At 39.6% G+C, this 122,532-nt stretch overlaps 6 protein-coding genes and 4 long non-coding RNA genes across 17 annotated transcripts; 4 read left to right on the top strand and 6 right to left on the bottom strand.

Moving 5' to 3' along the window:
- Positions 1-21,764: 21,764 nt before the first annotated feature.
- On the bottom strand, positions 21,765-22,845 carry LOC139353113 (uncharacterized). Of its 2 annotated transcripts, XR_011604269.1 has the most exons (4): positions 22,548-22,845; positions 22,143-22,313; positions 21,997-22,076; positions 21,765-21,944 (listed from the first exon to the last, which is right to left on the bottom strand). It is a non-coding gene; the product is annotated as an uncharacterized lncRNA (long non-coding RNA). The 2 variants fall into 2 exon arrangements; XR_011604268.1 differs by lacking the exon at positions 22,548-22,845 and having other exon boundaries at positions 22,143-22,516.
- A 1,617-nt stretch (positions 22,846-24,462) lies between these two features.
- On the bottom strand, positions 24,463-25,319 carry LOC118879043 (uncharacterized). Of its 2 annotated transcripts, XR_010654475.2 has the most exons (4): positions 25,302-25,319; positions 24,830-25,000; positions 24,684-24,763; positions 24,463-24,629 (listed from the first exon to the last, which is right to left on the bottom strand). It is a non-coding gene; the product is annotated as an uncharacterized lncRNA (long non-coding RNA). The 2 variants fall into 2 exon arrangements; XR_005015531.3 differs by lacking the exon at positions 25,302-25,319 and having other exon boundaries at positions 24,830-25,019.
- A 2,780-nt stretch (positions 25,320-28,099) lies between these two features.
- LOC139353198 (uncharacterized) lies at positions 28,100-29,242 on the top strand. Of its 2 annotated transcripts, XR_011604373.1 has the most exons (4): positions 28,100-28,399; positions 28,700-28,870; positions 28,937-29,016; positions 29,071-29,242. It is a non-coding gene; the product is annotated as an uncharacterized lncRNA (long non-coding RNA). The 2 variants fall into 2 exon arrangements; XR_011604372.1 differs by lacking the exon at positions 28,100-28,399 and having other exon boundaries at positions 28,632-28,870.
- A 2,780-nt stretch (positions 29,243-32,022) lies between these two features.
- Positions 32,023-33,423, top strand: flip (ankyrin repeat and SAM domain-containing protein flippy). Its single transcript, XM_036817767.3, is given in 5 exon segments — positions 32,023-32,394; positions 32,457-32,702; positions 32,764-32,968; positions 33,034-33,236; positions 33,239-33,423. Coding segments are annotated over 5 exon segments (1,056 nt in total). The 5' UTR covers positions 32,023-32,055; the 3' UTR covers positions 33,302-33,423.
- Positions 33,424-43,240: 9,817 nt separating this feature from the next.
- Positions 43,241-44,829, bottom strand: LOC108011601 (uncharacterized). The gene is made up of 2 exons (XM_017076772.4): positions 44,536-44,829; positions 43,241-44,480 (listed from the first exon to the last, which is right to left on the bottom strand). The coding sequence occupies exons 1-2, from the start codon at positions 44,765-44,767 to the stop codon at positions 43,528-43,530; spliced, it is 1,185 nt and encodes a 394-aa protein (XP_016932261.1). The 5' UTR covers positions 44,768-44,829; the 3' UTR covers positions 43,241-43,527.
- Positions 44,830-46,004: 1,175 nt separating this feature from the next.
- On the bottom strand, positions 46,005-47,290 carry LOC108011604 (omega-amidase NIT2). Its single transcript, XM_017076774.4, has 5 exons — positions 47,142-47,290; positions 46,743-47,080; positions 46,511-46,691; positions 46,223-46,456; positions 46,005-46,152 (listed from the first exon to the last, which is right to left on the bottom strand). Exons 1-5 carry the CDS (start codon positions 47,149-47,151, stop codon positions 46,061-46,063), a joined length of 855 nt encoding a protein of 284 aa, XP_016932263.2. The 5' UTR covers positions 47,152-47,290; the 3' UTR covers positions 46,005-46,060.
- A 16,954-nt stretch (positions 47,291-64,244) lies between these two features.
- On the bottom strand, positions 64,245-66,826 carry Or82a (Odorant receptor 82a). Of its 3 annotated transcripts, XM_065866301.2 has the most exons (7): positions 66,489-66,826; positions 66,245-66,428; positions 65,847-66,192; positions 65,682-65,786; positions 65,473-65,625; positions 65,356-65,414; positions 64,245-64,313 (listed from the first exon to the last, which is right to left on the bottom strand). In XM_065866301.2, exons 1-6 carry the CDS (start codon positions 66,790-66,792, stop codon positions 65,364-65,366), a joined length of 1,143 nt encoding a protein of 380 aa, XP_065722373.2. In that variant the 5' UTR covers positions 66,793-66,826; the 3' UTR covers positions 64,245-64,313; positions 65,356-65,363. The 3 variants fall into 3 exon arrangements, with proteins under 3 accessions (XP_065722373.2, XP_036673671.2, XP_065722374.2); XM_036817776.3 differs by having other exon boundaries at positions 64,245-65,414; XM_065866302.2 differs by having other exon boundaries at positions 64,245-65,414; positions 65,473-65,616.
- Positions 66,827-92,844: 26,018 nt separating this feature from the next.
- On the top strand, positions 92,845-93,883 carry TwdlV (TweedleV). Its single transcript, XM_017076787.4, has 2 exons — positions 92,845-92,987; positions 93,052-93,883. The coding sequence occupies exons 1-2, from the start codon at positions 92,973-92,975 to the stop codon at positions 93,793-93,795; spliced, it is 759 nt and encodes a 252-aa protein (XP_016932276.2). The 5' UTR covers positions 92,845-92,972; the 3' UTR covers positions 93,796-93,883.
- A 2,610-nt stretch (positions 93,884-96,493) lies between these two features.
- On the top strand, positions 96,494-117,996 carry LOC108011609 (stomatin-4). 3 transcript variants are annotated; one of them, XM_065866510.2, is made up of 3 exons: positions 96,494-96,745; positions 96,810-97,326; positions 98,466-98,964. In XM_065866510.2, exons 1-3 carry the CDS (start codon positions 96,640-96,642, stop codon positions 98,767-98,769), a joined length of 927 nt encoding a protein of 308 aa, XP_065722582.2. In that variant the 5' UTR covers positions 96,494-96,639; the 3' UTR covers positions 98,770-98,964. The 3 variants fall into 3 exon arrangements, with proteins under 3 accessions (XP_065722582.2, XP_065722583.1, XP_016932270.1); XM_065866511.2 differs by lacking the exon at positions 98,466-98,964 and adding an exon at positions 117,386-117,996 and having other exon boundaries at positions 96,495-96,745; XM_017076781.4 differs by having other exon boundaries at positions 96,500-96,745; positions 98,505-98,964.
- On the bottom strand, positions 112,892-114,362 carry LOC118879427 (uncharacterized). Its single transcript, XR_010654437.2, has 3 exons — positions 113,644-114,362; positions 113,486-113,588; positions 112,892-113,420 (listed from the first exon to the last, which is right to left on the bottom strand). It is a non-coding gene; the product is annotated as an uncharacterized lncRNA (long non-coding RNA).
- Positions 117,997-122,532: the final 4,536 nt, after the last annotated feature.

Genomic DNA, 122,532 nt, shown 5'->3' with positions numbered 1-122,532 from the left:
CCGTTGGTAAATCGATTTTTAACAGATTTTTAAACGTATGACCGAATTCGGTTTATCACAACTCGAGTTAGAAAAAAAAAAAGTGCGAAAAACTTTTTTTACACTTAAAAAAAATTGGTACCATAGGAAAAATTTCAAGTGCCCTTTTCTTAATCAGGGAGATGTATCTTACCGGAAAAACAAAGGTTTCCTGAAAGACGTATTTCATCAATTTTCTTTTGTAAACTGGTGTAATTACACCTTAGGGTTCATGATTTGAATACGCGGCGTTCGATTTTTATGAACGGAATTTAGCGAACGGACTGTTGTCAAATCATGAAAAATTTTCTTGATTTTTTTCGTTCTTTTTTTTCTGGGTGTGATGCTAATCAAGAATATATATAAATACTTTATAAGGTCGAAGACGCTTCCTTCTACTTGTTACATACATTTTCCCGAATACAATATACCCATTTACTCGACGAGTAACGGGAATAACTATATCACAAACAAATTACGCAAATTCTTAACAAAATTATTGGAAATACATTGTCGGCATGACAAGAGAACTCGACTACAATTATTTGGAATTTTTAACGTGACGTCACTTATGAAATTTGCCGAGTTCGTGAATTCCTTAATAATAATATTTGTTTAAAGGCATGTCGGGGATTCGACTACAGCGTTTCTTCTTGGTAATGCTAGAGTTTAATTTTGTACACAGAAAGAAAAATTTATATGATATGATAGACAATTTGATGAAATCCAAAATCAATTCGATCTTGATACGGATCATATCAATTTGATATGCTCGAAAATGTTAAAAACGATATTTCGGTAATATTATTTTTACATAATAGCGGTATAAATTTTTTCAAAAGGTTTTTGTTGTAAAATTGATATTATTGTAAATTTGATATTATAATTTCAAATGTAAATTGTAGTAGATTGGATATTAAAACAAGGAAGGACGCTAAAGTCGAGTACCTCGTCTATCAGATACCCGTTACTCAGATAAGGGACCAAAGGGAAATGGAGATATGCAAACAGCAAAGCGAGATTGAAATGCGCCACCTACCCGTGATCTCAATATATGGTTATGTGGGCGGTAGGCAGATTTTTGGTTCAATCAATAGGTATTGACGAGACCAATACAATTCAGTTAAAATTGTTTATCTAGCTTGAAAATTGTGGGCGCCACAGTTTGGCGGTTTGTGTGCGTTAGAGTGGGCGTGGCATATTCGCGTGACAAACTGGCGCTGCGTACAAAGCTACGGAATCGAAATCTGAAATCCCAATTCTCTATCTTTGACAGTTTCCGAGATCTGCGATATCTGCGTTAATATATACGATTTTTTGAAGTATGTGGGCGGCTTTTGGGCGTGGCAAACTTTTGTTTGGGCCAATCGATAGGTATTGATGAGAACAATACATTTCAGTTAACATTTTTATTCTAGCATCAAAACTGTAGAAGCCACAGTTTTGGGTGGTTTCTGGGCGTTAAAGTGGGCTTGGCACCCTGCTGAAACAAGCTTGCGCTGCGCAGGGATCTCAGAAATCTGCATGCCTAATCCCAGTATATTAGCTTTTATAGTTTCCGAGATCTCAGCGTTCATACGGACAGACGGACATGGCTAGATCGACTCGGCTAGTGATCCTGATCAAGAATATATATACTTTATAGGGTCGGAAAAGCTTCCTTCTGCCTTTTACATACTTTCCGACGAATCTAGTATACCCTTTTATTGATTTGCAACGCCCACTCTAACGCCCATAACGCTTAAATCTGGCTACCGCAGGTAGGTGGCACATTTGAATCTCGCTTTGCATATCTCCATCTATCTTCCCTTTAGCCCCTTTGGCTGAGTAACGGGTATCTGATAGTCGAGGTACTCGACTATAGCGTTCTTTCTTGTTTAATATACATTGTTAATTTTCCTCATGGTTTAACTACTCCTCGTTCGTATCTATAATATATCACAAATGGCAGTAAATGCGCTTTTATCAAAAATGTATTCGGTACTTCATCGAATGACTTTTCAACCGCCTTATTTCTTGTTTCATTTAAAGTTTCATCTGCAAAATAAAGTTAATAAACCGCCTGTCATAAAATATTGATATCGAATATCCGCCGTCTAATGCAGTCAGCACTGAAGCCAATCCTGTTTCTTCCGTGGCTAGTACGACCGTTTTCAATCAATGAGGGTTCAACAGCACCCGCCGCAAAGATGACAACTCAACTTCTCTTTACTTCAGACACAGACATTGTCAGTTTGGACCCGCAAAAGCACAAGCTTGATGCTTTGGGATGGGGTGTGGGTATTAGCTGGCTGCGGTGGCTTTGGGCGTAGGCAAATGACTGGCAGAGTGGCTAAATTTAAAATGGTTTCAAGTTCTGATTTGACAAATGATAATTTTTCGCATGTGTTTGTGTCAGTCTTTGTGTTTGACATGTCAGCCGAGACTCGGCTGACAACGAGATACTCATATCTCTGTCGACCGGAGCCCGTGTCTATATGGTGGTCGATGATTTGGCACATTGTGCCGAACAGATAAGTGGCAGTCGCTGCCTTACATCTCCTAAATCACCGCCGCTCTAAATCCGAATATGTATCTCAAAGGCTCGTTAAATAAGGGAGTTACCACAGACACGCGTCCTTACACAGTACAACAACAGTTAAAGCTTGCTGGAATAAGTATTTGAGGGCACCACTCTACCGATAGTGGAATATCAGCACAACACGGCAAAAAAGGATTTGACTTCTGAACAGGGAAAAGTCAATCAGAAATCTACGGCCAATCATTTTTTTGTTGTTCTGCCGTTTTGACACTTATAAATAAATATGTAACTTTGATAACTGCCCTCAATGGGGAAAAATTATCCTCGATGGAAAGCGATTTCTTTGTGATCGGCAATGGTCCTCTTGAAATACATTTTTAAAGTTACGGCGTTTGCTGTAAAAATAAATATGCCTTTCTTACAATAAAATAATGAACATTCTAAAAATTTTAAGATCAAGTAAAATTTGTATGCTTAGTGAGTGCTTGATATTTTATACTAATCGCATATCCTTGTGATCCAGATGGTGGTCCGCTCAGATGGTTGTTAATAGTGGCAAAAATCATTTACAAAGTGCGGTGACACCGTCCATTTTTTCCGGGTAAAATCCACAAGATGTCTGACCGCGACTTCTTCATTTACCGCGAATTCTTGAGTTCCAAATGGCCAATAAAGGTGTATAACAAAGAAAACAAGGGATAATAGTCGACGGCCTTGACTATCAGATACCCGTTACTCAGCTCATCAACTTGAAACCTAGGTGGTGATAGTGAAATTTCGAAAGCAGCCGATTTTCTGTATGAATGTATCTCCATCAGTCTCGCACTCTGTTGAGTTCGCTAATTATTTCTTATTGTTTGGCTATAACTTTTTAATGAGTGGGATGTAGATGGGTTTTGAGAATACAAACAAAAAAAAAATTGCCCTGAATTCAAGAGTTTCGGCTTTAAATCAAGAAAATCGCCTATGATTTTCATCCAAAGGCGACTTACCTTTATTTTAAATAAATAAGAATAAGAATTTATGGTTTGCCATTTCTGGAAATAATGACAAAATTTTCTTAAATGTATGGAAAAATACCTTAAAATTAAGGGAAATTTTCCTAAAATAAGAAAAAAATTATTTATAATGTAAGATTACCGTTTTTTACATTTTATGAGTTTGGTTGGCTTTGTATACAAATTTTGGATTTTAAATGGATAAAACCGTTTCTAATTTTAATGGAAATTATTACATGGGAATATAGTCCATAGATTTTTATATTTACCTGAATTTATTAAAGATTTATTTTATATAAATACTTTTTATAAATATTTAAATAAATAACAAATGGAAAAATCCTTACCTCAGACAACCCTGGCATAAAATCGAACCCGCAACTGATCACACCATAGCCAGACGTCTTAACCATTCGGCCACGCGTGCTTCTTGCCATACAATGACTAAAAAGGGCTATGGTGTTTTTGGTCCAGTTTACTTTAACCTAAACCTTTTTAACAACCGTTTAATCAATTTTGTAAATAGAAAAGTGAAACTAATAAGAATAAAAATTAAATAAATTAAAAACAAGGAAAAATAAGTAAGCCAGGTGTGCTCGAACCAGGTACTTTTGTACAATTGATTATTGACCGGACGTCTTTACCAGCTAGGCCACCATCAAAATGTATTAAAAGTTACCATTATTTCAAGAAAAAATGAAAAAAAATTCGCCATAAGTGAAAGAAAAAATTGCGAATCTTTCTCTTCTTCTTTACAAAAAAAAAATTATGGCGAAATTCCGTAAGTTTTAGAATTTTTTTTTTTAATCAAGAAAATGTTTCTTCTTCTTGAATGGCGTTTTAAAATTACGGGCGATTTTATAATATTTATGTTGATTATTTTTTTGAGTGTAGTCGAGTCGATCTAACCAAATCCGCCTGTCTGTCCGTATGAACGCTGAGAGATTTTGCATGAGGTTTTTGGGCTTCTTGCGAAACGCAAGGTTGTTTCAGCCGGCTGCCACGCCCACAATCGCCCATAAAGCAAAAACCCGTCTAGCGCACACATTTTTTAATATTTTGTAAAAACTTAAATGCGAAAAAAATCACCATAAATATTAAAAAATCGCCCGTGATTTTAAAACGCCATTGAATTAAGAAATATTTTCTTGATTATAGAAAAAATGTCTAAAACTTACGAAATTCGCCAAAATTTTTTTTTTGTAAAGCAGAAGAGGAAGAATGTCATTTTGTTCTTTAACTAATGACGAATTTTTCTTGATTTTTTTTCTTGAAATAATGGTAAATTCTTACTTAAATGTAGGAAATAAATGCCCATATTTTAAGAGAAAGTGACTTTTTTTATACATTTTGATGGTGGTCTAGCTGGTAAAGACGTCCGGTCAATAAACAATCGAACAAAAGTACCTGGCTCGAGCCCACGCCACGGCAAGTGTACCCTTTCTTTATTTATTTTTCTTTTTTTTTTTAATTTATTTAATTTTTGTTCTTGTTAGTTTCAATTTTCTATTTACCCAATTGTTTAAACGGTTGTTAAAAAGGTTTAGATTATAATAAACGTTATTGGTATGCGTAAAGCTGGACCAAAAATACATTAGCCCTCTTTAGTCATTCTATGACAAGAAGCACGCGTGGCCGAATGGTTAAGACGTCTGGCTATGGTGTGAGCAGTTGCAGGTTCGATTTTATGCCAGGGTTGTCTGAGGTAAGGATTTTTCCATTTGCTATTTATTTAAATATTTATAAAAAGTATTTATATAAAATAAATCTTTAATAAATTCAGGTAAATATAAAAATTTATGGACTATATTAGAAACGGTTTTATCCATTTAAAATCCAAAATTTGTATACAAAGCCAACCAAATTCATCAAATGTAAAAAACGGTAATCTTACATTATAAATAATTTTTTTCTTATGTTAAGAAAATTTTCCTTAATTTTAAGGTTTGTTTTACGATACATTTAAGAAAAATATGTCATTATTTACAGAAAATTATTTATTTAAAATAAAGGGGAGTCGCCGTTGGATGAAAATCATAGGCGATTTTCTTGATTTAACGGCGAATTTCTTGAATAATGGTCGATTTTTTTTGGTGTAGTAATTTTGATCAAGACAATACGTATATACTTTATGAGGCTGGAAACGTTTTCTTCTACCTGTTTCATACTTTCCGACGAATCTAGTATACCCTTTTACTCGAGTAACGGTTATAGTTTCATCGATAATGGATACAACTTCAAGATAATTATAATTATAAACGAATTATTATGAGCAATGTTAGCAAGGTAACGAAGATATAAATATATTATAAAGTATATATAAAGTATATTGTATACGTCGGAAAGTATGTAACAGACCCCATAAAATAAATATATTCTTGATCAGTCGATATATTTGTTATTGCTAGAATTTAATGTATTTTTGTTACCGGCTACAGACCGGTATGGTTTCTACTTATGGAATTAATAAACAATTTGGAAAATTTCGATTGGATATACAAAAAATATAAAGTTAAAGGGACTTGATGTAAGAGTGAATTAAGTGAACTAAGGTCTAAAAAAAAATTTATTTTTTTAAGTCACCGAATAATTATAAAATAAATCTACTCCCAACGTGGGGCCGCGTCATCAAAAGTTCAAAAACAATTTAATAAAAAAATAATTTAAGTTTATAAACGGAACTCGCGCGTAAAACAATTAATAAAATAATCAATTTAAACCATCACTTAACAATTTAATATGTTGTCAATTTTGGTTCTGTATAGAGCTAAAAAGCACTAGAATGCTGTAAAAGAAAAATCTTTACATCGCTGAAAATCTGTCTGTGTTCTCATTAGTGTACGACTAGCTCCATCAAGATTTATCACTTTATACATACATGCGCTCAAACCAATTTTCGAAGCACTTTTTCCAAACCGATTGAGACACCTCCAAAACGCTTGAACAGCATCTTCTGGCGATCGTTGACCTCGCACATTTCTTATGTTGATGTGTGAGAGCTCGCATTGTCTTGATGCACAATGTTCCGTCATCTCTTGTTTGGTCCTCGAATTTCTCCGAAAACACCACTTGGCATACCAATTGTGGTGTACCACTCAGAATTGACCGTCCCACGTTGCTCAAAAGAAACAGTCGCCACATGACCAGTTTTACCGAAGAAACAGGCGACCCTTTGATTCCACGTGCTTCTTCATCGCTCAACTTTCGATGACTTAAGGTCGTCTTCGAGGACGATTGTCGATTGTTTTGTTTCCCACACAAGTCTTTTTTAAAGGATTGCCAAATTATACGGGATGCATACACCCTTTCCTTGGAAGCTACTTAGGCAAGACGAAGTTTATGTACCCTTGCTGGTCGTTTCTATATTCAAGGCTTACAGCCTATCTGCTGTCATCGTGAACTTTTGATGACAGAATAGCTGCTGTCGTTGCTGAATTGTTGATGACAGCCAGCTAGTCATCGATGAATTCTCTATGAATTCTAACTGGTGTCAGCAAGCTGCTGTCATTGATAAATGGTTGATCGATAAATTGTTGAAGAATTTTTAACTGATGACACATGTTATCAAATAGTCGTTGATAACAGCCATCTGCTGTCATCGATGAATAGTTAATGACAACCTAGCTGATGCCCTGTCTTCGATAAATTGTTGATCATTTCTTGAGTAATAACAGCATAGCTAACGTCATCGATGAGTTGTTGATAAATTTTTGACTGATAACATCCTTAAGTTAATTAAATTCGATAACAAAACGGCAGGCTCTATAAATCTTCAGCTAGAGATCGTTGACGTTTATAGTATACTTTTACAACATTTTGTGTGCCAGCTTGCGAATTGCCGTTAACAGACTTGCGCCCGAATGGGATTTTACCGACACGAAGCAATACCACGACAGGGCCAATCAGCAGAATAGTTGAAGTGGTGGAGGAGATCCACTAGAGAATCCCAGTGAGAAGGAACATGCCGAGTGGGACTTCGCTCAATCTCCGACAAGCTCTCCATTGAGGAACCACCGGACTCCACCTCCACCAGCTATTTAGCAGCTAAAGCGGAGATGGAGGACGCGCAGGTTTCTATAGGGAGGAGGAAATAAGGTCTACTGCTAAAGGAATGCTGGAGGAGCCATCACCAGCCATTACCAGGATGCTAGGCGACTTCATACAGCATCAGGCGGAACAACCCTGTTCCCAGTTCGGCTCCAACTTCTTCAAGGTCCAATATGCCTAAAGGGATTCGGAGCTGGACTGCATATGGAGTAGGAAAGATGGCGAAGCATCTACTACTACTACTACTACTTATTTAAATAAATAAAACATTCGTTGAACATTCCATTTATTATACCCGTTACTCGTAGATTAAAAGGGTATACTAGATTCGTCGGAAAGTATGTAACAGGTAGAAGGAAGCGTTTCCGACCCCAAGGTGCCACGCCCACTCTAACGCCCACAATTTCCATGCTAGAAACCAATTTTAACTGAAATGTATAAGTCTCGTCAATACCTATCGATTTACGATCTGTCTACCGCCCACATAACCATATATTGAGATCACGTGTAGGTGGTGAATTTCAATCTCGCTTTGCTGCTTGCATATCTCCATTTCCCTTTGGTCCCTTAAGCTGAGTCTGATAGTCGAGGTACTCGAGTTATGTTAACTTCTTTGTGTACCAGCCGACCCTTCCTTTTTAAATTGCTCCAATTGATTTGTTTTCTGTTTGTCAACAAACCCAACTGCTTGACAGTGAGACCATGCTATATGCATTGCGGGTGACCTTTGAAAACTTCTGTCACAGTACAAAGATTTTTTTGTGCTAATATTTATTCAAGCGTTGGTTAGCCAACCTAATGGGTTTAGTTTTGCACTCTTTGGACCCTCATGACATTTGAGACTGAAGCGGTACGCCATATTTGTATGCAATAAGTGAATAAAGGAACCACTATCGACCTGTACAGCAACATCTTGTTGCTAAGGCTGAGCTCACTTGTACCTTTAAGCATCCAATTTAGTTTCCGCAGCTTAGCACGACATGTTACTGTAATCTTAGTTATGTGCTGCCTCCACGCCTGGGCTGATTGCAGTATGACTGTGTCCTGGAATTTCACTTTGGGGAGAATTTTACTTTTAAGAGAGAAGTTGCAGTGCTGAGACTTATTTCCGTTTATCGAAATATTCCATCGATTCGTCCATTCGCTTAAGTCGCTTCAATTCGACACGTGGAGTTGGCAATAAAGGCTGTATCATCAGCTTATGTAGCCAAGAGGGTACCCAGTTCCCTAGGGTATGGCAGGTCAGCGGTAAACAGAGTGTATAGAACCGGACCAAGAACGCTACCCTGAGGTACACCAGCTCGAATGCATCTAATAGACGATCTTTCTTTTTGTGAGAGGTCACATCTACCATAAAATTTCGTTCTAAGGAATACGATTTCAGGAGAAGATATTATGCAGTAGGCAGGAGAGTTTTCAACTTTAACAGCAAGCCATCGTGCCAAACGCGCTCAAAAGCTTCTTTGACGTCAAGAAAGACTGCTGAACTGTACTGCTTGTTTTCGAACGCTCCAAGGATGTTCTGCGTTACCCGATGTGCTTGCTCTGGGGTTCCATGGTGACTTCTAACGCCGAACTGGTGGTCTGGAATGGCGTCCTGCACACTTCTTACTGCCATCATTCTACTAAGAAATATTCTTTCGAATATTTTAGAGAAGGTGGGCAATAGACTTATTGGTCGGTAGGATGCAACAAGGTTTTCCAGTTGTCCTGGATTGGGTATCATCGTTATCACAGCACACTTCCACTGTGTGGGAGAATGGTGGATACGTAACATGGAGTTGAAAAGGAGAACTAGAAATAGTACACCCTTCCTAGGTAACGCCTTGGCAATTCTGCTGTCGATCCCGTCGAAACCGGGAGTCTAACTGCGTTGCAGCTTGCAAATTTGAAGACAGACCTCTTCCGGACTCACATGTGGGATAGGTTCGATCGCCGAGGAGGGGGCATTTAGGAATGCCACGTCTTCAGGCTTAGCAAGATTGAATGGCTGAAAGCGCCATTTCAAAACCTCAGCGAAGGCCATCGAAATTTCGCTGTCTGATTTGCACCACGTGTTGTCGGCACGCCTTTTTGATATTCGGCGAGGGGGCTGTCGTTTAATATTCCTTGTTGCCTTCCAGAGGCTTTGTGGGATCAGCATTGCGGAGCATATCAGCAAAGTATTCACTGTTCGTTCTGAGTAAAAGTATCTTAAGATCGTCCTCAGCACGACGATATTCTCTTTAGTCAGCAGGGTCTCGAGAACGCATAAATCTGCGACGCAATGTCCTTTTAAGGGCATGAGGTGGATCAGATGGGCTGTTTGGTCTTTGGCCGCAGGTTGATGATTCGGCAGCGATGTGAATATTTCGCCCTCCAGAAGCAAAAACCTGCATATGAGATGTGAGTATAATATCCGCTAGAGTTCTGCCCCTAATTGTAGAGTAACGTTATCCCCAGAGACGATGATGCGCATTCTAGTCCCCTGCAGTTATAAAATTTGGCCCACACTCACTAAGAAGTTTTCTTAGTGGTGAGAGGCGAATTTGGAGGACAATATATAGACGCAATGATTATTTCCCCTTGGTCAGTTTTGACTTTCGGCGTCTTACTGTCTGCTGGTAGACAACACAGCCCTTGAAATTTGGTGTGTGATTTTCACCACAATTAACACATTTCACAGGATGAATATCTCTTTCGCAGGCCTCTATGGCATGTTTCTGACCACATCTCACAGTTATGATCCAGAAAGCAGTTGTTTTTTGTATGGTGGAAGTCCTGGCAACGATGGCATTGTACGACTTCATTCTTTTTGTATGTATATAATTCCACTTGAACAACTTTGTGGATTTCCTTGTTGGTTGGAGATGGCTCTAGTTCAACAAACACTAGGTTGATGAACTTTGTTTTGTCGAAACGGCTTTTTGGTCTATTGATGAAACGAACAATATGGCCAAGCAAGGTAAGGGTTTCTTTAACGTGTTCGTCCAGAGTGGAGTGATGAACACCTCGAATAACCACGCAATAAGATCTGTCCTCTTTAAGCTGCCAGGAGTGGAACGGGACCTTTTTGCAATCAAATCTTTACTGATTGCTCTATACGCAGCTGAATCTGCAGCAAGGATCGAAACGGAATTGTTGGAATGACATTTTACGGAGTATTTAGACGGATGTACGATTTTATCTATGGATCGAATAAGCCCGTTCAGATTCTCGCAGTTATTGATTACAATCGACGGTGGCTTGTGATTGGGTGGGTGTTTGTTAGTAGCATTGTCGATAATGTTGTTGTTGTTACTGGAGCTGCCGTGGCTTAAGCCTGTGCTGATGCTGGCCTGATCAGGGTTGTTAACCAACTGGGTGACTGTTTGGTAAGATTGTAAATATTCTTCGGTTGTGTGGATGTCCGAAAGCTCAGAAAAACGTTTGGCGGACTCAGTTGTTTTGGGACTAGTGGAATTTTTCTGCATTTTATTAGCAGAATTGGGAGACCTGGATTCTGGGCGGCGTTTGTTGTTACTTGGGGTCCACCAGTCTTCATCGTCACCGGTTATGGCTTCTAGCTCGGGTTCAATGTCATGGGATCATAAGGGCTGGGCGTTGATGGAGCTGGCTGAGATGTGATTATGATTGAATTTGAATTCGAATTTGAATTCGAAGTAGCGGTGATTTGCCAGATCAACAAATTGCAACTGTTACCTTTTGATCTCTGTTTCACTTGTTTTCGCGATTCACCAGAGCTAACGGAGAGTCTGAGCACTGTCACTGCAGCTTTAGCTGCCGGATTTACAAAAACAAATTGATTTGCCACGAAGGTGGACTTGTCCATAGAATCTTCACAAAAAATTTCGCAGCAATGCAAAAACGCGTCTGCACTCCCCGAAAGCATGATCGAGACTGACTACAAAGAATAAGATTTTTTGACTAATAAAACTCTTAGCCGATCTGAGTACTAGACTTTAAGCCAGGGGTCGGCAGCGGCCTATCTAGTGAGCATAGGGAACTGTTCTGCCCATCCTCTGCTCGCTCACGTATAACGTAGATGTTCGTGTGACTTCGGCACGGGTCTTCGGTCTTTTTTTTCTCGAGGTGCGGCGAGGATCTCAGTGCACAGTGGTCCAGCCCGTAGGCCAAAAATAAAAAAACCAAAGTCCAAATTTTGACTTTAAATGTACCAATTCCTATTTATAATTGGTCTAGCTATTTGAATTTATTCATCTTTTTGTTTTGCTCTGTCTGTCCGCTTCAAGAATAGCATCGAAAGAGATGCATGATATTCATTGTGTATTGCAGCGTAAGCAACGTGCAAGGAAAGCTCTCCGCAAAAAATTTGTTAAATATATATAAAACAAGTGTTTGTGCCATGGAAGTCTTTAATATTTTAAAGAAAGGTATTAACTTTCTTTTTACAATAAAAAGTATATGTAGTATTTGTTGTGTTTCGTGTAAATCATTGTTGTATTTAGCAGGTTCAAATAAAGAAAAGTCGGCTAATTTAAAGGAATCCATATTTAAACATGCTTGTAATTTGGCATATCAGCTTGATCAGGAAGAGTTCGAGAAATGTCTGAACTACGTTTGCAAGGAGCTTGCTAAGTTTTGGCTGAAGTGCAGCGTACCCGATTAGACGTTTTAAGAAATTATTCTAATTGGTTGGCAATAAACGAGACCATAGCTGCGAAACAATGCGATGCGCAACAAGAACCACCAACAGTGGCTCGTGGTCGTCCAAAAAAAAATTTTGCAGAGTGCTCCAAAAGGACGAAACGTCGAAGAATTAGAAACAGCAAAACTACTTATCATTAAATATCCGTGGTACTACCTTCCTGCATCGGTTCATAAAGTATTATTACATGGTCCTGCCATAATTAAAAATTGTTTAGTCTCAATTGGAGAGCTTTCTGAGGAAGCTGCAGAGGTAAAAAATAAAGACATTAAATTATATACGCTAAACCATACGCGGAAAATGTCAAGGGTCCTGACGAATACCGATTTATTGAACAGTTTACTTTTAAGTTCTGATCCTTTTATTGCGGGCCAAAGAAAACTTCAATGCAAACCAAAATCCAAGCTTCTTAGATCACCTATTGATTTACTGGACGAAACTATGTAAAATATGATTTTTTTTAAACATTCATTTGTCGAATTGTTACTACACATATATGTAAATATTAAAGGGTAAGCATATAAATTAAAAAAATTGATTTATTTTATGTTCGTTTTTGTTAATTACATTTATAATTTCTGTCATTATTATTTTAAGGCGAAATAGTATCCCGGCGAAAACTCTTTACACTGATTGTTCCTATGGCAGCTATAACCTATAGTATCCAGATTTTTACTGAAGTTTCCCAGGTTATATACGAAAATTTCCAAAGTATTGTTGCATCAAAATAAAAAACAATAGTTTTTCATATAAAAACTGAATATCAGACCGATTGTTCATATGGCAGCTATATAATATAGTTGCCCGATCTGGCTGATTTTTACATATTATTTTAGGAAAAATATAAAAAATGTTGTGCAAAGTTTCAAGTCCCTACCTCAACTAGAAGTATTTTTAGCCGCTCTCCCCATACAAGCAGAGAAACGTCAGGCTTCAGCACGCCGCGAGCAAACTTCGTGTTTGTTACACTCACACTAATGCAAGGCAAACCTGCGATGGTATGTGTGTGCCGACCACTGCTTTAAGCAAATAAACCTAAAAGAATAAAGTTAATAATATTATTTATGTATAGATATGCCGAAAATGGTATCAAAAGTTCATCCCCCCCCCCTTTTCATAGTTTTTAAATTTGTTTATTTTTGTGCTGTAAAAGAAAAATGCAAAGCTAATCAAATCCACCAAACAATAAATATGAAAATATAAATATTTATTATTGTTAATAAAATTACTTTAAAATGGGTACTTATCAAAATGCCTAGCAAATCGCGGCAGCGGCGTCGACAGAATCAGCAACAACTCGAGACCGCGTAAAAACACAAATATACGTTCCTTCTTAGCACAGGAAAAATAACAAGGGAAAACGCTGTCGTCGAGTACCTCGACTATCAGATACCCGTTACTCAGCTAAAGGGTCAATCGATAGGTATTGACGAGACTAATACATTTCAGTTAACATTTTTTCTAGCATGAAAATTGTGGGTTCCACAGGCTTATGCGGTTTGTGGGCATTAGAGTGGGCGTGGCAAACTTTGTATACCCGTTACTCGTAGAGTAAAAGGGTATACTAGATTCGTCGGAAAGTATGTAACAGGCAGAAGGAAGCGTTTCCGACCCCATAAAGTATATATATTCTTGATCAGGATCACTAGCCGAGTCGATCTAGCCATGTCCGTCTGTCCGTCTGTCCGTCTGTCCGGATGAACGCTGAGATCTCGGAAACTATGGGAGCTAGGCTATTGAGATTTGGCGTGCAGATTCCTGAGCTTCCTACGCAGCGCAAGTTTGTTTCAGTAGACTGCCACGCCCACTCTAACGCCCACAAACCGCCCAAAACTGTGGCTCCTACTGAAATGTAATGTTCTCATCAATACCTATCGATTGACCCAAAAAAAAGTTTGCCACGCCCACTTTAACGCCCACAAACCGCAAAACCCTGTGACGCCCACAATTTTCATGCTAGATAAAAAATTTTAACTGAAATGTATTGGTCTCGTCAATACCTATCGATTGATCCAAACAAAAATTTGCCACGCCCACTCTAACGCCATAACGCTTAAATCTGTATACCGCCGGTAGGTGGCGCATTTTAATCTCGCTTTGCTGCTTGCATATCTCCATTTAGCTGAGTAACGGGTATCTGATAGTCGAGGTACTCGACTATAGCGTTCTCCCTTGTTTTTAAATCAATCGATAGGTATTGACAGACAAATACATTTCAGTTAAAATTTTGTATCTAGCATTAAAATTGTGGGCATTACAGATTTGGGCGGGTTGTGGGCGTTAAAGTGGGCGTGGCATCTTTGCGTAACAAACATGCACTTCGTACAGGGCTACGGAATCTAAATCTGAAATCCCAATTCTCTATCTTCTATAGTTTCTGAGATATCCGCGTTCATACTTACGAATTTTTGAAGTTTGTGGGCGGTTTGTGAGCGTTAAAATGGGCGTGGCAAACTTTTCTTTGAGTTTATGGTTTGAAACATCGGCTTGCATTTTAATAATTCTGTGAGCAGTATGATCTAAAAGGTTTTGTAATGATACTTGGGCAGCCGTTTCGGTTACTTTTATATCTACAAGACGGCATTGTAATTTCGATTCCATTACTAGACCATAGGTTTGTCAAAAATACCTCTGCGCGCGTTCAGGATGGTTATAAAGTACTTATTGACAAGGAATTTAATGAAATATATAAAGTAGAGAAATTATAAAGATCTCTTGTTAGCTTGTGAGCGTGCGGCACATGTCTTCCTCCTTTGACGTTGCCAACCGTACTGCCCTATTTTTGACATCTCGGCCTTTCCTGACGGCGATTAGTCTTCTGTTGCGTAGTCATAGTCTTCATCATTGGTATCCAGATCTGACATTAAAGCACACCAAGGCTTCATGTGATCAATGGATACTACGTTGTTGTATCGTCGTTAAGAAACTGAACGATCTGGAAGGTCCTCAATTACGTATCGGTCGTTACACAGAACCTTTGTAACAATATACGGTCCTTTAAAAGCTGGATCCAATTTATGTGTATCTCCTGTCGCAGCTGGAACAAAATCGATCATAACCAGGTCGTCTACACCGAATTTCTTTGGGAAGTATACCTGGCATCATAGCGTATCTTCCATTTTTCCTGCTCTGCTTTAATGTTTTTTTCTGCTTGCTGGCGATTTACTTCAACATTGACTTCTGGTTCAGATTCCTGAGTTAAAGCTTGAATTAACCGATTTTTGGAAATATCTCTAACATTGAAGTTAAATACCGGATCGTTTGGAGTAAACTTTTTGGTGGAATTGATGTTTGTATTCATGCTCCACTGGATTTTACCAAGGTTTTGATCCCAATCCTTATCGTTGGCTGTGCTAGTTTTCAATGCACTTAGTAACGTTTTATTAATACGTTCAGCCTGTCCATTAGCGCGAGGCGTGCGAACGGCTGTTTTGATGTGCTGAATTCCATTTTCATTAATAAAATGATCGAACTCCTTTGATGTAAACGACGTGCCTCTATCCGAAATCATGCGTACAGGTTGCCCAAAAACGCAAAAAATTTGTTTCAGGGCTTTGATAACTGGTGTCGTTTTTGTATTACGTGTTGGTATAAGAAAGGTGTATTTAGTAAAAGCACACACAACTACCAGTATGTGACAGTTTCCGCTTTTATTTTTTATGAACAGCCCAACGTGATCAATGTTAATTGTTCGGAACGCTATGGGTACTACTTCCTGCAAGTATAGTTTACCCTCAGATTTTCCGGCTTTTACCTTATTCACACAGCATTCAGGGCACGAAGCAATGTAGGACTTGATATATCCACGCATCCTTGGAAGCCAAAAACATTTCTTTAGTCTTTCCAAAGTCTTTTTGGTTTCAAAATGTCCTGCTTCATCATGGTTGCACTTTGTAAAGCGCCATCTGATTGCTTGAGGTATTACCAACTTGTTGCCATCATCAGTTTTCCGATACAATCGACTTTTACAGATGACGTAGTCTGTTTTAATTTGACTCCACTGGTTACTGGCGTTTTGTTGGCAAAAGCCTCAAAGATGTCTTTTATTTTTGGGTCCTGCATCTGCATTGTGTAAATCCAGTCTTCGTCGATGGGAACTATCTTTAAGACGTTGTCTGCTACGGTTATTATTTTGTCCTCCGGTGGATGTACTGGATTCCTACTCATTCCGTCTACATGAGGCATTTGCTCTCCAGGTCGATGTTTGCATTTAAAGTCGAACTCTTGTAGTCGTAGCCACCAGCGTGCGATTGGAGGTTGCAGAGCAGTGGATTCCTTGAGCGTTGCTACAGCGTTGCAATCGGTCACCACTACAAACTCGGATCCAATGAGATAAATGCGGAATCTTTCCAAGGACTCGGTAATAGCTAACACTTCTAGCGCATAGCTTGAGTAGCGGCTCTCAGCATCTGAGCAAAGTCCTTCGTCTTCTTCTTGCAGTAGAACGCCTGCGATACCTTTGCTGCTTGCATCCGTGTGTACTTCGTGGCGCCGAGCTGGATCATAAAGAGTCAATACGGGCTGCGATGTGATAGCTTCCTTTAAGTTTCGGAATGCTGTTTCTTGTTCTTCTTCCCATAGGAACTCTTGACTTTTCTTTGGAAGCTTACTCAAAGGAGCTGCCATTATGCTATACTCCTTGACGAACTTGCGGAAGAATCCAGTGATGCCGAGAAATCTGCGTACATCAGCATCGTTTTGCGGCGTTCCATAATTGCTGATACATATGGTTGTCCTAAAAACTTGACCTTACTCTGCAGGAAGGAACATTTGGATGGCCGTAAAGTTAGACCAGCTGAGCGGATTGCTTGTAGAAACTCGTTTAGAATGACAAGTCCTTCGTCAACTGTCTTCCATTTTTCCTGCTCTGCTTTAATGTTTTTTTCTGCTTGCTGGCGATTTACTTCAACATTGACTTCTGGTTCAGATTCCTGAGTTAAAGCTTGAATTAACCGATTTTTGGAAATATCTCTAACATTGAAGTTAAATACCAGATCGTTTGGAGTAAACTTTTTGGTGGAATTGATGTTTGTATTCATGCTCCACTGGATTTTACCAAGGTTTTGATCCCAATCCTTATCGTTGGCTGTGCTAGTTTTCAATGCACTTAGTAACGTTTTATTAATACGTTCAGCCTGTCCATTAGCGCGAGGCGTGCGAACGGCTGTTTTGATGTGCTGAATTCCATTTTCATTAATAAAATGATCGAACTCCTTTGATGTAAACGACGTGCCTCTATCCGAAATCATGCGTACAGGTTGCCCAAAAACGCAAAAAATTTGTTTCAGGGCTTTGATAACTGGTGTCGTTTTTGTATTACGTGTTGGTATAAGAAAGGTATATTTAGTAAAAGCACACACAACTACCAGTATGTGACAGTTTCCGCTTTTATTTTTTATGAACAGCCCAACGTGATCAATGTTAATTGTTCGGAACGCTATGGGTACTACTTCCTGCAAGTATAGTTTACCCTCAGATTTTCCGGCTTTTACCTTATTCACACAGCATTCAGGGCACGAAGCAATGTAGGACTTGATATATCCACGCATCCTTGGAAGCCAAAAACATTTCTTTAGTCTTTCCAAAGTCTTTTTGGTTTCAAAATGTCCTGCTTCATCATGGTTGCACTTTGTAAAGCGCCATCTGATTGCTTGAGGTATTACCAACTTGTTGCCATCATCAGTTTTCCGATACAATCGACTTTTACAGATGACGTAGTCTGTTTTAATTTGACTCCACTGGTTACTGGCGTTTTGTTGGCAAAAGCCTCAAAGATGTCTTTTATTTTTGGGTCCTGCATCTGCATTGTGTAAATCCAGTCTTCGTCGATGGGAACTATCTTTAAGACGTTGTCTGCTACGGTTATTATTTTGTCCTCCGGTGGATGTACTGGATTCCTACTCATTCCGTCTACATGAGGCATTTGCTCTCCAGGTCGATGTTTGCATTTAAAGTCGAACTCTTGTAGTCGTAGCCACCAGCGTGCGATTGGAGGTTGCAGAGCAGTGGATTCCTTGAGCGTTGCTACAGCGTTGCAATCGGTCACCACTACAAACTCGGATCCAATGAGATAAATGCGGAATCTTTCCAAGGACTCGGTAATAGCTAACACTTCTAGCGCATAGCTTGAGTAGCGGCTCTCAGCATCTGAGCAAAGTCCTTCGTCTTCTTCTTGCAGTAGAACGCCTGCGATACCTTTGCTGCTTGCATCCGTGTGTACTTCGTGGCGCCGAGCTGGATCATAAAGAGTCAATACGGGCTGCGATGTGATAGCTTCCTTTAAGTTTCGGAATGCTGTTTCTTGTTCTTCTTCCCATAGGAACTCTTGACTTTTCTTTGGAAGCTTACTCAAAGGAGCTGCCATTATGCTATACTCCTTGACGAACTTGCGGAAGAATCCAGTGATGCCGAGAAATCTGCGTACATCAGCATCGTTTTGCGGCGTTCCATAATTGCTGATACATATGGTTGTCCTAAAAACTTGACCTTACTCTGCAGGAAGGAACATTTGGATGGCCGTAAAGTTAGACCAGCTGAGCGGATTGCTTGTAGAAACTCGTTTAGAATGACAAGTCCTTCGTCAACTGTTTTCGATGGTATAATGACTTCGTCTACATAACTTATTATGTTGCGTTGGTGTTCTAGCTGTCGTAGCAAATCCATGATGACCTCCTGAAATACCATTGGTGCATTTAGCAAGCCAAATGGCATTACGTTGAACTCGTAGAGTCCATCAGGAGTCAGAAATGCCGTAAATTTCTTGCTTTCCTGGCCCATTGGAATCTGGTAATATCCTGAAGTCATATCCAGAGTTGTAAAGTACGAGTTTCCAGACAGCTTGGCTAATTGTTCTTTTACAATTGGCATTGGATATCGCTTTCTTACAGTGACTGCGTTGAGAGCTCTATAGTCGATGCACAGTCGACTTTCTCCGTTTGTTTTGGGGACTAATATCGCCGATGATGCATATGGTGAGGTGCTCTTACTGATGATGTTGTGCTTGAGTAGGAGATCTAACTGAGATCGGAGTGCATCCCTTTTAGAAAATGCAACTTGGTATCGCCTACCCAGTATCGGTGTTGCCGTTGTCACCTCGATGTCCATTACAGTGGTGTTGCATCTGCCAATATGGGAAAGGTCTTTGGCAAAGCAATCTGTATATCTATGCAACATATAGCACACTTCATTGCGCTGGGAGCTACTGACGTCAGCGCTTATATTAAAGTTGATTGCTGATTCCTCTGCTTGCATTATCGAGCCTGAATTTCCAACCTGTTCGTAGTCCTTACTACAGAGTAAGTCTCTGCCCATGAGAACGTCGTAAGGAAGAATGTCATCGGGTACAATATGAATGCGTATATAAATTTCGCTGCGTTCTGTTTTCACCGAGGTAAGTATACATTCCTTAGTCTCCACTATTGATCCACCAAATCCTTGTAGACGTTTTACCGATTTCTGTCGAATTGATCCGCTTGGAACAGCAGACTCTCTAATAAGTGTATGATCGCTGCCAGTATCGACGAATGCTGAAAACTCTTTTCCTCCAAGCTCAATAGTCTTCATTATGGGTGGGTACTCCTTGGTGTTTGCTGCGTCTACTTGAGCGACTGATGATACCTTTACCCTGCAATCCTTAGCTTCATGCCCAACCTTTGAACAGATTGAACAGCGTGGCTTTTTCTGCGGATCTGTACACTTGGCAGCACACTTTGGTCCTTTGGGCTTAGCCTCACCCCCTGCTACATCTTGGCCTTTCGTGTAAACATACTGAGAAGAAGCACTTTGTTGCTGCAGTGTTTGCACTGTTTTCATATTGTCCAGAGCCCTAAATAGTTCTGAACACGTCTGAAGATTCATAGCTAACAAAGCCTTCGTGCAGTCGCTTTGGTTCAATCCGTTAATAATATAAGAATTAATAGATGGCTCATCTATATTAGCTCGTCTTCCAATTGCCATCATGATGGAAAATCTTGTAAAAGGGCGGTCTTAAACTGTTCCCAAGATTGGAATACAGTCTGTGCATCTAACCATTCGTTAGCGACACCTCTTATTTTATGCTGTATAGCAAACAATACTGTCCCATCATTCCATTCATAAACGCGTTGCAACTGCTCGGTTTTGCTTATAAACTGTTGAGAAGTGATGTTGCCCCTAACTGGATCATACTCGGGCAACACAACGATCACATCCTTGATGATGGTGTTGGTGTAAGCAGTGCGTTCGGGGCTTTCTCTGATCCTTTGATGAGGTTGTTCTTGGCCTGGTGGTGGTATGCCTAACGTGTTTGCCTGACGTTGTTGTTCCAAAGCAGCCGGTGGATTTGCGGCGCTCCCTACGTTAGCTCGCCCCTACGTTAGTCGCACTTTCCTGTTGAACACTTAAGGCCTGAACCGTTTGGGATAAGCTGATCATCAACTGCTTCAGCTCGTCAATTTGAGATTGTACGGTATTTGAATCGAAATCGTAGTCATCGCGTTCGATTTCATCACATCCCAAGATCCGTGTGAGTTCGTCGATTTTGGCCTTTTTGTTTCCGACTCCTGGAATATTGTTCGTGCGTAGAATAATATCCAGATCGGCAAGCCTTAGTTGACCTAGTTTAACTAACATTTTTAGTTAACCTCGTGGTCCGTGGCTCCTTCTCAAGTTTTTTCTCACTCTTGGTGCTTTTTCACCGCTTTTTCCCTCTATATGCTTCTTAAAAAGTGGCCGTATTGCCGTTCTGCCTTTTTACCGCCTTACTTTTGACCATGTTGCTTAGCCCATTGTGGCGTTGCCGTTTTGTCAAATTTCGTAGTCCTTCATTCTCCTTTCTTCGTGAATAAAATGCAGCTTTTTATATCTTTTTTTTTGCTGTTTGGAGCTCGTATCCCACTTCTGAATTGTCAAAAATACCTCTGCGCGCGTTCAGGATGGTTATAAAGTATTTATTCACAAGGAATTTAATGAAATATATAAAGTACAGAAATTATAAAGAACTCTTGTTAGCTTGTGAGCGTGCGGCACATGTCTTCCTCCTTTGACGTTGCTAACCGTACTGCCCTGTTTTTGACAGGTTGGATAAATGTTACTGTGGCGACTTTTATTCATACCCTTCAGTTCCAAAAAAAAGTTTCACTTGTGAATCACCTTGGGAATCACCTGGGACATGTCCTCGTGCACAAGTGAAGAACAAGTGACGCTCCATATAGAAAATTGTATGGGATGTCCGCATTTTCACAAGTGAAAATTCAAATGAAAATTTTTCGAAGTCCTACGGGATTTCACTTGTTCGTTATACTCATTTTTCGTATGGCCTGTCACGTGCCGGTGACTCGTCCCAAGTGAATCACTTGGGAAAATCAGAATTTTTCCTTGAGTTTTCACTTGTGAAATCACTTGCAAGGGACTCGTCCCAAGTGAATCACTTGGGAAAATCAGAATTTTTCCTTGAGTTTTCACTTGTGAAATCACTTGCAAGGGACACGTCCCAAGTGAATCACTTGTGAAAATCAGAATTTTTCCTTGAATTTTCAATTATAAAAATATAAAATTTAAAATACATACATATTTAATTTCATTTTAGTTCATTTTAATTATATGGTATTATTTAGATTTTCAAAAATTGTACAATTATTGTTTCTGTTTTTATGCTTCGTAAGCTTATTTTTAACGTTAGTCATCGCCGTTCTTAAACCTTTGTCCGGGTCCTCTGAATCCTTGGCCAACGCTCCTGAAAAAACATGTTCCAAAAATGCGTTTTATTTGTTTAATTGTATATTTACCTTTTATAGCTTGTTGCAGAATTTTTATTGGCACAAAACATTTCGTCATCCACTTTCGGCTAACGGAACCCATTGAATACCTTCAAAATTTACGTACTTTAAACTAAGATCAATGCACAACATCTTAAACTTAATGTAGAACTTACCTGACTTTATTATATTAACTAAACGATTAAAGTAACTCTGCTGCGCACCATTAAAATGGATGCTTCCCTTTCAATCACTCAAACAGAATGCACCAAGTCTTCTCACCCCTTTACTAGATTTCTTTTGTTTTCTCTTCGCTGTTGGCGCGTGCCACTGCACCTATACCCTTTCTAAAGTGAATTATATATCCGACTATATAGTTTTTACTTCTTGAGTAAAAAATACAATACGATTTTTTTTTAAATGTTAATACTTAAATGTTTTAAATACTTAAATCAATTTTAACGGACTAAATTTCTATAACTTAAGTAAAAAATTATATTGTAATAAAAATGTATAATAAGTAAATATAACATTATAAGTAAATTCAATATACTAAATTTTACTATAATCAAATAGTTTACTTTTATAAAACAATATTAGTTGTTTTTTTCGATACACAATAATGCTCCTAAAATATTAGGGCATTCACATGTCGCTGCTCCACGAAAATTTTTCCGCCGAACATAACGGAGAGACGCAAAAAAAAATAACGGACCAGCCGAAATTTGTCTCTGCGAGCGCGGAGTGCAGGCAGATTATAAGACAAGAAAGAGAGGGAAATATCCGAATATCTGCCTCTCTTTGTTGCACGATCGTTTTCGTGAGCAGTCTTCTACGCTGCGCCGACTGCTCTGCTGACGTCAACAGCGGCACAGCGTTTTAGGCACAAAAAAAAAAACAAAAAAAGCTTTTTGCCTTGAGCCATGTCACCGCGTCCCTACTGCAGAACTGAAGGGTAAGTCTAGTGTTCATGTATTGCTGTTTTATAAGTGAATTTTCCAGGAAGTAAGCCAAAGCTTCATCGAATTGCTTTCTCGATTCAGTTGAGTATTCGGGTGTTGTTATGGCTTTTTTTTAAAACAAAAGCCGTGTCCTTCTTGTTTTGTTTCTTTGAAGAGACTGCTGCAGCATGTGCAAGAAGATTTGTGTCACCATTATTTTCATTTGCAAGCTCAGATGCCAATTTGCTTTTTAATCTTGTACCCGCATTCGTGTAAGATAAGGTTGGACGTCCCATTCGCTGTAGTGTCTTGCAGGTTTCATCGATGGTAATTGATATTTTAGACGCCAACTATACAGTATGCTTAGACATGAACCGTTCAAGCACGTAGTTACATTTGGGATGATATTTATGAATGTATGTAACTATTAAAATTACTGATTTTTTTGTCAATTTCCCTTATTGTCTTGGATTCCACAGCGTTTTTATTAATTTTGGTGTATATCCAAACCGATACACATTGAATTTTTCGATTGCTGCTGCGCCATATTTCGATAAGTTCGCTGTGAGTAAACTCAAACGTGCCTATATATTACCAAAATGTGAGAAAAGGGGGACGAACGGGGATGAGTTTTTGGTTTGTGGCTAAAGACAACACTCACAAGTACAATCTGGACCAATTAGTTGCTTTCAGCATGGAACACCTTTTTAGTTATATTCCACGAAACACGAATCACGCATGTTAGTTTTCTAAAAAAATACACATAAATTGGACTTTACACAACACTAAATACCTAGAACTATACATAAAATTACAATATACATTAAATAGTGCATACCTTGAAGATTGCTTTCCATAATTTAGTGGAATTTTCTGGACCAATTTAACACGTGTGGCACAACATAAAGCAACTAAATATATTGGCGCTAATTTCTGTTCGGAAATCAGCTAATCGCTAGCTCACTTTTAAAAGCTCTCAAAAAGCTTTGGTGGCGCTTTTAAAGCTTTTCATTAAATTTATGTATGTCTATGATGCATTTACTTTAAGATTAAAATAAGAAAACAACGATATATTAACATCGAGAAATCGACTTTATGCCAAAAAAAACGACATCTGGACCATAGTGCAATGCACGCACATTTTAGCTTTGGCTAAGCATGTACATGTATTTGTACGTTTAATAGTAACCCTTCAGTTCCAAAAAAAAAGTTTCACTTGTGAATCACCTTGGGAATCACCTGGGACATGTCCTCGTGCACAAGTGAAGAACAAGTGACGCTCCATATAGAAAATTGTATGGGATGTCCGCATTTTCACAAGTGAAAATTCAAATGAAAATTTTTCGAAGTCCTACGGGATTTCACTTGTTCCTTATACTCATTTTTCGTATGGCCTGTCACGTGCCGGTGACTCGTCCCAAGTGAATCACTTGGGAAAATCAGAATTTTTCCTTGAGTTTTCACTTGTGAAATCACTTGCAAGGGACACGTCCCAAGTGAATCACTTGTGAAAATCAGAATTTTTCCTTGAGTTTTCAATTAAAAAAATATAGAATTTAATTCATTTCATTTTAATTCATTTTAATTATATGGTACTATTTAGATTTTCAAAAATTGTACAATTATTGTTTCTGTTCTTTTGCTTCGTAACCTTATTTTTAACGTTAGACATCGCCGTTCTTAAACCTTTGTCCGGATCCTCTGAATCCTTGGCCAACGCTCCTGAAAAAACATATGTTTAAAAAATGCGTTTTATTTGTTTAATTGTATATTTACCTTTTATAGCTTGTTGCAGAATTTTTATTGGCACAAAACATTTCGTCATCCACTTTCGGCTAACGGAACCCATTGAATACCTTCAAAATTTACGTACTTTAAACTAAGATCAATGTACAACATCTTAAACTTAATGTAGCACTTACCTGACTTTATTATATTAACTAAACGATTAAAGTAACTCTGCTGCGCACCATTAAAATGGATGCTTCCCTTTCAATCACTCAAACAGAATGCACCAAGTCTTCTCACCCCTTTACTAGATTTCTTTTGTTTTCTCTTCGCTGTTGGCGCGTGCCACTGCACCTATACCCTTTCTAAAGTGAAATATATCCGACTATATAGTTTTTACTCCTTGAGTAAAAAATACAATACGATTTTTTTTTAAATGTTAATACTTAAATGTTTTAAATACTTAAATCCATTTTAACGGACTAATTTTCTATAACCTAACTAAAAAATTATATTGTAGTAAGAATGTATAATAAGTAAATATAACATTATAAGTAAATTCAATTTACTTAATTTTACTATAATCAAATAATTTACTTTTATAAAACAATATTAGTTGTTTTTTTTTGATATACAATAATGCTCCTAAAATATTAGGGCACTCACATGTCGCTGCGCCACGAAAATTTTTCCGCCGAAACACTAGTCGCTAGCCGAACATAACGGAGAGACTCAAAAGAAATAACGGACCTGCCGAAATTTGTCTCTGCGAGCGCGGAGTGCAGGCAGATTATAAGACAAGAAAGAGAGGGAAATATCCGAATATCTGCCTCTCTTTGTTGCACGATCGTTTTCGTGGGCAGTCTTCTACGCTGCGCCGACTGCTCTGCTGACGTCAACAGCGGCACAGCGTTTTAGGCACACAAAAAAAAACAAAAAAAGCTTTTTGCCTTGAGCCATGTCACCGCGTCCCTACTGCAGAACTGAAGGGAAATTACAAAGTCAAATCTGATGATAATTGTCATGGAAATAGAAAGAGGCTGACCCTAATCCTTTAATATTAAAGCTGATTTTCTTTTCCAAATTATTAGTAATTTAAATTATGTTGTGTATATAGGTCACAAGTTTAATACATATATGTAATTTGATTTCTATTTTACAATTATTTGGTTAAATACAAATTTTAAAAACGTTCTATGTTTAAAATAAAAGAGTTCATATTACGAACAAATTAAAAAAGTATTTACTCGAAATATAAGAAACCATCAAATATACATTGAATTTAAGTACTTTTTAGAACAATTAAAACCAAGATGGCCACATTGGATTTAAATGTGACTAACTTGGTTTTAAATAAAATTCAATTTGAATTGAATACTTACTTATTTCACATAAGGCTTAAATATGTTTTTTATTTAAATGAAAGGTTTTTATATTTAGTATGACTATGCAGGGAAGTAAACTTAATCAAATAAAAATATATTTGATTTCACTACGCGTTTTTTTTACCAGTGTACCTATCGATTGACCTAAAAAAAGTTTGGCACGCCCACTTTAACGCCCACAAGCCGCCCGCAAACTTGAAAAAATCGTAAGTATGAACGCTGTTATCTCGGAAACTATCAAATACTGTGTATTATCATGAAATCAATTCAATTTTCCCCGAATACAATATACACAAAATACACTCTAACAGTAACGGATACAACAATTTATTACACCAGTTTACAAAAGAAAATTGATGAAATACGCCTTTCAGGAAACCTTTGTTTTCCGGTAAGATACATCTCCCTGATTAAGAAAAGGGCACTTAAAATTTTTTCTATGGTACCAATTTTTTTTAAAGTGTAAAAAACGTTTTTCGCACTTTTTTATTTTATAACTCGAGTTGTGATAAACCGAATTCGGTCATTAAGGACTCATTTTACAGGTAATAGAATGCCCTTTAACTTTCTTATACACATCATTAAGTTCCATTCATTAGTTCAAAAGCTACACTTCGTCAAAGTTGAAAAATTTGGAAAAAAATCAAAAACGCTGGCATAAATGGCTTCTTTAAAAATACACGCGTAAAAACCGAAATTAGTTTTACGTTGTTTTCTTGATGGCTGAACCATAACGGAGAATATGCGCCATAGATCACGACAATCCGTTGGTAAATCGATTTTTAACAGATTTTTAAACGTATATACCCAAGTTCATTATTCGGGAGCAGCGGCCGTTAAACGTTATTTTAAATTTTCAGTGCTGGGGAACGTAAGAATTTGGTGCAAGTTGTTATGCATAACGTCAGTTTCTTTGCTATTAGCGCTGGGCAAGCTAAAGAGTATGCGATTGCAGTTACGAGGAAATCATTTTCATATATTTTTAGCAAGGAAACTGACGTTATGCATAACAACTTGCACCAAATTCTTACGTTCCCCAGCACTGAAAATTTAAAATAACGTTTAACGGCCGCTGCTCCCGAATAATGAACTTGGGTATATACGTTTAAAAATCTGTTAAAAATCGATTTACCAACGGATTGTCGTGATCTATGGCGCATATTCTCCGTTATGGTTCAGCCATCAAGAAAACAACGTAAAACTAATTTCGGTTTTTACGCGTGTATTTTTAAAGAAGCCATTTATGCCAGCGTTTTTGATTTTTTTCCAAATTTTTCAACTTTGACGAAGTGTAGCTTTTGAACTAATGAATGGAACTTAATGATGTGTATAAGAAAGTTAAAGGGCATTCTATTACCTGTAAAATGAGTCCTTAATGACCGAATTCGGTTTATCACAACTCGAGTTATAAAATAAAAAAGTGCGAAAAACGTTTTTTACACTTTAAAAAAAATTGGTACCATAGAAAAAATTTTAAGTGCCCTTTTCTTAATCAGGGAGATGTATCTTACCGGAAAACAAAGGTTTCCTGAAAGGCGTATTTCATCAATTTTTTTTTGTAAACTGGTGTTATTAGCACAGTGTTTATTTAATCGCTGGACTACATCATTTGACTACAATTTTATGATAAATCAACTGCTGCACAAGTCTAAATACTGCGTTGGAAGACTTTTCCCAACGGCAATTACTGCTAGGAATAAAACCACTCAACCTCTGAACCCCTTTAAAATTCTTGGACGTTGATGCACTATGGTCAGTACAAGCAATGCTTGTTACGCGCGGAGCCCTAAACCGATTTGGGAAAGTAATCGAATTCGCGGACATGGAAAAAGACGATATAACAATAGACAGTTTAAAATACATGCTCATATAGAATGGTTAGCAACATAGAAATTTACAAATTATTGGAAGATAGAAAACACGTAAGTTTATCGTAATAACTTGCATGCTATCAAACAGTAAGACGTGACACAGTGTACTAAATTTGTCACAACCCTTCATTTCCAAAGAAAAAGATTCACATGTGAATCCCGTGGGACATGTCCTCTTGCACAACCCTTCAGTTCTGCAGTAGGGACGCGGTGACATGGCTCAAGGCAAAAAGCTTTTTTGTTTTTTTTTTTGTGCCTAAAACGCTGTGCCGCTGTTGACGTCAGCAGAGAAGTCGGCGCAGTGTAGAAGACTGCCTACGAAAACGATCGTGCAACAAAGTGAGGCAGATATTCGGAGCTTCCCTCTCTTTCTTTGTCTTATAATCTGCCTGCACTCGGCGCTCTCAGAGACAAATTTCGGCAGGTCCGTTATTTCTTTTGAGTCTCTCCGTTATGTTCGGCTAGCGACTAGTGTTTCGGCGGAAAAATTTTCGTGGCGCAGCGACATGTGAGTGCCCTAATATTTTAGGAGCATTATTGTATATCAAAAAAAACAACTAATATTGTTTTATAAAAGTAAATTATTTGATTATAGTAAAATTAAGTAAATTGAATTTACTTATAATGTTATATTTACTTATTATACATTCTTACTACAATATAATTTTTTAGTTAGGTTATAGAAAATTAGTCCGTTAAAATGGATTTAAGTATTTAAAACATTTAAGTATTAACATTTAAAAAAAAATCGTATTGTATTTTTTACTCAAGGAGTAAAAACTATATAGTCGGATATATTTCACTTTAGAAAGGGTATAGGTGCAGTGGCACGCGCCAACAGCGAAGAGAAAACAAAAGAAATCTAGTAAAGGGGTGAGAAGACTTGGTGCATTCTGTTTGAGTGATTGAAAGGGAAGCATCCATTTTAATGGTGCGCAGCAGAGTTACTTTAATCGTTTAGTTAATATAATAAAGTCAGGTAAGTGCTACATTAAGTTTAAGATGTTGTGCATTGATCTTAGTTTAAAGTACGTAAATTTTGAAGGTATTCAATGGGTTCCGTTAGTCGAAAGTGGATGACGAAATGTTTTGTGCCAATAAAAATTCTGCAACAAGCTATAAAAGGTAAATATACAATTAAACAAATAAAACGCATTTTTTAAACATATGTTTTTTCAGGAGCGTTGGCCAAGGATTCAGAGGACCCGGACAAAGGTTTAAGAACGGCGATGTCTAACGTTAAAAATAAGGTTACGAAGCAAAAGAACAGAAACAATAATTGTACAATTTTTGAAAATCTAAATAGTACCATATAATTAAAATGAATTAAAATGAAATGAATTAAATTCTATATTTTTTTAATTGAAAACTCAAGGAAAAATTCTGATTTTCACAAGTGATTCACTTGGGACGTGTCCCTTGCAAGTGATTTCACAAGTGAAAACTCAAGGAAAAATTCTGATTTTCCCAAGTGATTCACTTGGGACGAGTCACCGGCACGTGACAGGCCATACGAAAAATGAGTATAAGGAACAAGTGAATTCCCGTAGGACTTCGAAAAATTTTCATTTGAATTTTCACTTGTGAAAATGCGGACATCCCATACAATTTTCTATATGGAGCGTCACTTGTTCTTCACTTGTGCAAGAGGACATGTCCCACGGGATTCACAAGGTGATTCACAAGTGAAACTTTTTTTTTGGAACTGAAGGGTATTAACAAGAAGAACGATATAGTCGAATACCTCGACTATCAGATACCTGTTACTCAGCTAAAGGGACCAAAGGGAAATGGAGATATGCAAGGAGTAAAGCGAGATTGAAATGCGCCACCTACCCGCGATCTCAATATATGGTTATGCGGGCGGTAAACAGATTTATGCGTTATGGGAGTTAGAGTAGGCGTGGCAAACTTTTCTTGGGGTCAATCGATAGGTATTGACGAGACTAATACATTTCAAAAACCTTTGTATGTATACATTTCAAAACCTTTCAGCTAACATTTTTTTCTAGCATGAAAATTGTGGGCGCGACAGGCTTAGGCGGTTTGTGGGCGTCGATTTTTTTTTGGATTAATCGATTGGTTTTAAAAAGACTAATACATTTCAGTAAAAATTTTGTACCTAGCATAAAAATTGTGGGCACCACAGATTTATGCAGTTTGTGGGCGGTAGAGTGGGCGTGGCCTCTTCGCGTAACAAACTTGCACTTGCACATTCTCTATCTTCTATAGTTTCTGAGATATCCGCGTTCATATTTACGATTTTTTTTAAGTTTGTGAGCGTTAAAGTGCGCGTGGCAAACTGTTTTTTGGGTTAATCGATAGGTATTGCTGAGGACAGTACATTTCATTTTATTCCAGCATCAAAACTGTAAAAGCCATAGTTTTGGTCGGTTTGTGGGCGTTAGAGTGGGCGTGGCACATTTCTGAAACAAACTTGCGCTGCGTAAGAAGCTCAGGAACCTTCATGCCAAATCTCAATAGCCTACCTCTTATAGTTTCCGAGAGACAGACGGACAGACGGACATGGCTAGATCGACTTGGCTAGTGATCCTGATCAAGAATATATACACTTTATGGGGTCGGAAACGCTTCCTTCTGCCTGTTACATACTTTCCGACGAATCTAGTATACCCTTTTACTCAACGAGTAACGGGTATAAAAAGTGATCTAAGACTACAAAGATTGCTACGTTACCGCTGCGCGACCGCTGTATGCGTGCCATGGGAGGCCATCAACCACTTAAGCGAAGCATGGTCTGTGACAATGGTGAAGTCGTGGCCTTCTACTGAGGGACGAAACCGCTTAACGCTCACTATCGCCGCCAAGCACTCTTTCTCAGTTACAGAGTAGGTACTCGATCAGGTATTCGTTTTCCTCTTCCGTCTTCTGGATCAAAACGCCCCCACGCTTTTGCTGGCATCGCAGTGAATATAAAAAGCTTTTGAGCAATTCGAGCTTCTAAGTACATGTGCCGAACATAGTTTTCGTTTTAGTTCCGAGATTGCCTCCTGCCCGTCCTTCATCACCTTAAACCTTTTTTTTGCCATTAGTTAGACGGTGAGCGGTGCAGATACCTTATCAAAACTATCAAACTCTTTAGAGATTTGGGCAGCGGAAGCTGCTCAGTAGCTGACACCTTTTCCGGATCTTTGCGCTCCCTCCCCGATTATATGAATTAAATATTTCACCTCTTGTATACAGAAATACCTTTTTTGGAATTTAATGGTCAATCCACTGCCCGGATGCAATCAAGTACTGTCTATAGGAAGTGGACGCCCTGGTTTTGTGAACGCGGTCTTATCCTTAGAAGCTGGATCCTGCTGCCATCAGCAGCAGAAATATTTTTAAGGACTATGAATGGATATGTTACTTCCGAGAATCTCCTGAGTAAACTGACCACCACTACAGATCCTTGCTGCCAAAATATCCATCAGGCCTTTAATTTCCCTATCATTTATTTTGTTAATTGTATAAGGCTGGTCGACACAAGTGTTTCGAAGGGCATTTAAATCTTTTGAAACTTTCCAAAAACGTTTTATATATACGTTATATACTCTTGATCAGGATCACTAGCGCAGTCGATCTAGACATGTCCTTCTGACTTTTCTCCCCATTGAAACTATAAAAGCTAGAAAGCTGGAACTTGGCATATAGATTCTTTAGCTTCTTGCACAGAGCAAGTTTATTTTAGCACTGTTCTACATCCACTCCAACGCCCAAAACGAAAAACCCGTCTAGTACCCACGTTTTTTAATATTTTGTAAAAATTTCAATTTGATTTGTTTTCATTATTTCTATTCATCTACATGCCAAAAATTATTTATATCTGGCCATTCATTAAAAAGTTATAGACAAATACAGTGTACAATCTTGGTTACAATTGCTTTGCTGCTCTAATATCTTCATCTCCCTTGCACTCCCTTAGTTGAGTAACGGGCATTTGATAGTCGATGGCATCGACTATAGCTTTCTCTCTTGTTTTTCTCTGAAGAGAACAAATCAGATGACTTATTACAATGTTGTTGCGGGATATCGCATATCCAATTACCATCGGTAACCATGGCGGCCATGCCGTGCAGGGGCGTGGACCTGTTATTGCTTATGTTTGGGGAAAAATAGTTACAATATGGGCAATACCTTAAGGGTTGTCTGACTTACAGCATGTCCGACAGCAATCACAAAGAAAGTGGTAAAAAGCTTGCCAATAACTTGGCTCAAGGGGAACCTGAACTTTCTTGGCCTTATTTTGAGTCGAGAATTATTAATTCCAAAGTGAACAGTGTGAAACTTGATTGGCCGTTATTAATAGATGCAACGGTTTACAGCATAGAGAAGTTTCACAAACGCCTTGGCTGGCTTCAGGTTGAGTGGAGTACCCGCTCTCCCGTAGAGGTTACTAATATGGAAGAAAACTTCGGATATCGACTGCGCATTAAAGCCTTGAAAGTTTCGGAAGACGGAAGCCGCTATGTGGCCTTGGCCATCTCGCCAGATATTATTGTAATTATATACATTATTCTTCATACTTATGTCAGTAATAATTGTATTATCTTAACTTTTAGGCGTGCACGGCGGCAGCACTGCCATCAACCAATTGCTTAAACCGAGCCATCAGAAAAGGCCAGCAATTTCTGGTTAAGCGTATGCTACGGCGACGTCCGAGCTTAATAGAATACCCCGCTCCGAACGGGTTGCTGCCACTTGCCAATGCAATTATTCAGGGAGAGATGTGCATTATTGACGTGCTGCTATCGGCCGGCTGCAGCGTTCATCTAGGATATCCAGGAAGTGGCCGAACACCGCTTCATGTTGGTAGACGCTCGAAGTTTTAATCGCAAGCAGCTAGGGTAGTAATTGATACTCTTACAGCTGGCTTTCTATCACGGTCACTTGCCATCCGCGCGCATTTTGCTGAACAAGAAGGCGCACCTGGAGGCGACGGACAGCAATGGCATGACCCCTGCTCACTGCGCCGTCGATGCCAATCAGTTGGAAATGCTTAAATTTGCTCTCGAGGCGGGGGCGAACGCGGAGGCCAGGGACATCTGTGGCTGGACCCTTCTTATGCGAGCAGGTAAGACTTTAAAAGCTGAGAGGGGAACTGCTCAAGTAGGGCCTTAACGGGAATTACGGTTGCAGTGGTCATGGACGCTAGCATGGAGCTCATCAAAGTTCTTGTTACACACGGCGCAGACCTGGCGGCTTTGGATGCCGTCGGCAAATCCTGCACCGACTTGGCAAAACTTTATCGCAGGCAGGACGTAAAGGATTACTTTGACAAGGTGCAAAAGTTTAGGCTGGAAAAGTCTGCCGCGACCGCAGACGCGATGACAAGGGCGGCAATGTAGTAACAACTTACACAAAAGAGGTTTCAGTGGTGATAGTGAAAACAAAATGGAAGCTCTAACGAAGGTTTTAAGCAATCGCCATTAAAGCCAAGAGAAAACTCCGGATGTCTCGACTATCAGACAACCGATACTCAGCTAACCAACTTGAAAATAAATGCACATCAATGTTTACATTTCTATATACCTTACATTTTTAAAATTTTTCACTTTTAAATTTCATTGTGATTCATTGAAGATATTTTGCAATATAAGGTCAAACTAAGGTCCTTACTTACTAATGGTACGATTATCAAATTTCAGAGTGCCGGTGTGTTTTAAAAGCGGAATAGAATATAATTGATTTTAGATTTTAATATTTTAAATTGTGGGCGCCACAGTTTTAGGCAGTTTGTAAGCGTTGGAGTGGTCTTGGCTCCCTGATGAAATACACATGAGCTGCCCAAAAATCTCTGGAATCTATATGTTTGTTTACTCCCAACTTTCTAGTTTTTAAAGTTTCTGGGATTACCGTTTTCGTATGGACGATTTTGAATTGTTTGTGGGCGCGGTAGCACTTTTGCAGGTCAATTGTTGGTATTGACGAAAGCAATACATTTCAGTTAACATTTTTATTCTTCCACAGTCTTGGGTGGTTTGTGGGCGTATAGTGCGCGCTGCGGTGAGTACGAAGGTAAGGAGTAATGGGTATATGGGTATACCCTTTTACTTTACGAGTAACGGTTATAAAAATATATAACATGAGAGTAAGGGGCCTATTTATTATCTCCTGACATTTCCTACATAAATTTACAAAGTGATACTTATTTGGAAAACAGTAAAATAATAGTTAAAAATAATAATATAATAATAATAACAAGGAAGAACGCTATAGTCGAGTACCTCGACTATCAGATACCCGTCACTCAGCTAAATAGAGATATGCAAGTAGCAAAGCGAGATTAAAAAGCGCCACCTACCGGCGGTATACAGATTTAAGCGTTATGGGCGTTAGAGTGGGCGTGGCAAATTTTTTTGGACCAATCGATAGGTATTGACGAGACCAATACATTTCAGTTAAATTTTTTTATCTAGCATGAAAATTGTGGGCGTCACAGGTTTTGGGCGTTAAAGTTTTGTGTTTGTTTGTGGGCGTTGGGTCAATCGATAGGTATTGATGAGAACAATACATTTCAGTTAAAATTTTCTATCCAGCATCAAAACTGTAGGAGCCACAGTTTTGGGCGGTTTGTGGGCGTTAGAGTGGGCGTGGCACTCTACTGAAACAAACTTGCGCTGCGCAGGAATCTCAGGAATATGCGTGCCTAATCCCAGTATTGTAACTCTCATAGTTTCCGAGATCTCAGCGTTCATACGGACAGACGGACAGACGGACATGGCTAGATCGACCCGGCTAGTGATCCTGATCAAGAATATATATACTTTATGGGGTCGGAAACGCTTCCTTCTGCCTGTTACATACTTTCCGAAGAATCTAGTATAGCCTTTTACTCTACGAGTAACGGGTATAATAATAATATAATAAATTATTTTTTTCAACGGTTATACCCAGAGAAATTGTGAACGAAAAAAAATCGAGAGCTGTTCTTCGATGTCGATTTCAGTATTCCGAACTAAATCAATCTCGGTTCTGCGGTTGTTGACGAGGTTCGGGAGGGGAAGACGTAGAAAAAATGAGAGTAAGAGGAGAGAGACAAAACTCCTCTCATGAAATTACCGCAAAGTTATCGAAATAAGCGGCGTCTATATCGCTGCAAATAGAAGAAATTCAACCTAATAAAAGCCCTTCCATATTTACAGCGTAAGTAAAATGATTTTTTTACAATTTGTGTTAGTGTGTTAGTTTATCTCTGATTTTAATTCGAATGAAACGAAATCGGTAATGTGTTGTAATAACTGTTTTGCATACATATGTACATACATATATACACAAACATAAACGTAACGTAACGTAAACTAATAATTATTAGCTTATAAGCTAATGTGTGAAATAATTAGGTAAATAGGATGCTATTAACAAACACAGATTTCTATGAACATATATATGTATGTTTGTTAGCATATCTATGCATGTAGCGCAGTTTTTTATTCGACTTGTAACATAGAGTAAGAATCTACAACTGTGTTCATTGAAATAGCGGTGCTTACGACCTACACGTTCACATTTGAAAAATACTATTATAAACACAACTTTGAGACCAAATTTAGTTATAACAGCTTAATATATTTATTTTTAAATAATTTAACAACTTGTTCATCTTAGGTACTTCAATATTAAAGAAAATATGGATAATAACAAACAAAAAGGACTGCTTTATGGTGTTCATTGAAATAGCAGTGCTAAAAAAAAATATGATAAAATTCAATGTAGCTTATAAATAACTTAATTCTACTAAATAACGATTTGATTACGATCTAATATTTTGTTGAATAGCCTTTATTGGCTATTACAGCCTCACACCTACGTGGCATGGAGTCCACTAAGTCCTCGCAACGTTTGCGGGGAATCTGGCCCCATCCCTCCTGCACAACTTGCCAAAGCTGCGGCTTAGAAGTCGGGGATTTCTTCGACACATATCGCCCAATGTCCCCCCACAGGTTTTCGACCGGATTTAGATCAGGGGACTGTGCTGGCCACGGCATTACGTCTATTTGGTTTTGGCTAAACCACTCCTTGGCCAATTTGCTGGTATGTTTTGGATCATTGTCCTGCTGAAATGTCCAAATTTGGGGCATTTCATCCTCAGCATAAGGCATCATAACGTTTCTCAATATATTTACATACACCTGTTGGTCCATGATACCATCGACCATTTGTATAGGGCCCACACCGCTGTATGAGAAACATGCCCATACCATGATTTTTAGGCCACCATGCTTAACGGTCTTAAGCGTATAGTTTGGGTGGTACTCGGTGTTTGGTGGTCGACGAACATACTGTCTTGAGCCTGTTCCACCAAATAACACCAGTTTGGACTCATCTGTCCAAAGGATATTACGCAATTTGGATAGTGGCCAATTCAAGTGGCGTTTGGCAAACTCCATCCTGGCTTTGAGATGTCTTTTACCAAATAATGGTAAGCTCAATGATTTTTTCTCTTTCTCCCTTGGAACAATGAGGTCCTCTTCCCACTAAAATAAAAAATTTTCCATAGTTATTGTGTATTGTCGTATAATTTGTAATACTGATCTTAATTAAACTCACTTTTCACCAAATTACAAAAGTTTTCGGCACTTTTCGTGGGAGAATATCAAATACTGCTATTTCAGTGATAAGCCAAAACGTTGTGCTTGTGTGCAAAAATATGAAAATAACCCAAAAACTAACCAGATCTAACGGGACTTTTACTTGTTTCTTATCTCTACGATCCATTTTACAAAAAAAATGTACTAGCGATCAACTAACAAAAAGGGACTATGCTAATAAACCGTTATATAGTGTTGCTTCTGTCGCACTGCTATTTTATTGAACACAGCTGTATATAGAGTCGCCAATTGCTCTGCCCGAACCTCTGCCCAACCTCTGCTAAGAGCCAATTCAAGGCCAAGTTTGAAGCTAACTTAGGTGCGAAGCAACAGCAATAGGGATTTCGATTAAAAACAAAAACAAAACAGTGAGCAAGAGCGGTGCAGAATGAGGTGGGAATGAATTACAAGTTCGATCGAACTTTACAAAAAGAGGGGAAATAAGCTTTTTTCGCCTAGGTGGCATCATAGCCTCATTATCTAAAGAGAGCGGCAGAGCAATTGGCGCCTCTATATAGTTCATTACTCTATGCTTGTAACTACGCAGTTTGCATGGACGCACGGTGATTCACAACATAACCTCAAAAGTACAAAAACATATGCGTATGCAATATATGTATGTATATATACACTTGCCAGAAGATTTATGCATACAAAAATTTCCGGGAACTTTATAGTTAAAAACAAGAAAGGACGCTATAGTCGAGTACCTCGACTATCAGATACCCGTTACTCAAAGGGAAATGGAGATATGCAAGCAGCAAAGCGAGATTAAAATGCGCCACCTACCGGCGGTAGACAGATTTAAGCGTTATGGGCGTTAGAGTGGGCGTGGCAAATTTGTTTTTGGATCAATCGATAGGTATTGACGATAGCAATACATTTCACATACATTTTTTATCCAGCATGCAAATTTTGGGCGTCACAGGTTTTGCGGATGGTGGGCGTTTAAGTGGGCGTGGCAAACTTTTTTTTAGGTCAATCGATAGGTATTGATGAGAACAATACATTTCAGTTAAAATTTTCTATCTAGCATCAAAACTGTAGGAGTTACAGTTTTGGGCAGCTTGTGGGCGTTAGAGTGGGCGTGGCAGTCTACTGAAACAAACTTGCGCTGCGTAAGAAGCTCAGGAATCTGTACGCCAAATCTCAATAGCCTAGCTCTCATAGTTTCCGAGATCTCAGTGTTCATCCGGACAGGCAGACGGACAGACGGACATGGCTAGATCGACTCGGCTAGTGATCCTGATCAAGAATATATATACTTTATGGGGTCGGAAACGCTTCCTTCCGCCTGTTACATACTTTCCGACGAATCTAGTATACCCTTTTACTCTACGAGTAACGGGTATAAAAACATGTTCAAAAAATGTTAAACATTTCTTTTAATTTTTACGGATAATATCTTTATTTACCTGTCGTTTAATTAAACTCTTAAATTTCTAACACTTATATTTTTCCTTATATAAATTAAAATGTACAAAAAGGCCCGATATCGCATCAGAAAAAGTATGCGTACAAAGGAAAAGAATGCAAAAAGAACGGTATTAAAAGCTTTTAAATTGCGGCTTTGGCTGATAACTGTAAATCAAAGTTTGTTTACATGTTTCTAATCATTTCTGGCATATTCATGTTGTAACTAGACGTTATTTTTATTATGGGGAAAAAGTCAAAAGAAATTAGCCATGATTTGAGGGAAGTCATAGTAACACAAGGAAGAACGATATAGTCGAGTACCTCGACTATCAGATACCCGTTACTCAGCTAATGGGACCAAAGGGAGATATGCAAGCAGCAAAGCGAGATTGAAATGTGCCACCTACCCGTGATCTCAATATATGTATAGTTATGAGGGCGGTAGCCAGATTTAAGCGTTATAGGCGTTAGAGTGGGCGTGGCAAATTTTGTTGGATCAATCGATAGGTATTAACGAGACCAATAAATTTCAGTTAAAATTTTTTATCTAGCATGAAAATTGTGGGCGCTACAGGCTTGGGTCGCTTGTGGGCGTGGCATATTCGCGTAATAAACTTTACTTTGTACTGTACTTTGCGTAGAAGGCTACGGAATCTAAATCTCAGATCCCATTTCTCTATCTTTGATACATTCCGAGATATCCGCGTTCATATTTACGATTTTTTGAAGTTTGTGGGCGGTATGTGGGCGTTAAAATGGGCGTGGCAAACTTTTTTTTGGGTTAATCGATAGGTATGGATGAGGACAGTACATTTCAGTTAAAATTTTTATTCTAGCATTCAATTTTTAGGAGCCACCGTTTTGGGCTGTTTGTGTGTGTTAGAGTGGGCGTGGCACAATGCTGAAACAAACTTACGCTGCGCAGGAATCTCAGGAATCTGCATGCCTAATCCCAATATTGTATCTCTTATAGTTTCCGAGATCTCAGCGTTCATACGGAGAGACGGACATTCGGACAGACAGACATGGCAAGATCGCCTCGGCTAGTGATCCTGATCAAGAATATATATACTTTATGGGGTCGGAAACGCTTCCTTCTGCCTCTTACATATTTTCTGACGATCTGACGATAAGGATCTTCATAACGACACTGTATGAAAAATTTTGAAGAAAGAAGACTATAACAGCCGAACTGCCCGGAAGAAACCACTCATATCACATGTCAACAAAATCAAACGAATGGAATTCTCCATAAAATTCAATAATTTTTAGTGACGAAAGCAAGTTTTGCATATTCGGGATTAAGGGCCGTACGCTTGTGTGGCGAAAGACTAGTACAGCCTTCGCCCAACCGTTAAGCACGGTGGTGGTGGCGTTATGGTTTCGGAATGTATGGCGGCCAGTGGAGTTGAAAATCTTGTTTTTATTAAATCCACAATGGACCACAAGATGTATATCAACATCCTAAAAGAAAATTTACATTAATGCGCTGGAGGATGACTTTTGGTTCCAAAGGAATAAAATATCGGTGGAGGACACAACAAAATTGGTCAAGTGAATGCCAAATCGGTTGGCTCGACATCATATTGAATTAAAGTATTATCTGTAAAAATTAAAATGAAATTTTTTTAGATTTTTTAACATGTTTTTTTTAACACTAAAGTTCCCGTAAATTTTTTTACGCATACTTTTTCTGCCAAGTGTATGTAATAGATTGTGATTGTTATACACAGTCATCTTAAGCACGACATAAATGTAAAGGGTATATATTTGTATAGTATTAATAAAAATCATTTCTGGTTTTAGGTGCCGGGGTTTCTTACGAGTGCTTTCAGTATATAAATAATGATGAAATTAAAGATGCCATCCCACCGATTGGGCTCCGTATGCTTTTTAGGGTTGACGGAGTGGAAGGTGTAAATTAGAATAATTTTATGTTATTTAAAATACGGCAATTTTTAATTTCCAAATTAAATTTAAGTGTTTATTGTGAAAAAATTGAAGTAGAATACAATTATCATTTAAGATCGTACATTGTAAAAAATCCATCAAGAAACTACATTTATAGTTTGTCCGACTTTGTAACGTCCCCCTCAAAGTATATAGACTTAATGCGATGCGATGTTATAACCAAGAACGGTTCTTCTCGAATTCAAAATCGATTCGATGTTGAAACCGAGAACGATTCATACCGAAATCAAGATCGACCATTCTCAAAAGCCCATTTTTAGTATGAGTCGATCTTGGCTCACATTTGAGATCGAAAATACTGAAATCAAGAACGTTGAGAACGGCCTTTTCCCTAAGTGTAGTTATAAACTAAAGTATATTTTATTTTACAATTTTTTGTTTAAATTGGAAAACATTTGTATGTTATTTTGGAATGAAATATTAAAAGAAAAGGTATATATATTTTTGACCAGGATGACTAGGAAACGCTGTGATTTCGGATTTAATAAGAGCTAGAGAGTTTAGATTTCATATTTAGATTCCTTATTTTCGTACACAGCGCATGTTTGTTACGTGAAAATACCACGCCCACTATGACGCCCACAAGCCGCCCAAAACTGTGGGCTGTTTAATTGTTCAACTGATATATATTGGTTTTGTCAATATCTATCGGTTGACTTAAAGAAAGTTTGCCACGCCGACTCTAACGCCTACAAACGCCCATAGCGCTTAGATCTGTCTGCCGCCCACATTACCAAATATTGAAATCGCTAGTAGGTGGGGCTTCACAATGTCACTTTGCTGCTTGTATATCTCCTTTTGCTCCCTTAAGCTGAGTAACGGGTATCTGAGAGTCGAGACACTTGACTGTATCGTTCTTCCTTGTTATACCCTTGCAGAGGGTATAATGATTTCAGTCAGAAGTTTGCAATGCAGTGATGGAGACGTTTCCGAACACATAAAGTACATAAATTCTTGATCAGCATGACTAAACGAGTCGATCTAGCCATGTCCGTCTGTCCGTCCGTTTCTACGCAAACTAGTCTCTCAGTTTTAAAGCTAACGGACTGAAACTTTACCAAAAGTCGTATATATTTTGCAGGTAGCACATAAGTCGGAACCAGCCGGATCGGACAACTATATCTTATAGCTCCCATAGGAATAATCGGAAAAAAAATTTAACAGAATTATATCTTTGGTGTTTTTTAACATATAACCTCCTAAGCTTGGAAATAACATTTTTTTAATTAGTTCTGAGTTTCGGATTACTATATCATATAGCTGCCATAGGAACGATCGAAAAATTGGTGGTAAAATAATATGAAACAAATTATAGCTTCGGTGTTTTCTGACATATATACTATTGGGAATATCATTTTTTGTATTTTTAAATTTAATAAATATAACTGCAAGGGTATGTTTAAGTAACTGGGTTCTAGTATTTAAAAAAATTGCGACGTTTAATGTTCAAATAAAAACTCACTAAAAAAAAAAATCGTTACGCAAGTTGAACTCACAACCTTTGGAACGGAAGGCATATGGTCTAACTTCTATGCTACTTACGACTGTAAAAAATTCAAAAAACTTCTACCTGCCTTGTTCTGTCTAGACTTGGTTAAGGACAAGTTCAACTTTCTAGAAAACATTTTGTGCTTACTTTAAGAACATTTTAACTTAATTTATCTTTGAGTCGAAAAGCCACTTTAATAAAATGGTTTATGTTCGTATATTCCAAATTTTCTCAACATTTTTGACTGAACTAGATTTTAAGAACGAAATAAACTTCATTCACGCACAATGAGAACATTTTAAATTCAAGAAATGTCGTTCTATTTTTAAGAACATTTTTAACTTTGACGAGATCTTCAGAATTCTCTATGTGTTCTCTATGTGTTTGTTTTTTAATTGGAATCAATGCATGCAAGCAGCAAAGCGACTGTCCCCAAAACTGCAAACCACGCCAATGCGCTTTATAACTTTTTAACGGATGGTCCGACTAAAACCATTAGCGCTTAATGGATATTGATAATCAGAACAAATCACTTTTAAAAAAACATTTAAATTGTAGGGCGTGGCGCTCATATATGAAATACACTTGTAATATGCTAGAATCCTTAGAACCTGTATAACTTTTATAGTTTCCGAGATCTTAGCTGCATACGCTAGATATTTATACGGACGTACAGTCGGAGAGACGAAGATGGCTAATCGACTAGCCGGGTGATCGTGACTAAGAATATCAAACAAAAACACCTTTTGTTTGTTGAAGGTGCGATCGTCATTAGATTTTTACCTCGTGTATGTTTATCAGAAATAAAAGAAAGGCGAAAAAAATAAGTAAATACACGTTTGCCATAATTTTTAAACAATGGTGCTTAGACAAATCATGTTAGAAAGGCGTACAAAGTATTTCGAAATATCTTTCTAACGAAATATAGCACAAGCATGTAGCTTTAGTAGTTCACAAGTTACAGGTGTACATAAGTTAGCTATTTATAGCTTTTTTGCCGCCAAACTACACAAGTGGTACAATTTAAGATTCGTATAATAAGCTGTTAAGCATTATCCAAAATGTCCACGGCCCTAAAATAACGTTCTGGAACAAACTGACAAGCAAAATAAAATTTTCATTGAGAAGTCTTCCACAATCGTTTTTGGCGAATAACTTTTAAACGCAACATCGTATTTTAACAAATGAGGTGTCATTTGACGCGTATTTTATATAAGATAACAATTAGACTAATGAACTTGTGCATTTATCCACAACGGCTTCAACAGATCAAATTCTTTAAATTTTAACTCTTACACTTTCACCGCTCTTTCTCCGAAACCAATATTATTTTGTTTGTCAGTTTGTTCCAAAAAGAATTTTTAGTGTCCTGAAAAATTGATAATAAACAGCTTAATATAAGAATCTTTTGTTCTGCCAATTAATTTATTACGGCCGTTACTTGTGAACATCTAAAGCTACAGTCTTTTGCTGTATGTCGTTGGAAAGGTATATTGAAATACTCTGTAGACCTTACTAATATGATTTTTTTAAGTACCATCGTTTAAAAGTTTAGACTGTTGACTGTATAGCCTTTGAGATTCTTCAACTTTTGACTTATAACACACTGTTTTAATAGGACACGTTTGAATGTTATAAATCAACAAAAATGGTCACATTTACCAGTTCAGAACAACTAACGCTGCCCGAGCACTGTACTTTTTTTGTGCGTATCCAAGCACTGTTTTAAGGTCTTCGAAATATTAAAGTGGTGCTAAACAGGCCAATTTAAGAAACTTTAGTTCTACAATTTTGGTAAAAACTTCCTTAAGCTTGCACATTCCGCACTCTGTAAAAGAATATGCATGTGTCGTTAAAAAGCTTGCTGAATCGTGCCGAATGAGAAAATGTAAGCCAGTGTATTTATTTAGACGAATGATTTATAATTGTTCGACACAAAATTTGATATTAGTAGTTTTGTATGTTGTGGGTGCGATCGTCACGACCTTTTACCTCGTTAAAGGGTGTTTTCGCTTGATAAAAAGTAGTCGCCATCGCCCACTTTCCTTGTGCGTTCGTCCACAGTGATTTCCCGTGGTAAATATAAACATTTTTATGAATTACTTTTTATATTATGTTTTAAAATCATATATGTGTAGAGATTATTGTAATACAAAGTTCGATCAATTAAACACACGTCATTGAGTTTTCCGTTTGGAAACCACATGAGTATATGTCAAAAAAGTCTTTATTCTGCTTGAGGCCTAGAAAAAAGACGTGCTCGGCCAGATCCTTGCCAAACTCACAGAAGTTCTGGGCATACAGTGTAAAAAAGATGCGCTTATTGTCAAGGTGGTATTTCTGAAGGATACCGTTCTCTTGATCGTAAATCCCATTGTTTTGTGGTGGCGCGTTGGTCCAGGCGCTGTAGTCTATCCAGGCGGCCCGAAAACTTTTTAAGTAGATCACGGCCAGCATTCTGGCTTCGTCCAGTACATTGACGAATTGCGGCAGCCTCAGACACTCTACTTCTTCTCGAAATCGAGTAAAATCGCGCTGACGCTCCCGGCTGTTAAAAAGCATCATGTACAAGTGCACGGTGAATGTGGAGTAGTAGTAAGACATGGGCTTGTTCCGGCTCTGAAAGAGGTACATGCTCCAATCCAGCATTGTTCGCTGAACCCCCAGCTCGTAAGTCGAATTCTGTTTTCGGTGCAGCTCAAGGTTGCGGATGTTATGCTCGTAGCTCTCCCGATAGATGCGCACGTCCCTATATTCCCGGCTTAGATCTCTGGCGTGGAAGTAGACGCGCGGCGTCTTGAACTTCTGCTTGTACGTTGCCAGTTTACCTAGAACGGGATTTGACTCTCTTTCTTTTTGCATTCTGGCAACGAAGCGGTCTAAAATGCCCAGAAAGTCGTCCAACTCATGGGATCCTCCATTGAGGAGGTTTTTTGTAACTATGTACCCGAAAAGCGGCTTGAAGTACTCAAAGGTTTCACGATAGCAGTCATCCAATGCGTGCTGTGAGTTACAGGAGATAAAAAAGTCCATCATCTTTTGCTTTGCCTCAAACTGCTCTGGGTCATTTTGGAGCTCAGTCAGCAACTGCATAAGGTCGCTCATCTGTGGCATGTGTCCTAAGATTGAGTATTTGCATTAGGCACTATCTTCAGACACCCCATGTTAACATACCCATGATCGAGAAGAGCGGACGATTGCGGCTACAGACGTAGTCAAAGTAACTCTCGCAGGCATATTTGTCGGGATTAATTGAGTTTTGCAGACGAACCGCTAAGTCCTTAAGCTCCTTGATCCGCAGCTCCGACAAGTGACGCACGTAGCTAACCTGACAATGTCCTGCGCCAGCCCACAACAACAGAAATAGGGCTACCGACACGCCCAACGCTAAATTTGAGGTTGCCATCGACCAGCTCTGGTTGTGCTTTGTTTGAATCGCTTGTTCAGAGCCACTGGGAGTAAAGCTTTTGTTTCTGGCCTTACGGACCCCTCGACGGAAGCCGGATTTTATTGCACAGTGGTTGTAAAGACAAATAGGGTTTGCTTCCTTTAATCCGTTCATAAAGTTGTATTCCTATTTTTTAAAGTTAGTTTCAACTTAGCCAAGAAAAGATTGCTATCCTTAAAGAACCATTTTAAATAAATAAAATCATTTAAATCAATCAAGATCAAGATCATTTTTATTAAAAACTTATTTATATAACTTGTACGTCAAATTTTTAATTGCTAGTTAACAAAAATATAAGTTTTTCTAGAGGACTTATGTCCTACTTAACTTATAGAAAAGCTGTAATTTTAAAGCTGTGAAGAAACCACGGTGCGTTTCTGTATTGAAGCTCTTTTTAATTATGCCCTTGCGATGGGAGTTCTCATTTTATTTAAAAGTTGACAATGCAGTAAATATGAAATTTTTAAATTAAAAAAATACAGACATACTGTTCTTGTTTTTGAACAAACTAGTCTGTCAGTTTTGAAGCGAATTCCTAAAAAAAGTATTCCTCAAATTCTTAGATTAAGAGGAACCAAAAGTGAATAAGGCGTACTTGACCATTACAATTACAAATGTACAAACATACTTCCAGAATTAGGAACTCAATTTTATAAAAAAGGAGTAAGTCATATAGCTACCTCAAGTATCCACACGTTACTCTTAAAGCCAACTTTAAAAATAAATACTCCTTCAATTATAAATTAACAATTATAATTAAATTGTTCAATTTAAAATATTATGCGTAAGTGAAAATACATAACAACTATAATCAAAAGTAAGAAGTATAAATAAATTTTTTTTAATATTCGAGATGTTCACACTATTATTTTCTCGGTCAAAACCACTTTTAAACCTTAACATAAACCACAGAAATCATTTAGCACTTTGCCATTTCTGGTTCTACCGCGTATATCGGTTATTAAAACTATCGGTCCGTTTTTTTCAAAATCTGCCACCTTTATTAGTATATATATGGTTAATACAGTTTCTGCTATATCGTTAAATGCATGAAATGGTTTTAGCAGAAAGAGAATACAAACATCGGCTTGCCGAAGTCAGCTTTTCCTCTTGTTTCAATTAAGTGACTGCTTATGTCTAAGTATGTTTTCGAAGCGATAAGCATGTCAAGCCCTATCAGGAAACTTCTCTCCCACTGTTTCTAGATTGCTTTATTTGCCTTATATATTGGGCTTTGAATTGTTGACAACATTACAAATCAAATCTGGCCTTAGCGTACACATCAGTGCGCCGCTGTTTGTAGATGGGAATTTGACGGCGCACTTGGTCGACCACGTCAAAATCTGCGGGAGACGGAGCGGAAGCGAAAGCAGTTAGTCTTGCAAAGATCCCTGATTATGGTAGAGCACTCACCGATCTCCTCGACAATGAACTCACAGCCCTCGCCAGCCTCGCGTTGTACTTGGGCCCAAGGGTTTACGACCATCGAGTGACCGTAGGCCACATAGCCCGACATGTTGTCGCGGGCAGGCGAGCAAGTTACCACGAAAAGCTGGTTGTCGGTCGCCCTGGCTCGTTGTAGCAGCTCCCAATGCATTGGTCCCTGGCAGATGCAGAATGCGGACGGGTAGACCAGCATGGTGCAACCTAGGAGAAATATTTATTGGAAACCAAGTAACAACGGTTGGCGTGTTAGCTCACCCATGTTGCGGTAGATCCTCGCAAGCTCCTCAAAGCGCTTGTCGTGACAGATACCAATGCCAATCTTCTGCTGCCCAATCTGTACCACGGTTGGCTCTGATCCCGCTGACAGGAAAGCAGCTTCGTCGAACTCCACGCCTCCAAAATTGGCGGGTTCAATGCTCATTGTGAAAAGGTGGATCTGTTAGTACCAGGTCATTCTGTGACTGTTCCATATTATTTTACAGCATACCTTGCGATGCCTGCCTATGAGGGCTCCATCGGGCCCCCACACGGTGCATGTGTTGTACAGCTTGTCGCCCTCGCGCTCGACGATACTGCCGCCAATTATATAGATGCTTAGCTCGCTGGCGAGCTGCGACAGCGACTGACAGGTCGGGCCTTTTGGCACCTCCTCAGCAACTTTAGGGAAGTACTCCTGCCCGTAGGGCGCATTGAAGCTCTCCGGCAGAATGGCCAGCTGCAGCCGCGGGTTATCCACCTTCAGCTTCCTGACGCTGTCAGCTGCCCGGCGCACGTTTAAAGCAACTTCCCTGCCCACAGAAAGTTGCAGAAGGGCGATTGTAAGCTCTGCGAAGATGCAATAATGGGTCTATAAAACATTAGGCCCCCTGTTCCCGGTACAACTTACTGTTTGGCATTTTTATAAAAAATTTTTATTAATGCAGCTCCGACATAGGACTGACAATTGCTTCGTAGCTAGCATTGGCAAGCTGCATATTTATAGGAACTCTAAAAAGCTTCGAAATGTTTCAGCTTTGCGGTCACTGATCGTTTAGTGTTATAATATAATTTGTTGTTGCCAGAGATTAATGATAGGCCTTTCATTGTCTATACACGTGTACTTGTCACATTTGCATTCTACGATAAGAAATGAGCTCGAGTATTGGGAATAAGGTCGATCACTTGGGACTATTGATTACCACTCTGCGTACATAGCACAAAAGTCAACAAAAAATAATCTTTTGGTCAACAAAATGCACATAATCTTTTAAATTACATCATTTCCCCTAAGAGCAGATGTAAAGAAATATTGAATAAAATGTGCTCTTTTTCCGAAAATAAGATTGTAAAAAAGTTAAGATAGGCGTTGTTTCAATAACCTGTCTTCAAAACATAACGGTGCGCACTGTACGCACAGCAGAGGATATTTTAATTTCAGTCAGAAGCTTATACGTATACTTAATCCTCATTAGCACCCGAGTCGATCTAGCCATGTCAGTCCGTTACCACGCCAACTCTCTTAACATTACATTTTGTTCTTAAAATAAGAAAACATTTTTTAAAATCAGAACAAACGTTCTTAAAATAAGAAAAAATTTGAACCTAGTTTTGAATTTAAAATATTTCCTAACGAGATCGCAGGCCGGTGCTCGAGCTCACGAAAAGACAGTCTGCAAATTTGGTATAGCCGTTACTGTAAAGTATTAAGAGGGGTGGTCAAAAGTGTTTAAACAAAAAAAAAATTAAATATACTTATAAATTGAACTTACATTATTTAGATTTTGGCATAAATGGAAAGGTCATTTAAATTCCGGTTGAATGATACAAGACTTTTCTTATCTCATTCAGTACCTCTTGAAAACGCCGATTTTTTGTGAAAATCTTCTTATTAAACTTTTCTCCACCTCTTGAAAACTTAAATTGTGCTTAAACTTTCTCCAAACAAAACTAATTGTAACAGCAAAACAAATGTTTCAAAAATCATTTTGCTTATATTTTTATGATTTTTATACCCGTTACTCGTAGAGTAAAAGGGTTCCGTAGCCTTGCACGCAGCGAAAGTTTGTTACGCGAATTTGCCACGTCCACTCTAACACCCACAAACCGCCCAAGCCTGTGGCGCCCACAATTTTGCTAGATACAAAATTTTAACTGAAATGTATTGGTCTCGTCAATACCTATCGGTTGATCGAAACAAATTTGCCACGCCCACTCTAACGCCCATAACGCTTAAATCTGTCTACCGCCCACATAACCATATATTGAGATCACGGGTAGGTGGCGCATTTCAAACTCGCTTTGCTGCTTCCATATCTCCATTTTCCTTTGGTCTCTTTAGTTGAGTAACGGGTATCTGATAGTCGAGGTACTCACCTATAGCGTTCTTCCTTGTTTGAATGTGACAATGTCAGAAAATTAGTATGAACAAGAAAGGAATTAACTTCGGCAAGCCGAAACTTGTATACCCTTGCAGTTATAATTATTAAATTTAAAAATACAAAATATGATATTCCCAATAGTACAAGATAGTATGTCAGAAAACACCGAAGTTATAATTTGTTTCATATTATTTTCCCACGGCAGCTATATAATATAGTCGTCCGATTTTGATAAAATCAAATTCGAAATTCAGACCTAATTAAAAATGTTATTTCCAAGCGTAGGAGGTTATATGTTAAAAAACACCGAAACTATAATTTCTTTCATATTATTTTCCCACCAATTTTCCGATCGTTCCTATGGCAGCTATTTGATATAGTCGTCCGATTTTGATAAAATTAATTTCGAAATTCAGAACTAATTATAAAATGTTATTTCCAGGTTATATGTTAAAAAACACCGCAGCTATAATTTGTTTCATATTATTTTCCCACCAATTTTCCGATCGTTCCTATGGCAGCTATATGCCATAGTCGACCGATTTTGTTTAAATTTAATTTGAAATTCAAAACTAAATAAAAAATGTTATTTCCACGCTTAGGAGGTTATATGTTTAAAAACACCAAAGATATAATTTTTAAAAAAATGTTTTTCCGATTACTCCTATGGGAGCTATAAGATATAGTATATATACTACCTGCAAAAGATATAAGACTTTTGGGAAAGTTTCAGTCCGATAGCTTTAAAACTGAGAGACTAGTTTTCGTAGAAACGGACGGACAGACTGACATGGCTAGATCGACTCGTCTAGTCATGCTGATCAAGAATATATATACTTTATGGGGTCGGAAACGTCTCCTTCACTGCGTTGCAAATTTCTGACTGAAATCAATATACCCTCTGAAAGAGTATAAAAATACAAAAATGATATTCCCAATAGTATAAGATAATATGTCAAAAATCACGGAAGCTATAATTTGTTTCATATTATTTTCCCACCAATTTTCCGATCGTTCCTATTGCAGCTATATGATATAGTCGTCCGATTTTAATAAAATTAAATTCGAAATTCAGAACTGCTTAAAAAATTTTATTTCTAAGCGTAGAAGGTTATATGTTAAAAACACCGAAGCTATAACATTATATTGTAATAATAATGTATAATACGTAAACATAAGATTAAAAGTAAACTCAATTAACTTAAATTTACTATGATGAACTTTTATAAAACAATATTGTTCGTTTTTTTAAAAACAATAACGATCCTAAAATATTAGGGCATTTACATGTCGCTGTTCGACGAACATTTTTTTCGCCGAGATGTTAGTAGCTAGCTGAACATAACGGTGAGACGCAAAAAAAAAATAAGAGACCGGCCGAAATTTGTCTCCAAAAGCGCCGAGGACAGGCAGATTATAAGACAAAGAAAGAGAGGGATCCACCGACTATCTGCCTCTCTTTGTTGCACGACCGTTTTCGTAGGCAGTCTTATACGCTGCACCGAATTCTCAGCTGACATCAACAGCGGCACAGAGTTTTAGGCACAAAAAAAAAACAAAAAAGCTTGTTGCCGTCTGACATGTCACTCCGAGCCTACTGCAGAACTGAAGGCTATAGAAACATTCTTTTTATACCCGTTATTTGGAGAGTTAAAAGGGTATACTAGATTCGTCGGGAAGTATATATTCTTGATCAGGATCACTAGCCGAGTCGATCTAGCCATGTCCGTCTGTCCGTGTGAACTCTGAGATCTCGAGGAGTATAAGAGCTAGGCTATTGGGACTTGGCATGCAGATTCCTGAGCTTCTTGCGCAGCGCAAAATAACGTTAATGGTTAAAATGTGACCTTTTGTCAAATAATCGGTAACAAGCGTCGATCGATAAGACGGCGCGTTATAGTACAACAAACTTCTACTTTAATCTTCGCGATATTCGGGCCGAATAGGCCAAATACGGCGCAGCAAACGCTGCAAATTTTAGTCCTGGGTCCAAAAAAACGACAAGTTCGTTTACTAAAGTTTTTCTATCCAATAAGCCCTCAATCAGCGTGTTTATTGAAGATTAACACGCCAAAGAGTCATTACCTTACACTTAGACCTATTTAAATTCGGAAAATTGGCAGAGCACCATGTTTGAAAACAAGAGAAAACGCTATAGTCAATGGTTTCCCTTACTCAGCTTACGGGAGTGCGAGAGGGATACATGCCTGAAGCATGCTTTTTTTACTAACACACCGAGTCCAAAGCGCCACCTAGCGCACCCTTTCTTCTTCTCCTTCTACCTGTTAGCTACATTCCGAGTCTACACAGAGAAAATTATGACGTTCTGAAATTGAGTATTTGTATTCTCAATTTGAACACGTACTCAATTTAAGTACAAAATTTGTGGAAAAAGCTCATGTTGAGAAAAGCTGCACTCATTTTAAGAAAAAGGACTTGAATTGATCGCAAAATTCTAGGTTTGAGGAAATGTGTTCTTAAATTTCCAACTTGAGAATTAATATTCTCATTATGAGTAACCGATAAACTCAAAAATGAGTTGCGAATTCTCATAAGGAATTCTAGAGAATTCCGTTCTGCGAACGAGACGAGACATGAGCGGCCTTAAGTTCATTGCGTATGTGGTTGTCTCTCTCTCACTAATGGGTGTGTAAAGTGGTGCGCGCCGCATTTGTGTGACTGTCATTTGCCGTGTGATTTAGCAAAGTGAAGACGTGCGCGTAACTCAAAGCTAAAAAACTATTTTAGTGAATTGGACATTCGTACGACCCTTCCGTACCTCGAGGGTAAGTTTTTTAATTTAAACTGTATTTATAATGTGCTAAACAATGATACAGTAACCAAACACTGCAAAAATATTGCCAAAGCGTGTACATTAATATGTTTGTATGTGTGATTGTAAGTGGCGTGATGCAGTCTAGTTTAGTTAGTTTATACGTACATTGTACATACATACATACACATATAATTAAATATAATATTAAATGTACATTTAATAACATTCTAATTTTATTGTTTCATATATATGCATATATATTTACAATATTTGCTAACAATAACGTTTTCTATTTCAGCCTCTTTGCTCTTCGCTAGACCAGACAGCTAAGGGAAAAAATAATAACCTAGAACACGGAACATGTATATATATAACTGTATTACAAAATAAAATAAAAAAAAATATTTTACCCTTTTTTCTGGGAATGGGTGGCGCGGGTTTAAGTGCAAAAGTTCTTCATTTGAGAATTGAGAAGTTCACTATCAAGAACTTGTTTCTCATTTTGAGCGCTGGAAATTTCTCAGTATGAGAAAAGGGGATACTCGTTTCCAAAATTCAAGCTAAATTATTTCTTAAAATGAGTGCAGTTTGTACTCATATTGAGGAAAATTGTTCAAGAAAGAGCACAAATATACTCAGTTTAAGTACAAATTTTTTGAGAAATTTGTACTGAAAGTGAGTTTTTTGCACTCAATGTGAGAATTTTTGTTCATGCTGAATTTTTGAGTACAAAAATACTCAATTTGAGTGCAAATTACTTGAATAATTCTCTCTGTGTACGTTATCACTATGCCCCATTGCCCGCAGGCAGTTCTCCTGCAGTTGAAAATGTTTAGCCATGACCCCACTTTTTAGAATGTTAAAGTATTCCGCTGGTTACACATGTTATATAAACCTTTGAAACATTATAATTACGTTATTGATTAATTAATTATTTGTTTTGCCAACGCTACTTCACAAATCCTGGACTAGTTACCCTGATTTCCGATGTAAAAACGATTTGTTGACAAAGTAATTTAAAACAAGGAAGAACGCTATAGTCGAGTACCTCGACTATCAGATACCCGTTACTCAGCTAAATAGGGATATGCAAGTAGCAAAGCGAGATTAAAATGCGCCACCTACCGGCGGTATACAGATTTAAGCGTTATGGGCGTTAGAGTGGGCGTGGCAAATTTTTTTTTGGACCAATCGATAGGTATTGACAAGACCAATACATTTCAATTTGTTTATCTAGCATGAAAATTGTGGGCGTCACAGGTTTTCGCGGTTTGTGGGCGGTAAAGTGGGCCTGGAAAACTTTTTTTTGGACCAATCGATAGGTATTGATGAGAACAATACATTTCAGTTAAAATTTTTTATCTAGCATGAAAATTGTGGGCGACACAGGTTTTCGCGGTTTGTGGGCGTTAAAGTGGGCGTGGCAAACTTTTTTTTGGGTCAATCGATAGGTATTGATGAGAACAATACATTTCAGTTAAAATTTTCTATCTAGCATCAAAACTGTATGAGCCACAGTTTTGGGCGGTTTGTGGGCGTTAGAGTGGGCGTGGCACTCTTCTGAAACAAACTTGCGCTGCGCAGGAATCTCAGGAATCTGCGTGCCTAATCTCAGTATTGTAACTCTCATAGTTTCCGAGATCTCAGCGTTCATACGGACAGACGGACAGACGGACAGACGGACATGGCTAGATCGACTCGGCTAGTGATCCTGATCAAGAATATATATACTTTATGGGGTCGGAAACGCTTCCTTCTGCCTGTTACATACTTTCCGACGAATCTAGTATACCCTTTTACTCTACGAGTAACGGGTATAACTACGAAAATATTGAATATAATTATAAACAAGGAAGAACGCTATAGTCGAGTACCTCGACTATCAGATACCCGTTACTCAGCTATATGGAGATATGCAAGCAGCAAAGCGAGATTAAAATGCGCCACCTACCGGCGGTATACAGATTTAAGCGTTATGGGCGTTAGAGTGGGCGTGGCAAATTTTTTTTTGGATCAATCGATAGGTATCGACGAGACCAATACATTTCAGTTAAAATTTTTTATCTAGCATGAAAATTGTGGGCGTCACAGGTTTTCGCGGTTTGTGGGCGTTAAAGTGGGCGTGGCAAACTTTTTTTTGGGTCAATCGATAGGTATTGATGAGAACAATACATTTCAGTTAAAATTTTTATTCTAGCATCAAAACTGTAGGAGCCACAGTTTTGGGCGGTTTGTGGGCGTTAGAGTGGGCGTGGCACTGTGCTGAAACAAACTTGCGCTGCGCAGGAATCTCAGGAATCTGCGTGCCTAATCCCAGTATTGTAACTCTCATAGTTTCCGAGATCTCAGCGTTCATACGGACAGACGGACAGACGGACAGACGGACAGACGGACAGACGGACAGACGGACAGACGGACAGACGGACATGGCTAGATCGACTCGGCTAGTGATCCTGATCAAGAATATATATACTTTGTGGGGTCGGAAACGCTTCCTTCTGCCTGTTACATACTTTCCGACGAATCTAGTATACCCTTTTACTCTACGAGTAACGGGTATAAAAATGTTATGAAATTTGTATAAAAAAAAAAAAAAATTTCTAAAGGACTGTTGGGTGTTTTGTGTCCTTGTCTAAGCCTACTTTAGTTAGTCAGTTATATCTCCATCTCCCTCGTACCCTTTCACCTTAGCTACCGGTATAGTTGAAGTCAATGCTCTCTCTTAATCTTATCAAAACATTATATAATCGTTTTCTGCAAGATTGAATAACTTAAGACTCTTTTAAAAAATTAAAATGAAATTTCTACACAAAAATAGATTAATGTAATATCTTTGGAAAACATATTATCTAAACGTTTTTTAATATAAAATTTATTTTTATTTTTTAAAGTGCCTAAGTGTCTTGCCCATTAGATACCCATTACTCGGCTAAATGGAATGCGAGGGCGATAGAGATATGAAAGCAGCAAATCGATTGTTCTCGAGATTGCACACTACGCCACCTAGCGTAGGTTTCTTTATTTACCTATAACTTTTAACAGAATGGTCTAATTTAAACATATATCATCACATCAAAATCCCATTTACATTTTTACAAAATATTTTAAAATGTGGGAGCCAGACAGATTTAACGTTAGGTCGTTGGAGTGGACGTGGTACCCACGCTGCGCAGCAAGCCCTAGAATCTGCTTAATCCCAGCGTTCTAGCTCTTATAGTTTCACATATGTCAGCGTTTATACGGGCATATGGACATGGCTGCTGTAACTCGGCTAGTGATCCTGGTCAAGAATGTCACTGTGTGCGAAGACGACTGCTATATGGTATGCTTGCTTGTAGCTAGATCAACCTAACGCCACCTAGCCCATAACACCAACTAGCCCATAGCGCCCCTAGCGGCTTGATTTCGTATTAGTGAAAACAGCTGATATGCAGCTATATGGTGTGCAATATCAATTGAATTTGCAAGATATTGACTATTTCCTGGTTATAACTTATTGAATGAATTGTTTGATTTCAATAAGTGTTGGTATTGATTATAAGATCAAAATCCCATTTAAATCTTTACAAAATATTTAAAATGTGGATGCTAGACCAACAAACAAACATTGCGCTGCGCAGGAAGCCCGAGAATCAGCATGCCAAGTCCTAACATTCTAGCTATATACTTACTCCGAGATCTCGGCGTTCATACGGACAGACGGGCATGGTTAGATTGACTCGGCTAGTGATCTTGATGAATAATATATAAATTTTATGGGGTCAGAAACGCTTCCTTTTACCTGTTACATACTTTCCGACGAATCTAGAAACGAGAATATGTGCATATGCCACGCCGACTCTAAAATATTTAAAAACTGTATATATTTAGCAGATTGTATGTCGATATCAAAACTTCTTTTTGTTTAAGGTGCGATCGTCACTGAATTTGTACATCGTCATGAGGTGTTTTTGTTTGAAATCTGAAGAATTTGTTTTAAACGTAAATTTTATAATTCATCTACACTCAGGGAAAAACACCGTGCTAAAAACAAGTACAAACAGCCTTGATTTAAGAAAAATTGCATTCTTAACATTTAAGAACGTTCGTGCTCAAAAATTTCTCATATTGAGCACTTTTTGGATTTTTAATGTCTGCCAACTCTAATAATTCCCAACTGTTTATTCTGAAAGTACTCGGTATATAAGGCGCATAAATTAGACAGTTTTAATGCCCGTGAGCGGCAAGTCGTAAGTAAACTTAAAATATTAATATTATTTATATATATCTCCATTATTTCGTTTCAGTTTTCAATACTTATTTCTCTTACTAGCATAAAATAAAAACTCATTTTAATTTCATAATATTTATATACTGATTTAAGAATTATTCGTCCTTAAATCATGCCTGCAACTTTTTACTTTATTATTAAATCGTTCTTGTTTTTAGTCCAAATATTACTTGATTTAAGAATTATTCATACTAGATTCAAGACCGAAAGGTTCTTTAATCTAGTATACTGGGTCTTGAAAATTCGTGCTCGAAAGTAGTATTTTGTTCTCGCGTTCTGTATTTTCCATGCTTGGCGAAGTTTTGACACCGAAAATACTAGGTTCAAGCACGAAATACTTGATTTTTTTTCTGAGTGTACTTTCCCAAACGCCGAAAAATTCTTGTTTCCTGTATGGAACTGTTCATAACAATTTAAATGATTCCATGACCCTAAAATAGCGTTTGTATACGCATATACAAAAATCTATTTTGTCCAAAGTTGACAAATCTCAAGGCCTATACAGTTTAAAGTTTTAACCGGAATCATTTATCTGATAAAAAGAAGCTAAAAAACATAAATAAAACAAGGGAGAACGCTATAGTCGAGTACCTCGACTATCAGATACCCGTTACTCAGCTAAATGGAGATATGCAAGCAGCAAAGCGAGATTAAAATGCGCCACCTACCGGCGGTATACAGATTTAAGCGTTATGGGCGTTAGAGTGGGCGTGGCAAATTTTTTTTTGGATCAATCGATAGGTATTGATGAGACCAATACATTTCAGTTAAAATTTTTTATCTAGCATGAAAATTGTGGGCGTCACAGGGTTTTGCGGTTTGTGGGCGTTAAAGTGGGCGTGGCAAACTTTTTTTTGGGTCAATCGATAGGTATTGATGAGAGCATTACATTTCAGTTAAAATTTTCTATCTAGCATCAAAACTGTAGGAGCCACAGTTTTGGGCGGTTTGTGGGCGTTAGAGTGGGCAGTCTACTGAAACAAACTTGCGCTGCGTAGGAAGCTCAGGAATCTGCACGCCAAATCTCAATAGCCTAGCTCCCATAGTTTCCGAGATCTCAGCGTTCATCCGGACAGACGGACAGACGGACATGGCTAGATCGACTCGGCTAGTGATCCTGATCAAGAATATATATACTTTATGGGGTCGGAAACGCTTCCTTCTGCCTGTTACATACTTTCCGACGAATCTAGTATACCCTTTTACTCTACGAGTAACGGGTATAAGAACGATTGCCCATAATTTATAAACGATGGTACATATCTAGACAAATCATGTTAGGAAGGCGTATATCAATACACCTATCCGACGACATATAGCACAAGCATTTAAATTTAAAATTTACCTATTTATAGCTGTTTTTCCGTTAAACTATCGATTTTTATACCCGTTACTAGTAGAGTAAAAGGGTATACTAGATTCGTCGGAAAGTATGTAGCAGGCAGAGGGAAGCGTTTCCGATTGATCAGGATCACTAGCCGAGTCGATCTAACCATGTCCGTCTGTCCGTCAGGCCGTATGAACGCTGAGATCTCGGAAACTATACAAGCTAAAATACTGCACCCAAAAAAAAAATCGCCCTTAAATCAAGAAATTCGCCTTTAAATCAAGAAAATCGCCTATGATTTTCATCCAACGGCGACTCACCTTTATTTTAAATAAATAATTTTCTTGAACTTATGGTTTGCCATTTCTGGAAATAATGACAAATTTTTCTTAAATGTATGGTAAAAAACCTTAAAATTAAGGAAAAATTTATTAAAATAAGAAAAAAAATATTTGTAATATAAGATAATGTAATGTAATACACCTCACATTTGAGGAATTTGGTTGGTTTTGTACACCAATTTTGGATTTTAAATGGATAAAACCGTTTCTAATTTTAATGGCAATTATTACATGAGAATATACAGTCTGAGAAAATGTTTATATTTACCTGAATTTATTAAAGATTTAATTTATATAAATACTGTTTATAAACATATAAATAAATATAACAAATGGAAAAATCCTTACCTCAGACAACCCCGGCGTGAACTCGAACCCGCAACCGCTCACACCGTAGCTAGACGTCTTAACCATTCGGCCACGCGTGCTTCTTGTCATACAATGACTAAAGAAGGCTAGGTGTTTTTGGTCCAGCTTTACGCATACCAATTACGTTTATTCTAATCTTAACCTTTTTAACAACCGTTTAAACAATTTGGTAAATAGAAAAGTGAAACTAATAAGAATAAAAATAACATAAATTTAAAAAAAAAATAAAAATAAATAAACAAAGGGTACACTTGCCGTGGCGTGGGCTCGAACCAGGTACTTTTGTTCGATTGTTTATTGACCGGACGTCTTTATCAGCTAGACCACCATCAAAATGTATAAAAAAGTCACTTTCTCTTAAAATATGGGTATTTCTTTCCTAAATTTAAGTAAGAATTTACCATTATTTCAAGAAAAAAAATCAAGAAAAATTCGCCATTAGTTTAAGAAAAAAATACGGTTCTTGCTCTTCTTCATTACAAAAAAAAAATAAATTATGGCGAATTCCTTAAATTGTAGGCATTTTTTCTATAATCAAGAAAATATTTCTTAATTCAATGGCGTTTTGAAATCACGGGCGATTTTCTAATATTTATGGTGATTTTTTTTTTGAGTGTGGGATTAGGCATGCAGATTCCTGAGATTCCTGCGCAGCGCAAGATAGTTTCAGCAGAGCGTCACGCCCACTCTAACGCCCACAAACCGCTCAAAACTGTGGCTCCTACAGTTTTGATGCTAGAATAAAAATTTTAACTGAAGTGTATTGTTCTCGTCAGTACCTATCGATTGACCTAAAAAAAATTTGCCACGCCCACTTTAACGCCCACAAAAAAATCGTACATATGAACGTGGATATCTCGAAAACTATCAAAGATAGAGAACTGGGATCTCAGATTTAGATTTCGTAGCCTTGTACGCAGCGCAAGTTTGTTACGCGAGTATGCCACACCCACTCTAACGCCCACAAACCGCCCAAGCCTGTAGCGCCCACAATTTTCATGCTAGATTTTAGATTTTAACTGAAATGTAATAGTCTCGACAATACCTATCGATTGATCCAAAAAAAGTTTGGCAGGCACATTGTAACGTGCATAACGGTTAAATCTATCTACCGCCCACATAACCATATATTGAGATCACGGGTAGGTGGCGCATTTCAATCTCGCTTTGCTGCTTGCATATCTCCATTTCCCTTTGGTCCCATTAGCTGAGTAACGGGTATCTGATAGTCGAGGTACTCGACTATAGCGTTCTTCCTTGTTTTCTTTATAATTTTATACAAAAAAAATAAAAAATCAAGTGACCGAAAACAAAAATTTCAGAATTTTTCTAGCTTAGTTTATTTTTTAAAAGACTTCTGTGATTTTCTTTGAATGCCAAAGATAGCATTTTCTTTATTATAAGTAAAACTTAGAAATAACGATTACTTTCGGCCACTCGTTTTTATTCTCGTCTCGTTCTATTTTCAAAACTAGTTTTTCTTCTAATTCCAGATGCAATCGCTCTGGTGGAGCCCTCGGAGTCTCCCGAAAAGGCGCTGCTGAAGGCAATACGGTGCGTGAAGAATTTGAGCTGCACTAAAAAAAAATGCAACGCCGGCCGCAGATGCTGGCGAGGAGTTGCCAACGACTCCGTTAGGACCGGGAACCCCCGAGCCAACATTTTAAAATAAAGATCTAAAGAATTAAACAAAATATATAGAAATTAAATAAAACTGTAGATATATGTGCTTTTTTTGCTTTTTAAACGAGCGCTCAACGTGTGCTGAACGTGTGCTTTTTCTGCTGCTTAAACGAGCGCTCAACTTGTGCTGAACGGGTGCTTTTTTTTTGCTGCTCAAAAAAACGGTCAATGCGTGCTAGTTTTTAAGCACTGATGAACCCTAGGAGATGCCTATGTTAATTTAAGCACTCATTTTCATAGAAATTGTGCGCTCATTGAGCGCTGAGTGATGAACTTTTTGCAGTGGTTGTGTGCTCAATAAGCGCTGAATGGTACTGAAGGGCTTGTACAGCAACATCTTGTTGCTGAGGCTTAATTTACTTGTTCCTGTAAGCATCCAATTTAGCTTTCGATGCCTCCACGTAAGTCGTTTGTCCAAAATCAAGACCAAGTGCTGGGCCTGGGTAGATTGCGGTATAGCTGTGTCCTGGAATTTTACTCTGGGGAGGATTTTCCTTCTAAGAGAGAAGTTGCACTGCTGAGACTTATTCCAGTTTATGGAAATGTTCCATCGATACGTCCATTCGCCATACAAATCCAAAAAGTTTTGTGTGATTTAAGTCGCTTTAATTCGACACGTGGAGTTGGCAATAAAGGCTGTATCATCAGCATATGTAGCCAAGAAGGTATCCGGTTCCCTAGGGTACGGCAGGTCAGCGGTAAATATGGTGTATAAACCCAGACCAAGAACGCTACCCTGAGGTACGCCAGCTCAAATGCATCTGATAGACGACGTTTCGCCTCTCACATCTACCATGAAATTTCGTTCTAAAAGATACTATTTCAGGAGAAGTTATTGTGCTGTGTGCAGTTTTCAACTGAAACAGCTAGCCATCGTGCCTTACGCGATCAAATGCTTCTTAGACATCAAGGAAGACTGCTGAACTGTACTGCTTATTTTCGAAAGTATCAAGGAAGTGCTGCGTTACTCGATGGGCTTGCTCTGGGGTACCATGGTGACTTCTAAAGCCAGACTGGTGGTCTGGAATGGAGTCCTGTACACATCTTACTGCCATCATTCTACTAATGAATATTCTTTTGAACATTTTAGAGAACGTGGGCAGCAAACTTATTGGTCGGTAGGACGCAACAAGGTTTTCCGGTTTTCCTGGCTGGGTATCATCGATAGCACAGCACACTTCCACTGTGTGGGAAAATAATGGATACCTAACATGGAGTTGAGAAGGAGAACTAGAAATAGTATACCCTTCCTAGGTAACGCCTTGGCAATTCTGCTGTCGATACCGTCGAAACCTGGAGCCTTACTGCGTTGCAACTTGCGAATTTAAAAAGACCTTTTGACAGACCATTTCCGGACTCACATGAGGGATAGGTTCGATTGCCAAGGAGGGTGCATTTAGGAATTCTAGGGATTCATCGACGTCTTCAGGCCTAGCAAGATTAGATGGCTGAAAGCGCCCTTCCAATTCCTCAGCAAAGGCCATAGAATTTTCGCTGTCTTGTTGGCTTGCTTTATAGGAATTCGACGAGGGGGCTGTCGATGCATCGTCAATGTCATCAGCAGTGTCCAGCTGCATGTTGACGTTAACTAAACCGTTAATCGCTTCCTGAAACTGTGGTATACTTACATTCTGGGGAAGGATGCACGTCTTTCGGGAAAGCTTACAGGCGGAAACTCTGTACTGGATTATTAATGGGATGTGGCCCGAACTCAGTTCATGAATTTCAGAGATGGATAGAAAATAAGCACGAATTCCTTTGTAGATGGCAAAGTCTATGGCTGATGGCTTGCGTTGGCTGTATGGGTAATGTGTAGGCCCTCCGGTAGCAAGTACCTGCATATGCCCCGGTTTGTAGAGTTACGTGATCCCCAGAGACGATGATGCGCATTCCAGTCCCCTACAATTATACAATTTGGTCCAAGCTCACTTTGAAGCTCTCCGTAGTGATTAGGTGTTAGCTGAGAGTTTGGGGGGCAATGACTATTTCCCCTTGGTCACTGATTCGTTTGGTGTTCCACACATAAGAATTGGTGTGTTTAGGGCACGATTTGATGATAACTGCGGATCCTCCGCGATGACGATCAGCAGGATGGTTTGACAGATGATGACGTTCATCCCCTTAGCAGAAGTGAGTTTCGACAACCAACATAACGTCGATATTATGTTGCTTTACAAAAACTTCCATCTCGAGTGAGATGAGTGAGATTTTGAGTCCAATTCGACCCATGTTTGGGCTGTAAAGGCAGAGTGGAGACCAGTGACGGCTTGTGCAGATCCTGGCGCTATTTGGGGTAAGAGGTTGGTTACGAGAGACATCATTGACATCATCATCTGGAGCATTTTGTCAAGCTGAGCATCGAGGTCAGACAGTTTTTCTTCAGATTGTAATTGTTGTTGTTGGTCTAGGGCTGTCGTCTGTATGGCTTGTAGCTGTAACCGAGGGCGGTCCTTTGTTTATGTTGCCGTCAAGACCTTCTATTGCTTGTTCCCAGTGGATGGAATTGTTTCTGGTGCTGGTACGCAAGTTACTGCAACTGGTGTCGGACACCGTGTTGAGTTTGGGGTCGAGAATGACCATAGGTGACTATAGGGATCTTATTTGAAATCAATAATTTACTGATCGCTCTATACGTGTCTGAATCTACAGCAAGGATCGAAACGGAATTGTTAGAATGGCATTTTACGAAGTATTTAGACGGACCAACGATTTTATCTGTGGATCGGATAAGCCCGTTAAGATTCTCGCAGTTGTTAATCACAATTGGCGGTGGCTTGTGATTGGGTGGGTGTTTGGTAATGTTGTCTTGGCTATTGTTTGAGATATTATTGTTGGGTGTATTGTTAATATGTTGTTGCATACATTGTTGGATTAATATTGTGCCTAAACCACCTTTGAATGAATGTCAAATTCGGATTCTGAGTCCGACAACGTAGGCATATTGGAAGCTGTGTACTGCTTGGTGCTGCTTTACTGAATTCCAGTACACAAACTTACTTAGAGTAGGTTCCACGGAAGCAGTAGTAGCCTAGTGGGCAAGGTGAGCCCCTTGCACCTTGCATTTTATTTTAATTAAGTTTATAAATTCAATTCCAAGTATCGGTAATTTCCAAAAACAAACATTTGCAACTGTGTCCTTTTGATCTCTGTTTCACTTGCTTACGCGATACACAAGATATAACGGAGCGTCTGAGCACTGTTACTGTAACTTTAGCTGCCATAGAATCTTCACAAAGAATTTTAAGCGTTGCAAAAACGCGACTGCACTCCACGAAAGCATCAAAACTGGAAAGGCAAATTTAATGAATATTTATTATATCGGATGTTCGGATTTTTGTAATGAATTACGGAATTTCATTTTGTTTCTTTCTACGATGTAGGCATGTATGTATAGTGTACATATGTGGTGTACGGAAAGCGAAATATCGTTGCGGGAATTGTAAAGACCTTGCTTATGATTGTTTGTCGGTGTTTAAGTTTGTCACCTGCGTAAATTAATTGCAGACGTTTTGCTGGAGTAAATTTGTGGATATTGTAACTTTGTTTTTAATTTTAGAAATAACATACCAGTAATTTTAGGGCGAGAAAAATAGTTGGAGTGGGCTGTATTAGAAATAGTAGTTGAAGTGGATTGTACTACAATATTTATGTAAATATAAGCACGCAGCTGGAATACAGTAAGAAACAAAGAGTGCAATTCTTAAAAAAAATGTAGAATCGGGAATCGTGTACTGTTGCTGAGTTATATTTTACACAAAATTGAGGGTAAAACAAGAATGGAAGTTAAATTCGGTAAACCGAAGCTTGTATACCTTTGCAGTTAAAATAATTAAATTAAATTCGAAATGCTAAAAGTACAAAAAATGATATTCCCAATAGTATAAGATAATATAACAAAAAACACCGAAGCTATAATTTGTTTCATATTATTTTCCCACCAATTTTCCGATCGTTCCTATATCAGCTATATGATATAGTCGTCCGATTTTGATAAAATTGAATTCGAAATCGAATTAAAAAATGTTATTTCCAAGCTTAGGAGGTTACATGTTAAAAAAAACCAAGGATATATTTCTTAAACATTTTTTATTCCGATTATTTCTATGGGAGCTATAAGATATAGTTGACCGATCCTGCTGGTTCCGAATTATATACTACCTGCAAAGGAAAGAAGACTTTTGGGAAAGTTCCAGCCCGATAGCTTTAAAACTGAGAGACAAGTTTGCGTAGAAACGAACGGACAGACGGACATGTCTAGATCGACTCGTCTAGTCATGCTGATCAAGAATATATATACTTTATGGGGTCGGAAACGTCTCCTTCACTGCGTTGCAAAATTAATTTAATAATTATAGCTGCAAGGGTATACAAACTTCGGCCTGCCGAAGTTAACTTTCTTTCCTGTTATACCCCTGCAGAGGGTATTATGATTTCAGTCAGAAGTTTGGAACGCAGTGACGGAGTCGTTTCCGACCCCATTAAATTAAATAATTAACAATTTAAACAATTTGTTCTTTTTTCCCCTTATTGCTGTGATCTTTTTGATTGATTTTGTTTACCAAAAATATATGAATTTTAAGGTTTTTAGTCTCTTTTAGTTTTTGCTCTCTCTTTCTTGGCTCAGGCTAAAACAAAAGCGGGACAAAAAATGGGAATGAGAAGCGCTGTCAACGCTAAGAAAGAGCGTACTGCGCGGCTAACTTATTCTATTGAATAATTAACTATTTAAACAATTTGTCCTTCTTGTCTCCCCCTTTCTCTCTCCAATAAACTCAATACCAATTTCAATTATCTAGTTCCGATTGGTTTAATATAAAATTTAAATTGCTGAAAAACAATTGTAGTTGCGCGGGAGGGGGTCTTCTCGAACTTTGCATTCTCTCTCTCCAATCTGTCATGCAGTCCATTCACATGCGGAAGCTCCTTTAGCCAGTTCTGCAAGGATCGAGGGAATTTTTGCGAATTATCGAGCTAACTTAACTTTTATCAATTCTCAACTAAAATGCTGAATGTCGGGTATCCGATAGTAAAGACACTTGACTTCAGCGTTTCTCTTGTTTTAAGTGTGATTGCGGGAAAAATTTAAAAACAGCTGGTAACGGGAATTCCTGCTTTCTTAGCACCACAGACTTGAGCGGCTTGTGGGCGATAAAGTGGGCGTGGCGTCTTCGCGTAAAAAACTTGCACTGCGTACAAGGCTACGGAATCTATATCTGAAATCCCAATTCTCTATCTTCTATAGTTTCTGAGATATTCGCGTTCATACTTACGATTTTTTGAAGTTTGTGGGCGTTTAAGTGGGCGTGGCAAACTTTTTTTTGGGTTAATCGATAGGTATTGCTGAGGACAATACATTTCAGTTAAAATTTGTATTCTAGCATCAAAACTGTAGGAGCCACACTTTTGGGCAGTTTGTGGGCATTAGAGTGCGCGTGGCACATTGCTGAAACAAACTTGCGCTGCGTAAGAAGCTCAGGAATCTGCATGCCAAATCTCAATAACCAGCTCTTATAGTTTCCGAGACCTCAGAGTTCATCCGGACGGGAAGACAGACGGACAGACGGACATGGCTAGATCGGCTCGGCTAGTGATCCTGATCAAGAATATACATACCTTAAGGGGTCGGAAACGCTTCCTTCTGCCTGTTACGTATTTTCCGACGAAAATAGTATACTAAAAGGGTAAAAGGGTACTCTACGAGTAACGGGTATGAATAGATACAATGATAAAGATAAAAAAGTTCCGCTGGTACAGTCGAAGCCCTTTTTCTAATTTAAAACGTACTACGCCCACAAAGATAGGCTCTTTAGGACGACACCTTTTAGGATTTTAGTAACGTATAAATGGGATTATAAATTATCATTATACATCCATTAAAGTGAAAGGAAATGTGATACTCAAAATGTATGCAACGAGAAATATTCTGTATACGCCACTATGGACCATTGTACCAAAATGTAAGTTTTTTTAAACATACTTTAAGAATTACTCAATTGATTTTATTAACGTTATCAACGATAAAGCTGTTCGGCAAATCTGCAAACAAAAATGGACACGGTAACAACAATATTTATGAATAATGTAATGGTGTTACCCCAACAAAATTCGCCAGGGATGCAACAAAGAAGCCAGCTCTAATTAGCACTTCCCTTTGGGACTGTAGAATGATCAACGACAAGGATCTTCGGATATTCGGAGAAGCTAAGTGCCAAGGGGAGAGCCGGACAGCAATATCAGTCTGCAGGCTCTAAAAAACAGTTAAGGCAGGCAAACATTAAATAAAACTTGTTTTCCTAATCTCACCTCAGCTTTGATGATTTCGCCGCCATAGCAATAAATAAATAATTGTAGCATAATAGAGCCGAAAAAGGACGCATACAACAAAAGGTCCATAACGGAGTCCATATTCTGAATAAGATAGTACACTCTTTCTTAAGGGATCTCATTATAACTAATCTTTTTACATACCGTCACGAGTTGATATATTATAACGCCAACCTGCAACGATGTTATGACAAACTGTCCGAATACTGTTGGTGTGTATATTGATCGTAATTTTTTGGATAAGGAAAGCAGTAGTACATGATAGTCTACAATTGATTTCAGTCTCGCGTGGGACTCATTTTCGGATAGCCCAAACTCTTCGTTTGCGATTTTCCAATGCAAAGTCTGAAAATGAGCTCGCAGATTAATGGCGAATGAAATAAATAAACCGTCAACGGCCGAGGCATAGGCGACAACGACGATAGTAACCAGAACAGTATATAAAAAACAAACTTCGTATCCAGGACTTTCCAGATCGTTAAAGGGGAACCTAGAAGAAGAGAATCACCAACAATTTTGGAGGAATTTCAATTCAATTTTACTTCATTGGCATAGGCAGCTCCCTGGCATAAGTTGTGTCTCGCCAACCGTTACCGACAATTTTTACAATGGGTCCCAGCATAAAATAAAGGCCTGTTAGGCCGCAGGACAGGCAATATGCCCTTCCTAGAAAGGATGCTAGTTTATTAGCTTCGTCTACGTAGTGCGATCCCTTACTTTGATTTGCTGTTCAAATTATACGTTTGGTTACAAAAATTATACGTTAGTTATAACGAGTTTATTTACATTGCTCGTGCATTTTCCTGAAGAGACGAATCATTTTCCAAAACTCCAGCCTTTTTACCAGAAACGTAGTAATTTTAATAACAGTAAGCATATTGGTAAGCACTACACTCAGACATGCTGTGACTTTTTCCATGTCATTACGGTTGTAAACGACATAAGATATCAATGGATACTGCGCCGATATAACAAAAAGCAGTGAGCTAATATGCTTCAAACTGAATGCTCGGTTTTTGGTACTGTCTACGTTATCACTATGCCCCATTGCCCGCAGGCAGTTCTCCTGCAGTTGAAAATGTCTAGCCATGACCCCACTTTTTAGAATGTTAAAGTATTCCGCTGGCCACACATGTTATATACACCTTTGAAACATTATAATTACGTTATTGATTAATTAATTATTTGTTTTGCCAACGCTACTTTACAAATCCTGGACTAATTACCCTGATTGCCGATTTGTTGACAAAATAATTGTTACATCCTCAGCTTTGATGGAAATTGTCTATCATTAGCGGCAATACCATTGTATTTAAACCTACGAAATTATTTGATATATGTATTTATAAAAAGGATTGTGAAATTCGTATAACAATACAAAATAGTCTAAAGGACTGCTGGGTGTTTTTGTGTCCTTGTCTAAGCCTACACAGAGAGAATTATTCAAGTAACTTGCACTCAAATTGAGTATTTTTGTACTCAAAAATTCAGCATGAACAGAAATTCTCACAATGAGTGCAAAATACTCACTTTCACTACAAATTTCTCAAAAAATTTGTACTTAAATTGAGTACATTTGTGCTCTTTTTTGAACATTTTTTTTCAATATGAGTACAAACTGCACTCATTTTAAGAAATAAATTAGCTTGAATTTTAGAAACGAGTATCCCCTTTTCTCATACTGAGAAATTTCCAGCGCTCAAAATGAGAAACAAATTCTTGAATGAAGAACTTTTGCACTTATTCCCAGAAAAAAGGGTCAAATATTTTTTTATACCCGTTACTCGTAGAGTAAAAGGGTATACTAGATTCGTCGGAAAGTATGTAACAGGCAGAAGGAAGCGTTTCCGACCCCACAAAGTATATATATTCTTGATCAGGATCACTACCCGAGTCGATCTAGCCATGTCCGTCTGTCCGTCTGTCTGTCCGTCCGGATGAACGCTGAGATCTCGGAAACTATGGGAGCTAGGCTATTGAGATTTGGCGTGCAGATTCCTGAGCTTCTTACGCAGCGCAAGTTTATTTCAGCACAGTGCCACGCCCACTCTAACGCCCACAAACCGCCCAAAACTGTGGCTCCTACAGTTTTGATGCTAGAATAAAAATTTTAACTGAAATGTATTGTTCTCACCAATACCTATCGATTGACCCAAAAAAAAGTTTGCCACGCCCACTTTAACGCCCACAAACCGCGAAAACCTGTGACGCCCACAATTTTCATGCTAGATAAAAAATTTTAACTGAAATGTATTGGTCTCGTCGATACCTATCGATTGATCCAAAAAAAAATTTGCCACGCCCACTCTAACGCCCATAACGCTTAAATCTGTATACCGCCGGTAGGTGGCGCATTTTAATCTCGCTTTGCTGCTTGCATATCTCCATATAGCTGAGTAACGGGTATCTGATAGTCGAGGTACTCGACTATAGCGTTCTTCCTTGTTTTTCATTTTATTTTATAATACAGTTATATATATACATGTTCCATGTTCTAGGTTATGATATTTTTTCCCTTAGCTGTCTGGTCTAGCGAAGAGAATAGAGGCTGAAAAAGAAAACGTTATTGTTAGCAAATATTGTAACTATATATACATACATATATGTATAAGCATGAAGCAATAAAATTAGATTGTTATTAAATGTACATTTAAAAAGCATTTAAATAATTATATGTGTATGTATACAATGTACGTAGAAACTAACAAAACTAGACTGCTTCACGCCACTTACAATCACACATACATACATATTAATGTACACGCTTTGGCAATATTTTTGAAGTGTTTGTTTATTGTATCATTATTTAACACATTTTAAATACAGTTTAAATTAAAAACTTACCCTCGAGGTACGGAAAGGTCGCACGAATATCCAATTCACTAAAATAGTTTTTCAGCTTTGGGTCTTGCGCACGTCTTGACTTTGCTAAATCACACGGCAAATGACAGTCACACAAATGCGGCGCGCTCCACTTTACACACCCATTAGTGAGAGAGAGACAACCATATACGCAACGAAATAAAGGCCGCTCATCACTCGTCTCGTTCGCAGAACGGAATTCTCTAGAATTCTTTATGAGAATTCGCAACTCATTTTTGAGTTTATCGGTTACTCATAATAAGAATACTAATTCTCAAGTTGGAAATTGAAGAACACATTTTCTCAAATTGAGAATTTTGTGATCAATTCAAGTTCTTTTTCTTAAATTGAGTTCAACTTTTCTCAACATGAGTTTTTTCCACAAATTTTGTACTTAAATTGAGTACATCCTCAAAATGAGAATTCAAATTCTCAATTTGAGAACGTCATAATTTTCTCTGTGTACTTTAGTTAGTTAGTTATATCTCCATCTCCCTCGTACTCTTTGACTTAGCAACGGGTATTAGATAGTTTAAGCATTTGACGTCAACGTTCTCTCTTCATCTTTTCAAAACATTATATAATCGTTCTCGACAAGATTATAAAATTTGAATAACCTAAAACTCTTTTCAACTTTTACACAAAAATAGATTTATGTAATATCTTTGGAAAACATATTATTTAAAAGTTGTTATACCCGTTACTCGTGGATTAAAATGGTATACCAGTATGTAACAGGTAGAAGGAACCCTGCAGTACCATTCAGCGCTTATTGAGCACTCAATCACTGCAAAAAGTTAATCACTGAGCGAACAATTTCTATGAAAATGAGTGCGTAAATTAACATAGGCATGTCCTAGGGTTCATCAGTGCTCAAAAACTAGCACGCATTGAGCGCTTTTTTGAGAAGCAAAAAGAACACACGTTCAGCACACGTTGAGCGCTCCTTTAAGCAGCAGAAAAAGCACACGTTCAACACACGTTGAGCGCTCGTTTAAACAGCAAAAAGCACATGTTAGGCACCTTTTCATCACCCAGTAGTGCTCAAAAACTAGCACGCATTGAGCGCTTTTTTGAGATGCAAAAAGAACACACGTTCACCACACGTTGAGCGCTCGTTTAAGCAGCAGAAAAAGCACACGTTCAGCACACGTTAAGCGCTCGATTAAGCAGCATAAAAGCACATGTTAGGCACCTTTTCAGCTTTTGGTGCAGCTCTAATTCTTCACGCACCGTATTGCCTTCTGTAGCGCCTTTTCGGGAGGTTCCGAGGGCTCCACCAGAGCTATTGCATCTAGTGTTATAAGAAATATTAGTTTTGAAAATAGAACGAGACGAGAATAAAAACGAGTGACCGAAAAAAATCGGTTTTTGTAAGTTTTATTTATAATAAAAAACAAGGGAGAACGCTATAGTGGAGTACCTCGACTATCATGTACCCGTTACTCAGCTAAAGGGTCCAAAGGGAAATGGAGATATGCAAGCAGTTAAGCGAGAATGAAATGCGCCACCTACCCGCGATCTCAATATATGGTTATGTGGGCGGTAGAAAGATTTAGGCGTTATGGCCGTTAGAGTGGGCGTAGCAAACTTTTTTTGTGCTCAATCGATAGGTATTGACGAGACTAATACATTTCAGCTAACATTTTTTTCTAGCATGAAAATTCTGGGCGCCACAGGCTTTGGCGGTTTGTGGGCGTTAGAGTGGTCGTGGCAAACTTTTTTTGGATCAATGGATAGCCAGACTAATACATTTTAGTTAAAATTTTGTATCTAGCCACAGATTTGGGCGGTTTGTGGGCGTTAAAGTGGGCGTGGCACATTCGCTTAACAAACTTGCACTGCGTACAAGGCCACGGAATCTACATTTGAAATCCCAATTCTCTATCTTCTATAGGGTCTGAGATATTTGCGTTCATATCTACGACTTTTTGAAGTTTGTGGGCGTTAAAGTGGGCGTGGCAAACTTTTTCTTTGGGTTAATCGATAGGTATTAATGAGGACAATACATTTCAGTTAAAATTTATTCTAGCATCAAAACTTTAGGAGCCAAAGTTTTGGTTGGTTTGTGGGCGTTAGAGTGGTCGTGGCACTCTGCTGAAGCAAACTTGCGCTGCGTAAGAAGCTCAGGAATCTGCACGCGAAATCTCAATAGCCTAGGTCTAATATACTGTGTTTATTACTGCTTTTATGCGATGGCCATTTCACGCTTTCATTTCATGAAATGGGCTGATTCGTGTGTGCATAAACAAAGTATCACGAATTCGATAACGCACGAAAGTTTACTATGAATTCAACCTCAACGCGTGAAATTGTCACAATTAAACTCCGGTAACTCTATATATTTATCGGAGTTGCCAGACCTTACACCTTACTTTTAACAAATTATTTTTTGATTCAGTGCCAATGGAAACTAGTTTTTATCTTTTATTAGAAAAAATGTTAGACTGGCTTGCACACACTTTATCTTTAATAATAGCAAGATTATTTCATGCGAATCGAAAAAATATTCGGTTTAATTATCGCTTACACCTTTTTGCACCGGTCCGGCATCTCTGTCAGCTAAGACTGATAAATTGCATGAATTTGGCCGTGTCGCATAAACAGGAGCATAAACATAGTAATAGTTTCCGAGATCTCAGCGTTCATCCGGACAGACAGACGGACATGATAGGAATATCGCCCTTTTGCTTGCAGGGTAGGAGTGACTTCGGCGACATTTCCAGAAGTTACGTCGGCGATGTCGCATTCGGATCGCGGAAGTGACTCCCGTCGGGAAGTAATGTGTCACTTCGAGGATGCTTCTCGAAGTCACTTCTGTGTTACTTCTGGAAGTGTCGCCGAAGTGACCCCTGCAAGCAAAAGGGCGATATTTCTATCGCCTGTCGTCTGGAAGTCAAAAGGCGTATCATATAGCGTCACCACAGATAATGAAACAATTCTGCACAAACCCCTCCCTTCCATTTTCACGGCGGAAATTGCGGCAATCCTTGCCGCATGCATATACGCCAAACAAAATAGAGGAAATACGTTATATGCACTGACTCCCTCTCCTACTTAAAAGCAATTAACAACACCAACAACCAAAACTATTACACAAGCGAAATACGAAACATAGAAGGCAAATACAAAACTGACAAACTGACCCTGCTTTGGATACCCGGACACTGCGGTATAAAAGGTAATGACCTTGCAGACACAATAGCTAAAAACACCCGCAACTTCCCTCTTATCACAGAATGCAATTACAACCCATCAGATGTAAGCAAATACATCAATCAAAACTTACAAACTCTAGACAACACAACACTTACAAAAGCATCCCCTTACTACAAATTAATCACCAACTTAACCCACAACTATACCCTTAACAACCCCTTACTATTTGTCACATTTTTATAGATTGCCCTCTCTACCATAATGAAGGAATCAACCACCTTGAATAAAACAATAGACTTCCTAAAAGCCACAAACCTGTACCACCTAATTTAATATTATACACACCCTTAGCTTCTACTCAATACCTATAAATTATATTACAACTTAAGCCCTTTGAATCAGAACAAAATCATGTTAATAATTACTTGAAATCTTAACTCAAATAAGCTTAAGGCCTTAGTTGCTATAGCTTTAATCATTAAGCTAAGCGCAGATTTATAATTTTCGTTTAGCTGTTAATAATAATAATAAGTAAGCTGTGTGTCGTAGAATGTTTGAAATTTGGGTCATGTTTTGTTTATGTTGTAATTTTGAGAAACTATGTTAGTCATTAAAATAGTCTTTGTCAAAAACTAATTCTTCCACTAAACTAAAATCCAAAAAACATTTCATACCTATTATAGCTTTATTATTTAAGGCACAAGTACGAAATGTTCCAGCGCTCGAAACTCCTGTGCGTAAAGAGATGTTTGACTCCTCATTCTCGACAACTCTTTTAACCGCATCCTCATCTTAAGAAAAGTCGCTGTTCTCGGTATTTTTTTCGATTTTCAGACAGTGTCAGAAAGCAAAAAAGATCCCGTTTATGCAAAACTTGTCAAAATTTATGCTGACATCGAAAACTTCGACGTTACATTAGGTCGCTAGCCATTAAATTCAAATATATTGGAGTTTTTTAATGCCTTGCAGCTTAAGTTTCCTCATATAAGTGCACTAGCGCAGGTTGTGCTGGCTACATCTGCAACGCAAGTTTCCGGTCAATTTTGTTTTAGAAAATTTTTGCTTGCGACAATAGAAATGCTTATTTTATAATTTTTGGTAATATATTTTATTTCCGTTTTATAATTTGAACTTTATTTTGTTTTCTTACCTTTATTTTGAGCTACGAGAACTGAAATGCTCTTGCCAACATTTTAATTTGCTTATACTTTTCATCTAGACTTTATTATTTTAATTTCGTGTTCTTAAAAATTTTAATGCCTATCTCGTGTTTTGGTCGTACCATCACTAAAACAACGAGTGGCATCGATATCGATATTGACACGCCGACATAACAACAAGCATTCCTGCGATATATCGTGCAAAATGACGCAAGTGTGCTGCAACGGTTTACTATTTTCAAACCGTGTGAAAATGTAATCTTATTTTGCGGTTTTAACGAAAACTATTAGTTTTACAGAAAATTTGTATAAAAAAAAAATTTCTTATTTCCTTAATAGCTTTCATTTTTCCCTGGCAAGCTTTTTGATTAAGTTAATATATTCGAAGATATTTACGAAAAACAGTTTTTGCCGTTATTTTCCATGATCCCGTTATTTGCGCCAACTTTGATTATTTTTCCGGTAATTAGGACCCCAAAAAACTTGGATATTGAAAGTTTGAACGAAATCGGGCGTTGGAGCTAAACGGAAGTTCACCCGCATTTTGTTATAGTTAACAAAAATATTTGAAAACAAATTTAAATTGTTCTATTAAACAAATTTTGTATATTATTTCTTTTTCACAACAACGAAAGTAAATGTGAAGAGTTTTTCGTTGAGTTTTTCGGATAATCGGTCTTTTGCTGACTCTCATTGTGTGAGCGTTTCTCGTTCCGCTCTTTACGCACTGCTCATTGAAAGAGCGACATACAATGAGCTCAACGAAAAGCGCTCAACAGAAAACATAAATGAAGACAGCAAGAGTCTCTTGCTCAGAGCGAGCTTTTACTACTACTTCTTCAATTTTAAAATTTTGTAAGTATTGAGCATAACTAATACAAATTTTTATTGAAAGAAACGACAGAATATTTCTTCTTGAAGTTATGATCTTAGCGTATGACTTTAATGTTTTGATACTTCAAGGGTCCTGACTCGCTAACAAGTCTAAAATAATGATTCTAGAAGTGAAATGAAAATGAAGACTTATTGAATTCTTTATTATGATATTCTATAGCTTCTTTTAATATTTTTAGTTCTTTTGATGAATATTCAGAAAGTGTAATGTAATCTTAAAAGATTTATTACAGACTTCCAAACGGAACCATTTGGCGCAATAAGATCTCCCACCATTAACGGAAAATATGTAATAAAAGTTAGAATTTCTCTGGCAGTGGGTTTAATATTCATTTACCTCAAGTGTTTAATTTGAAATTGTGTAAAAATATTTCCAATCTCGGAGACACCATACTGAAAATTCATTTTTCTTAGATTTATAATTTCTAAGTATGATGTTATTTCATTTATATAAAATAGCAAAATTTGGCACACATCTATTTAATAATTCCCTCAAAAACGTCGTGCAAAATGTCAACGAAAAAGTTTTCACTGCTGAAATATGGCTGAGATCGTTGAAAATGCATTCTAACTTAACACCAGTTTCTAAAGCGTTTAGTGCCGCAACATCTGCCGCGTAGTTATTTGCATTTGTAAGATTTTCAATGATCTCTTTATGCGAATATGCTGCTTCCTCTTTTGGCATTTTGCAAAACCTAAATAATATTTCGACGCAAATGATGATGTAAAACCCAATATGCTATTGAGGCCTAAGTTGTCTCCTGAAACTAGACCTAAAGTTAAATATATTCTACGCTCCTCGCCGTCAACAAGTAAAGATATTCCCTTTTTTTCAAGTCTTTTCAGCGGATCAACACTTATATGTGATAATTTAAACAATGCTGTACAAAATATTTGATGGTACTTTAGGGGTGAAGTAGGAAATGCAAGATAAACTGCTAGAAGTGGATCGCAATGGGGTCCTAATGGATTATTGATCTCAGAATCGTCGACATATAGAAATATAGTTGTGACTAGCGCTGTAATTTATAAGTTTTAAAACTTGTAGCGTTAGGAAGCCTAAAACAATAAATAATAATAATAGTACTGTTAGAAAGGGAAATCATGTATAATTTTATTCAACCATTCTGAAATTAAATATTAAATATTAAATATAGATAGAACGGAAATACTATTTTATTTTGGGATCAGGATCACTAGCCGAGTCGATCTAGCCATGTCCGTCTCTCCGTCTGTCCGGATGAACGCTGAGATCTCGGAAACTATAAGAGCTAGGCTATTAAAATTTGGCGTGCAGATTCCTAAGCTTCTTACGCAGCGCATAGTGCCACACCCACTCCAACGCCCACAAACCGCCCAAGCCTGTGGCGCCCACAATTTTCATGCTAGATAAAATATTTTAGCTGAAATGTATTGGTCTCGTCAATACCTGTCGAATGATCCAAAAAAAATTTTGGCACGCCCACTCTAACGCCCTTAACGCTTAAATCTGTCTACCGCCGGTAGGTGGCGCATTTCAATCTTGCTTTGCTGCTTGCATATCTCCATATCCCTTTGGTCCCATTAGCTGAGTAACGGGTATCTGATAGTCGACTACTAGTACTCGACTTAAAATGTTTTTTATGGTACCAATTTATTTTAAGTGTAAAAAACGTTTTTTTTTTTTCTAACTAGAGTTCCGATAAACCGAATTCGGTAATCAAGGAATCTGACGTTATGCATAACTACTTACACCAAATTCTTACGTTCCTCAACACTGAAAATTTAACTTAGTGTTTAAGGGCCGCTGCTCACGAATACTGAACTTGGGTGTATACGTTTAAAAATCTGTAAAAAATCGATTTACCAACGGATTGTCGTGATCAATGACGCATATTCTCCGTTAAAGTTCAGCCTTCAAGATGACCGAATTCGGTTTATCAGAACTCTAGTTAGAAAATAAAAAAGTGCGAAAAACGTTTTTTTCACTTAAAAAAAAATTGGTACCATAGAATAAATTTTAAGTGCCCGTTTCTTAATCAGGGAGATGTACCTTACCGGAAAACAAAGGTTTCCTTGATATCGTATTTCATCGTTTTTTTTTGTAAACTGGTGTAATACAAGGTGAGTTCCAAAGTAAACAGGACTTTTTTAATCTAGCGCCCTCTAGTGGCGCCATCTATATGTCAACTGGTGCGTTAGAATCTGCTATCGTTTATCGACTTCCAGTAAAAATTTCATGACATTTCATCTATTGGAAGTGAGGTTTTTGCTTTTTAAGTGTCAGTATGTTTTTGTCATCGGTGCGAAAATGAGCTTCGAACAAAGAGCAAACATTAAATTTTGTTTTAAAATTGGTAAAACTTTTACCAAAACGTTTCAATTGATGAAACAAGTGGTTTTAACGTTTTCAAAGTGGTCGTGAGGACATAAATGACGATGAACATGTGTGTTCGTGAATTCATAAAAAATCAGCCGAAATCATCATTGAAATTATTGGAAATAGAATTGAACATCTCCAAAACATCGATTTATCGCATTTTGACCAAACATTTGGGCTTACAAAAGGTGTGTGCACGGTTTGTTCCGCACAAATTGACTGACGTCCAAAAATTGCTCAGAATCCAACATTCGAAGGACATCATTAAAGAGGCAAAAAATTACCCGAACTTCCTTTACAAGATTGTGACTGGTGTCGAAACGTGGTGTTTTCAATATGATCCCGATACGAAACGCCAGAGTGCTGAATGGAGCCGAAACCCAAAAAATCGCGCCTGGAGAAGTCAAAAGTGAAGACAATGCTGATTTGTTTTTATGATTCCAAGGTTTATTACCTTGACCAAACCAATTCAAAAAGACATAAACATGAATTGAGTTCTAGATTGCAACTGCTTATTTATATCAATTAAATGAACTTATTTAGCTTAACTACAAAGTGAAATACTTTGGGTCTTAACTTAAAGATCCACACATAATCGCCACATGTGAGTGTAACGCGCAGGAAGAAAGATAAGGTTAGAACAGCGTGTTTCGACGGGTGTCGCAGACATACTTATAAGATATCATTTCATCATGACATTATATATATAAATAGATATATACCCTTGCAGAGGGTATTATGATTTCAGTCAGAAGTTTGCAACGCAGTGAAGGAGACGTTTCCGACCCCATAAAGTATATATATTCTTGACCAGCATGACTAGACGAGTCGATCTAGCCATGTCCGTCAGTCCGTCTGTTTCTACGCAAACTAGTCTCTCAGTTTTAAAGCTATCGGGCTAAAACTTTCCCAAAGGTCTTATTTCTTTTGCAGGTAGTATATAAGTCAGAACCAGCCGGGTCGGACAACTATATGTTATAGCTCCCATAGGAATAACCGGAAAAAAAAATTATATCTTTGGTGTTTTTTAACATATAACCTCCTAAGCTTGGAAATAACATTTTTTACTTAGTTCTGAATTTCGAAATTAGTTTTCTCAACATCGGCGGTTATATCATATAGCTGTCATAGGAACGATCGGAAAATTGGTGGGAAAGTAATATGAAACAAATTTGAAGGAGGTAGAAGGTAGAAGGAAGCGTTTCCGACCATAAAGTATATACATTCTTTATCAGGATCACTAGCCGAGTCGATCTAGCCATGTCGGTCTGTCCGCCTGTCCGTTTCTCCGTCTGTCCGTCCGTCCGGATGAACGCTGCGATCTCGGAAGCTATAAGAGCTAGGCTATTGGGATTTGGCATGCAGATTCCTGAGCTCCTTAACCAGCGCAAGTGCCACGCCCACTGTAACGCCCACAAACCTTTCAAAACTGAAATGTATTGTTCTCATCAATACCTGTCGATTGACCCAAAAAAAGTTTGGCTCGCCCACTTTGGCCGCCCACAAACTTAAAAAAATCGAAAGTATGAACGCGGATATCTTGGAAACCATCAAAGATAGAGAGTTGGGATTTAAGATTTAGATTCCGTAGCCTTGTACGCAGGGCAAGTTTGTTATGCGAATATGCCACGCCCACTCTAACGCCCACAAACCGCCTAAGCCTGTGGCGCCCACATTTTTCATGCTAGATACAAAATAGTGTTAATAAATAGTTAACTGTAGTGTATTAGTCTTATCAATACCTATCGATTGACCCAGAAAAAAGTGTGCCCACTCTTACGCCTATGACGCTTTAATCAGTCTGTCGCCCACATAGCCATATATTGAGACCGCGGGTAGGTGGCGCATTTCAATCTCCTTTTGCTGCTTGAATATCTCCATTTTCCTTTGGTCCCTTAAGCTGAGTTTCGGGTATCTGATAGTCAAGGTACTCGACTATAGCGTTCTTCCTTATTTATTATGTGTTCGTGCGTAAGCTTGGAGTGTCCCAGCCTTAGTCTTGAAAACTTAACCAAGTCTTGGCTGTTAATGTCTTTTGCTTTAATGTTGTAATTTTTTAGAGATAGTTTGTTTGGGTTTATTAGTTTGTAGTGGTCTGAAGTATTTTCCCATAGGGACGCGAGTTGTTTTTTGAATTTCTGTTTGATAAATAATTGTGTGTCCTTGTAGTTGTAATTGTTTTCGTATAAGTGCGGAAATAAGTGAGCTTCCTTGGCAGCTGCGTCAGCTGTGTCGTTTCCAGTTATGTTTGTGTGTCCTGGGATTCACAATAATTTTATGTACGACTGATGGGTGTTGAGAATATCTCTGATTCGAGCGGTGTAGAAGGATTGGTTGCTTAAGTTCGCTATTGATTGCAGTGACGATAGTGAGTCCGAGCAAATGACGAATCTCTTCTTTTGTGATACAGCGTAATCGCACGCTGCATAAATAGCTGCCACTTCTGCCGTGAAGATAGAGCTATGTGCTGGTAGGAGTGCTGTTTTAATGATGCGTGTGTCCGTAGTGATACTATAAGATACTCCGTGCCCAGACTTGGATCCGTCTGTGTATATGAATGCGTAGTTGTTGTAGTGTTCTTTAAGGGAGAGGAATTTTGTTTGGAATACAGTTGCAGGAGTGTTCGATTTAGTTGTGTAGTGTAGTGTTAAGTCTATTTTATCTTCTGAGAAGGACCATGGTGGCTGTTTCTGTTTCCTTACATTAACTGAAGTGCTGTTTATTCCATTTTCGAGAACGAATTCAGACGCTTTATGTAGGATTGAAGGGATTCTGGGTTTTCTTTTAGCGTTCTTTATCTTTTGAAGGACGGTTGAAGTGGCGTATTTTTGGCGAATGAAAAAACCTTACAAATCCGCGCAGTTGTCAGCTCAAGTCTAATCTCGATAGGCGTAATATCGGCTTCAATTAGAAGGTTATTGATAGGAGTTGTACGTGGTGCTCCAATAGCAAGTCTTAAAGCTGCATGGTAAATGGTTTTGAGTTTTCTTAGGCAGGAGATAGGGCAATTCCCATAAAATGGGAGACAGTAGTCAATCTTGGATATTACAAGAGCATTTATTGTATTTATTAAAGATCTGGTATCGCAGTTGTATCTACGATTGCCTAACCATTTAATTATGTTGATTCTTTTTGATAATTCTACTGCCAGAGTGTATATGTGATCTTTCCACCTGTACCTTCTTGATATAGTAAGGACAAGGATTTTAAGGGAATTAGCTTGGTTAAAAGAGTATGCTTGTGATGTAATCGTAAAATTGCACCTATGTTTCCGGCAGATAGAGAGAGTTTCGCTCCTGAGTAGTCGCACCAGCTTAATATGTCTGTGAATAGACTGTTTATAGATATTGTGTTAACATTTTTATGGATTTTCTTCAGTATGGTGAAGTCATCTACTTAGGAAAATAATCGGAATCCCCTATGGACTTCAATGGTGCGGCATAGTTTGTTGTAAGACATTAAGAAGAGAATTACAGACAGCAGGGAACCTTAAGGGATCCCAATGTACAGTGGTCTGTCTTCAAAAAACAGTTGGTCACTTTGACTTTGATCTTGCGATTGGTTAGGAAGTTCTTTACGAAATTCAGCAATTTCGGTCCGATTTGCCATCTCTGTAAGTCGTCTATTATTGCGTGGATTCCTATTTTATCGTAAGCTTTTTCTAAGTCGAGATTAATAATTAAGAGGTGGCTTCTGGTTGTTAGGGCTGCGGTAGTCTGGTAGTCTAACAGAGTTAGGCATTCAGATACGGACATGCCCTTTCGAAAACCGAGCTGTCGACTATCGAGGAGTTTGCAGTTTATTGCAAGCCACCAGAGTTGGTTTGCTATGATTTTATCTAGCACTTTCGAAAGACAAGGGTTGGGCGATATGGGACGATACGAGGTTACAGATAGTTTGGGAGTATTGGGTTTATGGATCGGTATTATAATACTGTTTTTATATTGCTGAGGGATGTGGCTGTTTAGGATGTTGTTGTATAAATTTATTAACCGGCTTGTAAATGGCTGACTTAATTTTATAATCATTGAGGCTGTTTAGAGCTGCTTTAAACTCAATCAATGTGATTCTGGATTCTATTAACAATGCTTCCGGTGATGGGTTGTGGGTTAAATTCATTGAGTAGACTCTGTTCTTGTTACTTTTGAATGTTTCGGTGAATTTAGAGTCCGAAGACGATTCTGATCAGTGAGTGACGAGGACTTGGGCTGTGGATTCTGAATTTATACCAATTTATAACCAAAAGATTGCTTAAGAATGGGCAACTCCTGTAATATTTCGACTTGATTAGCAGACCCTTTCAAGATGCTCATACGGTAGTCAAAGATTATATTCCATTTCTCGATGACTTCTTCTTCAGGCCAAACGTTAAATTGCAACCAATGAAGATGCACTTGTATCTCATCATCTAACAAGGAAGAACGCTATAGTCGAGTACCTCGACTATCAGATACCCGTTACTCAGCTATATGGAGATATGCAAGCAGCAAAGCGAGATTAAAATGCGCCACCTACCGGCGGTATACAGATTTAAGCGTTATGGGCGTTAGAGTGGGCGTGGCAAATTTTTTTTTGGATCAATCGATAGGTATCGACGAGACCAATACATTTCAGTTAAAATTTTTTATCTAGCATGAAAATTGTGGGCGTCACAGGTTTTCGCGGTTTGTGGGCGTTAAAGTGGGCGTGGCAAACTTTTTTTTGGGTCAATCGATAGGTATTGGTGAGAACAATACATTTCAGTTAAAATTTTTATTCTAGCATCAAAACTGTAGGAGCCACAGTTTTGGGCGGTTTGTGGGCGTTAGAGTGGGCGTGGCACTGTGCTGAAACAAACTTGCGCTGCGTAAGAAGCTCAGGAATCTGCACGCCAAATCTCAATAGCCTAGCTCCCATAGTTTCCGAGATCTCAGCGTTCATCCGGACGGACAGACAGACGGACAGACGGTCAGACGGACAGACGGACAGACGGACATGGCTAGATCGACTCGGCTAGTGATCCTGATCAAGAATATATATACTTTGTGGGGTCGGAAACGCTTCCTTCTGCCTGTTACATACTTTCCGACGAATCTAGTATACCCTTTTACTCTACGAGTAACGGGTATAAAAATACATTAGGTTAACTAGAATTCTTCATGAGTCTGTTAATTACCTGGTTTTATGACCAATCTTCGTTTTTTTTAATATTTTGTCCTTACTGAATTTTGACTGCAAATTGTAATAAATGCTATATAGCAGTCCATCTGGTTTCTTTCCATGGATTTTCATAAAATACGCTTCCTTCAAAATATTTAAAGTACTTTCTTAACTTGATTTCCATGTCGAAAAGTAAAACTAGTTCCTTTGCTAAATCGGGACGTATGAGTAAATTTTAAATAATGTATTTATTTAATCAATTTAAAACCATTTTTCGTCACAAAAGTTAATATCAGAACATTTTATGTTAAAGGTAAATTTGTTTTTTGCAAAAAAAAGTCAACAGCGGGCCAAAATTTAATCATCCTTTTGGCGAAAAAATGCAGACAAATCTAAGATTTTTGTCAAGAGGCTACTGTTACAGCCGACCCTTAAATAAAGCCTTCAACACCGTTGTTTTAGTAACTTAATGTTTTATTTAATTAGTTCAAGAAACAAAATCAAGAGATGTAAAAAATCTTTCTTTCCTATTGGGGATCACACTGAAACTGACTGCTGATAAACAGCTTATATTTCCTATGATGCTAAGTCCAGTATAGCTGTTTTTGTTACTGGCCGGACCATAATACCATGTTGAGTTTTAATAGTATCAACCTGTGACAACCTCTGTATTTTGTCTTGCCAGGGTCCCTGGGCAGAACGCTAAAGCAGATCGTTTGGGAAACTATTTGGATTGCCGGGTGATAATTGGCATGTATTCCTTCAGCCACCTCTTCCAAAATAGATCGGCATGAAGTCGTTCGCGGTCCAAGCAATAAGTGGTTAGGAATGCGTCATCGTCCTCTGCCTCCAAGGCATTTTTAAGGCTTTCATCGTTGTGATTGGCGTTTGGGGAAATGGGTATACCCATGTGTGAGCGGCTCGTGGATTAAAGCGCCATTGAACTCGTTTATATTTTACATCGAGCTTGTCGAACCCAAAATTTTTGAGCTCCTCTTTGACGATCTCTTCAGTTGCTTTGAAATTTGTTCCATTGTATGAATATATTTCCTTGGAGATCCGCGTCACGACATGAAGTTTGCTAGACACATTAAGCAAGAGCTAGTGTCAAGGTTGTGGTTAAGTAAGTGGATGAGTAAAGCATGTAAAAAGCACATCCCAAAATTTTTCTTTGTGTCGAAGCTGCCGACTCTAGCGAACGGTAGTGGTGCCATTGGCGATGGATCCAGAATCCGATATACAGCAGTATCATTGAATACAACTGGTGAAGTTCGACTCATGACCTGTGTTTTAATTACAAAGTGTGTGAAAGACTCCCTGTTGTAAACTTAGTTCAAGTAAGCACAAAACTTGTTTCAAACCTACTATAAGTTTAAACCAGCAATTTAACCAGCACTGTTACGTGCATCGCCACACCAGAACCACGAACAACGGATGAATCAAGGAATCGAGGAGAATAACGGATTCGACCGGGGCCTTTTGCTATCTCTCTGTACACTAGTCTCGTAAAGTGAGTGAGTCTCGGGTGAATGTTGTTGTGAGAGTGTTTGTGGTATTTTAAAATACATGAAATTGAAATGGGTAAAAATTAAAATGAATGTAGTGATTTGGCTTAACAGAGTTTGGCACTGTTGGTTGTGGTTGAGACTTGTGCAGACAATTAATTAAAAAGGCTAGGAAGGACGGTCAAGTAAAGAGAACTAAATGCTACCATGAACTTAGACTTAACAAACTTAACGACCTTTCCTAACAATTTTTCAAAAATCAGCGCTCGTTATTCAGCAATGTCCACGCCCGCATCCATGTTTTGAGAATGCTGCTTGCACAATTTTGAGCAAGCATATAGTCACATCTGTGGCTTATTCGCCGATAAGTACGAATCAATGTTTCCAGTCCCAGTATAAAGTTCAGGGGAATAATCTGTAAATAACACCCATGTACCTTTGCCTGTGTCTACAATTCAGCTGCTCGAATTTCCCGGTTCACGCCTCTCAGGAAATTGTTCAGATAAGCCATCATTTTATCCATGAAAATACGTCCCTTTCAAACATACAAAAATGTCATTTCTTGAAGCAAGCCCTGCCGGACGGATGACGCCAGGATATTAGACACATGGCATTGACGGAAACAAAGTATTCAGTAACCTTTAAACTTCATGTAAAATATAAACGCACATTATTAATTTGTTAATCTTAGCAAATGTTTGTATCAGTGAGCTTCGACGGCTACACACTGCCATTGATTCCTGTGATCATTGCTTTGCACATCATTTACTTACAACGCTGCCTTTCAGCACAACACAGGGCTGGGAGTACTGCCTGAGAAACACCGTTGACGTCACAATCACAATCGATTGGTCAGCATCGACCTAATTAAGAGTGGGGAACCAGCCGTTCTAGCTAGATCTTCTTCATCCCAACCATCGCCAGGCAACCAGACCATCAGGAAACTTCACTGTTAGGGGATACAGCTTCCACAGCACTATTGATTCTGTTACATTGTTACATTTTCCGAATGCTCAATAAAGTTTCTCTTTGAATCCTGATATACCGCTAGAGCACGATCTAGACTTTGTTCGTATCGGAGACGCTGCACAAAACTCACCATCAACGCAACTTTTAAGCGCACTTGCCTCCCATCTAAATTCAACCACCTTTCTTAGTACTGCACAGGTTCCGATCATAAGTTATTCAACCGGACAACCATCAATCATGGCCCGGAAGGCACCCTTCTTACAATAAACATCGTTCAAGGCCTTAGACTCAAACGCCTTCCTGTTCGAGCAGAGATTCCCTTGATAGGTACTACGTTACACAGTCAGTGCAGACACAGCACCGACTTTAACATAGTCTCATGTTCAGGTTCTCAATTTAATGCCTACGTGTCCTCAGCTGTCATCCTTCGTTCGCTATTAGGTCATCTACCTAAACAAAATTTAAGCATTAAGTCGTGCAAACATCTCGAAGGGTTATCAGTCGCAGATCCCAACTTCATTAAGTCGGGTCGCATTGATCTTAATATTGGTATAGACACTATTCTACAACTGATGCTTCTGGACATACAAAAGTGGACCGTTGCATAACCAGTCGCACAAAACACACAGCTGGGTTGGATTTCTTGGACCAGTTGACTCCTTCAATTTCCATTCGTTTTAGTTTGGCGAGCTTAAACAACATGGTACAGAGGTTTTTTGAATTGGATCAGGGTTCCACGACAAGACAACTCAGTGCAGATAGGAAACGGTGTAAAGACCATTTTCAACGAACTCAGCCGAATAAAAAAATACCTAGTTTGCTTACCATTAAAGACACTATTTGACCCCACGCAGTCAAATCGTATTAAATCGTTCCCACGCCCTAGAAGGCAAACTTGACCATCGGCCACAGTTTAGTCAACAATATTCCAGCACTATTCAAGAGTACTTTGATATAAAACAAATAAAAGGGGTGAAAAGCAGTGAGGAGGAATACACTAGGATCATAGCTAAAAGGCAACTCTCAATCTCTGAATGTACCGTTCCCCATAATGCTGTGAACAAGGAAGACAGTCTTACTACAAAGTTGCGCGACGTATACGACGATTCCTGCAAAACCTCTAACGGGATGTCTTTGTATGACATTCTATGCACGAGTCCCGACCTGCAAAACGAGGAGTCACACTCAACTAGCGTCTCCATCGGTATGTTTTCGTGTCCGACATATCAAAAAAAAAAGTATCGCTGCATATATATTGTGAGGAGTTGAATAACTCCCCACAAATAGAAGCAGCAGCAGATGGCCGGCCGCTTACCAGTTACGCGGCGAGTTCGCGTAGTAACGGCGCGGCGAGGAGAGTTTGGAGACTTGGATGGAGAACGAGAGAGTTTGGAGACCAAGGATGGAGAGCGAGAGAGTTTGGAGACCAAGGACGGAGAGCGAGAGAGTTTGGAGACCAAGCATGGAGAACGAGAATGGAGACTTCGCGGACAAGGCAAGAGTGCCGTGTGCAAGAACAGGATAACGGAACTCCACCGGACTTTGGTCTCTCCTGTGAACTTTGGACCGGGAGAGGAAGTGCCACATCTCGGCAGTGGAGCGGCACACAACCGTGCCACAAGCGGCACGGGAATCAGCGGAATGGCAGCAGTGGGCGGAGCATCTATTGGAAGCGGTACGTGAAGGACAAGTGGGTCAACCAGGAGTCACGGACTTTGGACCCAGAGTGGAGAGATCCAGCGGGCCGTGCGCAAAAGGGAAATAACGGTTCCCGGAGGTTCTATATAAGGCCGCAAAGCGCTGGCAGCTGGATCAGTCGATCACGAGGAGTCAAACCTTCAAGATCAGTTAAAGTACCAAGTAAACAGTCAGTCAAGCAAATAATCTACGAGGGAGCTACAACCAAGCGAGTCGTCGGAAGCAGCGCCGTGGGAAGCACACAAGGAGCAAGATCGTCACGTCGAGACGTTCGGGATTGGGACATCAGGAATCTCCGAATTGAGACACAGGTGGCTGAGTTCTGGAAGGCATCACGCGGCTAAGTCAAGGCGTTTGTTTCCAACTTTGTCACGACCCTGGCGAGTCGCCCGGCGGGTCTGTCAGAGACAAGCAAAAGAGTCCTACGACGAAGAACCGTCAGCTTGGGGAGGAAAGTTGTCTGCGAACCAGCGTACCTTGCCCGACCAAGCAGGACCTGGCGTGACGGACGAGCGGTAGATCGATTTGTGGTTTCAAGAGGCGGCCGCCTGGAGAGCCCTGCGATTACCGGCGAAGTTCGCGAACAGCAATCGCCCAACTCCCGGAGTGCCACAACGAGGAGATACTGGTCAGAAGACAGCGCAGAGGACATCGACAGCGACGCCAGCAGACATTTCCGGCAGCCACGTTACCAACTCCGCGCGGAGCTCATTGGGGAGCGCAGGAGCGTCGCGGACGTCACGCATTAGGGCGAAGCCGGGTGGAACGTTCGTCTGCGCTAGGCGTAAAGCGAAGTGAACCGCTAGTCAGCTTCCTGGCGGCAGCCTTGGCTGTCAGCGCGAACTGAGCAAGAACCTAGCGGGACCGTCCGGGACAGAGCAAGGGACAGGTATTGCCTCGAAAGCGTAGGCCTGGAGAGCAAGGCTTGTTCACCCTAGTCTGAGAACGGTGACGCTTCCCTAAGCCCACAAGGCCGAACTCTCTGCGGGTCTAAGGTGCAACAAGCGACCCCGAGGCAGCGCGTCGGCAAGCAAGGCCACTTCGAGCTTCCCGAGACCCAGGATCCAGAGGAAGACGAGTCAACGCGTCGAGGAGCCAGAAAGAGGAGATACCGAAGCCAACCCAGCCACACACCCGCTGTATTAATACCACGAGAATAAATCCCACTGTTACCATTTGAACCCCTTTGTTTTCTCACTGATCTACGGGCAATCACGTCATATAAATTTGGTGGGACAAACACACAATCTTCTGAGCCAGCCGCACGAATCTCGTATCGAGCAGACACATAAAATCAGTTCGTTACAATATGCATGAAGAAGATGCCCAGTATCAGCGAATTTTCTGGCACGATGATAAAGTTCTCATTAACGAATATTTCTTGACTATGGAAACGTTCGGCACTTCCTCAGCACCTTTCCCAGCGATCAGATCGCGTCTGACGAGCGTAAACGCTATCCGCTGGCGGAGCAGATGCTTAGAAGAGAAAATTATGTCAATGATGTTCAACCAGGACTCCATTAAAACATTATGTTCGTACTGGCATCCAAACAAGAATGGTTTTGGCCTTAATATCAAGTGTTCTTTCAATTCTGCAATCACTAAACCTCCCTTACTATCCACAGTAGCACGCTTATTCGATCCTTTGGGATACCTGGCACCAGTGATCGTCATTTTAAAAATCCTCTTGAAAGAAGTCTGGAGTTTCCCTCCCGACCGCAAAGGTAAATCGCAAGAATCGTTAGATTGGGACGACCACAAGTCAGATCAACTCGCCGAACGATGGCAACAGATCATACAAGACCTTCCTGACATTAAACAAATACATATGGTTGTTGGTTAAGCTTTGATCTAAGGCATGTCCCGTCCTTGCAACTTTGTGAAGAATCATTCATGGCCTAAGCAGGATGCGCTTACCTGTGAGCTAGATGTGCAGGCTAGCCCCCCGCTGTCGAGTCACATCGGTCCAATTCTGAGAGTTCAGTTTTCCGCAGCTTTACTGTGTACACAATTAGCCGAGTGGATTATCAAAGAACTTCATGTATCACACCATCCAGTGATAGTGCTCTATTGGATCAACGGTGATCCCAAACTTAGGAAGACATTTGTCAAATCGAATCCGAACAATCCTAGAGGCAAGTTTTCAATCGCAGATGAAACAAGTTCCCACGCAAGAAAATCCGGCAGATTGTGCTACACGGGGACTCACTCCATCCCAGCTAAGGCATCACACGCTTTGGTAGATCGGACCACATTCAAAGAGGCACTGGCCAGCCAACCAAATTCTTTCCCCAAGATCCGCAGTTATTTTAGGAGAGCAATCCTTAAAGCATATTAGAGCTCACAATTGTATATAAGTGCAATTTATATTTTTAGAATCTATGTCGCTGTATAGAAGCAGAGTTGTAACATCCCTGATGTCCAGGTGGAAGTCCCTGACGGTTTGTGTTGGACACACGTGCCTGGATTGGACAAGCGATTGCGACGCTCGGCTTATACTACAGAAGTCAATTCTCGAAACGAGTTGCAACAGGAGTTAAAAGCCCTTTTCTTTTGATGCTGGACCGACGTCTTGTCTGACGACGTCTTGTCGGCCCCGGCTAATAAGAAAACAAGACCTTTCTTCAATATCAGATGTCACAAAAGCTCAAAAGAGGGTCGCAAGAAGGCGGAGTGTCACTCGTCTGGTGTGCCCCCGCGACGTGTTCAATCAGCTTGTAAACGTTCTGGGCATAATGGAGGAAGGGATCGCTCGACTCTAATCTGCTTTAAGTGTGGAAAGGAAGGGCATGTGGCTACAGTGTGCCCGGATCGTCCGGAGCGCTCAATGCCGGTCAAGAGGGATTATGTTAAAGATGTCAAACTGTGTACCGTACTTGAGCCCCATGGAACTTTTCAACAAATTGGTGAGTTATTCTAATTCTGTTTTGACTCAGGAGCCGAATGCCCGCTCATCAAGGAAGCCGTCTCGCTAAGGCTGTCTGGACTTAGAATAAATACCGCAGTAATTTTAAGGGGTATTGTAGTAATACGGCTACAGATAATTGACTAGTGTTTTGATTTGTGATCATTCCTTCGAAGTTATTTATTATGCTTTGATTGTGCGAAAAATTTTGAGCCAGGGAATCGGTGTGACAATTACATCTAATTCACTTTCAATGATCAATGAAAAAACTGTATGTCTTGACTTCAGACTGTGTTCCCTATTTGTCCAATGTTGATACCGATCTAAGTGTTTTAGATAAGGGTAGGCTAATATCAATGCGTTTATAAACGGTATTCCACAAAGTCGCATAACTACGGGGCAGTTTGAGACCTTACAGCCCTTTAGGTGGTCTGCTGTTAACAACGAGGCCATTATGCATCTCTGTTGGAAAAAGACCCTTGCAAAAATGTATAAGTATTATTGGCTTAACAAAATGTCAAAGTATGTCAATAAGATCGTTGACTGCCTCCGACCGGCAAGGTACAAGCTGAATTGCATCTCATTCCAAAGGTGAACGTCCCATTTCATACAGTTCATATTGATATTAGTGGTAAAAATTACCAAAAGGAATATATAATCGTTCAAATAGATGCATTTTCTAAGTTCGTTCATTTGTTTCACATCACTAGACTAGGCTCTGAAAACTGCATCAAGTCAGTGAGGTCTTTAGAATCGATTTTTGGTCTTTCATTCTATTTGATAGGCGATCAGGGGCGTAGCTTTGCTAGTACTGCGATTCGTGATATTCGCTCCACACAGAATATACATTTACATTTGATCGCTACTGACACCAGTCGGACCAATGGCCAAGTCGAACGAGTGATGAGTACTCTTAAAATATACTAACTGCGGTCGAAACAGGCAAGTGATCTTGGCAGGACGCTTTGTACGAAATTCAATAGGCCTTTAACTGCACTCCCAATAGTGTATCGAAAGTAAGTCCAATAGAGTTACTAATTGGAAAAGAAGCTAGACCATTTGGTTTGTACCCGTTGCTCAAAACGAGAATGTTGTTGATGTAAATCTATTTAGAAATATAGCTAAGCATAATATGGAAAAAATCCAAATAAGGCAAATTAAGATTCGATCGGAATAAAGCCACTATTGTTAAGCATAAAGTTTTAACAATGTGATGGCTTATTGGGGAAGCAAATGAAAATGACAATAAAAATGGAAAAATAATAATTTATGAATTGATGGTAATCCGGATCTCAAGGCTTAAAATAATAAAAGTACGAGTATTGTGCTTTACTTATTTATGAGGAAGTGCAAGTTCGTTCTGCTAATTAAGGGTTAAGAATTCTGTATGATTTTTAAATTTAAAAGACTAAAGTTATTAAGTTTGAATCGAAAGGAAAAATGCTAAGTTTGTTTTGTTATTCATAGATCAATTGCTTATAAGGCTTATTACTAATGAAAATATAATTTTTGTTGCTTAAGCCTGAAGATATATAGTTATACTTATTATTGGGAGATGATATTTATACCCTTGCAGAGAGTATAATGATTTCAGTCAGAAGTTTTCAACGCAGGAGACGTTTCCGACCCCATTAAGTATATATATTCTTGATCAGCATCACTAGACGAGTCGATCTAACCATGTCCGTCTGTCCGTCTGTCCGTCCGTTTCTACGCAAACTAGTCTCTCAGTTTTAAAGTATCGGGCTGAAACTTTCCCAAAAGTCTTATATCTTTTGCAGGTAGTATATAAGTCGGAACCAGCCGGATCGGACAACTATATCTTACAGCTCCCATAGGAATAATCGGAAAAAATGTAAAAAAATTATATCGTTGGTGTTTTTTAACTTATAACCTCCTAAGCTTGGTAATAAAAGTTTTTAATTAGTTCTGAATTTCAAATTTAATTTAATCATAATCGGACGACTATATCTTATAGCTGCCAAAGGAACGATCGTAAAATTGGTGGGAAAATAATATGAAACAAATTATAGCTTCGGTGTTTTTAAATATAAACTCTTACGCTTGGAAATAAAATTTTTTAATTCATTCTGAATTTCGAATTTAATTTAATCAAAATCGGACGACTATATCATATAGCTGCCATAGGAACGATCGTAAAATCGGTGGGAAAATAATGTGAAACAATTTATATCTTCGGTGTTTTTTAACATATAACATCCTACGCTTGGAAATAACATTTTTTAATTCATTCTGAATTTCGAATTTAATTTTATCAATATCGGACGACTGTATCATATAGCTGCCATAGGAACGTTCGTAAAATTGGTGGGAAAATAATATGAAACAAATTTTAGCTTCGGTGTTTTTAACATATAACCTCTTACGCTTGGAAATAAAATTTTTTAATTAGTTCTGAATTTCGAATTTAATCATAATCGGACGACTATATCATATAGCAGCCATAGGAACGATCGGAAAATTGGTGAGAAAATAATATGAAATAAATTATAGCTTCGGTGTTTTCTGACATATATACTATTGGGAAAATCATTTTCTGTATTTTTAAATTTAATAAATGTAACTGCAAGGGTATACAAGCTTCGGCTTGCCGAAGTTACTTCCTTTCTTGTTTTAAATTATTTTTTTGCTCGTTTCGACTTATATACTACCTGCAATAGAAATAAAACAAAGGAGAACGCTATAGTCGAGTACCTCGACTATCAGGTACCCGTTACTCAGCTAAAGGGACCAAAGGGAAATAGAGATATGCAAGCAGTAAAGCGAGATTGAAATGCGCCACCTACCCGCGATCTCAATATATGGTTAAGTGGGCGGTAGACAGATTTAGGCGTTATGGGCGTTAGAGTGGGCGTGGCAAACTTTTTTGGATCAATCGATAGGTATTAACAAAACAAATACATTTCAATTAAAATTTTGTATCTATCTATCTGTACCACAGATTTAGGCGGTTTGTGTGCGTTAAAGTGGGCGTGGCAGCTTCGCGTAACAAACTTGCACTGCGTACAAGGCTACGAAATCTAAATCTGAAATCCCAATTCTCTATCTTCTATAGTTTCTGAGATAACTGCGTTCATATTTACGATTTTTTGAAGTTTGTGGGCGTTAATGTGGGCGTGAAACTTTTTTTTTTTGGTAAATCGATAGTTATTGGAAACTGACAGACGGGCACAGTTAGATCGACTCGTCTAGTGATGCTGATCAAGAATATATATTTCAAACCACTGACTGAAATCATTATGCCGTTTGCAAGGATATAATTAGTTGGCATACGTTTCCGCTAATTTTAAGATTTTTAGAAAATTTATTTGTTATTAATAAGTTTAATTACTAAAATTCATAGCTAGCTACCTTTGGGACCAAAAGTATTTCAATTTTCTAAAATATAGTGCAATTTTTATTTTGAGTCTAGATTTTTAGATTGTAAAATTTTTTCTGTTTGTTACAGTACAGATACATAATACACACATAATACATAAGCAGGTACCATCCGTAATGTATATCCCAGAACATGTTAGGCTGAATTACAAATCTTTGATTTTCGCTTGCTTTGTTAGGCGGCCAAGGCGAAAGCTCTTGCAATATCAGCTCCGAAATCAATTTTGACTTTAGCAGGAATGCTTAAATGAAGACTGAACATGGCATGTTCATTAGGGTATCTCAAAAACTGAGGGTTGGACTGGGGAGACTCGAGTTAGTTCATTCATGTAACCTACCCATTGCACCAACGGCGAGTGTTTAAAGGGGACATCACATTGAACAAACCGCTTTAAAAACATAATCAAAGGGGTACTTATCCCCAAGAAAGTAAAGGCTAACCGCTAGACATGATTAATGAATTTTGTTGCAACCGGTGAAGAAACGATTGATTTGGAAGACCCGGTCAAATATTACGCTCGGCGGGTCATTAATTAAGCTTGACAACGCACATCAGCGGTGGCTCAAAGTGGAGGCTGTGGACAGCGACCCAAATTGCTCTGTCCAGGCCAACGAAGCTAGGAATAGCGATGAGAAATAGCGGGGGAGGGCTACGATTTCTAGCTCTTCGCTAAACTAGTACTGATTTAGTGCTTACGCAATTACGCCCTTAATACCATTTAATCGACGCACTATGCAGCGGTGGTCACTGGCCAAAATCTAAACGCAGACTCCTAACGTAATGATCGGAGTATCGGGGCTAACAATTAAGCGCCGCAACAAAGACTTTGCTGGGGGAACCACGCTAATTGGGCATGTATTCAGCAACTACAGCAAGTCTCGCCATTAAATGAGGGATGCGAAGGGGGTCGAAGGTGAATAGCGAAGAAGCGCAGAAGACGAAGAAAACTAAAACAAATACAATGAACATGCAACAAATGGAGGGCTGCGCGCTCTTTTTGGCACCTTTAATGCGGACCGTAACTCTGTCCGTGGCTCTGCCTCGGATATTTGTTGAACTTCATCCATTAACTTTCGAGTGCCAGCGTCGGAGTTGGCAATACCTGTTACGTATAAAAGCCCCACGAAAACCTCAGAAGTCATACAGTTCACTAAGAGCCGCTAAGGAAGTCAAACCTCAATCCTCCCATTCCCACTCAAACAGCTCAACAAAGCCCAGAAATGCGTGGATTCATTGTAAGGCGATTCAAAGGGGGAAGTAGGCTAATTACTGGACTAATCTTCTCTTATTGCTTAATAGGTCCTGTGTATTTTCGCCGTAGCGCTGGCCGCCCCTCAGGGCTACAACTACAATCCTGGCCCGTCCGGTTTCGGTGGCATCAGCACAACCAGTGGGGGCGGCTCCTTCTTCCAGGGAGCTGCTCAGGTGGGGCCGGTCCCGGCGCAACCCATCTACCAGCAGCAGGCCGTGCAGGCTCACCATCACCAGCAGCAGGTACAACAGCTTCAGCAGCAGCAAGCCATCGTGTCCAAGCGCTTCTTTATCCACTCCGCCCCGGAGGAGGCTGAGGACTACAAAGAGCGTCACATTACCGTCGGCGTCCCCAAGCGCAACTACAACGTGGTGTTTATAAAGTCGCCCCAGCGCAACAACAAGAAGACCATTAAGATCAGTCCCGCCGCCAACGAGGAGAAGACCGTCATATACGTGTTGAGCAAGAAGGGCGAGAGCGACTTGAATGCCGAGGTTGTGGAACAAGCTAGCTCCACTAGCAAGCCGGAGGTCTTCTTCATCAAGTACAAGACCAACGAGGAAGCCGCCCACGCACAGCAGCAGATCCAGGCCCAGTACGACGCCCTGGGTGGTAGCAGCCAGCTGACCGATGAGGGAGTGGCCCCCGTCACCTCAGTTATTGGAGCCCTGGGAGGCAGCGACGGCCACGTAGATTCCGGATCCACTGTGGGCGGCACCGGAGCCGGCCAGATCTCTTCCGCTTCTGCCGGATCGCACACGGGCAGTGCATACCTGCCACCCAATTTCTAAACGTTGAGCGTTATTCCCCCAAAAGAAACTTTACAGTCCTCTGTGAAAATTGTTGTTATTAATAAAATAATATCGCTGTTGAATTTAATTTTAAACTGTCTACTCAATTGATTTTAAGTATTTTTATACTCGTAGAGTAAAAGGGTATACTAGATTCGTCGGAAAGTATGTAACAGGCAGAAGGAAGCTTTTCTGACCCCATAAAGTATATATATTCTTGATAAGGGTCACTAGCCGAGTCGATCTAGCCATGTCCGTCTGTCCTTCTGTCTGTCCGGATAACCGATGAGGGCTATTGAGATTTGTCATGCAGACTCCTGAGCCCACTCTAACGCCCACAAACCGCCCAAAACGGTGGCTCCTACAGTTTTGATGCCAGAATAAAAATTTTAACTGAAATGTATTGTTCTCATCAATACCTGTCGATTGACCCAAAAAAAGTTTGCCACGCCCACTTTAACGCCCACAAACCGCCCAAACCTGTGACGTCCACAATTTTCATGCTAGATAAAAAATGTTAACTGCAATGTATTGGTCTCGTCAATACCTATCGATTGATCCAAAAAAATCATTTGCCACGCCCCCTCTAACGCCCATAACGCTTAAATCTGTCTACCGCCGGTAGGTGGCGGATTTTAATCTCCCTTTGCTGCTTGCATATCTCCATTTCCCTTTGGTCCCTTTAGCTGAGTAACGGGTATCTGATAGTCGAGGAACTCGACTATAGCGTTCTTCCTTGTTAAGATTTATTCTGGGATAATAGCGATCTGCGCAAATGGGTATATTGACTACTATATTTTTGATAAATCTCATACGAGCAAAGCACAATGTAATTAAAATTACGAGAATTTTATTCAAACGCGGATTAATGTTATTGAAACAGGCCATTTAATGTATGTTAACATCCAACACATGCTTCTCCAACTGTGTCAAGATACTGCAAAATCAATCGCCGTACACTCATAGAACCAAATCTGAATGAAATTAAGATACATTTTCTTGTTTAAAGAAAAGTTAGCTAAAAATAATAAAAATAAGAAAATAAGCAAGCTTCGTCAAGCCTTAGTGTACATATACAGAGGCTCATAGCTTAAGAGGTAACATAGGATTTTTAATCCAAAAACAAACACTTTTTGCTTCTAATATTTTGAATTACATTTAAATTTTGTAAAAATAACAATTAAGCAAAGTTTCTTGCCAAATATCAATAAGTCTCCCTATGAGACAACAAACGAGCTGACTAAAATAACTTTCAACTTACATATTTTATTTTTATACCCGTTACTCGTAGTCCACGATTTTCCACGAGGGAGGGAGGGGGGTTCGAGGTAAATGTCCACGTGGGCATAGTATAAATTTAATATTAGCCTTTATGTTATTTATTCCACTTTTAAATTTACTATTAAACTTCTATTTATTTACCATTTTTAAAAATCTCCATAGATATCATTTTTAATAAGAAAAAAATTTTTTAATGAAGTCCACGTGGACAAAATAGGGGGGGGCGGGTTAGTTAAAAATCCACGATTGTCCACGAGGGGTGGAGGGGGGTTCAAAAAGTGCTTAAAATTTGTCCACATTTTTTGCTAAGTGGTCAGATTTTGACAATTTCTAGAAGTAAGAGATATGGAGATATGCCAGCAGCAAAGCGAGATTGAAATGCGCCACCTACCGGCGGTAGACAGATTTAAGCGTTTTGGGCGTTAGAGGGGCGTGGCCCTCTAATACTTTCCGACGAATCTAGTATACCCTTTTACCTTACGAGTAACGAATATAAAAACATCAAAGAAATAATTTTTTAAAATATTTTTTTCCGAGAATTCCTTTGGGAGCTATAAGATATTGTTGTCCGATCCGGCTGGTTCAGACTTACATATATACTACCTGCAAAAGAAAGAAGACTTTTGGGAAAGTTTCAGGCCGATAGCTTTAAAACTGAGAGACAAGTTTGCGTAGAAGCGGACGGAGAGACGGACATGGCTAGATCGACTTGTCTAGTAATGCTTACCAAGAATATATATATTTAATGGGGTCGGAAACGTCTCCTTCACTGCGTTGCAAACTTCTGACTGAAATCATAACATCCTCTGCAAGGGTATAACAGGACTGTAATTGGCTGCGTTCAGCAGAGCAGCATGATAACTGATTACTGACCCATCTGTAAGCAGTGCTCAAGTTTGTTCTGCTGAACGCTCATGATACATAACGAAGTTAAAAAAGTAAAACATTTGACCTGTAAAACTCCACTATGCAATTCAAATGCCGTTTTAAATTGATCTAGTGTAAGGTTTTGACAATGACTTTATAAACAATTGTTTTTTAGTTAAAGTTGCGTATATAAAAACGGTATCGGTTGCCACCGCAACTGAAGAATTTCACAAAGCATCGTGGACACGTAAAAATCAAAATGGCCTGAACAGTTGTACAGAATTTAAATTACTTCATGGTTTTTTAATAATAATTGTGTTAATTCTTATCGATATTTCAGCAGCAGTGTATCATTTATCACGAAAAGGTAGCGTACTTCTTTTACGCTTCTATTTTACTGATCATGATGCTACAATTTTTAAATCATGATTAGTAATCAAGTGCGTTCAGCAGAACTATCGTAAGAATTCCATCAGTGGTCAGTTGTTCTGCTGAACGTGACCAATCATTTCCAAATTTCAGGTCTTACGACGAAGCAAGCCGATAAGAAAAGCTGTTTTGCTCTGATTATTTTCTCGATGTGCCTGTAACCATTTTTGTGTTATTTGTCTAACATGTTGAAATTATCGGAAATCATTTACAAGCTGTCGTAGTCAACAACACAGTCATCTTAAATAACCTGAAAAATCTACTGTAATGAATACAAAGCCGACGACACCTGATCCGGCGTTGCTGGCTCAGAGCTCCTCTGTAAACGTATTTCACGATGAATCAATATTGCCGCAGCGTAATGTAAAAACAAGTAAGCTTCAGCTTCCCCTATACGAACTCCCAAAGACTACAGATCCTGATCGAAATTGAAATAGGTGAAAGTGTTCCCCCGTCGTGTGCGGAGAAAACCTTGTTTGTGCTTTCGATGATTCTGATAGTGCTTGCGTTGCCGTGGTCAATTTTCTGCTGCCTCAGGGTAATGTCGGAGTATGAACGAGCTGTGATCCTGCGCCTGGGTCGTCTTCGGCCCAAGCCTCCAAGGGGGCCAGGCGTCATCTTTCTCGTTCCCTGCTTAGATGACATATTTGTTGTGGACATACGCACCAGATCATTTGATCTGGATAGACAGGAAATCCTTACACGCGACATGGTGACTATAAGCATTGACGGAGTGGTGTACTATAGCATCAAGAGCCCTTTCGATGCGATGCTGCAAGTATACGACCCGGAGGAGGCTACAGAGAAGCTGGCCATGACCACGCTGCGGAACGTGGCCGGCACCCACAAGCTTATGGATTTGCTTTCGTCCAAGGAGTACCTGTCCAATCAGATCGAAGGTATATTGTACAATTCCACAGAGCCATGGGGAGTACGCGTGGAGCGTGTGGAGATGTAAGTATTTCCTTTTCTTTCCTGGAAGATTCAATGATCATGCTCTTTATGTGTGTGTGTCGATTTGCATGGGTCCGAAATAATCGATTGTCGTATGTAGGGAACGTAATCTTTAAAGGATATACAATTACTTTTAAAACCCCCAAACGATTGAAACATACAGTTATTTTTTGGAAAAAAATCTCAGTAGCTAGCACAGATATATTAAAATTGTAAGCATAACAAGTAAGAAAGCAACACTTGAGTCCCTCGACGATCAGATACCCGTTACTTAACTAAAGGGAGCGCAAGGATATGCGAGTAGCGAGTCCGAGATTGCAGGCCGCCTAGCGCCGATTTGAAAAACTCGTATTAATAACAGTAGTTCACAAAATAATATTTTGAAAGCCATAAGAAGGGTGATCACGAAAAGAAGTGAAAAATGTTTAAAACAAACAAGTTTTTTTAAAAGTTTATTTTTAAGAAAATGTTGTTACATTGACAATATTGTGAGATAAAACTCAGCCAACATTGAAAATGGGGAAACTGGAAAAAAGTCCGACCTTACAGTCACTAAATTGTTTAAAAAAATTCCATATTTTCAAAGTTAGATATACACAGCTCACAATATAAACAATGGTATTCCATTATTCGCCAAATTAAAGGTTGACATTATTGTTGTAAGCTTAAACATATATCATATATACGGACGGCTTTGGGCGGTTTAAGGGTGGTTTGTGGTCGCTAAAGAGGGCGTGACAACATTTTTTAAGTTAATTGAATAAATTTGAATAAGAAGCTATGGAATCTAAATATGAAGTGTCCACTCTCTACCTTTTATAGTTTTTGAGATCACAGCGTTCGCAGACGGACATGTTTAGATCGACTCCGCTAGAAACTCTTATCTAGAATAATATTCTTTATGGGGTCGGAAAAGCTTCCTTCTACCAGTTTAATACTTTTACTCAACGAGTATCCGCTAGAAAAATGTGGAATTTACATTTTTTAATACAAATGGGCTGGCTAATATAATATGTTTCCACAAAAAACGGTATTTTTCAGTCGCGGCTCGGTTTGGTCAAACCTCATTTTAGGCCATAAGGCTGTTTGGCAACATTGTTTACAATTCTTTAAGTATTGCGTCCCCCATATGGTTTTAGGAACTTAAGCCGACCCACACTAAAGCTTATATTCGCCAGCAAAGAGATCTTCATGCCGGATCAACTAAAGCGCGCCTTGGCTGTGGAGCAGGAGGCGATGAGAGAGGCGAAGGCCAAGGTGGCCGCCGCCCAGGGAGAGAGAGATGCAGTAAAGGCGCTGAAGGAGGCCGCAGACATTATGGAGACCAACCCCATTGCCTTGCAATTGAGATACCTACAAACCCTGAACTCCATCTGCAACGAAGACACCAGATCTTATGTCTTCCCTTTCCCCGTGGATATTGTGAGGAAAATTATGAAATGATTTGGAGTAATTGTTTTGAAAAAGTGTTTTTGGCTGCACTGGGAATGGGTACTGCTAACATATACTCGGTAAAAATTACAGTTGAAAAATAATATCCAAGACGATACAAAAAGCCCATCCGTTTATACTCAATGGGTAGTAATGCACACCGTAAAAATGGTTTGTACTACCCGCAATTAAAATTAATCATATTGACGATGTCTGTCTGTCTGTCTGCCTGTCAGTCTGTCTGACAGGCTGAAAACTTTTTAAGTACACATTTGTCAATACAGTTTATAAGGAAATATAAGATATTATTCTATATAGATTATATTCCCCTACAAATAAAAAGTCGTTCTTGCACACAGTATTATAACGGGAAACCTCTTCTTTTGCGATTTAAGCATTTTTAGTAAATCTAGAGTGATGATCCTAACAATACAAAAAAAACAAGGAAGAACGCTATAGTCGAGTACCTCGACTATCAGATACCCGTTACACAGCTAAATAGAGATATGCAAGTAGCAAAGCGAGATTAAAATGCGCCACCTACCGGCGGTATACAGGTTTAAGCGTTATGGGCGCTAGAGTGGGCGTGGTAAATTTTTTTTTGGACCAATCGATAGGTTTTGTCGAGACCAATACATTTCAGCTAAAATTTTTTATCTAGCATAAAAATTGTGGGCGTCACAGGTTTTCGCGGTTTGTGGGCGTTAGAGTGGGCGTGGCATATTCGCGTAACAAACTTGCGCTGCGTATAAGGCTACGGAATCTAAATCTGAAATCCCAATTCTCTATCTTTGATAGTTTCCGTACGTTCATATATCCACGTTCATATTTACGATTTTTTGAAGTTTGTGGGCGGTTTATGGTATTGATGAGAACATTACATTTCAGTTAAAATTTTTATTCTAGCATCAAAACTGTAGGAGCCACAGTTTTGGGCGGTTTATGGGCGTTAGAGTGGGCGTGGCACTCTACTGAAACAAACTTGCGCTGCGTAAGAAGCTCAGGAATCTGCACGCCAAATCTCAATAGCCTAGCTCCCATAGTTTCCGAGATCTCAGCGTTCATCCGGACAGACAGATGGACAGACGGACAGAAGGACAGACGGACAGACGGACATGGCTAGATCGACTCGGCTAGTGATCCTGATCAAGAATATATATACTTTATGGGGTCGGAAACGCTTCCTTCTGCCTGTTACATACTTTCCGACGAATCTAGCATACCCTTTTACTCTACGAGTAACGGGTATAAATATATGAAAAAGCCTTCGTTGGGCGCCAATTCTGTTACATCGGCATATTAGTGCTCCAGTCCTCAGAAGGACTTGGGCCGGTGGAGTAGCGTCCTGAGGAGGCACGCTGGCTGTCGACTAGGCTCGTCCTTTGGAAAACACTCCATCTCCAACATAACTAGAACAAAACATAACTAGTAACATTCGTCAGTCTTCTGTCCACACTGCCCCACAAGCTTAGCTGTCGCTTGATCGTAACACGATCGGGCTGTGTTTCGGGCACATACCCTTCCCATCACACGTCGTGCCAAATGGATCGTCGCGGGCTGTGCTTTTCGATCCCCTAACGTCATAGTCGTCAGTCGAAAGTTATGTCATTGTTCTTGACCCTTTCTACAATTTTACCAGCTCCCGCTTTTAAATGGGTTTCTACCAAGACATTTATATATTTCCGTTCACATTATAATTTTATTAAAAAGGTGCGTATATGAATGCATAACGCTGACAAAGAAATTGTTAAGATATATGTACAGATGCAATTTCTAGTGTTGACACTAAAAGTAAATAAAATAATTAGAAAAAAAAATCACATTTAGACATATGCAATGTCAATCAAAATAAATATTGGAATAACTTTTTATAAAAAGTTATGCTAATATTTATTTTGATTGACATCGCATATGCTGTCATCATGATGCTCATACATAAAACAAGAGAAAACGCTTTAGTCGAGTGTCTCGGCTGTCACATACCCGTTACTCAGCTTGTAAATTGAACATTTATAAAAGTTAATTTAAAACAAGAAAGGAAGTTAACTTCGGCAAGCCGAAGCTTGAATACCCTTGCAGTTATATTTATTGAATTTAAAAATACAAAAAATTATATTCCCAATAGTATATATGTCAGAAAACACCGAAGCTATAATTTGTTTCATATTTTTTTCCCACCAATTTTCCGATGGTTCCTATGGCAGCTATATTATACAGTCGTCCGATTTTGATAAAATTAAATTCGAAATTCAGAACTAATAAAAAATTGTTATTTCCAAGCGAAGGATGTTATATGTAAAAAAACACGGAAGCTATAATTTGTTTCATATTATTTTCCAACCAATTTTCCGATCGTTGCTATGGCAGCTATATAATATAGTCGTCCGATTTTGATAAAATTAAATTCGAATTTCAGAACTAATTATAAAATGTTATTTCCAAGCTTAGGAGGTTATATCTTAAAAAACACCAAAGCTGAAATTTGTTTCATATTATTTTCCCACCTATTTTCCGATCGTTCCTATGGCAGCTATATGCTATAGTCGTCTGATTTTGTTTAAATTTAATTCGAAACTCAAAACTAATTAAAAATGTTATTTCCAAGCTTGGGAGGTTATATGTTAAAAAACACAATAGATATAATTTTTTAAAGTTTTTTTTCCGATTATTCCTATGGGAGCTATAAGATATAGTTGTCCGATCCGGCTGAATCCGACTTATACACTACCTGCAAAAGATATAAGACTTTTGGGAAAGTTTCAGCCCGATAGCTTTAAAACTGAGAGACTAGATTGCGTAGAAACGGAAGGACAGACGGACATGGCTAGATCGACTCGTCTAGTGATGCTGATCAACAATATATATACTTTATGGAGTCGGAAACGTCCCCTTCATTGCTGCACTGTTAAAATTGGAATACGTTGCGAAGATTCGCAACAAATCGCATTATTCACACGGGTTTCGCAATACGAGAGTTAGTCGTAGACTTATACAAAACAGAAAGATTTACAGCGTGCACTTATTTTGGGTCCATTTACTGCCTTCTAATGCTTTTCAACACTGGGTACAAGATATCTTTATACCCTTGCAGAGGGTATTTTGGTGTTTTTTAACATATAACCTCCCAAGCTTGTAAATAACATTTCTTAATTAGTTTTGAGTTTCGAATTAAATTTAAATAAAATCTATAGCATGTAGCTGCCATAGGAACGATCGAAAAATTACTGGGAAAATAATATGAAACAAATTATAGCTTCGGTGTTTTTTAACATAAAACCTCCTACGCTTGGAAATAAAATTTTTGAATTAGTTCTGAGTTTCGAATTTAATTTTATCAAAATCGGACGACTATATCATATAGCTGCCATAGGAACGATCGGAAAATTGGTGGGAAAATTATATGAAACAAATTATAGCTTCGGTGTTTTCTGACATATTATCTTATACTATTGGGAATATCATTTCTTGTATTTTTAAATTTAATAATTTTAACTGCTTGAATACCCTTTCAAGCTTCGGCTTGCCGAAGTTAACTTCCTTTCTTGTTCTTTTTCGCTTATGCGAATGCACTGTAGGTCAGAAGGGTGAGAGGGGGAGCCCCCCGCGACCCCTTCATTGTTTTTCAGCAATATAAAGTTAAAATTAATACAATCGGAATTAGATAGCTGAAATTGGTATTGAGTTTTTTGGAGAGATAGAAGGGTAGCCAAAAAGGAAAAATTGCTTTAATTGTTAATTATTCACACACACATGCATAAATACATTTGTTTATTGTCTGGCTATGACGTTATTCCTTTTTTCTTGGGAGGTCTGAGGGCGTGGAAAACTCATTTGTATGTCAATCGATAGGTATTGACGAGACCAACACATTTCACTTAAATTTTTTTTTCAAGCATTAAAACAGTGCTCGCCACAGTTCGAGTGGGGGTGCACATTGCTGAAATATACTTGCGCTGCGCAACAATCTCTAGAATCTGCTTGCCTAACCCCAACTTTCTAGCGTTTTTAGTTTCCGACATCATACGTTCATACGGACAATCGGACATGGCTAGATCCACTGTGCTTGTGATCCTGATTAAGAATAATCTAGTCTACTTTTACTCTACCAGAAACGGGTATAAATATAAAATCATATAAATATAAATAATTTTTACAAATAAATTTTTTTTTTTATATCCTGGCCATGAGATCTCGACGATGTGGATGTTGGGGATTGTACAAACATTGGGATTAATATATATATATATATATATATATTAGTGCAACAATTAGTGTCAACAGCACTGTTGCGATGCTAATAAGAAGGTTTAGCAGCGCGCTAACTGTCCAACTTCAAAAGCCGATTTTTTGAATTCAAAGTCTGTTAGCTTAGAAACACTATTAAGTTGTTCAACACTGCTAGCCAGTGTCAATATTGTTAGTATTGGAAAACTTAAGAATGTAAGAAGAAGAAAGTGATGCTATTAGAAGTTGAAGAGCGGCAAACCACAAGTGTAAGAAAAAAGGTTCAAATTTGATTAATTGTGAACTCATTTGACTTTAAACAGAGATTTCAGCTATCTGTATGCTGTGAACCAGAGCTTGAAATAAGTAGAAACCGTCTGTGACCGTGAGTGTCCCAACATTCTGAAATACTTTGCCATCTGGAAAAATCGGTGCCAAGGGTGCACGTGCTTTCGGGAAAGCATTCTTTTACCAAGGCACTATGGACTTTGCCCTGTTTTTTTGGCATAAATCTGTTTTTCTAAAGTATTCAAAATTGCGAAAAGTTGATATTATCGAATTAAGAACAGATCAAAATGTTATGTTACATAACGGAAATGTTAACTTAACAGGCCACTGTTAAAATAACAGCTGTCAAACTCAGCTGCTGCAAGCGAACAGCACGGGAGTACGTTGAGCCTAATTTTTTGTGAAATCTTAAACTAATATCTCTTGAACAACAATACGCAAATCCTTCAAATTTGAAATGGATATTCATTCTACATGTGTGTACTATTTGTTGAAATGAATATATTCTTGATTTTGGGTGTATTTTTCAAACATTTTATAAATTATGCAAGTGATATCTTGGTATAACTTTTTAAATAAAATTCCCACTTTGAATAGAGTTTACAAAAAATGTTGAAATTTGTTGAGTGAGTGTGTTAGACCATCTTTTTGAGTAATTTATTCTTAGTTTAATTAATCCATCCGCAATCTGCGCTTTTTGCGACTTTTTGCAAAAAAATCATTTTTATGCAGCAACATCTCGTTATGCAATGCGGCCCTGTTAGAAGTGTAGCGCAAGCAAACTTACGGCCGTGATAAACAGAGTGCCGTATTCGCTTTTATTTGTGAGCACATCCTCGACATTACGCTTTAGATCTCGTTTAAAGGAGAAAGAGCATTAGTTTTCCGAAATTTTTTCGATTCTTAAATTTTGCCAGAAGTGCAATAGAAAAAAGGACACCTTCACTATGGATGGACAACTTCGCTTGGATTTAACTGGAAACGAAAGGAAAGAAGAGCCAAAAAGGTAATAAGATGGACGTCGAAAATTACATTTTCTTTAAAAGGCACAATACGCCAGAAGAAGGATGCAGCAGTAATCTCTCTCGGCTTGGAAACATAATTCGAGGTTACTGGTGCAAGCGGCAAGGAGAGCTGCTCGTAAGACTTCACCATGCAAGGAAGCATAGCAGAATTTGTGGCTTCACAGATGTGTTTCAAAGAGAAATGGACTTCCGATCCCATAAATTCATCAGTAAATTTAAACAGGCGCATTCAGAAACATAAGCGACTTCCCCTTCCACATAAAGTCATAGCATTGCTATCATGCGACTTGAAACCTACAGAGGGATTTTTAGACGGTGCTGACTATAAGAAAGATGGCGATCATGACTCCCTTTATAACATTGAAATCAATAATAAATCACATATTAAATAACAAAAAAAAATTTGTTGGGGGGGGAGGGGGTGGTGCAACACCCCCACTTCTGCAAACTAAATCTAAGGGTGTACCGATCACTAGAAAAAAAAATTATCAAAATACCTTGCATAGTTCAGGAGTTATTAATTTATGCCAAAAAAACGGGTCAAAGTCCCCATAGTGCAAGGGTGTAAGAGAGTGAGGAAGGAGTATACACGATAGTGTTTATAGAATGCCAAATTCGCAAGTTTCGACGACTTTGGCTGGTGAATCGCACATGAGTTGTAAAGTACAGTAGTACTTGTACAAGGAGTGACGTTACAAGTGCGAAATGAGGAAACGCAGGATGCAGATTCACTGGGCCATTCAGAGCTTTTGAGGACGAAAATGTATCCTGACAAACTGTGATTCACTCGAACCAGTTTGTGTAGCTTGAGAATGCGAGCACACCGATTATGTCTAGTTACGCCGGCTACGACGCTTCGCAGAAGTGGGCAGGGCAGCAGTTCACACAACAAGTGAGCACGTGCAACATGATCGCGCAGAGGGCCACACCTCCTTATACGGAAAGGAGGGCGGCGCCTGAATTTATACTGAACGCATTTTCTTATGCGAATCTTCAGAGAAACAATGCAGGTCAGTTTATGCTGATATATACCGCAGCGCAATGCGTACCGCCATGTGACACCGTCGGATTCAAGCCACCAAGCAACGCACCAATATCTGTACATCAATCAACCGAGAGATGTGGATTTACCAACGAAGAAAATCTGATTGACTCCAGAAGTGCCTGAAAGGATCCGCGCTAGAAGCTGTCCGGGGAAAGCTCATCATCCCAGCTATGGTACCTCATGCTATTGGAACGCTTAGGATGTTGTATGGGCGTTCAGAAATAGTGTATGCTAGCTTGCAACGGAAGCTAAAAGAAGAGCCGCCCATCAAACCCAATAATTTGGAATTTGGAGAATTATTGTGCCACAATGATGTCAGTAGCACTACAGGAATTCCTTAATGATTTTTCTCTGTTGAGCGATTTGGTTGCTAAATTGCCAAGTGATCTTAAGCTGGATTGGGGTAGACATCTCTTGGTAGCTGGTGCCGCCAATTTGACCACCTTTGACAAGTTGCTCTTTGGAATAGCGATGTGCTCAACGATGGTTGCTCCCTATGAATGTCACTTAACAGAAAAAGATAAAGGTAGAAGGTATTCAAAGGAGCGCCTGCTAGTGCACGACATGCTAAGAAGCAATGACGACGGCAAGTCGAAGACACACGTTGTCTAGAATGTGGCTGCGACCATGGTCTGGTCTAATTGCACAACGTGCTATCGCATTATCCGAATACCGAGACTAACAGCGAGATTCTTAATGACAAGGAGGACAGTCCTAGAAAAACCGGCGAGTCAGAGACCAGCGAGTCAACGGTTTTCTTTCATGAGAAATCATATATATACCAGTAACTTTGTATAGCATAGATGTTTATGCTCTAATGCACGCTAATGGAACGATCGTTAGCCGATGAGCTAGGGCTTGACGGTCCTGAAGAGCAGCTTTGCCTTAAGTGGACTAGCGACGTGACCCAGAGAGAGTTAAAATCGAGAGTCGTTAGCGTCAGTGTTTCCGCTGAGGGTCGTCCGAAAGTAAAACACGGACTTAAAGGAGTGCGTACTGTAAGCAACTTGGATCTTCCATTGCAAAGCATCGAAGATCAGACACTCAAAGAACGACATTCGGCGTGCGTGATCCTAAAAAACCATTGCGATCTAAGGAGGACGAACAGGCGCTAAAGATGATGGAGGCAACTACAAAGTACATTTGCAAGGAAAGTCGCTGGAGACTGGGTTGTTGTGGAAGTACGACAAAATCAATATGCCCGACTGATACCCCATGGCTCTCAAAGGGCTCAAGTGCCTTGAGGCGAAAATGTTAAAAGATCCGAAGCTGAAAACGTTTTTGAATAATACCATGCAGCACTACGACGAAAAGAGATACATTCGCAAACTAGAAAAATGGGAGTTGTCAAACAGTCCACGTTCTTGGTATCTTCCTATATTCACGGTAACAAGCCCTAACAAAAAGAAGACACATCTGGTCTGGGACGCGGCTGCGCAAGTTGACGGTATATCACTAAACGACACTATTTTAAAAGTGCTGTTGCGCTTCAGAGAACGACCTATAGCGGTATCAGGCGATATACGGGAAATGTTTTTGATACAGAGGAGCAAATGGCTCAACTCGAGAATAATATTAAGAATATTCACGCGAAGAATGGATTCGAAATGAGAAATTAGCTATCAAACTCCAAGCGCGTCGTACGTTTCAGCAAACTGGAGCGTCTGCGCGCTGCGCAAAAGAGAGTTTCAGAGAGTTTTCTACGCCTTCTTTCCGTGAAACCGCATGGACCTGAGCTGGAGAGATTCCTTTTGCTTGAGCGTGATGTTGAAATGGACACAATTTTCATACGGACATGTCAAGAAGAGTTTTTTGATGAAATTTGATGCCTAATGTAAAATAGTTGCCTGACAAACCGGAAAAGCACAATATATAAATGCTCGCCGTACTTTGACCGAGTCGGAGTGCTTCGCATGCGCGGTCGAATCGATGCTATCGAAAATGTTGAAGTCAGCGTAAAGAGTCCTGTTATACTTTCGCGTAAGTAGGATTGCATAACTTAGTAGAGTATCACCACCGGAAGTACCACCATACGACAAAAGTGTTGGATACCGGGCCTGCGAGCCCTTGTAAAGGAAATTATCAATAACTGTCCCGTGTGCTGCATCAGGAGAGCGCAACCCATTCCACCGATAATGGGAACATTACCAAAGGAACGTCTATCGCCACTTACACTGCCATTTACGTTTACTGGAATAGACTACTTTGGACCGATTAATGTTGCTGTAGGAAGGCGCGAGAAAGGATGGGGAGTTTTATTTACTTGTATAACAGTTCGCGCTGTCCGTTTAGAATTGTTGACATCTCTTTCAATGGATTTATTTTATTTGGCTATTCACTGCTCACATAGGTGTGCCTCTTAAGTTGCTATCCGATAACGGAACGAATTTTAGGGGAGCCAGCAGAGTACTCGCGCAAGAGATCGAACGTCAACGTCAGCAGTGGAAAGCATGTATCCGGAGATATCGTTTACCTTTATTCCTCCGGGATCGTTCGTATTGCGCGCTGCGTTGGCCGATGTCGAATGCACTTTAAACTCAAGGCCGTTGACATATATTCCGTTGGAATCGGAAAAAGTCGGAAGCCCTTACACCAAACCACTTCTTGGTTGGTAACTCCAGTGGTCTACGGGAACGCGGTTTGATGGAATCCAATGGATTGGTTGACGCTTGTCAACTAGCAGATCATTCTGGAGAAGATGGATTCGAGAGTATCTACCCAACCTGAAGAGGCGTACAAAATGGTTTCAGCCGAACCCAGCTCCAATTTCCGTGAATGACGTGGTTCTTATTGTTGATGAAACAAACAAACGAGACTCCTGGCCTAAAGGGATCGTCGTGGATGTTCATCTGGCGAAGGATGGACAAGTTCGTAGCGGTGTTGTGCGCACACCGGGAGGCCTCGTTACTCGCCCGGCAGTTAAACTGGCAAAATTGCTAACTTCGGCTCGTCGAAGTTTCTATATCATTGCCAATCTTTCCCGTGAGAGCATTGTATGTACAGAGCTTTCCGATTTTATTATTTTACTCGAAATTTGAAAATATTAAAAGAATGGTAGAGTAGAAGGTAATATGTCAAAAAACACAGAGGCTGTTTACTTTACAAAAAATTTTTCTTTGATCATTTCTATGGTAGCTGTTGGATAGAGTTCCGGCTCGTTCCGACTTACATACTATATGCAATATAAAGATGTTTTTTGGGAAGGTTTCATCGCATAGCTTTAAAATTAAAAGACTAGCTTGCGTAGGAACGGACAGACTGACAGACGGGCATGGCTAGATCAATTCGTCTAGTGGCTTCTCTCGGACCAATTGGTGGTGACGGCCACGATTTTCTCTTGTACCTTCGTAGTCCTCGGAGGATAGGCACAGCACGATGCTGACTTTCACGACTTACTCTTTGTAATTAGACATATACTTTCTCATTTTTTGGCCTGTAGACTTTTCATAAATGTATAGCATACTGTGATAATTTTTCTTGCACCTTGCCGATGCTCCCACGAAATTTGTCCCATTGTCGCAATACACTCGATGGTCGACGGGACACGAACCTTCGGAGGCATTACAAAAATGCATTCGATGAAAGATCTGCTACCGATTCGATATTTACAGCCTTCGATGAAGAGCATATGAATATGGCTACATATGTTTTCTACATAGCTCTGCTGCGGATTCAATAAGACGTCAGAAAGTCGTTTACCGAGACAAGGCAAGGTTGTTGGCTTGTTACGTCCCAAAATAGAACTACGTGTGTCCGCGGGTAGGCAGCGCCGGCTTGCTCTAGAGCACTTGGGTTGCTATGTCGCCGTTCCTCAATAATCGAGTAATCGGGAAAACCAGGGATGCAAAGTGGGTTTAGGGTCCAGTGCTGGGCAACGTAAAAATTGGAGTCGGTTGGGGGCGAATTCAAATTCAAAAGGCAAAAAAGCAAGTGACCGACATTAGATCAGTTCAGATTTGGTGTCGGCGGCGCGCAGTCGCAGCGGGTTCATTAAAATAGCAATCTCCTTACAGCGGTCGCTGTGTTCAAGTGGCCATCAGCGCCAAGATATTTGCAATTAAAATTTCGAACGCAGTGCCGTCAATTTAAAAGGAGTGACCCCGCTCGTTCAAAGTTTTCGCCGGTCGTCGACGCCGAAGAACCGTCTCCGAAGCCGGACTGTCCAAGACCCTACGGTGAGTGCGTTTCGGTTAGTGGGGGGAAGAAAAAGGTCAATTAGGAATCCCACTTCAGGCCAGCCGAGAGGAGACGAGTAAAATAGTGGTCAGGTTCCATAGTTAGGGCCTGGCCAAGTTTTTTTTGGTTTTTTTTACGCAATCGCCGGATCCGGTGCCTCCAGCCGACAGCCACTTAGAGGAACCCGTAGTACCTGCCACGCGCTTGGTGGATTGAATCCGGAATTAGGTGGAGTGACTTGATCGAGCTTAACCGCACGTGGTGGAGTTACGTCACCAACTTATCACTAATTTAAATCTATTTATTGCTGTACGTGAACAATTCACTGCGATTGTTTTCATATTTTTATCTATTTATTATTTATAACTTATCGCTCCTTTTGGGCGAGGCTTAGGATTTAAATCATCGAAGCCGAAGAACAAATAACCAAAAACAAAAAAAAACAAGGAAGAACGATTTAGTCGAGAACCCCGACTATCAGATACCCTTTACTCAGCTAATGGGAAATGGAGATATGCAAGCAGCAAAGCGAGATTGAAATGCGCCACCTACCCGTGATCTCAATACATGGTTATGTGGGCGATAGACAGATTTAAGCGTTATGTGCGTTAGAGTGGGCGTGGCAAACTTTTTTTTGGATCAATCGATAGGTATTGATAAGAGAAATACATTTGCGGTTTGTAGTGAAACAAACTTGCGCTGCGCAGGAATCTCAGGAATCTGCATGCCTAATCCCAGTGTTGTAGCTCTTATAGTTTCCGAGATCTCAGCGTTCATACGGACAGACGTAACCCTAACGAATCGAAAGTCCTGGCAATGGTTAAGAGAACTGTTCTGAAAGGGGACAGATGACAGCCGTATTAAGTTGTTGTATTTGTAGCTTCTCGGAGTCGCCCTTCCAAAGATTTAGTTGATACCTTTTATCCCGTTCATCCATTTCGAATTGTCGATATATCTAATTATGTCGCCAGATAAGGCATATTTGTGTTACCGGAATGAAAGTATAATTGTATCCGGAACCTGCTGGATTTTAGGAATAGTCATCAAGAAGTCTCTAAGTGATTGGCCATTTGACGAGACATCAAAGCCGACACGAAACTTTAACTGCTAGCAGTCTTAAAACGCAATTATTTTTAATAAAGATATGTTCTCGCATGCATTGATGATATAGCTTCTTGTGTAAGATTTTGCGTTCGAGCATGTGGAAGCGTTTTAACGGTAGTTCGAAAAATGAATCGAGGGTGGGATGTCCTTCTTCAAATGGTAGCCCAACTTCGGCACGTCTTTTAGTGTGATATTCGCAAGCTTGTTCGTCAACCGAGAAGCTTGACGGTGTCGTGTGGTACTCTTCTATGTACCAGAAGTGATGTACAATTTTCTCGATAGAATGGAATTAATGGGTTGGATGCTTGTTTGATGAATTTAAGTGACCTCCGAACATTGTAATGAAATGGTTAACAAGCATCTGATACTTGTATCCCGCTGACAGTCTGGGAAACCCGGTCTTTATTGATTTAGTCGCTTTGCTGTTTCATCGGTGATTGAATTAACCTCGGAGCAAGAATCTAGTAGATCTCTATCTAACTGATACTTCCCGGTCACGTACTTGGTTTGTATGACAGCTGTTGGTAAAACTCGCTGCGTTAGCAGGGCTGCGTTCTAATGCTGTAAAAGCTTTAGGTTGTGTTGAATTGCGACGTTACGTTAGTCCTGAGGATTTTCTGTGGATAAGAACGATGCTCCCGGACTCCTCAAGCAGCGTATGATGTGATGAGTGGCACTTCTTGCAACGCGACTTCAATTTGAAATCCTTCAGGAGGTTATTTGGCCCTAAACAGCTTAGGCACAGGTGTGACAAAGCTGATGCGCTCATTTGGATGGCACTTGTTAAAAGTTGTGAACTAGAGATGTAGTGAGACTAACCTATGCAATACACGCAAATCATGCAGGTCATGAATGCCGTCGATTTGCATGGTTACTTCGATGATGGTGATCCAGTTCGCGTGCTTCGCGACATCGGCTCTGCCTTTCTTGATGCAGAATTTTTGTTTCTGGATCCAGTTTTCTCAAAATCAGATGAATTTGTAACGAACTGATTTTGTTAGTGTGCTCGCTAGCTCAGTATATTGTGTGTTTGTCCCATTAAATATATGTGACGTGACTGCCCCGTAGATCAGTTAGAAAGCACAGAATTTAAAGGACAACAGTGGGTGTGTTTTTTGGTTTACTCGTTACATAGGGAGGGTGGGTCGGTTGGTCTCGGGGTCGCTCTGACTCCAATGGCTGCTGATGATGCTCGTCTTCGCTCGTTGACGCGTTGACTCGATGATCCCTGACTCCTTTCTGTATCTCGAGATGCTTGCCAACGCGATGACTCGAGGCCGCTTGTCGCGCCTTGGCCGGCATATCGGCCGTGCGGGCTTAAAGCGTCTTCCCTCAGAGATCCATCCACCATCTACCAACCGTTGAAGGTTCTTTCGTTCCAAAAATTTCCCAATTAGTTCCCCTACCAAATTTGACGGACTATTTTATGCGATAGTTAGGCGATGATTTTTTGGTGCAACTCTGAACTCCTTTTCTTGAAAGTGGAAAGTGAAAGACTCACTACGAAAAAGTAAACAATGATGACGGGAAACTTTTAAAAACGAAAGGCGCCGAATCATAAATGCTCTTTATATTTGTAATAAATAATTATATTGTTGAACGTTGATGCACTAAGAGCAGTACAAACAAGTGGCCCAAACGACACCAAGCACGTGCTTGTTACGTCCGGACAATAAAAGAGAACCTGACCAAAAAGTACAGGTAACTTATATGACAGACAGGAAAAAAATAAATGGGGCTGGCGCGCCTTTCGCGTGGCAGCGTTATGAGTTGCTCCACTCGTTTCTAGGCGCATACCGCATCCACAACATGGAGGAGAACACCTTGGAGAACGGGAGTATGTCCCCACACTTATATTTTTGGTTTAAAATGATCTAATAAAATGTATTTATTGCAGATACTAGGGAATACTTTGTGGGACTCTTGGATGATGATGGACCCAGATGACAAGGAAGCCTCTATCTGCAGCGGCAGTCAACGCTAAGGTAGCACTGCGCCCCCTGCTAAGCGCGCAAAGGTGGACCACAAGTCGGAGCTTGTTGAGATGCTCGAGAAAGGCTGGAGGAGCAGCGAGCGCAGACAGAAGTGTTGTCGAGAATAGCAGACAGCCAAGCTAAATTCCAATCGGATTTGTTGGAGCTGTTGAGAAAATCAACGAATTCCTAAAATTTATAATAAATAGGTACATTTAAAAATAAAATGAAATGTGATGTTATAATGAAATACGAAACAAACACATTTATATTAATTGAACTTTTATTGTTACCATTTAGACAATATTGGGAAATAGCTGCTCTTATTTTTCAGCAGGCTGGCTAAAATCTGCAGACTTATTAGTCAGATTTGGTTGTTCGCGTAGGTCACTTGCAGCCTGTTGTCAAGTTTCATTTATAGCGCTGTTGTGCTCATTCAAAATGTTGTGCAAAATGCAGCAGGCTAGAATGACTCCATTATTGTTCTTGTAGTGGCTGTGAAGACCTTTCCCAAGAAACCGAAATCTTGCCTTTAAATGGCCAAATGCATTTTCTACTAATCGCCTAGCTTTGAACAGATTGTAGTTAAAATTTAGCTGTTCTTCGGACGCAGTTGTGGAAAATGGGTACGGCTTTATCAGCGTTTGGGAAAATCGAAAGCCATAGTCCCCAATAAGCAGCACCGGAACTTGAACGCCACAAGCTTCCCTTGTTTTTTCGAGAAGAAACGGAGAAGACACCATTTCCCTTGCCTGGCTGGACTTTTGAAATATAGTGGAGTCGTTGCAGCGCCCAGCAAAGCATATGTTTACATAGGTAAAACTGTATCTGTAGTAAATGTAGAATATAATGCGTTTAGAAGATTGTTGAGCTCTTAGAAGAAAGCAGTTTACCTGAAATCCACGAGAGCGAATAGTACTGTTGAGTACCAGCCGTTGTAGCTGTGGTGATAGACTGCTTCTGCTGCTGACGGTTTTATTTCGATGTGACAACCTTCTACACATTAAACATTGCTAAGACCCTGAACTGATTTAATGAATTTATGTCTTACCAATTGGTAACTGGGGAAATCCAATTGCTTCGAATTCTTTGACACACTCGTCCACTCAAAAATTAGTGCCCGCCAAAATTCGTGGAAAAATTTGCACACAGTGTTCTGTGCAACTCCAAAAAGCCTTCCGATGTAACGATATTCCGCAGATAATCCCAATGTGTACAAGACTATAGCGATCCCCTTTTCAAGAGGAATGGCATTTCACCATTTGGTGTGTTTCTTCCGCAAAACACCTAGTCCCTTATCGCTTCTGTTTCATACAAATCGCATTCTTGAATAGTATTTTTAAGAGCACGTACCAGAGTCCACACACTTCGTGTCATTTGCTCTTTTGCAGAAAAAATGCTTTCGTAAAGATCCAATTCGTCGTCATTCCACTCCTCTGAATTGTCTGCCAATAAAAGTTGATTCAACTTCAGATTTTTCTGTTGCACAACAGTCAAAATAGTTAGTAGATTGTTAATTTTGGTCTGACAAAATCCACTTTAACAATTGTTGCTTGTGTTTTGATTAGCCACAGCTGTTCAGATTATCAGCTCTTATCGGAAGGTAGATGGTGGATGTGCCCTGTGGGAATCAGAGTTTTACATTTGTCAAAACTACCAACCGTTTCAAATGAATGGACTCTATTGGAAGGGGGTATAAGGGAAGCGTCACCGCTCTTAGACTATAGTGAACAGGTGCCTTGCTCTGCCGGGCAACGCCATTCGAGACAATGACCGCCTGTCTCTTTCTCTTTCTGACAGTCAAGGCTAACGCTAGGAAGCTGCCTATCAGTTCACTCTTGAACGCCTCAACCGCCGACTGCTCGACCTTCCTGGCTGGTAGTGGCTCTCCAGGACAACGCCTTTAAAGCCACAAATCATCGACCGCTCGTCCTTCGCCACAGGTTCTGCTCAGTCGGACAAGGCACACTGGGCTTAGACAACTTTCCCCCCGAGCTCACGATTCCTCGTATCAGGACTCTATTGCTCGACCCTGACGGACCCTCTGACGGAAACAAGCCGCCTTGACTTAGCCGTGTGATGCCCTCGGAACCTCAGCTACCTGTGTCTCAACTCGGAGGTTCCTGATGTCCCAGTCCCGACCTTTTCGACGTAGCGATCTTGCTCCTTGTAGGCTTCTCATGACGCTACTTCCGACCACTTGACTTGTTGTTGTTAACTTGGCGTTCCCGGTCTGACCCGGTTGACTTGGTTCTTTGACTTTGATAACTGACTGATCTTGACAGATTGAGTCCTCGTGATCGTTGTATAGAGCATCCAGGAACCGTTATTACCCCTTTGCGCACGGCCCTCCAGGTCCAAAGTCCACGGATCCTGTTTGGTCTCTTTGTCCTATACCCACGACCGCCACCTGGAATCCTATGTGTTGTCGCTGTCCTGCTGATCCACCTGTGGCCCGTGGCACGCAGGAGCGCCGTCCCGCTGCTGAGATGTGGAACTTCTCCTGGTCCAAAGTCCAGTGCGTTCCGTTATTTCCTTTTGCACATGGCACCCTCACTCTGCCTTCGAAGTCTCCATTCTCTCTCTATAACCTCTCTTTCTACAAAATCTCTTTCTCCAACCTCTCTTTCTCCAACTTCTCGTTCTCCAAACTCTCATCTTCCAACTTCTCACTCTCCAAACTCTCTTCGCCGTTACTACGCGTTAATTCGCCGCGTACCTGGTAGCCGGCAGGCCACCATGTATAATTGGCGGTACAATTTGTGGGAAGTTATTCAAGTCCTCACAAATTATTATTGCATCCATTACGTTCACTGCTGATCCAAGTGAGAGAACTGATGATTGAATAGCGGATACAGTATCGACGACATTTAGAATACTGGCTGCGTTGCCTGCGTTCTCACGTCGTCATCATATCGCTGCTTTAACCGATCAATTGGCTACGAATAGTTTTCCTCGGTTATCTGGAATGATTGTACTACCTCAAAAGCAGGTCCGGTTAAGCACTTGAGCAGGTAGTTAAACTTGTTGATAATCGAAAGGCCACCATCAGTGTCTACGTGAATGCCGTCAAAGCATGGCAGCTTCAGACTCGGCAAACGATTGTGATGTATGACGAGTTGAGCGAAATATTTAACATTGCTCGATATTGCGGCCAACAGCGATGTTTTGGTTCCCACTTACAGCTTATCCATTAAGCTTCGTTTGGTATCGGGACTGTGTATATTGTCAATTTGACCTTAAGTTGTGGCAAGTTGACGAAATGCCTGCTGGCTGAGGTAATTCAGCGGGATCAGGAGTTCGATCCATCATTTACTTAAGTCAGATGAGGTTGCTGTAAGAGAATACAACCCGGACCCAGAGTATGACCCGTAGGAGCATCGGTACAGTTAATTTAAGATTTGTTTCTTTATTGGTACGTAAATTACATATGTATTAGATCGATGGGTGTGTTGGGCTACCCTGGACGAGTTGGGGATGGCGGTGCGGGGCTTCCGCGGGGCGTCTCTTGGCGCGATAGGGCGGCGTATGGAGTCTTAACGATCGGATAATTTATGTCAAAATAATACAAAGACCGTTATATTTCTTTTTCAGCAAACATATGCGGTAGTAAATTGAAATGGGACTTTCACGGGATCGGCATGTAAGGGTATAGAAACTTCGACTTGCTGAAATTAGTTTCCTTTCTTGTTTTAAAAATCAATTATAAAATTGGAGTTCCATTAACTTTTGCTGTAATACTCATATATGAGGTATATATCATTACATCAAATTTTTCGTTCTTTTAATAATTTATTTATTACAAAAACTTTTAGTCGAGAACAAACTTCTGAATGCTTCCGTTTTAATTAAAAAAAAGATCTCAAAAGAATTTGTTCTCATCAAATTACTGTTGCATTGTTTTGGGCATTCAAGTAGGCAATAAACTTGTTACGAACCGCATTTTATTCGGTGGCAGTGCCGCTAGCTCAGTCGTACCCCAGGGCGGAGTATTCCTAACGCCACAGCACGCAACTTAAAACATCGACAACTCCGCTGTCTCAATAACTAAACTATCGGTCATCACTAAGAACAAAACGTAATCAAGGTACACATCTACAGTTTTGACGGGAAAATGGATTAATTGTGGTGGCTATCGTTGACTTAGCCAATCTCTCCCACCCAACCAAGAACGCCCGTAAAATGCTGCAGGGCATAACCCATTCTCGGTCGGCCGCTCCTTGAGACTACGACGGTTCCATCTCCCCCACTGGGACAATTTACCCACACATTTCGGGTTTTACAAACATTTGATGAACACGGTAGGTATAATCATATATATGTCAGGGGCTGAGACCTTTGCTGGACTCCTTCTTGCATTTTTGTTGCAGATGCGCAGTGAGTCGCGGTCAACGTCTTCTCTGTTCAGATATCAAAAGCAAAGTGAAGTCGGCTTCGTTCTGCCGGCTTCTTCTGACACACGTCAAAACGACACACGTCATCCAATTGCAAATTCCTTTCTTTTCTCTCTCTCTCTCATTTGTAATTCCTTTTTGGTCCTTCTCTCTCTCAGAGTCCTTGACCTTGACCATGACCGCGCCACACTCGGCTGAGACGACACTCTCTCTCGTTCTCAATCCACGCTCTCAGCTATTGTGCAAATAAAAGGAACCACAAATAACCTAGTGACTAGTTTATTTTATTCTTTATTCTTTCTCTTTCTTAATGATCTACAGTTTCTTTTACATTTTCTTTCTTCTTATACATCTCCGACATATATTTATGCTTCTTTCAACCAATCTATCTTTCCTTAGCCTTCAAGCCCAAATCTTGACCGCCATCTTCAATATCTACGCGATCAAAGCAGAGAACTTGTTGCTTGGAAAAGGCTACATGCGCCGCGGAAAGTTATGCTTACCAGTCACGTATTAGTAGAGCTCGAAACACGGCCCACCAAAGAAAAATCCGCGAAGCGCGCGTGTGGGGTCACCTAAATCCGGATAAATTCACAATAAGAACTTTTCGCCGGAGGCCAGCGACAATACGGGTCCCCAAAAAATAAAACTGACGCACCACAGTGATTTACGAAAGGCCAATCTAAGTTTCGGTCGCCCTACAAAATGGCGGTACTTCTCAACTCCGCGACGGATAGAACTTCCCGAGATGGACGTGGTAGTCCGAAGCGGACTCACCGGGAAATGCTGGATGTCGTCGGCGTCGACTGCGGAAGGCGATTATGGCTGGTCCTCTAAGGGGGTCGAGCGGACACTGGTTGCTGGCAGCCAAATCGTGGCTTGTAAGTATGGCGAAAGCGCGTAGAAATCCGTGAACTCTTAAGTAAATATTCCGGGGCCCTTTGTGTTGGGCCCGCGGCTGCCCTAGGATTTTTAATAAATAACAAACTAACATGTTATAGTGTTCTCAATCTTTATTTCGCTTTTTTGTTCCGATCACACTGGCCACGTTTTTTCGAATCCTCTCCTTCTCTTCTCTTCTTGCATTTTTTTTAGGTATGGAACATAAACATCGATACCTAAAACTAGGGATAACACACATAACATATCCAGGGTTACACGCATATTATTATATAATTAACATAAAACTACTTTGACCATGATTATACTATGAGTGATTGATATGAGGATCTCCGGATACTCGTTCACTTACTTCTAGTAACAATGCTATTTTGGCCATATTTATTTATTTTACAAGTGTCGTTTTTGAAAATGTTTAGAAACAGGCATTTAAGCCCTGTTTTTCTTTTTTTCATAAACATTTTTTCCGACATTGTCACCTTCAAAAAATCATAGAAAATATAAGCAAAATGATTTTAGAAAAATTTTTTTTCAGTTACTATTGGTTTTGTTTGAAGAAACTTTTTGCATAAAAAATTTAAGTTTTCAAGTCGAGTAAAAAAGTTTAAAAAGTAGATGTTTACACAAATTCGTCCTTTTTAATAAGTACTGAATGGGTTAAGAAATGTATTGTATCATTCAAACGGCGTTTTCCATTGATGCCAAAGTTTACAAGAAGTAAGTTCAAATTTTGAGTATATTTAACTTTTGTTTTGTCAAAATACTTATGCCGACCAGTGTATATGCAAGAACTCACATTTATCAAGTCTAAGCTCTAATGTGTTCTCGACTATGCGTTCCGGAACTTACTTGAAAATTTCGAAGTGCTCATACAAACTCGCCGTCGCTATCATAATGTCGTCAAGATAAATTACAACTTTTCCTGATCGTACCATATTAGCAAATATCTTGTTAATAAGTCTTTGGAATGTTGGTGGTGCATTCGTCAAGCCAAACGGCATTCTTAGAAATTCAAACTGCCCTAGTGGCGTGGTAAAAGTTGTATATTTAATAGAATTTTAATCCATGAACACATGATGAAATCCGTTTTTCAAATCAAGCTTCGAAAATAATTTTTTATTCGCTAACCTTTCCAACAAGTCATCAATTAACGGAATCGTGTAATTATCTTTAAGAGTTACTTTATTAAGGCGTACGTAAGACACATATTCGGATTCGCGTTGGCGTATATACCCACTGGCTAAATTCGCGTCTAATATTTTTTGAACGACGACAAGGGGGGTTAAAGTATGGTTCTCCAACTCACCAAGGAGGCGGAGGATCTGCTGTACCCAAGATTCGAGAAGATGGCGTAAAGCATGGGTAGTGTCTACCTGCTTCTTATGAAGCGCCACCCCGAAGACAAAGGCGCACACATCCTGCAGGCAGGAGAGGTGGAGAAGGACCTAAGTCTGGAAGCCATCGTGGAAGCCGCCCAGGACCTTGCGCTAGACGACTCGGAGGACGAAGAGGACGATGACCTGACTGTCATAGCCAACCCGTCGAGATGAGATGAGCCAGCCACCCATGACACTGAGGGTGCTGCAGCTCAGTCTCGCGTCGCAGACTCGCGTCGGCGGAGCTCCTGATTGCCCTGAAGCAAAGGCCAGTCGACATAGCCCTAGTTCAAGAGCCATAGATTGCCTCGGGCAATATCGTGGCCGGACCAAGGTCCTCAAAGTACAATACATTCTACGCACCAACGGTAAGAAGGAACAAAAGCGCCGTACTTGTGCGGAAGGGTATCCATGCTAACCTTATGTCTTATTACAGCTCTGATGACTTGACTACCATGCTAGAAAGCAAGAGCAGCGCCTCTTGGTAGCGTCCTGCTACATGGCACCCGACAGACCGGCGCCACCAGAAGAGCTGAAGAGCTTCTTGGAATTCGGCTTGAAGGATGACCAACTCCTCATTGGTGCGGATGCCGATGCACACCATAGCGTGTGGGGAGTCTCCGGCATCAACGACAGAGGTGAGTCACTCTTAGACTTTATTCTATTTACTAACTTATACATAGGAACACACCTTCGTAGGTCCTTCCTCGTCAAACGTGCCAGATACAACGCTTGTAAAGGGACAGAGTACTTGGTCTCTGAGTGGAGAGTCCTAAAAACACCACCCTTCTCAGACCATAGGTATATTCAGTTCAGGTATGATTTTAAAAGTACTCCAAAGGTAACTGTCTATAGAAACCCCCGGAAGACGAACTGGGAAAAGTTTACAAGGACAGTTACCTCGAAACTCGCGACTAGCCCGGGCGTAGTAAAATCCGTGAAAATCGTAGAAACGTCCCTAGAGACCCTGTCCAGGGAATTACTGCATGCGTATCACGCATCATGCCCGACATCAAGAACAAAGAAGAATCAGAATCAGTTAAAATGCGACGACAGACAGTGGACTGAGGGCAGTGAAGAGGCCCTAACAGCACTTATGAAATCGCATTTCCCAGGATGCACGGATGTCCTAGACGCCAGCACGCATCAGGACATAGCAACTAGCGAAGAACGCCCCCCGAACGATCTAGTAACACCTAGGGAAATCAACTGGGCCATAGACTCCTTTGCGGGCTATAAGGCACCAGGACTAGATGGAATATTTCCAGCCATGTTACAGGTGATCAAGGAAAGGATCACCTATATAAAATATACACGGGCTATATCCCAATCCAATAAAGAACCTCTCGGATTGTCTTCCTCCCAAAAGCGGGAAAGTGCAGTCACGCAAGCCCCAAGGATTACAGGCCGATAAGCCCTACCTCTTTCGTACTTAAAACACTAAAAAAGATGCTGGATCTACGCATCAGGAACGATGTAGGAAGACTCATGTGTTCTAACAAGCACGCCTACACCAAAAGGAAATCTGTGGAAACGGCAATACACTCGCTAGTAGTAACTGTTGAGAGAGCCCTACACATTAAGGAATATGCTCTTGGAGTATTCGTAGATATATCGGGAGCATTCAACAATGTCAAAACGGGTGCTATAATGGATCGCCTAGAAGCGACCAACACGCACCCCGCAATAAGCTTCTGGATAAGAAACCTGCTTAGCTGCAGGCATTCAGAGCAGGGCACTGCTTCCATAGTAAAGGGGGCACACAGAGGTGGGGTCCTCTCGCCTCTCCTTTGGAATTTGGTGGTCGACGACCTAGTTAAGAGATTCGAGAGGAGAGCCCCAAAAACAACAGCCTATGCGGACGACATAGGCATATTTATTACGGGAGTCTGTCCATCGAAAGCTCCATAATGGAATCAACACTCAGGGGGGTATGTGAGTGGGCGGAAAAGGTGCGACTCAGTATCAATGCGGACAAGACGGACCTCATTCTAGATATCCACGCTCAACTGACTGCAGGAAAGGCAGCACAACGTCTAGTTGACGACGCAAAGTTTCGGGCTTAGTTTAATCGGCCGAAGCATGATCACCAAAACGGACTACATGATCCCCAGAACGTGCCCGGAGGTTAAAACAACCTCACTCGTGGGCCCAAACGACTGGAAAACAGGTCGGGTCCAGACTCAACACCTCAACATATACACAGACGGCGTCAAGATGGAAGGGGGAGTAGGAGCGGGCTTATACTGTACGGACCCTGAAGTAAGGCTTTATTATAAGCTACCCAGCGACTGCAGCATATTCCAGGCGGAAGTATTTGCCATAAGAAAAGCGGCAGACGTGGCTCAAATATAAACCGACCACAAGATGTGGTAAACTTGTTCGTGGACAGCCAAGCGGCGATAAGATCCATGCAGTCGTCAGCGTTCAGTTCCGAAAATGTAATGGCGAGCCTCAGCACGACAAAGTCAGTGCGGATCTATTGGGCTTCCAGCCACCAGGGCATCGATGGGAACAAGACAGCTGACGTTCTTGCAAAGGAGGGCGTAGAGCCAACAAACGACAGAACGGAGAACGTGCCTATCTCCCTTCGAACGCTACAAAGCGCCTTGGAAAAACAGGCGGACACGCGAGCGCAAAGCAGGTGGAGGAATACCAAGACTTTCCGAATCTCAAGAATTATGTGCAAAGAGCGCAACGATAATCTCAGCCACTGTGTACTGCATCTACCACGGAAAGACTGCAGACTGTTAGAGGGAATCCTCGCAGGCCACTGTCTGACCGCATCACCCGGAACCAAACTCAGAAAACTCAACAGCCGCACCTGCAGAAAATGCGATGAATCGGAGGCTATCGAAACCCTGGAGCATCTTATCTGCAATTGCACGGCTCTTTCACGAGCAAGAAGAAGATACCTCGGTGCCCCAGTACTGGCATCATTAAAAGACGCCTCCAGCAGGAAACCAGGCGAATTTCTTGCCTTCGCCAAAAGCACCCGATCCATGTGGACATAAAAACCTCTTAACTCATCTCAAGGTTCATACAAATCAACCGGACAACTAAGGGCCATATTGGCCTATGCCAATAATTATGGCTCTGTGAGGGCCGTCCGGGTTAACCTAACATAACCTATGATCCAGCTCAATCTGCCAGAATGCAAACTTGAGGTCTACGCTGGGAATGTAATGCGTCTGATCTATCCTGGAGACGATTCCATCAATACTGGGCAGAGGGTACGCACCCTTAGCGGTGAACGCGTTCAACTTTCGG

This window comes from Drosophila suzukii, chromosome 3, assembly GCF_043229965.1.
Source record: "Drosophila suzukii chromosome 3, CBGP_Dsuzu_IsoJpt1.0, whole genome shotgun sequence".
In the NCBI taxonomy this organism is placed as follows: Eukaryota; Metazoa; Arthropoda; class Insecta; order Diptera; family Drosophilidae; genus Drosophila; species Drosophila suzukii.
This window is presented reverse-complemented; position numbering and strand designations above follow the sequence as displayed.

What these genes read in the sequence shown, in the direction of transcription:
- Or82a (XM_036817776.3), bottom strand. Translation starts at nt 66,792, where the DNA reads ATGGCTAGACATTTTCAACTGCAGGAGAACTGCCTGCGGGCAATGGGG. An exon ending in CAGGAAAATGCACGAGCAAT is followed by an intron (nt 66,429 to 66,488) that starts GTAAATAAACTC and finishes TAATTTGAACAG; the next exon opens with CAAATCAAAGTAAGGGATCG. An exon ending in GCGAAATCATCAAAGCTGAG is followed by an intron (nt 65,626 to 65,681) that starts GTGAGATTAGGA and finishes ACTGTTTTTTAG; the next exon opens with AGCCTGCAGACTGATATTGC.
- LOC108011601 (XM_017076772.4), bottom strand. Translation starts at nt 44,767, where the DNA reads ATGGCAACCTCAAATTTAGCGTTGGGCGTGTCGGTAGCCCTATTTCTG. An exon ending in TCCGCTCTTCTCGATCATGG is followed by an intron (nt 44,481 to 44,535) that starts GTATGTTAACAT and finishes ACTCAATCTTAG; the next exon opens with GACACATGCCACAGATGAGC.
- LOC108011609 (XM_065866510.2), top strand. Translation starts at nt 96,640, where the DNA reads ATGAATACAAAGCCGACGACACCTGATCCGGCGTTGCTGGCTCAGAGC. An exon ending in GCAGCGTAATGTAAAAACAA is followed by an intron (nt 96,746 to 96,809) that starts GTAAGCTTCAGC and finishes AAATTGAAATAG; the next exon opens with GTGAAAGTGTTCCCCCGTCG. An exon ending in CGCGTGGAGCGTGTGGAGAT is followed by an intron (nt 97,327 to 98,465) that starts GTAAGTATTTCC and finishes ATATGGTTTTAG; the next exon opens with GAACTTAAGCCGACCCACAC.
- LOC108011604 (XM_017076774.4), bottom strand. An exon ending in TCATAGGCAGGCATCGCAAG is followed by an intron (nt 46,692 to 46,742) that starts GTATGCTGTAAA and finishes TGGTACTAACAG; the next exon opens with ATCCACCTTTTCACAATGAG. An exon ending in GAGGATCTACCGCAACATGG is followed by an intron (nt 46,457 to 46,510) that starts GTGAGCTAACAC and finishes TATTTCTCCTAG; the next exon opens with GTTGCACCATGCTGGTCTAC.